Below are 144,179 nucleotides of genomic sequence, written 5' to 3' on the forward strand. Positions count from 1 at the left end.
AATATATAAAGCTGCTCTTATTAATACTGTTATAATAAAATTAGATTTTTAACCCTCGTAGTAATGAACCTACAGAGAGAGAGTTTTAGCATCTTTCAGCTTTATTGTTTTGGTGTTCGGGGGACGCAGCTTTACTCCGATTAATCCACTATATGCTTCCTGTTCGTTGTATCAAGATTTAAATGCAGTTTGTAGTCTTTGCTAACACGTGTGCCACACAACTTCGTACAGCGATAATATGTGCGTGTTGTATTTACTGCTTGTTACGCTTCCCCCTAGTGGCCAAAAAGATTGGATATTACCATTTAACCAGCATTAATGATTGCACACTGTGTTTATTAATAAGAAATTACTACACGTTTCTGTTCCCATCGAGAACTTTTTATATTAAAAAATTATTTTAGATACAGATCTGCGTATAAGGAAAAGAAACCACATCATAATAATTAACAGATCTATTGATTAATTAACTTACACTAGATCTGATCAACTGTACTGTGTAACCCTGCTGTTTTCTGTCTCTCTCTCCCCCCCGCCTATTAAAGCTACACAAGTGCTCGCCTCCGCCGTGGTTGCAGACTGTGACCTTGTTTCCTGATGAGATGGCGTTCTCTCGCTCTCTGCTTCTTATCACAAACGGGACATTGATGGATGGCCGAGAGTAGCTGTTTCTGCTGTTAGGGGCACGAGGTCAAGGCGACAGTTACTTTAGTTTTTTGTGACGTAGTGCTGATTTCAGATAATAAAGGCCTGTAGGGATTCATATATATTTACTACCCTATTTACATGTTGCTTTTGAAGATTAAGGAAGGACCCCTGCGAGATGTGTACAAATATCCGTCAGCTAATTCACATTATGCAGCCTCTTTTGCCCACAGGTTATGAGGGATTAGGAGTGATTTCGCACTCAATTGAGGCTGCAGAGGATTGAGAGAATCAAAGCCCGCTCAGACTATTTTGGGGCTGCTGCTAATAGTTCTTGTCAGCCGTAATTTTTAAGTACTTTAACCAATTCATTGTATAATTAGGTTAACAAAATTAGCTCATTGCAAAGTCAGTCAGCAGGCGGTAATGCAATAAAGTTATTAACATTCCAGATTTATAGGACCATTAATACAGCAGTGATCTGTCTTTATCACATTTTTCTTCCCTGGTAAAAATGGCATAAATTAATAAAAGAAATTAGACTCTAGTGACATGTTCTGTGTACTTTATTGATTTTTCTTTGTGCGCTCGAGAGCAAAAGCCAGAAGACAAATGATTTGTCAGTCCACATGTCAGAGCTAGAGCAATACCTGAACTAAAGAAAGTGGTTAATAAACTGTGTAAATGTCTTAAACCTATCGTTGCCCAGTCTTTTCTATCATTGAGTAGACTCTGACTCGGTGACATACTTTAGGGATATTTAGTGCCAGAGCAGTAATAGGTGAAGGCCCTATTGTAATTGAAGGAATTAATATTATTCTTAATGATGAATTGCATTTTCGGCAGCCACAACGTGCACCGAATCTAATTAAATTCAACGGTACCGAAAAATTATGTGGTTAAAAAGTTTCCCTGTGAAGCTCAGTTATTTGATTTAACTTTTCTAATGTAGGACGAGCCTCTTCATTGTTACTATAGCTGTTGTGTTCAGGTCTTCAAAGTTCAAATCTAAAAAATTCAAAACAGTTTCCTTTAGTTTTCTTCACAGAAATGAACGGCCTGCTGTGTATTATATATGTAACATTTTCTTGAACGCCTTAAAATCAAGAAGGACTGGCACCTCCCTGTGAAGCTTTGGCGACCCCTAGTGGGCGTCCCGACAATAACAACAATACAGCTGCATGTGAATAGTTACGCCGGTGATGCTATTCAGCACGATGCAATGTGGATCACCTTGCAAACAGGTGTGTGAACTTTTGAGGGTTTAAAGCTAGAAAATATGTGACTTGTCCTGTTTCCGCATCTGTCAGCTATTCATGTCTTTTCCCATTTGTTCCGTAACTTAAGTAATGTAGAAGAACGTAATGTACAGTGTACAGTATGCATGCAATGTGGCAACAAACCTGAAAACAGGTAGATCATATTACATATAATTGCTGGTCTAAATTTTAAATTAAAACTCTCAACTCCATTCGTCACTTAACTGTAAATCAGAAAAAGGTTAAGTTTGACTAACGGCTACAAAAATGTTGCTGATTCTTACGTAAAGAGTGAATTAACACTGGAAACATGCTCAATGATAAAGGAAGTGTTAAACCAGTTCAACAAGAAACGTACAGAAACCTTGTAGAGATATTAAAACATTTCCTTTAAATCCAGAAGTCTGAGTTAAGTTTTTATTTTTTGCACAGGTTTCAGTTACATTATAGAGAAATGCTATGTATTTTTAGCCATGTTAGAAGCGTGGTTCCATAGATGGACCAATGCTGGTTGATCCACCACTTTGGTCTAAAAATCTTTTATATCTGGTTCATGTCAAGCAAATTACTACATTACCTGTCAAAGCAATTTATGATTAATTGATTATCAAAATAGCTAATTCATTTTTTGGGGTAATTATTTAAGTCAACTTAAAGAAAATGAGTAAATGGAACAAACTGGAATTAAATCGCCTGAACTTAAAATACTGAACACATTTAAGTTCACTCAACTACAAACAACTGAGTTGCTTCAACAATCGAACAATTACTTTGATGCAGGGGGTCCCTACTACTACTCCCGTCTTTTTTCTAGTATTTCTGACCAGACTTATATAAGTTTATTCACAGGTAATAGAGATAATTATATCGTGTGGAAGTATAAGAATCTACACACTGAATCTAGAATAAATATAAGTTAATTTAACTCAAAAAATGGTTGAAACTGAAGTAAAACCAACTCAGTTTTATGAGTTGATGAATGATTCTTGATGAAGCAGCTTTTACTAGTAATTTTAAGTGACATTAACTTAATTTTGTTACAGAAACATTCCTGATTAAGTACTTTTTTACGAGGTATTTTCACAGTACAAATAAAAACAGACAGAATTGAGTCAGTGTCACTGTTATTACTGAAGTTACCCCACAAAATTGAGTTGGTTTTACTTAAAATTTTGGATGTAATCCATTTCAACAATTCCTTCGAGTTAAAATATTCAATCTCAGTACAGTGAATGTTTTACAACTCAGAAATGCAGAGAAAAGTGTGTCTTCACTTCCCTCCATGCTACAACTGCACACTAAGCAAAAACAGAGCCACCGTGACCCTTTTTACAATGAAAAACAAGCATCTGGACTAGTAAAACCCCCCCTTTTTTTGGTGTTTGCCCAGTGTCTACTCATCTGCTTGTTGACAACAAAAGTAAAGGATGACTCATGTGACCATATGACTTATTTCCACCGCTCGCTGACTTTGTTCTCTGCACCATTACGCTCACAAAAGAGCATTTTTAGCTTTTAATAAGAGGTTTACGCACCACATCCCAAAACCCTCTCTGTGAAGTTGTCAGTGTCGGACTCTTCTTTTTTTGGGGGGGAAGTTCCTCCTCGTGCTTCAGATCTACGTTTCATGAGCTGGAAATTATACGACTGCTTTTTTGACATTTTGAGCAAAAGGTTTAGGAGTTTTTTCCTCCCATACTATTCATGATTGTGTGGTTTTCTAGAATGACCGTTAAAAGCTGCGTACGTCAAAACATTTGCTGTTTAACGTCTTAAAACTGCGACTACTCGGATTGATTCAACGCTCATGATTAGCGCCGGCCTCGTGTGAGATCAGTTTTCTTCTTTTAGTCGTGGTTGACAACGTTTTGAGCAAACATCGACTAATTTCATGCTTTTTTTGTTGTTGTTTTTGTTGGGTGTCTTTGTATAAAATACAGTATGTGTTTGAATTTCTTTTTGGCCTTGTAAAATTAAATTAAAGGTGTTTTATTTTTAATTTATAGTTTTAAAGACAAACAAGCATGGCTGTTCCTGTGTGAAGATGCCCTGAAGTGGAAGATGACCTAGGCTCAAAAAGGAAATAAATAATGGGAATAAAGGCCAAAGTCTGGTACCAAATCCAAGTGTATAACCCATTTTACAGCCTATTTAATCTTTAGATTCAATTAAAATTGCTGTTATGAGTTACTCCTCAGTTAGGTGACTTGTTTTATTTCTCAGAATGCAAACGAGTTCTTAGAAATGTGATCAGTGATTAGTTTCTGTGAAGACACAAGTATGCCTTCAGCTCTGATTTTATGAATGCTGTTGTTCAAGTCTGAGTATAAATGCCCTAAATACTTGCCGCCTCTTTTTTTTTCTCTCCGGGATCTATAAGAATATAATAAGCTAATGCAGTTATCTCATATCCCAAAGGCAAAGGGTGGAGCATTGCTGTACAGTATAATTTTAAGGTACTTGAGTATTGTTGTATTATATTACTTTTACTACATTTCAGAAGGAAATATCGATGGATTTTGACTTAACTACAGCAATAAAACGTGATTAGTTTATAAAATATGAAGCTTTAAAAATTATACAGCCCAACTGTACATTAAAGGTCCAATGTGTTGGATTTAGTGGCATCTAGTGGTGTAGTTGATTGCAGCTTCCTGACTTCAACCCTGCATCCCTATCTAGTGCCAGTGTTTTGGTTTGTCTGTTCTGGGCTTCCATGGAAAGATGGTGGTTCAACATGGTGGACTCCATGGAAGGCGATCCGCGTCTGACGAGTGAAGCCAACGCTGAAGTATCTTAAACCTGCAGTCTATGTAATCACCAGCAGGGGGAGCTCCACTGGCTGCAATAATACACAGCGATCCCATTCACTCTGATGGAGAAATGAGCCGACTTCTCACTTAATTTATGAGCTCAGTAAACAGTTTACGGATGAGTTCATTGTCTCAGTGGCTAGTTTCAAATCGTCTTCCATACAGCATAATGTTCATTTAGTAAATTATGGTCCAATTTAGAGTAAAATAGACGATAAAGTCGTGTATGCTTTAGGACAGGGCTACCTTTTGACTACCTCAAGGTTTCAAAGTGGTACTCGTAAATCACCCCGGTACCGCTGTCGTCAGACTGTCCTCTGTCTGTCTCGGAGGTTGTGTTCAAGAGGGAAAACCAGACAATATTCTCTCCATAAAATATGATCCAGTTTCACCCAAAATTACTGATAAAAGTTGTGTTTTTGTGCAGTAATAGGTGAGCTCCGGCACCCCAGAAACACTCGTTAACTAATGAATTTAAGCACTAAGTGTCGCTAAAAGTTGAAGATTGATTGACAAGTGAATGTCATGATCATATTATTGGTTAAAATCGGTTAGTGTATACTTCCATAAGAACACAAAAATTGTTGGATTTTAACATAAAAATACAAAGAAATTGAGTTTTTGTACAATTTTTTGGCACACTCTGTTACAATATAAGCAAGGATGCAATCTTCAAGTGTTAAAATGACATTTCATTTTTTCCCCCCATTTCACCTGAAGTCTAATGCTTGTGAAAAGGAGGAGAAAGAGAGAGAGAGAGGAGGGAGGGATTGTCGTCGCTCCGCCTTCCTGCGCGTCCTCCCCGCCCAGCTCATTACCGATGCGGCCACCCAGCGGACACTTTGAAGTCTGCCTGTTGTGATCAGTGAGCTGCTGAAGTCCGGACCGAGAAGACACGCAGCAGTGGGGACGTTTCCTCTCAGCACTTGGAATTAAAAAAAAAACAACAACCTTTTTTTATGCTTTTAACCAGAAGAGGCACCGCGTTCCCGTCTTTACGCACCATTTTTACGCACTGCAACAAATGGAAACTGGAGTAGGAGACTTGAGATGAAGATGCTTCAAACGAACTGAGAGCTCCGTCCTTCGGGACATTTAAGGACGTCCAGCTGTGTTATTTATTTTTTTATTTGTGTGTGTGTGTGTGTGTGTGTGTGTGTGTTGGGGTGGGGTGGGGGGGGCGAGGACATGACTGGATGACACGGATTATATTTAAACATCACATTTAAACACTATTTTGGACAAAAAAAAAAAAAAAAAAGAAGTAACGCACGTCTCCAAAGCGCAGCGCCCTCTCCAATGAAATATCTCCCCGCTGCGGATCGAGTAAGTAAGCGGATCAGTGAGACCAGCGACGGTACAGAGCCTCGTCCCGGTGCTGTGGTCTCTTTGTTGACCCCTCTGGACCCACTTCGGCAGGCAAAGCGGCTTCCTATCCGAGTTATCAAGATGTTGACTGCGCACACTGGACACTTGCTACACCCGGAATATTTACAGCCCTTGACGTCCGCACCAGTGAGCATTGAGGTATTTATTGTGTTTTCAATTTATATTATGTAGAGAGGAGTGCTTGTACACCGCAGTGAGGTTAAAATATATATATTGTTTTAATGTATTGCTGTGTCATCTGTTGTGAAAATAAATGTAAGCCATGATTTAAATTCCTCTGTAGGAAGGAAACATGCCTGTGACCTCTGAGTATCATACAATCACATAAACGCACTAAAGTGATAACAGCTTTGTGTTTTAACTGGAGCAACTAATTGATTAATAGCTGATTATAGATAATTAATAATCAACTTTAAGTAGTAGGGCTGCAACTAATGAGTGTTAATCACTGAGTTGTCAAAAATACCGATCACAGCTGCTCAGAGACCAACGTGATGCCTTCAAATGTCTCCTTTTGTTTCAACCAAAAAGTGAAAAACCTCACAGATTAAACAGTTTAAATTCATATGTGGCAAAAGCAGCAAATCCTCTTATTCTGAAAATATTTGGCATTTGTTCAATGTTCATTAATCATTTGAGTTCTAAAAAAAAGCAATTTGAAGACATCCTCTTGGATTCTGGGGAATGATTTGGGGCAACAATTTTCTGTTATTTTATGGAAAAAATGATTAATTGAGGAAATAGCTGTCAGATTAATTGCTAATTAAAGTTGCAGCTCTTGATCAAATTAAGTAAATATGAACAGTTTAGAGGCCTACAGACGAGCACAGAGGACTAACTGTTCCTGCATGAAAGAGCTAATCAGAATATATATCTTGTTGTAGCTGGATGCCAAGAAGAGTCCACTTGCCCTGCTGGCACAGACCTGCTCTCAGATTGGTAAACCAGACCCTCCATCCTCCTCCAAGCTGGGCTCCTCCTGCAGCCAGGGGGACAAGGAGCCCAGCAGTCGGTCGTCAAGCCTAAAGCTCGGGGAGCACCGCCCCTCCCTGGAGGACAAGTGTAGCTTCAAGCCGTACAACAAAAGCAGCGGAGACAGTCGCAGAGACGGAGTCACCAGCAGTAGCTCCAACAGCAGCGGCGATAAAGTCGGGTTCAGGGTACCCAGCAATAATGTTACCACTAATGGGAATTCAACCACTGGCCTGCAGTCGTATCCGCCCCACGCTGCTTCACCCGGCTCCAGAGCCAGCAGCGGCACTCCGCCAGGACACGCTCAGCAACCACCGCCGCTGCCACCGCTTCACAAACAGAGCCACTCTCCTGGTGGACGGCCCTCGTCCAGGACTCCAAGCGGAGAGACTGCACACGAGCAGGGCAGTCCTACCAGCACGAGCGGCGGTAGCAGTCATCCCAAAAAGGACGCCGACGTAAACAAGACCAGCTCGGACAGCCCGCACGACGCGAACTCCAGCCACGTTAGAGCCAGCGCGAACTGCAGCAATGGCAGCTCCGACGCCGGCTCCAACCACGAGGGGGGTAAAGCGGATTCCGTCCAGGCGAACCTTGTGCCGGGACGCATTACGCCCATTTCTCCCTATAAGACAAGCCAACCGCTTTTCCCCCTGCCCTCCTCTAATATGGGATACCACGGATCCGTAGTGGGGGCGTACGCTGGCTACCCGTCTCAGTTCGTCCCTGGGTTGGATCCGACAAAGCCGAGCCTCGGCGTGGGAAGCATGGGAAAGCACCCAAGCTCCAGCCCTCTCACGGGTGCCTCCCCTCCTTCCTTCATGCAGGGTTTATGCCGGGACCCTTACTGTCTAAGCTATCCGAGTGTGTCCCATCTCGGCGGCAGCAACTGCAACTCCTGCATCCACGACCCGTCCTCAACGCTCAAGTCAAACTTCCCGTTGGTGTACCCCTCCCACCCGCTCCACTCCCTCCACCAGAGCTCCCTCTCGTCCAGCGTGACCTCCTCCCTCTCGCATCCGCTCTACACGTACGGCTTCATGCTCCCCAACGACCCCCTGCCCCACGCCTGCAACTGGGTCTCCGCCGGCGGGCCCTGCGACAAACGCTTCACCACGTCGGACGAGCTCCTCGCTCACCTCCGCACGCACACGGCTCTGCCCGTGGGAATGGACAGTAAGCTGCTCTCGGTTTCCTCCTCTGGACCCGCCTCCTGCCACCTTCACCTCCCCCACCAGAGCAGCCCAGGCTCCATGCCCGGCTCCCTCTCCCTCAGGGCTCCCCCCAGCCTTGGTTTAGCTCGCTATCACCCTTACAGTAAAGTCCATCTGCCCCCTGGACCTTCCCCCATCTCCCTGCACTCTCTGCCCACCACGGGCCCGTACTACCCTCATTACGCCCTCTACAGTCAAAGACTTGGATCTGCGTCTGCGTTGGGCTACCAGTGATACAGCATCGCCTCACACGTTTAAAGGAATGGTTCGACCTTTTGGGAAAATACGCTTATTTACTCTCTAGCGGCGAGTTAGACTGAGATGCGACTTGATGCCGCGGTCTGGCTTAGCTTAGCTTAGCACAAAGACTGGAAACAGGGGGAAACAGCTAGCCGGGGACTCCAGGAAGTTACAGCTCCCAGCCAGGAAATAGTCCGGCACATAACTCCTACAGATTAAACAAATTAATTAAGGGAGCTTCAGAGGAGCTGGACAGAGCCAAGCTAGCTGTTTCCCCATTTCAAGTCTTTGTGCTAAGCTAAGCTAACCTGCAGTTGCCTCTAGCCTCATATGTAAGAATACAGTTTATTTGTAAAGCGCTTTTTTAACTCAAAGACACTTAAAATGAAATAAATAAATACACGAGGTATCATTCCTCTCGTCTAACTCTTCGCCAGAACGTCAATAAGTATGTTTTTTTATATTTAAAAACGTCAAACTATCTTTTAAGTTTGTACTTAATGGCGGCAAGTTGCTGCTGTTCCTTCAGACTGGATTCAAGTGGAATTAGGATGCTCGTGCAAAGTCTTGGATTTTTTTTTTTTTAACTTGAGTGCATCTTCACACTTTCTTTACACGTTATATATGATAGATTTGGCTTTTTTTTTTTTTTTTTTTTTTTTTTTATAAATCAGTGCCCTTGAAGATCAGAGAGGACACGAGTGGCTCTCGCATGTCTGCACATTGCCTCGGATACTTTTTCAACAGTCTGCGACTGCCCTTCGGTGACTTTTGCCGCCCTGTGGGCTCGGCAAAATTGATGGTTGGACGCTGCGTAATAGCACTTGGATGTTCAGGGTACTCGCTGCAAATGATGATGATTTAGTGCGGAAAAATGTAGTGTGGCGGCGGCGGCTGGCGTAGGGTGGTGGGAGGGGTGGGTGGCGGCAATAAGCTGCAGCCGTGGACTGATGTGAAGTCTGACCACAGTCGCTTTCTCCCTGCAAGAGATGCATGTAAGCTTGACACAGCAACTGTTTCTCCTTCCCCCTGATGGTGTGTGATGGTTTGTTTTGGTTCCCTATGTTTTTTGTTTATTCCTACTGAGAAGTTGTATTTATTTTTTACCCGGGAAATCTGGCCCCTTGTCGTTTTACAGTATAAATCAAATCCCCATTTTACAGACGTTGTGGGAAAAAGCCAGATGTTGAAATATGTCTTCAAACTTGATGAATGTTGAAAATCACATCTCTCTCTCTCTCTCTCTCTCTGATTTTTATTTTTATTTTATTTTTTAATTTCCACAGCAAATCAATAAAAATTAGATGTGATATTTTTTGTAAAAATTGGAATACCTTGTGGTGGTATCCAGTTAAAAGGGGGAGGTCATATTTTGATAAATAAATCACACTGAAGATGTATTTTCTGTTGTCTTCATTTCTACGATTCTACGATAGGAGATGTTTTATGAGCTTTAAAGGTCCAGTGTTTAACATTCAGGAGGATCTATATGTAATAAAATACTCATAAATATGATTTAATTAGTGTATAATCACCCTGAAAATAAGCATTGTTGTGCTTTTGTTGCCTTAGAATGAGCTGTTTTTATCTACAGCGGCCATGTTGAAACTGCCGTGTTTTTACAGGAGCTCAGAGCGGACAAACCAAACACGCTTGGAAGGCTGAGAGGTATTCAGTTAGCTGCAAATCTGCAACTTCACCACTAGATGCCACCAACAACAAAAAAAAGATTGAGGTCGCTTTAATTTGACCTTTGCTCATTGAAACCAGTGAAACAAACATGATCTGATGAACTTATAATGGATATTTATTGATTTACAACAACAAAAAAACATTGTACAAACATTTTTGAGTTGTCACATTTCTAGCATTTAACAGAACTCCAATTTCTTATTCAAACCTCATACTACTAATTCCTCCTCATTTCAGAGGCTTCTTTTGCCTAAATGTACGGCTTTTCCCAAAAAATTACGATGTTTTAGGCAATTTGTCACAATAAAATAAATTTTTTTTGTAATAACTCATTAAAAATCGATGGTAACTTGTTCCAGTGAGAATAAAATCACTAGCAGTTTGCTGACGTATGGCTCAACTCGTGGGAAACTACTATGATTGGACAAAATGTGTAGAATTTAACCAGGATTGGTTGAATTTGCTTCATTTTTGCGATCGTAACTCTCAACTCTCTTTTGTTTTGGGACTATTTCTGCCAGAAATACAGAGTGTCAACACTTTTAATGTCTTCCAGGAGAGTCTGTCTGTAAACGTATCCTCATATATAAACAGAATCACGCCTTCTAAAACAATAAACACTTTCCTACAACACGTCTGCACGAACTAGTTCAGAACGAGTAAACCTCAGGCCCTGAGGGCGGTGAGAAAGAGGATGTAAGATGTAAACGTTTGTCCGCCTGGATTTGACGCTTAGTGTATTTGTACCAGCTGCTATTTTCTCCTGTGAAAGAATCACATGATTGATGACTTGAGGTGTGCTTTTACTTCCTGCTATCTTCGTATAAGCAGCTCACATTCCTCCCGTCTGCAGGAAAAAAACAGCAGTGTCACCTTAAAGCAACAGACTCCCTCTTTAGTTAATGCTCGAATTTAGTGGTAATGGTGTGTTTAACCAAAATGGAGGCTGCATTGGAAAAGTCAAACCTATCAGGATGTAATGTACACACACACACACACACACACACACCCGTAGGATCTTGATAAGCGGCAGAGCCAAAGTGCTGCTTCCCGCAAGACCGAGTCCTTGACAGTCGCTCAGATTACTGCGGGGTGGCGCGTGATTGGCAGCGGTAATATGCCATTTCCCAGCAACATGACACTGGTGACACTCCTTTGGCGAAGTATAGATGACCCACGCTGGTCACTCACAGCTCTGACAAGCGACCCACAGGGGTCAAAACAGCCTGTAACAAGAGAGACTGCTCCTGTTTCAGTGGTCTGAGATGCTCTTATGGGGTGTCTGAGTTTCGGGGCAGGAGGGATAATATAGACCCACTCTGGAGGTCTCACGTTGCCAGATACGGCCTAGAAAACCCACTTACTTCATTAAGTGTAAGGAAGGAGATGGTAGCATTTGCTGGAGGGATTTTTAGTTGCACTCAAGTCAGCTGTGTTTACTGTATCAAAGGTATAGTGAGGAAGTATAGTGTTGGATTGGGATGCCACCTATTGGTGACCAACAAAACATGTTTGTTATCTAAGTTTAATCAAGAGGAAGCATCGTCTGCTTATAGTACATCTCCCTGTTAATACGTATACCTGCAGATATGCATAATTATTAATGTGGTTTGCCCCCTGATAATTTAATGATCCCAGATTTATTCATTTAATTCTTTCCTTGTTCAAATTAACAAATACTCTAATAGATGATTTTCATGTGGTGTTGTTTTGGCCGTATTTTTAGGGAGGCACTTTTAGTTAACAAACTCTGTAATGTTATTATTGTGAGATGTTGTTGGGCGACAATGTTGGGGACTGAAATATCTCGACAATTAGTGGATGGATGGATCGTTTTTAGAGGTTAATAACTTGTGAGCTGTGAGCTGTTTTTATCTACAGATCTGCAGATCCACTGATTTCTGCAAAACTAACGACATTTCTATGAGCTTTAGCTGTAATTTGTGTTTAGTGCTAATTAGAAAACATTAGCATGCTAATACGCTAAACTAAGAGTCCTTTGTTGAGTCTTTTCTAGATGGATTTTCAGGGTTTCCTATCCAGTTTTTAATTGCATTGACTTTAACTCCAGTTTTATGCCCCCTTGTATAACAATGCAGGGTTCACGATGAAGTGAGGTTAATTACGACCCCAAAAAGGTCACTGTAACTCCACATCTGGTGTGAACAGCTAGAATCAATGTTTTTTGTTTCTAAAGGAGGAAGTTACTTTGTCCAAAAGTTATTATACCTGCTAAACATCAGCATGTTAGCACTATCATTGTTAGCATTTAGCCTCAAAGCACCAGCAAAGAGCCGGCTGCAGCCTTATCCTCTCTCTTAAAAGTCCAACCTCCCTTCACACAACATCTATGATTTCTTTGTTTCCAGGCCTTCATTTGTTCCTCCTCTCTCCCTCCCTTTAAACCATTCTTCACTCAAGACTTAAGCTGACTCCTCATTCATGCTGTTTATATTAGTTTCACACCTCAGAGAGGCCCAATGAAGAAGAATTCCCCCCCTCCCAAGTCAACCAGAGGGTTCATCCTTCACAGAACAACTCCCTGATCTCGTGGTTTCCACATTTAGCACTCTAAATTAAACCCAGACAAAAGAGGACATATTTTGCTGTAATATATATAAATATATATATAAAAAGTCTCTGGGTATTGTTCTTGGAGATGAGGGCTCGCCTCCCCGGTTGGTCTGAGTGAGTCCAGGGTGCAGCTTGACAGCCCCGGTGATTAATGATGACAGACTGTGGAGCTGCTTTATCATCACATGACAAGGCTTTAACCTCTCAATCAGGCTAAATCAGCGACCCCCGAAAGAAAGAAGAGAGATAGCGCAACAGTTTCTTGAATTAAAATCATTAAGTCTTAAGTCGCAAATTACGAACATCTGCCTACGACGCTTCCTCTTGAGTTACTGAGGCCGATTTCCCAGAAATAGACTTCCTCTGGCTCTTTTTTTTTTGTCTTTCATCCAACTTTATCACTTCATCCATCATCCTGCTATGTGGGCTTTTCAAGTGGTCCAAAAATAAAGAGGACACAGATGTCAGCCATGCTATATACTGATGTTTGCTAAAAGAAAAACACCATGAAAACCCGTAACTTACATCCACCCACAGACACACAAATGCAGTTTCCCCACTTTTTAAAACTTAGCTGCAGACGCTATCCTGAGACACCACAGCGCTCGTGTGTTAAATTACCCACAACCAACGATAAATAAGTCCGCGCACTTGAGCAGGTATTTGTATTTCTAAAAAAAAAGGGGGGGGGCACCTCTCTTCTGTCTCAAGTCGCCAAAAAAGTTTAGTGGCGTACAAGAGGGCAAATGCAATTATGGTTTCTGTTGCTAATGTGCGTGGCCCCAGCTGGTTTTGATCTGGCTTTGCTCTGAGGGCTCCTCGCTCGGTTGTCAGCTCTCATGCATCACAAACCCGGTGCTTAACGGAAAAACGTGCTTTGGCAGCGACCAGCGGAGAGGCCTGGAGGCCAGCGGGTGCTGGTGGGTTAGCCGCATGCAAGGAGGGATGGATGGATGGGTGGGTGGTGGGGGTAAAGGAGGGTGACACCATCCTCCTCCTCCTTCCCTTTCTCTCCCTCTTCCGCATCTGGATCCTCACGGTCACATTCTCTCAATCCTTTATGGTTTTTCACCCTCTTCATGAATGCAACCGCTGGTAATCGGCCAGCGTGACCCAAGAGCAGACGCCGCGCCGCAAGGACTTTTTGGGAGGTCAGAGAAACGTCTCCAAAGTACACACACAACACACACACACACATATATGTGGATGGCAAGAGAAAGTACAAAAAGCAGAGCGATGGAAGAGATGCTTGCATGGAAATAAGCAGACATGATTACTCAAATACAGTCATTAAGGAGGAAATGTTGTTTTTCAGGCTGTCAGGATGATTAATGAGGGACAGCAAATCCACTCAAATGCTGTTGTTTAGTCTAAACCAGCAGACCTGATCTCTGCCACTAACGTACAACAGACAGGATGTGTGTGTGTGTGTGTTCAATGTGTGTGTGTGTGTTCAATGTGTGTTAAATCACTAAGAAAATGTTAAAAAGATTACAGAGGAAAGCTGGAGGAGCACGGCACTATTAAAGAGAAACTCAGCATGAATTGCTCTGTTTTTACTTGTGTTTACGTTGTAGTAATGATCATTAACAGACGTGGGAAAGTAATAGAGTACAAATGCTTTGTTACTGTACTTATCTGTACTCCCGATTTACACAAAAGTATCTTTAGTTTTAAAGCGTTTGAGGGGGGGATTATCGATTATTACTATTTTTTAGCATCACTGCTAATCATGTGTTTCATTTTGTACGGCTGTAATAAAGCGATATTTAGCATTTACAAGCATTTAGCCTCTCCAAAAACCACAAACACAAGATTAAAAGTGGGTTTAATTAACTTGTTTTTATGTTTTTTAGCTGCTGCAGTCGTTAGCATGTCTGGCTAACTGGCTTACCTATAAAAGTAATCGTGTGTTATGCTTCCAACAGCCAAGAAGCATTTTATTTATACGTCTTTTTCACCCGTTTTTTCACCAAAACCGTGGCTAAAAAACTCTACACCGCAATACAAAAACAAATCTGTTTATTTATTTGCTTTTTATAGATTATTTGGAGAGGATGCTAACTTTAGCCTGATCTAACAATGTTCATTATGTACATATTGACATAAGTTTAAACATTTATATTTGTGTAAGAGATCAAAACGACTTAAAACTTGCTCAAGCAGGCGACCTGGTGGGTTTTAAGAGGTTTTATACATCGAGATAATTTCTATAAAATCCAGACCAGGCCTCTATTGGAGACCTGCGTTTATTTGTCAAAACGTGTAGCCACACCAGGCTTTTAAAAGAGACCTGCGTCTATTAGGGACCCTGCTTTTATTGGAAGTTTTTAGTTTTATATAAATATACCCACTTGCTAGGCTACACAGGAGTTCACACCTATAAATTAGCATTTACTTTTGTTGTTTCTTTACAGTTTCCCACTCTGGAGCCGGCTGAGAGACATTTTATGATCTAAATGTTTGATCCTTGATATAATTGATGCAACTGCTTACTATTGAGAAAATCACTATTAAAATGATGCATAAAAACCACATTTTAGTGCATAAAATCTCACCACAATACAGGTGTACCTGCTTGATTTGTCAACAAGAAACGAAAGGGGGTCGGGGGGGGAAGCTAACAGTCAATACCAAAACAAATGTTATTAAAACGCTCAATTTAACTTAATAATGAAAAAAAACCCACATCTTTTTCTGGTTTCCGTCAACATTCGCTCCAAACACATTTTACGCTTTACAGTGGAAGTATTTCTAGAAAATTTGCCTTCTTTTGTGAGTTTTCCAGCCTCACATTGTGCCAAAGTCCTCGGAAGAAACTCCAGATGTTCCCCCCCCCCCAGAATCGCGCTGGAAGGCTGATAAGGAATCAGCTTTCAACAGATGTCTTGTGCCCGGACTCGGTGATTTAGTAGCTGCGAATGATGAAACAGTGTTTCAGTGTCTCGCAGCCCCCCGACCGGCTTTAATCATTATGCAAGCAGCTGTGGATTCCGGGTGACGTCATGTTCAGCGGATGGGAACGAGAATGAGATGGTACATTAGATTTTACATTTTTTTTTTTTTTTTTGGGGGGGGGATATTTGATCGATTTGGACGTGTTTGCTAGCATGACGCACAATCACTGGTATGTGGAAATGAAGCACAAAGGGAGCTGCAGACAGCTATCATTTTGAGTTCATTCTTGACTCAAGGACCACTTACTTGATTGTTCTGGACTTGAAAGCTCTGGGAAAAGTAGCCTTGAGTTAGGATTATTAAACTTTTATCTATATAATGAAGGTTTATGAATATCCAAGATGCTTTTTTTTTGGTCTAACAAACAGTCAAAACCCACAAAATGTTAAATTTACGAAGGAAAAAGCTGCAAATCTTCACATTCAAGATGTTGGAACCAGCAAATAGAATAAAATTAACAGCTAGCCTTAATCAAAACCTTTTTGTTCCTACGTACATTACACATAGTAATAATGTAATGTTACACTACACGGCTGCATAAACTCGGTCTAATCTGGATCAAATGACGAGTAAACAACACTAAGAATCTACAGCCATGCTAGCAGCTCTGTGAAGCTGTCGGCTTTGAGCTAAATGTTAACGTTTGAATTAGAATTCATCCTGAAGGGAACATGAATACAAGAAATGTCATGGCAATCAATCCGATAATCCGAAACCACAAAGTCAGTTAGACCTAGAGGAAAAGTCAGAGGATCATTAATGTCAGTAGGATTCATCCTCTGGGGGATATGAGTATCGTAAACCTGCATTCTCATTCATTCCAGCAGGGGGCAGCAACACTGGCTGCAACAAAAGAAGTCTGATAGTATCGAGTCTTATGGAGAAATGAGACGACTTCTCAGTTGATTTATGAGCTCAGTAAACAGTTTCCTGATGAGTTTATGGTCTCAGTCTCTAGTTTCAAGTCTTCTTCCATACAGCATGATGTTCATTTAGTAAATTATAGTCTAATTTAGAGTAAAATAGACTTCATAGATATGGTAAAGATGCTCATTTTAGCCTAGCAGCTTTAGCCTACCTTATTTTAGTTTAGTTTTAGTTGTCATGTCAAATGTAGGGTTGCCTCCTGTCCCTGTAAAAATGTCATAAACATCAGGCTAGAGTCAGTGTCACATGAAAGGTAAAAAAAAAACCTGTGAACGCACGCTGCTTCCCCCCATAAGAGGAGTCAGCCTGAGCGACCCGGCCAGGAAGCGGCGGCAGCGTCTGACAGCACAAATGACTGACACAAACCATGAGGGAGTCGGACAGATGAGAGCCACAGGCGCTGGGAGCTGGTGGTGGTGATGGTGGGTGGTGGGGGGGCATATGAGGGTCAAAACATTGCCTGTGCATTGAGTGTGTGGCCCAGCAGCTGTATGCATAGGGGAGCCTTGGCCTCCTGCTCTGCATGTCAGGGAGGCCGTGATTAATGACCCGCAGGCCTCGCTCTTTACCCTTCTCCTCCTCCTCCACCACCACTGCTGCCCTCCACAGAAGCCACTGCAGCTCATTTAGCTCACGGACACACAGACGCAGGGCTTTTTTTTGAGTACAAATGAAAAGCAATTTCCCCCCACCTCTTCTTATAAAACACCACTTGTGTCATTTTCAGGGCGAGAGCGATGATTTTCTGAGATTTTTACGGCTTCGCTGTGTGCCTTTTTGCGCAGCGTCGAGGCTGAGAAGGGTTGCCCGCGCCCCGTGTACCGGTTCCCAGCTTGTCAGGCAGCTGTCGAGGAGTGATTTATGACCACTAGACTCCAACCTGTCTTCACTGCCAGCTCAGTATTGTTACAACTGACAGCTAATGAGGCCAGACATGCTTTCAAGCAGAGCACTTAACAGGACTTCAATCTTCCCCCGTCACAAGTACAATTTTTGCACTCTCTCACACAGCAGCCTCCTTTCTCTACGCCTTCCTTGTTCTCTGTCTTTTTTTTCTTTGGTGGAATATCTGACAAGCCACTGAAAAGGCAAAGCGAGAAGCCATCTTTGCACACATATACATATATATATATAAACTGGGTATAAGCTAATGCTTTTAATCTAATAATCAACCCTTTTCACCAGGCTGTGAAGGAATAGAAACACCACGTCTGTTCTTGCGGAGAGTCGAATGAGAAGAACGATACCACACTCGTGTCTGCGTGCTAAATATAAAGCTACAGCCACCAGGGGGGGTTAGCTTAGCTTAGCATAAAGACTGGAAGCAGGGGGGAAACAGCTAGTCAGGGCTCTGTCCAAAGGAGAGTGAATCCACCTATCAGCACCTTTAAACCTGCATTTATTTGTAGTTACTTTACAGATTTAAATGTTTGGTGTCATTTTATTCTTATTTTAATAATTTCCTTAGAAGATTTTTGTCAAATTTGGTGAAAAATGTAATTTCCGTGAAAGAAAAGCTTAATTTAAACCCAAATAACCCAAATATTTATTTATTTTTATGTTTTTTTCTGACATACTCATTACTAATACACTTGAATTAATTTATTTCAAATGTACCGATTGGAGACTGTCAATAAATTACCTCTTTCCAGGAATAATCCCGACCTATAAAATAAATAATCGCAGTACCATCTTATAAAATATACTTTAAATGCTTCTTCTTCAGTCACTAGTAGCTAGATGCTACTAAATCCTTCACACTGGTCCTTTAAATTGTGGTTGAATTAAATTAAAAATGAAACTTTTTCCTCACTAAATAATCTTAATACATCATCTACCACCCTTAAGTTCCCACTTTAGTTCCTGTACTCATTAAACACGAGATGTAACACGTTTATTAACACGTTAATGCTTTAGCTATTTCCTCCTGTTTTTATGCTAAGCTAAACTAGCTGCATCCACATGAGTGGTGTCCTGTTGAACTATTCCTTTAACCTGAAGTCTTAGGACTAGTTTGACCTCGCTGTGACCATTTAAAGTGAAATATTGTGTGTGTGGGTGGAAAACTCCATTATGGGAGCATTTTAACAGTTGACATACAGTATATCTTATGATCAAGCTCATAAATTGTATTCAACTATTAAAGGTAATGACTGTTTTGAGTGTAATTATATTTAATAAATTGCAGTAATTATGAAAATATTGTTTTTTATGTCACGGTACATCAACCCTGGTCTCATTTACCTGCCAGAGGTGGAAAGTAATGGAGTACATTGCTCAAATCTTGGACTTTTTTTTTACTATTTTTAGGTACTTTTACTTCACTTGAGTGTTCAAATTTTACTAAAATACTTATTTTTACTCCACTATATTTATCTGACAGCTGGATTTACTACACAGATTAAGATTTCACATCTAACAGTATATAAAATATGATAATGTGATATTAAACTGTATGTAAAGTAGTTAAAATAAGCTCCACGCCACCTTCTGTGACGTTAAAATGCTGCTTACATGTTAAAGCATCACCAATATCACTCAAATAATCTGATAAATAATAATATAACTCACCAATCGGCCCAATTAATCCATTTTACTCTAACATTTTTGTGCTTTTACTGAGTAACAGAGTGTTTTTAAGAGAGCATTACTGCTACTTTTACTCCAGTGAAACCTGTGAGTTCTTGTTACCAACGCTGTTATTTGAACATGTGATCCAGTAAACAAACTCCTCTGTGTAGAAACAGAGTCTCTGGCAGCTCTCGAACCTTTAACCCCTCGTTCCTTGTCAGCCATGATTAATGGCAGCCTAACTAGCTGCTGGCTTGCATTGCCGGCTGTCTCCTGGATACTTAATGAACTCTGACAAGTCTTTAAAACTGATGTTTTTCATTAAACGCTGCAGCAGCGACACCTGGAGGCCAAAGGAAGGAAATTATAACTCTTAAGTTTTCAGTTATTTAAGGTGCAGATTTCTGGCCTCAATCTGATAATATTAATAAAAGTGTGCATGTTTAAGACACTTAATATTTATTCTATATTCCATCAAATGTCTGTAAAAGTCAGAAAGCTCAATGCAAAACATCTGCTGCAGATGTTGTAATCAAAAGAATATGTTTATTAAAGAAATAAGAAGAAGAAATTAACCTTTCTAACAAGAACTTTAGAAAAAGAGCAACAAAATATATTTATACAATTTATATATGGTGGATATATTTTTATACATGCATGTTGTCAGGCAGTGATGGAGAGTATATTTACAGATGTACGGTGCTTGACTACAATTATTGAGGTACTTTTTCTACTGTACTATATCCACTATTATATAATATACAGTCGATTTCACACAAAATACACTGAATTGTGAATATTAACCCCCAAAGACGACAGAAAGTAGTTCAAATTAACTGTAACATAAAAATGTTGCTTATATATTTCTGAAATGTAGAAAGTAAAATAAAATGTAAACAATTACAAGTATGTCAAGACTGTTATCTTGACTTGATAATAATCCATTATAATTGACCTATTTTGATTATAGTTTGTATCTTTAATATGATCAAATAAATATAATGGAGTAAAAAAAAAAAATAAAAAAGTACATTTCTATCTGAGCTGCAGTATAAAATAGGACATGTACCTGAAAAAAGTACTTAGTTAACTTCCACCACAGCATTTATATAATAATAATAATCTTCCAGCTCTGTTAAACAGTGAGACTCTGCTGCCCTCTGCTGGAAATCCCTCTCAAATACACCCTGTTGTAACATTGATGTCTGAGGGGATATTTTTTCCCAGGTTTTCTTGCAGGAAGTTGACTAAAAACAACAACAACAATAAAAAAAGTTTGGAAGTAGAAACTTAAAATCTTGTGAGACCTTTGACGCAGTTTGGAGCTGATTACGCAAAGCTTTTACGCAAACGCGTGCGCGCTTTCTTCTTAATAAAGTATTCCCCCCTTTACTTATTTAAACTCTGCCCGGTTTATTCTGACTTTTTCATGGAGCAGCAGGGGCTGGGCCTCTCTCCTTCCCTTCCTCTCTTGTTCCTGATGTCCTTCCCCGGTTTTGCTCCCTCCCCCTCTCCCGGCTCCTCCTCTGTCGGGCTGCTCGGCTCCATCGAGCGATCTTCCCAAAAAACTTTCCGTGCCAAGAGGTTTTTTAGTTCTTGTCTGCGTTACATTGAGACACTTGGAGGCCGTGCAGGGAGGAGAGTCGCGTTTATAAGATATGACATATAAGACATGGTACTGATGACCGAGCAGGCGGACAGACCTCTGACCCCGTTATCTGCACCAGAGCAACTTTTCAACAAGGACTCCCGAGGGAATCGGTCGACGTAAGTATGGATGCGATGGAGAGGAAGGGCCCGGCTTGCTGAGGCTTGCTGAGGCTGATTTTAAGGCCTAATGCATTGTGGTTATTTGCACGCATATCCTGCTTTAAATTAAAGGGCTGTGCTGACTTTTTGATGCCAGAGACGCGGACGTGGCACAGATCATTTGCATCTAGAAACCCAAGATGACAACAACTTTTCATACTATGTTGTAGTTTTAAATGATGGCTGATCTGCTTTGCAGTACCTTGCACATATTTAAACCTTCAGCACACCACTATATTAATGTGTTATGACATGAAAAGAGAGACTGTAAGCGCCTCCTTGTGTTCCATGTGTTCAGGTCTGAAGTGGAGAATGGAGGTGAGAGGAGACAGAGGTGGCCTGGACGGTCACCTGCGGACCTCCACCTGTGTCTGGACACAGAGTCGGACCCCTCAGAGAGCAGGAAGAAACCCAGCCTGAGGTGAAGAAGGTTATGTTGTTGCATAATAAACTGAATGCAGACGTTACAGCAAGATATTTAGTCATTTAATGCAGGATTTGCTGCTTTCTTCTGTTTTATTTTACTTTAAATTGATTGTATTTGAGTTTTGGACTGTTGATCAGACAAAATAAGTCATTTGAAGACATCACTTTGGACTTTTTTCCACTATTTTCTAACAATTTATCACAAAAATTAACATTAATTAAGAAAAAACAGTTTAAACACACATAAGTTAGACATTAGTGCAACATTTAGAAAAGTAGCTTTTAAAATGAATGAAAAATAATCTTTAATATGACCGAATCTAAATATTTTGATGTCTAAATCTAAACTTTTTAGTCTTTTGGGGTCATTTCTTACATGAAAATGCGACAGAAATCATAATAGAAATTCATCTTAAGTGGTACATTAAAAGCTGAAAGTATCACTTAGTAACATCGTAAAGAAATCCAAAGAATATAATAATTATTATCTTTAAAAACCATGTCTTACAGCTCTGTAATTCCACCTAACAACTGCACACCTGCACGACCAGAGTGCTGTTTACAGATTTTGTGGTTGCTGTGTAAGCAGCTCTTACATAACCACAGCTGACACCATGCAAAACCCCTAAAACGAAGGACATTTACTTTTTTGACTAATACATTCAGCCTGGATCAGCAGACGTAATCGTGTGTTTTTTTATTATAAGTTATAACGCTGTATAACTGTAGCTGATATATCCTTACCTATCCCTTTCTCCTCTGAGAAACCTTGCTACGTAAACATATAAACACCCTTTTTATTTGCCAGGCTGAAACCTGTGGAGCAGCTTTCACCGATGCTGAGTCCAGGCGACTGTGAAGTGAAGTTTGAGAGGAAGAAACCGCAGCCCAGCCACGTACGTACGCAGTCGGATTTACACCAAACTTTATACACATTTATGCACTTTTTAAATGCCTAATAAAGCAAATATCTGTGGTTTGTTTTCCAGTTATCAAAGCCAAATGCACAGTATCATAAGTTATTCAAGGAGGTCAGCAAGGACGAGTTACTCAAACAAAGTAAGTTTAAGATTCTCTTTTCATGTGAAGCAAAGAAATATATAATATAATTATATATAATAAATTGTGCCAACAGGTTACACTTGTGCCCTGCAGAGAGACATTTTATATCAGGGCAAGATGTTCGTCTCCGATAACTGGATCTGTTTCCACTCCAAAGTCTTTGGCAAAGACACCAAGGTATCACACTGTAATAAATAAAGACATTGTTTTGACTTCATGTCTGAATTCTCTGGTTTAAATATGGTTGATCCTCTCCAGATTTCAATTCCTGTGACGTCTGTGACGTTTATCAAAAAGACTAAAACTGCGTTATTGGTGCCAAACGCTCTCGTGATTGAAACCAAAAGTTATCAGGTAAGACAGTTTTCAGACAATCAGTTTTTTATTCTCTTTGTAATATAACATGAATGTGATTTTACAGTAAATTACTGTTTTCCAGCACGTGTTTGTGTCCTTTCTGTCTCGAAACACCACCTACAAACTTCTGAAGTCCATCTGTGTTCATTTGGAGGTAAATAACATCTTCTATGAAGCACTTATTCTTCCTAATTGAGCTCATTTTACTCAATAATTAGTAATAAAGTAGTAGTTGAAGTAAAAAGTAGTTTTCAGCAAAAGGAGGAACAGAATATTTTAACTTTTATCAAATTTTTTAGAAGAAATAGTGTTGGAAATTTAGATTAATTGTAGTTAATAGTGATCCTAGTTTGATATTTAAGAATTTAGAATTTAAAAAATTAGGAATTAAATTAGTCAATAAACAGACATTTTGATAAAAATGTAACATTTTCAGGTTCCAGCTTTCCAATTTCTGAGTTTTATATCACAGTAAATTTAATATTTTTGTATTTTGGATTGTTAGCTGGACAAAAATGTAGTTTGAAAATGTCCCGTTTCGCTATTTTCTGACAATTTGCAGTCTAAAAATTAACATTTTAGCCATTGATACAGGAGGATTGATACATATCTCATGTTTGTATGCTAAATATGAAGCTACAGCCAGTGGCAAGTTAGCGTAGCTTAGCATAAAGACTGGAAACAGGGGGAAACAGCTAGCCTAGCTTTATCTAAAGGCACATATACACAATAAATATGCAACTTGTGTATAGCATTTCACATATTATGTCTGTAGAGTAAAACTGAAGCTATTGTGCCACCAGAAACTTAGCTTAGCTTAGCATAAACACTGGAAATGGAAGAAATAGCTAGCTTGAGTCTGTCTAAAGGTTTATACCCCCCCTGTAAAACCACAACGGGTCATTTTTACACTTTGTACAGATTAAATAGTGTTAGGCAGGTTTTATTAAGGCTAGCTGTTTCCACCTGCTTACACTGTTAATGCTAAGTTGAGCTAACTGTCTCCTGCTTCATATTTACCATAATAACACAAGATTTCTATCAATCTTCTCATCTCATTTAATGTTGCTGCTCATATATTGTTTTGTAAAAAGTAAAATGTTACTGCTACGAGCATCTACCAAATCAATATTCATTGAAATCCCAGTTTACTTAAAGGCAATCACATATTTTGCCTCATAAAGCCTTTTTTCATTATGAATTGACAGTTATAATATACCATGTAGTCAGTTCCTTCATCAACCACACTGTAATTCAACCTTTCCTAAGAAGTTTGTTGATTTCCATACCATTATTTAAGATCCATGTAATCATTTTAACATATTGCACACCTCAATTAACCTCTTTGTACATTAAAATGTACATTAGACTGAATGCAGCATTGTACAAAGTGTTCTGTTCTACCATCAAGATATATTTCAAACACTAATTTTGGTGAATGTGAAGACGTTTCTTCTTTCCTAGATAAAGTTACAGGAGGACACGCATTCTCTGAGGCTGAATTTTAAATCTGCCATAAATTGTATCCTTCTTACATTTGATTCATTGTTCTTTAAACATTTGATTGTACAATAACAAAATATATCAACCATATATGCAGGAATAGCATTTTTATATATATATATCTTTTTAAAAGTCTGCCAAAGATGGTTTTTAGACAGACTTTTAGGTGAACCGGAGTCCCCGGGGAAAACCAAAAACATGCATTCAGATGTTTTGTGCATTTTCTTCATGTCATGTGCCTCTCTTGGATGTTGATAGAAGTGTTCTGGAGGTAGTTTCACGCTGATGTTGATTGCGTACGTTTTTTTAAAAGTCTGTTAAAGATGGTTTTTAGACAGACTTTTAGGTGAACCGGAGTACCCGGGGAAAACCAAAAAAATGCATTCAGATGTTTTGTGCATCTTCTTCATGTCATGTGCCTCTCTTGGATGTTGATAGAAGTGTTCTGGAGGTAGATTGCGTAAGTTTTTTTAAAAGTCTGTCAAAGATGGTTTTTAGACAGACTTTTGGGTGAACCGGAGTCCCCGGGGAAAACCCAGAAATGCATTCCTTCTTTCTATTCTGGAGGTAGGCACTTAATAGTTTCACTATACGCTGATGTTGATTGCGTACGTGAAGTGGATTTGAGTCCTCCTACTTCTTCCAGCGCTGTGGTTTTCTCAACCCAAGAAAGTGACGGGTCTTCTTCCACATTGATGGAGTCTTTGGTGTCGCTGGGGTGTTCTCCTCGGAGACTTGATCCTCGTCCGGTGGTTGGACGGTAGGTCCATCAGGGATGGACGGCTCCTCTTGTAATTCAGCCTCATTCGGGGCTTCGATGGCCGGTGTATCAAGGAGGGACTTGAGCGCCTCGAGTGCCATGGATAGCTCAAGGTTGAGAGAGATCTGAACGCTGAGCTGAGTTTTTAGCTCCTCCAGCTCTCTTGCACAGATGCTCTCTTTCTCCAAGGCGTCTTGCTGCAGGGTATTGATCTCCTTTGCCGTCTGCTGACGAAGGGCGCACAGCTCAGCCCTCAAGTGGCTGTAAACCTGCCAGCCCTCTGCCACCGTGTCTGCATGAATCTTGATTTGCTTGTCAAGCTCATGCTGAAGGGTCTCAGTTTGCTGTCTGACACTGATGACGTCGGCTTCATAGTTCAGGCTGACAGCGTGGTGGGAAGCAGTGATCTTCTCCAGTTCTTCCCGAAGAGTCTTGTTTGTCTTCCTCTCCTCGTTGAGCTCAGCTTTGAACTTCTGTTCGCTGAGTATATGGGATGATTTCAGTTCCTCATAATTGCTTTGAAAGCGATGAAGCTCACACTTGAGGGTCTCAGCCTGCTGTCGGACACTGACGACATCCGTTTGATATTTCAGGCTGACATCAGTGTGTGAAGCAGTGATCTTCTCAAGTTCTTGACGAAGAGAGTTGTTCTGCTCCCTCTCCGTTTGCAGCTCAGCAGTGAACTTCTGTTCACTGAGAGTATATGCCCTATTGAACTCTTCATACTGCTTCTGATAGAGTTCCAGCTCACTCTGAAGGGTCTCAGGCTGCTGTTGGACAGTGACGACCTCAGCTTGATATTTTAAGCTGACCTCATTGTGCAAAGCGGTGATGTTCTCCAGTTCTTTTTGGAGAAAGTTGTTCTGCTCCATCACAACATCAAGCTCAGCTTTGAACTTCTTTTCGTTGATGATGTGTGCCACTTGGAGCTCTTCATAATCAACTTGCAGGAGCTTTTTCTTCTTCCTCTTGGTGTTATCTCTCACCTGAGTAGCAATCCTTGTTGTGCTGAGAGTTTCTGTGTCGCTGTACTTTCGCAGCCTCTCTAGCTCTCTCCTTGTTTCTTTTTCCCTGTTGATATACATCTCTTTCAGGGTTTTCTGTTTCTGGAGGTTGGCTCTTAACTCATCCAATGCTTTGTTAAGTTGGATTCTCATGTTCTTCTCGGTGAAGCAGTTGACCCTCTCTGCATCCAACTCCTCATTGAGTTCCTTAACTTGTGCACGAAGGGCATCGCACTCCCCTAAGAGGTTCAGCCGGGCGTGGCCAGCGGCTTCCTGTCCAGAGATCCTCTGGTCACGTCTTGAGTTTCTCACTTGCTGCATTTTCTTTGGCTGGTGGAATCAGTCTCAAAGTAATGCTCTTGACTTCAATTGCAGTTTGTCTGAACAGATGTGGTCTGTATCAGTGGTCTGACTTGAAGGTGTTCTTGTTTCTGTCACTTTGTCTCACAGTGGTGTCACTTGTTGAAAAGTTTCGAAAGATGTGTCTGAACGATTGAAATGATCTGACTGACTGAACCTTATAGACTTCAGACCTGCTGATATCACAGAATGGAATTATTCCGTTCTATTTTGCTTTGATTCGTACAGTTCCGTTCTATTTTGCTTTGATTCGTACAGTTCCATTTCTGTTTGTTTTTTTCTGCATCTTTACATTCAAATCTTTCAAATGATCTGCGATTCAAATGGAAACAAAATAACTGCTGTTTTTTCCACAAAAAACATTCAAAACAGGTTTAAAACCTGCCAATAATAACAGTGATTGAAAGGTCTAAAACAACAGCTTCACAAAGCTGGAATGCTTTCATTAATGATCGGTTGAGAACCACAAAATGCACTTTTTTTGTCTCAATACATGTGTTATAAACATTTCCATTTTGTCAATTATCATAATTAACTCAACATTAATGACATCCCTCTGCAAAACATGCATCATTAATACTATTATGTTAATTATTGCTATTATTATTATTATTATTATTATCATAATTATTATTCTATAAAATATATTAGGTATTAGATCCCAAACAAAAACAAAAATGTGTCAAAACAAAAATCCCCTCTGAAACACCCATTAAAACTGCAGTAACCGCATTTAGTCACCACCATTATTACATTTATTATGACTGTTTGCATCTTTTTTTTTTTTCAGACCAAGTCAAGTTCTGCACTTCATCTTTTATATTTTGTTTCATTGTTAGGGACCGAGCCAGCGACCGCTGTGAGGCCCTGTTGTATCTCTAGGAATCTGTATTGTATCTTTTGGTGCCTGCAACATGCTCGAAAGCTCATGGAAATTTGCACAAAATTCATACGTGGCAAAAACTCACATATGCACTTGTCCCCGTGCAGCCACCCCGAATCAGCCCCCACAACCTGTAAGGCCGACATGTACGAAAATCGGCATGCACGTGTATCGTGATAAAAGACGCAGAAAAGCCTCTTGGACTCATACCTCAAACTAAACAGGAAGTCGGCCATTTTGGATTTTGTGGTAATTTCTGCCGATTTTCGCCGTTGCGTTGCATGCATGGAATTTATAGGATTGACTCCACACTTGGACACAGCCATCTAAAGGCATTCACGAATAAAAGTTGCGCTATTTACCACATCCGTCGAACAGTGGGACGTGGTGTGGCGTCCCGTGGCGTCCAATTTCGATCCTTGGCCATGAAAACAGAAAGTCGTCATAACTTCTGCGTACATGATCCGATCGCAACGAAACTTCCCATGTTTGATAAGAGTCCCGCCCTAAACACGTCTATCTGATAATATTCAGTAATAGTGAAATACTAGTGTACTTAAAGGCAATCACATATTTTGCCTCATAAAGCCTTTTTTCATTATGAATTGACAGTTATAATATACCATGTAGTCGGTTCCTTCATCATCCACACGGTAATTCAACCTTTTCTAAGAAGTTTGTTGATTTCCATACCATTATTTAAGATCCGTGTAATCATTTTAACATATTGCACACCTCAATTAACCTCTTTGTACATTAAAATGTACATTAGACTGAATGCAGCATTGTACAAAGTGTTCTGTTCTACCATCAAGATATATTTCAAACACTAATTTTGGTGAATGTGAAGACGTTTCTTCTTTCCTAGATAAAGTTACAGGAGGACACGCATTCTCTGAGGCTGAATTTTAAATCTGCCACAAATTGTATCCTTCTTACATTTGATTCATTGTTCTTTAAACATTTGATTGTACAATAACAAAATATATCAACCATATATGCAGGAATAGCATTTTTATATATATATATATATCTTTTTAAAAGTCTGCCAAAGATGGTTTTTAGACAGACTTTTAGGTGAACCGGAGTCCCCGGGAAAACCAAAAAATGCATTCAGATGTTTTGTGCATTTTCTTCATGTCATGTGCCTCTCTTGGATGTTGATAGAAGTGTTCTGGAGGTAGTTTCACGCTGATGTTGATTGCGTACGTTTTTTTAAAAGTCTGTCAAAGATGGTTTTTAGACAGACTTTTAGGTGAACCGGAGTACCCGGGGAAAACCAAAAAAATGCATTCAGATGTTTTGTGCATCTTCTTCATGTCATGTGCCTCTCTTGGATGTTGATAGAAGTGTTCTGGAGGTAGTTTCACTATACGCTGATGTTGATTGCGTAAGTTTTTTTAAAAGTCTGTCAAAGATGGTTTTTAGACAGACTTTTGGGTGAACCGGAGTCCCCGGGGAAAACCCAGAAATGCATTCCTTCTTTCTATTCTGGAGGTAGGCACTTAATAGTTTCACTATACGCTGATGTTGATTGCGTACGTGAAGTGGATTTGAGTCCTCCTACTTCTTCCAGCGCTGTGGTTTTCTCAACCCAAGAAAGTGACGGGTCTTCTTCCACATTGATGGAGTCTTTGGTGTCGCTGGGGTGTTCTCCTCGGAGACTTGATCCTCGTCCGGTGGTTGGACGGTAGGTCCAGCAGGGATGGACGGCTCCTCTTGTAATTCAGCCTCATTCGGGGCTTCGATGGCCGGTGCATCAAGGAGGGACTTGAGCGCCTCGAGTGCCATGGATAGCTCAAGGTTGAGAGAGATCTGAACGCTGAGCTGAGTTTTTAGCTCCTCCAGCTCTCTTGCACAGATGCTCTCTTTCTCCAAGGCGTCTTGCTGCAGGGTATTGATCTCCTTTGCCGTCTGCTGACGAAGGGCGCACAGCTCAGCCCTCAAGTGGCTGTAAACCTGCCAGCCCTCTGCCACCGTGTCTGCATGAATCTTGATTTGCTTGTCAAGCTCATGCTGAAGGGTCTCAGTTTGCTGTCTGACACTGATGACGTCGGCTTCATAGTTCAGGCTGACAGCGTGGTGGGAAGCGGTGATCTTCTCCAGTTCTTCCCGAAGAGTCTTGTTTGTCTTCCTCTCCTCGTTGAGCTCAGCTTTGAACTTCTGTTCGCTGAGTATATGGGATGATTTCAGTTCCTCATAATTGCTTTGAAAGCGATGAAGCTCACACTTGAGGGTCTCAGCCTGCTGTCGGACACTGACGACATCCGTTTGATATTTCAGGCTGACATCAGTGTGTGAAGCAGTGATCTTCTCAAGTTCTTGACGAAGAGAGTTGTTCTGCTCCCTCTCCGTTTGCAGCTCAGCAGTGAACTTCTGTTCACTGAGAGTATATGCCCTATTGAACTCTTCATACTGCTTCTGATAGAGTTCCAGCTCACTCTGAAGGGTCTCAGGCTGCTGTTGGACAGTGACGACCTCAGTTTGATATTTTAAGCTGACCTCATTGTGCAAAGCGTTGATGTTCTCCAGTTCTTTTTGGAGAAAGTTGTTCTGCTCCATCACAACATCAAGCTCAGCTTTGAACTTCTTTTCGTTGATGATGTGTGCCACTTGGAGCTCTTCATAATCAACTTGCAGGAGCTTTTTCTTCTTCCTCTTGGTGTTATCTCTCACCTGAGTAGCAATCCTTGTTGTGCTGAGAGTTTCTGTGTCGCTGTACTTTCGCAGCCTCTCTAGCTCTCTCCTTGTTTCTTTTTCCCTGTTGATATACATCTCTTTCAGGGTTTTCTGTTTCTGGAGGTTGGCTCTTAACTCATCCAATGCTTTGTTAAGTTGGATTCTCATGTTCTTCTCGGTGAAGCAGTTGACCCTCTCTGCATCCAACTCCTCATTGAGTTGCTTAACTTGTGCACGAAGGGCATCGCACTCCCCTAAGAGGTTCAGCCGGGCGTGGCCAGCGGCTTCCTGTCCAGAGATCCTCTGGTCACGTCTTGAGTTTCTCACTTGCTGCATTTTCTTTGGCTGGTGGAATCAGTCTCAAAGTAATGCTCTTGTCTTCAATTGCAGTTTGTCTGAACAGATGTGGTCTGTATCAGTGGTCTGACTTGAAGGTGTTCTTGTTTCTGTCACTTTGTCTCACAGTGGTGTCACTTGTTGAAAAGTTTCGAAAGATGTGTCTGAACGATTGAAATGATCTGACTGACTGAACCTTATAGACTTCAGACCTGCTGATATCACAGAATGGAATTATTCCATTCTATTTTGTTTTTGATTCGTACAGTTCCGTTCTATTTTGGTTTTATTCGTACAGTTCCGTTCTATTTTGCTTTGATTCGTACAGTTCCATTTCTGTTTGTTTTTTTCTGCATCTTTACATTCAAATCTTTCAAATGATCTGCGATTCAAATGGAAACAAAATAACTGCCGTTTTTTCCACAAAAAACATTCAAAACAGGTTTTAAAACCTGCCAATAATAACAGTGATTGAAAGGTCTAAAACAACAGCTTCACAAAGCTGGAATGCTTTCATTAATGATCGGTTGAGAACCACAAAATGCACTTTTTTTGTCTCAATACATGTGTTATAAACATTTCCATTTTGTCAATTATCATAATTAACTCAACATTAATGACATCCCTCTGCAAAACATGCATCATTAATACTATTATGTTAATTATTGCATTATTATTATTATTATTATTATTATCATAATTATTATTCTATAAAATATATTAGGTATTAGATCCCAAACAAAAACAAAAATGTGTCAAAACAAAAATCCCCTCTGAAACACCCATTAAAACTGCAGTAACCGCATTTAGTCACCACCATTATTACATTTATTATGACTGTTTGCATCTTTTTTTTTTTTCAGACCAAGTCAAGTTCTGCACTTCATCTTTTATATTTTGTTTCATTGTTAGGGACCGAGCCAGCGACCGCTGTGAGGCCCTATTGTATCTCTAGGAATCTGTATTGTATCTTTTTGGCGGCTGCAACATGCTCGAAAGCTCATGGAAATTTGCACAAAATTCATACGTGGCAAAAACTCACATATGCACTTGTCCCCGTGCAGCCACCCCGAATCAGCCCCCACAACCTGTAAGGCCGACATGTACGAAAATCGGCATGCACGTGTATCGTGATAAAAGACGCAGAAAAGCCTCTTGGACTCATACCTCAAACTAAACAGGAAGTCGTCCATTTTGGATTTTGTGGTCATTTCTGGCGATTTTCGCCGTTGCATTGCATGCATGGAATTTATAGGATTGACTCCACACTTGGACACAGCCATCTAAAGGCATTCAGGATTAAAAGTTGCGCTATTTACCACATCCGTCGAACAGTGGGACGTGGTGTGGCGTCCCGTGGCGTCCAATTTCGATCCTTGGCCATGAAAACAGAAAGTCGTCATAACTTCTGCGTACATGATCCGATCGCAACGAAACTTCCCATGTTTGATAAGAGTCCCGCCCTAAACACGTCTATCTGATAATATTCAGTAATAGTGAAATACTAGTGTACTTAAAGGCAATCACATATTTTGCCTCATAAAGCCTTTTTTCATTATGAATTGACAGTTATAATATACCATGTAGTCGGTTCCTTCATCATCCACATGGTAATTCAACCTTTTCTAAGAAGTTTGTTGATTTCCATACCATTATTTAAGATCCATGTAATCATTTTAACATATTGCACACCTCAATTAACTTCTTTGTACATTAAAATGTACATTAGACTGAATGCAGCATTGTACAAAGTGTTCTGTTCTACCATCAAGATATATTTCAAACACTAATTTTGGTGAATGTGAAGACGTTTCTTCTTTCCTAGATAAAGTTACAGGAGGACACGCATTCTCTGAGGCTGAATTTTAAATCTGCCACAAATTGTATCCTTCTTACATTTGATTCATTGTTCTTTAAACATTTGATTGTACAATAACAAAATATATCAACCATATATGCAGGAATAGCATTTTTATATATATATATCTTTTTAAAAGTCTGCCAAAGATGGTTTTTAGACAGACTTTTAGGTGAACCGGAGTCCCCGGGGAAAACCAAAAAAATGCATTCAGATGTTTTGTGCATTTTCTTCATGTCATGTGCCTCTCTTGGATGTTGATAGAAGTGTTCTGGAGGTAGTTTCACGCTGATGTTGATTGCGTACGTTTTTTTAAAAGTCTGTCAAAGATGGTTTTTAGACAGACTTTTAGGTGAACCGGAGTACCCGGGGAAAACCAAAAAAAATGCATTCAGATGTTTTGTGCATCTTCGTCATGTCATGTGCCTCTCTTGGATGTTGATAGAAGTGTTCTGGAGGTAGATTGCGTAAGTTTTTTTAAAAGTCTGTCAAAGATGGTTTTTAGACAGACTTTTGGGTGAACCGGAGTCCCCGGGGAAAACCCAGAAATGCATTCCTTCTTTCTATTCTGGAGGTAGGCACTTAATAGTTTCACTGTACGCTGATGTTGATTGCGTACGTGAAGTGGATTTGAGTCCTCCTACTTCTTCCAGCGCTGTGGTTTTCTCAACCCAAGAAAGTGACGGGTCTTCTTCCACATTGATGGAGTCTTTGGTGTCGCTGGGGTGTTCTCCTCGGAGACTTGATCCTCGTCCGGTGGTTGGACGGTAGGTCCAGCAGGGATGGACGGCTCCTCTTGAACTTCAGCCTCATTCGGGGCTTCGATGGCCGGTGCATCAGGGAGGGACTTGAGCGCCTCGAGTGCAATGGATAGCTCAAGGTTGAGAGAGATCTGAACGCTGAGCTGAGTTTTTAGCTCCTCCAGCTCTCTTGCACAGATGCTCTCTTTCTCCAAGGCGTCTTGCTGCAGGGTATTGATTTCCTTTGCCGTCTGCTGACGAAGGGCGCACAGCTCAGCCCTCAAGTGGCTGTAAACCTGCCAGCCCTCTGCCACCGTGTCTGCATGAATCTTGATTTGCTTGTCAAGCTCATGCTGAAGGGTCTCAGTTTGCTGTCTGACACTGATGACGTCGGCTTCATAGTTCAGGCTGACAGCGTGGTGGGAAGCGGTGATCTTCTCCAGTTCTTCCTGAAGAGTCTTGTTTGTCTTCCTCTCCTCGTTGAGCTCAGCTTTGAACTTCTGTTCGCTGAGTATATGGGATGCTTTCAGCTCCTCATAATTGCTTTGAAAGCGATGAAGCTCACACTTGAGGGTCTCAGCCTGCTGTCGGACACTGACAACATCCGTTTGATATTTCAGGCTGACATCAGTGCGTGAAGCAGTGATCTTCTCAAGTTCTTGACGAAGAGAGTTGTTCTGCTCCCTCTCCGTTTGCAGCTCAGCAGTGAACTTCTGTTCACTGAGAGTATATGCCCTATTGAACTCTTCATACTGCTTCTGATAGAGTTCCAGCTCACTCTGAAGGGTCTCAGGCTGCTGTTGGACAGTGACGACCTCAGCTTGATATTTTAAGCTGACCTCATTGTGCAAAGCGGTGATGTTCTCCAGTTCTTTTTGGAGAAAGTTGTTCTGCTCCATCACAACATCAAGCTCAGCTTTGAACTTCTTTTCGTTGATGATGTGTGCCACTTGGAGCTCTTCATAATCAACTTGCAGGAGCTTTTTCTTCTTCCTCTTGGTGTTATCTCTCACCTGAGTAGCAATCCTTGTTGTGCTGAGAGTTTCTGTGTCGCTGTACTTTCGCAGCCTCTCTAGCTCTCTCCTTGTTTCTTTTTCCCTGTTGATATACATCTCTTTCAGGGTTTTCTGTTTCTGGAGGTTGGCTCTTAACTCATCCAATGCTTTGTTAAGTTGGATTCTCATGTTCTTCTCGGTGAAGCAGTTGACCCTCTCTGCATCCAACTCCTCATTGAGTTGCTTAACTTGTGCACGAAGGGCATCGCACTCCCCTAAGAGGTTCAGCCGGGCGTGGCCAGCGGCTTCCTGTTGAGAGATCCTCTGGTCACGTCTTGAGTTTCTCACTTGCTGCATTTTCTTTGGCTGGTGGAATCAGTCTCAAAGTAATGCTCTTGTCTTCAATTGCAGTTTGTCTGAACAGATGTGGTCTGTATCAGTGGTCTGACTTGAAGGTGTTCTTGTTTCTGTCACTTTGTCTCACAGTGGTGTCACTTGTTGAAAAGTTTCGAAAGATGTGTCTGAACGATTGAAATGATCTGACTGACTGAACCTTATAGACTTCAGACCTGCTGATATCACAGAATGGAATTATTCCATTCTATTTTTTTTATTTAATTCCTTTATTTTGGTTTTATTCGTACAGTTCCATTCTATTTTGCTTTGATTCGTACAGTTCCATTTCTGTTTCTGTTTTTTTCTGCATGTTTACATTGAAATCTTTCAAATTATCTGCGATTCAAATGGAAACAAAATAACTGCCCTTTTTTCCACAAAAAACATTCAAAACAGGTTTTAAAACCTGCCAACAATCCCAGTGATTGAAAGGTCTAAAACAACAGCTTCACAAAGCTGGAATGCTTTCATTAATGATCGACACAAAATGCACTTTTTTAGTCTCAATACATGTGTTATAAACACTTCCATTTTGTCAATTATCATAATTTACTCAACATTAATGATCCCTCCTCAAAACATGCATCATTAATATTATTATGTTAATTATTGCTATTATTATTATTATTATTATTATCAGAATTATTATTATATAAAATATATTAGGTATTAGATCCCAAACAAAAACAAAAGTGTGTCAAAACAAAAATCTCCTCTAGTACACCCATTAAAACTGCAGTAACCGCATTTAGTCACCACCATTATTACATTTATTATGACTGTTTGCATCTTTTTTATTTTTCAGACCAAGTCAAGTTCTGCACTTCATCTTTTATATTTTGTTTCCTTGTTAGGGACCGAGCCAGCGACTGCTATGAGGCCCTATTGTATCTCTAGGAATTATTATTTGCTGCAGTTTGACTGCGTATTTGGTGGCCGCAACATGCTCGAAAGCTCATGGACATATGGACAAAATTCATACGTGGCAAAAACTCACGTATGCCAGCCCCCCTGAATCACCTTCCACAACGCGTAAGGCCGACATGTAAATGAAACATGAAAATCGGTACGCATGTGTATCGTGATAAAAGAAGCAGAAAAGCCTCTTGGACCCATACCTCAGACTAAACTAAAGGCATTCACGATTAAAAGTTGCTGCTGTCGAAATAGGCTAATGTATGCTAACTTTATAAGGTGATAATATTTCAGTAAAGTGGCAAAACAAAAGTCTTAATGCTGCTTTAAAGTGTGTGTACTCTGTTATTCCAGGTGGATAAGACTTGTAACAGCCCCGTTACGTCCTCCTGTGAAAACAGCTTCAGAGTGAAATGCCCGCAGTCTCTTCCTCTGGTCAGTCTGGGGCCATGTTTTCTGGGCGTATTTTATTTATTTTTTATTATTTTCATCCATTGTGATAGAGGATCTATAGAAAACACCTTGTTTCTTAATGTTATACAACACTCCCTCTTGTATGTGTCGACAACCATTCTATATCTTTCCCTGTATGTGCGCTTTTGCAGGACTTCTCCAGAGACTTCTCCGACCTCGACGGGGTTGTGCAACAAAGGCGGCAGGAGATGATGGAGAGCAGCAGCTCCGGCTCTCAAACACCAGATTATGAGAAAATAACCGGTTTGTGCTCCATCCTCAACCCTCCATGCACACCACGCTGCTATATACTTAAGCTAATCTACTGTACACACCTTATATTCTCTACAATGTTAACAATGTCAGCTGCCACTGTGGCTCAGACAGTCTTTGGTTTGCAAATAGCTGGAGTTTAGCCAAGTGAAATTGGACCCATTGAGGGTTTGTTATTGTACAGACAGTTGGCATGAACCCAGCGATGATCCCTGTTGAATAATGAAGTACATCTCCAGTTTATATGACAGTGAGTTTGTGTTTCCATTAATAATATTTACTCTTAAGGGAGTCACACAAGGCTTGTTTTCTGTTTTATTTGCTCAGACTTCAGCGGCCTGCCGGACACGTTTCTGAGCGCAGTGAAGAGCGGAGAGGTTTCGGTCCACGCAGACATTCACCTCCAGACTCCGAGCCAAAAGCATGGAGCCGTTCCCCTCATGAACGGTAGTTCTGATACCGGATCTCTGGGATTAAAAAAAAAAGAAAGAAAGAAAACAGCTTTGTTTATACGTCTGTAGTTTTGGGTTTCAGTGTTTTCCCAGAAGAGATTCAGTAGGACATAATCGTTATAAAACAAATAAAGCGAGAGTAATTGATCTGTTAGTGCTGAAATACACAACCATACTGAGCATAACTACACAGTTTACAACAGATGTAACTAATTAAATACAGAAAATAAAAGACAAATCTAGATAATATTCAGTTAAATAATTAAATAGACTTGATTGATGTGATTTTTGCTCATTTGTTTCCTCTTTGAATACTTAAATACTTTGTGTATTTAATGTCAGTTTATAGTGTTTATTAAGATTAGACTCTTCTAGTCGTATGTTTATGATATTAATTTAATTATTAAACATAAACAATGAACACAACGATATATGGGTGTCATTTTTATACTTTAAGTTTTGTACAGATTAAATATAACTAATTGTGGTGTGAATGAAAGTTTCTTTTAATATAATAATCATTATATTCTTTGGATTTTATGTATGTAGGAAGTAATACTTTCAGCTTTTAATATACCACTTAAGATGGATTTATGTTACAGTTAATGACACATTTTCATGTGAGAAATGACCCCATAGACTAGAAAGTTTAGATTTAGACATCAAAATATTTAAATTTGGTCATATTAAAGATTCAGACTAGCTGTTTCCCCTGTTTCCAGTCTTTATGCTAAGCTAAGCTAACTGTCTCAAAGGCTCCTGCTTCATATTTACCGTACAGACACGAGAGCGGTATCAATCTTCTTAATATTTTAATATTGCTGCTCATATATTTCAGACTATCAGATCAATATTTCTCTTTTTTCCTTTACAGGGTCAACTAAACCGACCCGAGCAGTCAAAGACAAGTCCTCGCAGCCCATGTCGTTACACGCCATCCTCCTCATCTATTTGTTTTTGTGAGTAACCTTTCATTATGTGCAATACGAGAAGACAATAGTTTGATTTCTCAGTAAAATGCGTTTCTATTATTTGGGCGTGTTGGCTATTGTTCTTGTGTTTGTTTGTCTCGAACAGAGTGAGTGTTCTGGTCCTGTCCTCCTGTTACATGGCCTTCAAGATTGTGGCTCTGGAGCATCGTTTGAACTCCCTGGTGTCGATGGGGGAACACATTCGCAATGAGTAAGAGCGAATTAAACTGAACTGAAATATATATATATATTAATGAGGGGCTTCCAGACTTTTTCCATATCAAGGAACTCCACAATAGCCGCCAATTTCAGAGGATTTTGTCTTTAAGAAGAGTTTCTTTTTTGCACTTTTAGGTTTTAATAGTCAATCATTAAAGACAGTTTAACCCTATTTCTTTCCTTTCCAAAAAATCTGATAAAAGTTAAAATATTATATTCCTCCTCTTGCTGGAGACCCCCTACAACCCACTCAAGGACCCCTTTTAAACCCCCAGACCCCCAACCACTGTTTTAGGTAGCGTTGGCAGGCCTGTTGTCACAGGGGTCTGTGGTCCAAGGCCTGAGAGAGCCATGTTTTCTCTACCATAGGCACCATTATTGTCTCTAAATACACTCACACTGTTTTATTTCTTATTTGTTTGGTTGATGGTTTAGTTGATGTCGTTGCAGAAACGCTGTGAGCCACAGGTCCCAGAGTGAAATGAATGCTGAGATCTACGGAGAGCTGTCGACCAACTTGTTCAAGCTTGAAAAGGTTTGGTCCGGTTCATCCGTATGTCGTATATCAAAATGTTATGACCTGATTTGCATACAGGGAAAAACGTTTCATATTATCTAACCAAAGAGGGGGCGGAGCTTAGCTTAGCATAAAGACTGTAAACAGAGGGTTCTATCCAAAGGTAACAGAATCTGCCTATCAGCTGCCAGTTTAATCTGTACAAAAACCAAAATATACTCCAGGAAGTAACAATATATAAGTTATATACTAAAATCATAGATAAACAAGTTGAAATATGTTTATTTGATGATTTTAAGTGAGAAATAATCGTCACAGTAACAGAATCTGGATCCAGATTTGATCAGCACTGCCTAGTTTGACAGTTTGATCTGAGTTTCAATCACAAGCATACCCTTCTTTATCGTCTATTTTACTTCAAATGGGGCCACAATTTACTAAATGAACATCATGCTGTATTGAAGAAGGCTTGAAACTAGAGATTGAGACCATAAACTCATCAGGAAACTGTTTACTGAGCTTATAAATGAAGCAAGAAGTCGGCTCATTTCTCCATTAGAGTGAATGGTGGCGCTGCCCCCTGCTGATCATTACGTAAAATGCAGGTTTAAGACATTTCTGTTATTTCCCAAATTTTGCTCCAACTCCTCAATTAGAAGGCATTTATGAAGTATATTTATAGTAATTTATTACAGTTAATAGCAGTTTACTATGTTTTAATGTGCATATTTTCATATTTTTAAACCCTAGATTCAAAGAAACCTCCGGAAGCTGCTCGAGGAGACTTAAAAAGAAGATTGTTGGCCTGTCCGGACAGAAGCTTTATCTTTTTATTAAAAATACTGGGAGGGTTGTTTTTATATCACTGAAGATCCTCGGATCAGTTCGGACGTTACAGAAAAGCTTTCCTTAAACTTGTGTGAACTTTTAACCTTTAAAATTGTGCAATAATAGCTTCTTTCTCCTTTCTCAGGACTCTTTTCTGAACAAAATATTGTGCTGGAGGATAAATTGAAGCAGCGTGTTAGTGTGCCAGTGTTAGCCAAGAGAATTTATATATATATACATAAATATATATATATATATATATATATATAAATATATAAATATATGTATGTAGTATTTATGTAAGAGCTTTTTATTTTGTATTTCACAATAGTGGGATTTTTAAGGTCCAAAGGTCCTATTTCAATGTTTTCCAAACATTCCTTAAAAGGTCAATTTGTGCTGTTTATTGTTGTTTTTAGCTGCCAATTAATTATATTTATGTCGTGTATATATAAATCACTCAGCTGGGGACGTTTGTACAATATCTTTTGACTGCTTTTATAGACAATAACTTCTTAGTGAGTAGTCTTTGCTAAGTGAAAACATGTTTAAATAATATGAAAATGAGACAAAATCAACAGTTTTTTATTGTAAATGTGGTTTTAACCATTTAATTTACTTGTTTTCTTCACTTATTGATCCGAAGCGCTTCTTAACTGATCATAATTTAATTATTCGTCCTGTTTTACTTACCACTGAAACCTGTTTCAGTGATTTCAGGAGTGTTTTTAATGGTTATGAACCCTTTTGTTTACATGTAAGATCACAGACTGTGCCTTTAACTGTGTGTCGCAGTCCAAAAATAAACGTCTCTCGTGCAGCGTCTGTCGAACTTTCAGAGTGTTTTTTTATTAGTTTGGCGCTCGCAGAGGTTGTTGGAGTTAAATAAAAGCTCAAACAAGGTGTGAAAAGTAGATTTTAGTAAACTATCTGAAACAATATTGTGTACTTCAGTCAAGTCAGTAAAATAAGTTTAAAATATGCAGGAAATGTTTTTAGTTTTGTCAATTTGGTTAAATTATTCAACAAAACAAGCACGAGGAGGCTTATATGTACATGTTTATCAGTGTGTTTGTGCTATAATAACTATTATAAACTTATTTAATCTGACCCCTGTCATATTCCATATACCTATTATAATTAAAAGCATCTAAAACTAAAACTAAAACTAATAAAAACAAGCAAACTTCGACTCTGGAAACTCACTGAAACAGATTAAAAACAAAAATTATAATAAAAACTTTCGAGGTTCTTTACTTGAGTCCAAATAAGCAGCAAATTAATCAATAATGAAAATAATCATCAGCTAAAATATCTAAAATATCTTCAAATTAGCTTCACCTCAAACAACCACAAGAGAAAAATGCTGCTATAATAATATATAATAATTTAGAATAATATACTTGTTTACTTGGTACTTATGAGCACTTTTACTTTTGATACTTTAAGTACATTTTCATGATAAATAATTTAATAATTTTACTTTAACCTTTAAATGGGCAACCATGTAGAAATATTTATATCAAATATTTATAAAATGAATTATTAAAAAATCAATTAGTTACTGTTTTTAATGTATTTAGACTAAAATAACAAAAAAATGTATTATTTTTTCCCCAAAATATTTAACATTTCCCCCTTTTTTAACTAATGTGCAATATTGCACATTTAAAGGGTAAAATAAAGGGAAATCAATATCTTACACCTCTTATATTATTGATTATCTGTAGATTATTGGTCCCAAAACATACCTGTGAGTGATTATTGATCCTAATACTTTAAATGTAATGGAGTACAAGTAGATATAACAACAAATCTGCTGCTCTGCTTCAGCGTCCAAATATAAACACGGTTCTTTTCCTCTCGTTCCTCTTCACTCCCACTCGGCCGTGACTCATTTCTGTTTTCCAGCTCCTGAATTTATTCTTTCTGTGTCGTTTTCTTTAAAATATTTGTGCAGTTTATGTGTTAGAAATACCTCAACGTATAGTTTGTGATGTAGGTTTCAATCAATGAGCAGTAGTATTGATTGATCAGAGGCTGGTTTCCATTAAATGGGGATTGACTCAGAACAACAGCTGTAAAATTGTAATTAGGTTATAGATATAAATTAAACTTACTATTGGATCATTTTTATTTTATGGACATAAAATTATAAACAGTTTATATTTGGATTGAGATATTACTTTCAAAATAAGAGTCAAAATATTGAATAGTTTGACCTATTATCTCCAAGTATTGATTAAGCTTCTCATTATTTATAGATAATATATCAAAATATTGATAAACTTTCAAATTATTTATAGCTAATATGTCAAAATATTGAGGCTTCTCGTTATTTTTAAGATACTAAATCATTATTTTGACAAGGTTTCTAATTTGTTTGTAGATGATAAGTCAAAGTATTGAATAGTTTGACTTATTATCTCCAAATATTGATAAAGTTTCTCATTATTACTAATAGATACTAAGTCATTATTTTGAGAAACTTTAGATAATGAGTCAAGTATTGATTATTATTTATGGATAATAGGCCAAAATATTGATTATTTTGGCCTATTATCCATAAATAATTAGAAACGTTTTATTTTTTTTACAGATAAGTCAACATTTTGAGAAAGTTACTCATTAATTATAGATAATATGCCAACATATTGAGGTTTCTTATTATTTTAAGATACTGAGTCATTATTTTGAGAAACTTTCTCATTATCTTGACTTCCCACTGGCAGAACTTCCATAAAAATAAAGATAAAAATAAAATAAAATAAACCCAAACACCAACCAGCTGCAGCTTTTGGAGCATTTAAAATCAAAAACATGCAATGTGCATTAATCTGGTATCCGGATGTCTCTCTCTCTCTCTCTCTCTCTCTCTCTCTCTCTCTCTCTCTCTCGCTCTCTCTGCTTCCACAATAAAAAACAGCAGCCCCGCCCACCCTGGAGCTGTGAACCAATCACAGCCGCGCATCCTCACCTCGTCTGCCTATCAACCCGTGTCCTCCCTCCCTCCCTCTCCCTTCCTCTCCCTCTCCCCTCCCCTCCCCCTGCATGACGTAACACCCAGTCTGAAAGTGCAATGGCGATATTGGACAATAACAGCCGTCGCTTTTTGGGGACCACATCTATATTATGTGGCTAACGTTGAAGGAAACACCTCCAGTCGGCTGCAGAACCACACACCACATCGGCACAGTGCGCGCGCGACGACCTGCGACCAGGACAGGTGATTTCACATCCTCTGCACGCGATGACACTTTAGATTAAACAAAAAAAAAACCAAAAAAACCTTAAAAAAAACAAAAAGAAGGCAGGTAGGTGCGAACCTCTGGTGATGTTGCAGCGATTTGTTTGCACAGAATAAAATAAAAGAGAGGAAATGTTTGCGGGCAGAGCAGGCGGATTTTTAAAGGGGCGTGGCGGCGTGTGCTGGGTACCACTTCTGACTGAAAGGATGCTGATAGCTTAGCAACAGCGACAAGGAAAGAGGAGGAGGAGGACGAGGAGGAGGAGGAGGAAGGAGAGGGGGGGTTAATATAAAAAAAAAAAGAAAAAAGCAGGAGAGACAATGGATGTGCGATTTTCTTTTTGTCAGCATCCTCGTTTCACCAGGAGAGAGACTGAGTGACCATAAGTCAGCCACAGGAAGCAGAGTGGGGAATGTAAACAAAGGGTGTGGGCCTTTTCAGCCGGCCTGAGAGGAACCATTACTGCTGCTGCTCATGTAGAAGACTCCACTCACACACACACACACACACATATGATATGAGGCCGACGTTTTTAAAGGCAGATTTTTTTGTTTTTTTGTGCAACTGTTGCATCCCTTTCTCTCTCTCTCTCTCTTTTTCCCTTTAGGCGTGACGTGTGAGCGGACACCACCATGGCCACGCAGGAACCGTCCCCTCCTTCGTCCATGGAGAGCAATAAACCCGGCTTCCCCAAGAAGATCCTGGGCAACAAGCTGGAGGACAAGCACCTGTGCAACTGCTGCCACAACATACTCCGACGGCCGTTCCAAGCCCAGTGCGGACATCGCTTCTGCTCCTACTGCTTCAACAGGACTGTGAGGTGAGGGGGGGAGAGCGGTGGGTGGATGAATATAGGGACATAGAGGAGGAGGGAGAGGGGGGGTCTAAACTTTAAAAGGTCTAAATACAAACTATATTCACAGAGCCGTCAGTCTCTGATAAACAGCCCCGTGCTGCTTGAGATAAAGTTCAAACAACCGGAAGAAATGCGTCAAGAAAACACTGAATTTGTCAGAATTTTTTTTATTTTTGTTAATAATATACAAAGAAAAACACAATACAGACGGATAATTGTATAAAAAGTGATTGAATATAATGTGAAATATACTTAAAATATGCTGCCATGTTCCTACAGTAGCCCTGAAGGGACAAACCAAACACTGGCTCTTCGCAGCCACCGTAGTTTCTCCTTCGCGCTCCGAATTGGAGGGTGAAGCTTCAGATTCAGGATTAAATGTTAAAATATATGACACAACTGAGTTATAATGAAGTACTGTGAAGCTTCAGACGTTCCCTCAACTACAGATTTTGTTCTCAAAGTGTAAGAAAACAACAAATATGTCAAAATAATCGCTATAAGCTTTGTTTTTGGTTGTGCAGCTAGATGCCCCAAAATCCTTCACACACACACTAGTCCTTCACTTCAGTGACAGTAGCTGCACTACAGTGTAGAAAAGTCATGTATTTAAAAGAATAAAAGTAAAAGTAGAGAAATATTAGCAACTAAATGCAGTAAAAGTACCAAAAAGTAAAAGTAGTCATCATCTAGAATGGTTAATTTCACTTTAAAGCGTCACTTTAACGACTTAATGCACCGCTGGGTGGTTTAATCTGTAATAATACACGATTATTTGCTTTATTTTGTTCATAATATGAACCTGAAAAGTAACTTAAGGTGTCAAATAAAAGTATAAAGTAACTGAAATACTCCAGTACTTTTCCCCCAGTGCGTATCTGATGTGTGCATGTGTTGGATTCTGCAGTTTATGAGTGTATAATGTTGTTTTATTGCAGTAATGGACCCCAGAAATGCAACGCCTGCATTAAAGAGGATATTTTTGAGGAGCCCACATCGATTTTGAAACAAGGATGTGTGAGTTTTAATGTATTTTTATCCACTTAAAAAGTTTGTATTGATATGTTTTATTGAATGGCTCCAGTTTTAATGAGCTTCTCCATCAAATCGATTGATCGTTTGCTCCCTAAAATGTCAGAAAACTGTGAAAAATGCTTCGTTTATGTCCTAAAATGTCTCATTTTGTCCAAATATATTCAGTTTACTGTCATATAAAAGCTGGAAGTAGAGCATGTTTGTCTTTATTGTTTTAGCTTTACTTTGAAGGTGCATGTAAATAACAATTATAATAACTTTATTTATCAGTAACACGTGAATTAACATTTAAAACCTAAAAGAAAAGTATAGTTTAAACATAGATTTACAAATACTGTTTACATATACTCAGTAATCAGAAAACTAACCTGAAATAAGTAGTTATAAATGTCTTCAGGGCTTAAAAACATCTTCTGCGATGAAGTAATCAGTTACATTTTGACCAATTTTAACAAGTTTAAACTCGTCTTAGATTATTTTTGTCTGTTTTACATCAGTTTCAGTTTCATTTTGACCAGTTTAAATCAGTTTAAACCACTTTTGGTTTCATTTTGACGTCTCTGCTCGGTGTAACAGATGTAGACCTGCTGTGAAAATATTTTCAGTTTCAATATAAAATAATAATAATTCCAGATGTTTGGCACCTTTCACAGCATTTAACCTGTTATTTGTGGGAGAACATCCGGTTTATAAATGATACTAAAACTTAACTTTAACCTTCACTTAATGTATTTTTACCATTTTCATACTGTAGAGAGAAGTTTAAAAGGGAAACTGGGAATACAATACAAATGCAAAATCTGAAATTCTAGTTGTCAAAAGGAATTTAGTGGATTAAAAGCACTGAAGTGCTGTAGAGTCGACGTTTAAAGTAACATAAAAAACCGGAAAACTCAAGTTAAATAGCTCAAAATAGTAAATATACTTAGTTACTCTCCATCGCTGGCAACAGATAGAGATACTTTAACCAATATATCACAATAAAATGTGCCTCTAAGTGCTTTTTCCAGCCTTTTTGGACCATACTGTTCCAGGTACTAAAGAGAAACACGTCCTCTTATGTTGCTTCTTCTTGATTTCCGTCTATAAACATGTGCAGACTGGACAAGAAATGTCTTTCCGTTCCTCGTAATAATGGATGAGAACGAACTCGCCTCCGAATCCGACATTCACGGCTCGCTGATCTGCAGTCGCAATTCTCGTGTTCGAGGGGCCGGAAGCCAAAAAAAACCTTCCTCGTTCTGTGTTTGTGAGCAGACAAAATGTGATTCTTGCTCTTCTCAACGCCCTGAAAGATAAACACGTGTACAGATAGAGTCACTGTTGAATATTCGGCTTCCCTTAGCATAAATAATCTATATAATCCTTTTTGTTTTCTCCTGTTCTTTAAGGCTTTTCCTGACAATGCAGTGCGAAGGGAAGTTGAACACCTTTCAGCTGTTTGTATCAATGAGAACTGCACTTGGAAAGGCAGCATTAAAGAGTACGAGGTGAGCTGAACTTCGACCCACGCTCAGGATTTTGTTTTTAAAGCGAGAGTGAAGATACTGGTATCAAATGAAACTAGATGACTTAACGCATCCATTGGTATCGACCATGTCATGCTAACTTGTTGGGAAAGGGAGCTAAATAAAGCTCCAAAGTTAGGATACATTTTCAAAGTGGTCCGTTTATATCTGATCTCAAGATATCTGAATGATAATCGGTTCCAATGAGTCTCCTCTTTGCAAACTTGCCCACTTTATGTTTGGTGTTTTAGGTAAAAAATATGCAGTTTTGCCTGTTGTATTTAAATATTTCTGCACACTGGGGTCCATAAACAGTGTTGGAATTACATAGATTGGGTATGACGAGAAAGCAGAGAGTCCAGTTGTATATATTTTTATTATATATTCCAGCATACTGACGGTATCATATGAAACTAGATGAACTAACGCTTCCATAGGTGCCAACTATGGAGTCTGTAAACAGTGTTGGAATTGCATAAATTTGGGTAATACTAGAAAGCTCAGACTCTTGTGGATCAAATGAGCCCAACTATAGTGACGTAGGATGATGTAAACTTCCATAGTAGCCATTTAATTGCAGAGAGACCAATTTTTTTACCTTGACTTTAAAGTATTATCATTATGAAACTGTGCAACTACAAACTAGAAACCGGTGTGGTTTGATATATTGACAATAAGGTAAAGCAGTGGTTCCCAATCTGGGAGTCGGGACGTGCACAAGGGATCACCAAAGCTTCATTTGGGGGTAAATAAATGTAAAGTTAATTGTCTAATAGAACAAAAGCCAAGTGTCAGGGACAAGAAATCAGTGAATTTGTAGAAAAAAGAAGCCTATTAAGTCTTTAAAAAGTATAAAAAATACATAATACAGACAGAGAATTATATAAAAAGTTCCCAAAACAGGAAATAATCTGCTCAAAATTCATCCAAATCTCTCGTTTTACACAAACTTCCTGGAGTTACTAAGTTCACCGTTTGGGTTCATTGTACAGTTTTGAATATAATATAAAATATATCCATAAAATATGTCACATAAGCTGCCGTCGTCATAAATTAGTGCCCCACTCGGGCCAACCCAGTCTGGACATCTTGGTAGCTTAGCCTCTCTTGCTAATGCTATATGTATACAAAGTCTCTCCTTTTTCTCCACAGATGAACCACGAGGGGAAGTGCGAGTTCATGATCATCCCCTGCCCCTCCTGCAAAGAGCGAATTCGCTTCAACGAACAGGAGCGCCACAACGAGCGAGAGTGCCCGGAGAGGACGCTCAACTGCAAGTACTGCAAGGAGCCATTTCACTTCAAAAACATCAAGGTTAGGACATGATTTATTTACACTCGCTGGGAGGCTGAGAGACTTGTCCTGGGCCGGTGCGGCACATCACAGCGGCTCTTCGTGTGTCTTCATAAGAAACTCTTTTTGTTTCAGGCACATGATGAGATCTGTCCCAAGTACCCGATGATCTGTGAAGGCTGTGCCAAGAAGAAAATCCCCAGAGAAAAGGTGAGATAGGTGCACACAGCTGAACATTTTTAGTTTTTTTTTCCAACCCCCCCCCTCCCCTCCCCAAAAAAAAAAAAAAAAAAAAAAAAAAAAAAATAAAAAAAAAAAAAAAAAAAATTTATTTTTTTTCCAGGAAGAAAAAAAAAAAAAAATTTTTTTAAAAAAAATATTTTTTTAAAAAAAAAAAAAAAAAAAACAGATTTTGAGCAAAAGGGAGAAAAGGGACATCTGGTTATTGTTATAGGTGTTAGCAGAGTCTTTTAGGATCCTAAAAATTTTCTTTAAAATATTTTCTCCTTTTCAAAGTAAGTAAATTAGTAAATTAATTAAAAATTCCTCCCCCTTAATATTCCTTTAATATTAAATAGTAGTAATTTGAAAAGTTTGTCTTAGGCAACCTCTCAGGAAAACAAATGGCACAAAGCTAAATATATTTATTAAAGGTTTTAATTTTAATAGACAAAACAACTATTACAACCCTGCAGTTGCGGCCACAAACAAACATAAAACAATGGAAACAAAAGGTGAATGAGATGAAAAAAGGAGATAAAACATAAAATTACGACCTTTTTTTGTTGTTTGTTTTTTTGTCTATTTTATGAAATATACACATGCGGCCATAAAATAAAATGTAACGTTTGTTTATTATTTGAAGGAATGTTTGAATTTTATGGCACAAATAAAATAAATAAAACAATATTCTGGGGACCTCCTGGACCCCCCTAAAAGATCCCTGGGGATCCCCTTACCCCAGGTTGAGAACCACTATTAAACCCATAATGCTCAGCTGTGTGAACTCAAATGTAACCAGGAACAAACTGTGGCTACTAGCTCCTATTCTAACTTTGCTAATAACACTTTGTATTGTGTTGTTTACTTTCAGTATGTGGATCACATTAAATTCTGCAGCAAATTCAGAACTCCGTGTCGCTTTCATGTCGTGGGATGTGATATGTCTGTGAGTATATTTAATAATCATCACTTTTATATATACACTTTTAGATTAAGGACTTCTTTTTTTTAATCGTAGGAACAGACTTTTGTTTTGATATTTAAGAATACTGAAAGAATCGCCCCTAACATACCGACCCATCTGATCTAATTCATATTCTGTATTAATTTCACTCATTCTGTGGCTGTAATAAACTTATTACACAGCTCTTTATTAACAATTACAGTGTGTAGCTGTAATATACTACCTTATTATGCATAAATATATTATTTGGAGATATATTTTGTATTCTTTCTGATACAAAGATTCTTATTTTAAATAAAACATGATAAAAAATCGAACCCCCTCCAGATTTCATGCATTTATTGTTTCTATTTCCTCTCGTCTTGTAGGTGGAAAAGGAAAAGATTCATGACCACGAGCGCACCTATGCCTACGAGCACCTCAATCTGTTGCTGCACTACATTATGGGCATGAAAGTGAGCATGGAGGGCCTGCAGCCCCAGGGACTGGAACTAGCCGGACACAAACTGGTGGAGCTCCAACAGTCCCTCAGGGAGCTCGAGGCCAGAGTCTCCCAGCTTAGCACCACCTCCTCTGGGCCTCCCGTGCAGGGAGCCGCAGCCGCCGCCGCCTCCTCCTCATCCTCCAGCTCCGGTCCTCCTGGTCCACCCGCTTCAGCTCCGCTCCCTCCGCCGCCCACTCTGGCTCCCACTCTGTCCGTGTCCACCTCCTTCACACCCCTGCCCAGCTCGGTGGGAGCGGCGCTGGAGCTGCAGCTCCACAGCGAGAAGACCAAGGTGGTTGAGCTTGGTCGCAGGTGTACGGAACTCGAAGTCAAAGCCGGCACGTTTGAAAATGTGGTGTGCGTCCTGAACCGAGAGGTGGAGAGGTTTGCCACCACCATGGAAGCTAGCAACCGTCAGCACAAACTGGACCAGGATAAGATCGAGGCTCTGACTAATAAGGTCAGTCAAATGTAAACTCACAGACATGATACACATATTTTTAGATTCTCTGTAACTTACACTTCTTCATGTATTTATCTTGGATGTCCATCACGAGTAAACATCCATAAATCTGCTTAGAAAGCTCAGAAAAAAATCCTTATAACTGCAGAACTTGCCTAAGAATCATCACGCTTTTAAGTTTTCTTCAGTGTTAAAGTCATCCAGTGATAGTTGTCTGAACATCCATGAGTGCATTGCAAACAGGAACAGCTGGAAGTTTAATTCGGCATACTTTTACTTCCTGTTTACAGCCACCAAAGCATTATGGGAAATGTAGTTCCAAAACTTAACAGTGCAAAAACAAACAGAAGTAAGAGAAAGGATGACAAAATCCATTATTATTAACTTTATTCATGTTGCATTATCAATATATTTCTTTGACATTATTAACGTTCATCAACATGGTTCTTGACAATCTACTGAATCCATTTATAGACACATTTCTGGCCTGTGTTGTCCTAAATCATGTAATAGTACAACTAACAGTCCAAATTATTCTGTAAATAACAATAAATATATATCCTCCATTAATGTGTGTTTACTTCCAGGTGCGACAGCTGGAGAGGACCGTGGGGCTGAAGGACCTCACCGTTGCTGAGATGGAGGGCCGGCTGAGGGAAATGTCCGCCACTACCTTTGACGGCGTCTTTGTCTGGAGGATCTCCGATTTCGCCAAAAAGAGACAAGATGCCATCGCAGGTCGAGCCCCTGCCATGTTTTCACCAGGTAACGTGGTCCATTATTGCAGAATTTTGGGTGCTTATGCTTATAAATATCGATATTGCACCCAACTCCAGTTAGACTGAATCTCTCTTTGCTTTCAGCCTTCTACACCAGTAAGTACGGCTATAAGATGTGTCTGCGGATCTACCTGAACGGAGATGGGACAGGGCGTGGCAGCCACTTGTCCCTGTTCTTTGTGGTGATGAGGGGACTGAGTGACGCTCTGCTCAAATGGCCTTTCAACCAGAAGGTAAAAGACAAAAAAGGGGGGTGTTTACGAACAGATTGTGGCCCCTTTTTAGGCCGTAAACAGTCACATTGTGTTTATTCTTATTTACTGAAGGACTGTACTGAGGTTTTGCACCAATAACATCAAAGAAAATATGATTTTTGGGCTCATGCAACCTTTTATTTGTCATGTTTTTACTGCTTGAATATGTATCTTTACTAACTTTTAAATGCTTATATCCAGTGCAGTATGACCTTTTATTACTTTTCTATCTGTTAACATTTTATTTTCATGAGGCAGTAAATCACTTATGTTTCTGTTGAGCTGACAACATCCAGCTGTTTAATGTTTCCTCACATATAGTCTTCCTCGTGGGGGATGAATGCAGTCTTTTAGATCTGTAGTCTTTGTTAATTTGCCCTCTTAAAGTCAAAAAGTATGAGAGTAATTTGTGACGGACTTTTCAGACCACAAACAACCTGGAAGTGAAACACAGACCTTTTTGATGTATTTGGTGTAGTGTAAAGTTATAAAACAGCAATATTAATCAATCAAACTTTATTTGTATAGTTTCATACAGGTTAGTGCAGTGGAAAGTGAGAAGGAGTGTGGACCATAACAGAGAGAAATAAAAACTAGATAAAATAGAAATAAAAATGTAAAACAAAGATAATACAATATAATAGATTTAATAGACACAATAATAAATGGTGTTTAATAAAAGCTATAACAGAAACTAAATAAAATACAAATAAAATCAATAAGAAGGATTAAAAAATGTCTAAACAGAATCTTTAATTAAAAGTCTGAAGAGGTAGGTTGAGTTTATATTATATTATATTATATTAGGCTATACTGACTCCATTGCGGAGAGTCAAATAACATAATCATGATCCCATAAAGATCCAGGAATTGAGCGAAACATAATCTCTCTCCCTCTCCCGTCTCACATCCAGGTGACTCTGATGCTGCTGGACCAGAGCAACCGTGAGCACATCATCGACGCCTTCCGCCCGGACGTCACTTCCTCTTCCTTCCAGCGACCCGTGAGCGAGATGAACATCGCCAGCGGCTGTCCGCTCTTCTGCCCGCTCTCCAAGCTCGATGCCAAGAACTCTTACATCCGCGACGACACCATCTTCATCAAGGCGATTGTGGACCTCACCGGCCTCTAGGCGACCTCCGCGCTGTGGGAGGGGGGCGGTTGGTACAGTTTTGGGGCGAAACCAGGCAGCTCTTGCGACCATTAAGGCTTCATTTTGGCTCAATCGTGGTTCGCTGTTCGGGCATCTTAATGTCCCCTGTTGAGCTTTAGGGAGACTTGCAACTGTCTGCTGCGTGCGGCCGCAGTTTGCTGCGTCCAGACGGCACCAGCATCGTCATATCCGGTGGTCTCTCTTCATGCGAGAAACCACCGTTATCGCTGTACATTTTTGTGGGTGCAAAACCTTTTTCTTTTGACATCGTTACGCCACTTTCACGGTGATACAAATGTCACTTCAGACAACAAAGCGAGCGCTGTTGCAGCGTGGTCAGCGCAGGCGTTGAGTGCAAAAGAGTGTATATCATCTTTAATTTTATATCTCCTGCAGTACGTTTGAAGACTCGGGGAGGGCGGGGGCGTTAGAAGAGGATTGTAGATTACAGATAGTTGATGTGATCATTCTGATGTCACTGTAGAAAGCAGTAGACTTATAATAGAGTTAGAGCATGGCTTTGATGCAGTTTCTTCCTTTCATTTTAACCTGCAGATTGTGGATATTGTGAGCTTCTCAATTCCAGTGTCGAGTGAATTTGCATAGACAAACGTGGAGTTATGTTATGAATAAGATTACAGGCATTTTTCCTTTTTGCCTTTTTCCTTTCGCGCATGCCGCCAGGCGTTTCTTTGAGTATGAAATTGCTCCTTATTTTTCGACATGAAGGTTTTCCTCGTTTGTTGTTTGAAACTTGTTAGTGAATTAGCCATCCGTGATGGTGGACATTGCCTGCATGTCTTTGGAACCAGGCTATCTACGTGTAAAAAAAAAAAAAAAAAGTTAGTGTTTGCGTATTTGTTTCCTATTAAGGGGTCGGTGGTTCTGATTGGTGGTTTGGTACATCTGTGGAAGATACAGTGGAGTTACCAAGGAGTCAGGGCAGCTTGCCAGTTCAAGCCTGAAGCATAAAAACAAAAAACCTTACATTGTCTCTGACAAACATACATAGCTGGAGTTATATGCTCACTAGCTCACATCTCAACACATAGTGCTGTGCCCCACCACAGACTGAGGTTTACACAGATTCCACGAAATGAAAGGAATTGTTTGTTCCTTGTTTTCTGTCCATACAGTATACAGTGCGTATGTGTTTCTGCTGCTCTAAGATAGAATACTGATGTGAATCTAACATATATATATTTAAATATTTATATATATGTTGGTGCAAATATACACGAGGTAAATGTTGAGGTTGAGAGGCTGAAATAAGATACTAGAGATTGTTCGTCGTCGGCCATTATTGACATTATTTATTGCAGATTGGTGTGTTTTAATGTGCTCTCACCACACAAATCTACATTATCTCTGCTTTTTAAAGTAGTTTTTCTACGTGTCCACCAGAGATCGCTGTTGTACTTTACTTAGCATGCATGCTGAGGTTTTTTTTTAAAAAGGTTCACGCTGGCCTGTTTTTAAAAACCAGTCTCGACCTGTGTTGAAACCTCTCTGTGCATGGGAGGCTTCAATCCACACTCACTATGGAGTTTCACATCGGTTTACTCCGTGAGCCACGTGTGAAAAAGCATTTATTTGTATTTGTTTGGATGAAAATACGTAATCATAGAATAGTTATTATGTTATAACTGGCGCTGCGTCTGTTCAACAGAGGCACCCCGCCTATATTCATAGCAATTTATAAATATGTATCTTTCATATCATAATGTTGAAATAATCTATATATCAATGTTAATATACACAAGATGTTATAATAAACATAGTATTACTGAATACCTTATTAATTCTATATCTATATACCAACTTTTTCTTTGTCAATATGGTTTGAACAGGCCAGGACGACCCCCCCGCCGCCGTGCAGTATAAGGACTTATGATTCCTTCTAGAGTGCAATATATGATTACGTCTGTTAGATTTTTGATGACACCTCTGCTTTAAGGGTTTACAGAAGTCACGCTTGACTTATTTGTTTACATTACTCATCATGGCGACCAAGTTTCTGAACTTTTCAGGGAAAAACTGGAGCTTTTCCTTCTCATTGAGCATCACTGGACATCACTAACATGGAGAAGTCTCTAGTCGGTCGCCCTGTTTGTGAGCTAATGCTTGTTTTTATCTATTATTTTTTAAAGAAAGACCATTTTAATGTTGAGGAATTCATGCTATAAGTGTGTGTGGGGGAGGGGGGTTTATATTCGTAACTTTTCCACGAAGGCGGAGCATGTAACGAGCGGGATGAACTTTTTAAAAAAACCTTGAGTGTTCTTGTAATGTGCCAAAATCCAAGTATTACCTCCATATTACTAACAATGTTGTATTGCAAGTTATATTTTTATGTTTCTATGCTAAAATATTGGTGCCAAATATGTTTATAATTAAGTTGCGTGTGTGTATATGTGTGCGTGTGTGTATGTGTGCCATTTTAATACGATGCATTGGTCACTACGTCTGTGAGCACCAGAGATAATTAATACTATCCCATGACAATTACAGACCCTCCCAAGGTTGTTTTTGTTTTTTTGAATGTAAGCTTTAATTCAGTTGTATTTTTTTTCTTCTTAAGAAACACAACAGCAGTTCTGTAATGTGATGCAGTCGACTTGAAGCCAACTTTATTTGTGCACTTTGTACTGGTTGTTTGTCAAAAACAGGGTATTTTGTTGAGTGATTTACGTACCTTGAAATCAGAGCCATATATATTCTGATGTTGATAATTGATGTATTTATGCTGAAAAGGACATGCAGTATGTAATAAAGTCGCTGGTTTCTGCTTTTGGTTATTTTAGAGTCCTTTTTTACTGTTACTCTCTACATTTCTACCCAAATATCTGCACTTATATACACCTTACACTATTTAAAACAGGCTCTTTACAGTGGATATCACACATAACAGATGAGGAAGACTCAGCTTTGCACAGAAACAGCCGGTAGAAATGTCCTACTTTTTTACTTTTGCACTTCCAGATCTTGTAGTTTTTCATTTTTTACTTAAAAGAAGTTGAATCAGTACTTTCTAGTCTTTTTTTCCACCTCTGCAACAATCTAAAAATACATTACAAGCTCTGCATTCAAGGGAAGAACAGACGTATTATCAGCAAAATGTACTTAAAGTAAGAAAAGTTCTCATTATGCAGAAAAGGGTTCTTCATTTATACTTTTATGTTCTTTTTAATGCTTTTATTCTATCTGATTCTGTTTTATTTTGCTGTTGTGAAGCACTTATAACTATGTTTTCAAATGTACTTTATGAATAAAATGCATTATTATTGTTACTATAGATGGCAATATGAATCTGGGGTTGGGAGATAATTAATGGGAGAGGAAAGAAGGAAAAACTGCCCATTTTTACAAATTTTTTGGACTTTTCTCCAATCTTTTGTGGATCTTTTTACCTCTTTGAGCTTAAATATTATATTATAAATCATTTAAATGAAACCTTCTGAGTAAAATACCTCAAAAGTGTACAAAAGCACAGTACTGGAGTTAAGCTACTTGCCACCATTGCTCACTAGAGGGCACTATGGATCCCTTAAATAAATAGCAGAAGCTCTGTGAATGTAGTTATACTTTATATATAAAAATAAAAACCAAGGAAAACAGGGATCATTGTTCTTTTTAAAAAAGAAATGCAATTTAAATCACAGATATATTCTATTACTGGGAGTGAGCTGCTGGGAAGTCTATAAAAAAGAATAAAGTGGACAGTTTGACCCTCGAGAACAACGCCGTGCATTGTACGAGATGCTTATTCAGAAAGAAAGTCTTAATTTGTTTCCTTCAACTTCAACAGAGCTGCTTGCAGGGCGAGTTGTATAACACATGTTTTGTGGGTGAGTGCAGAGGAGTTTGGAGGAAGTGAAGTGACACAAAAGTTGTTACCTTTGCAGGATGTGGTCGGGTGACTAATGGAAGATATGTTTTACTCATGACCCCTTTATTCTTCTGACAACAGCAAAAACCCTGTCATCTGACATGTATGACATTATTAATGATCTAGTTATACAATATATGATAAAAATGACTCACAGAGGGTGTTTTCCTTCATAACAAGTACATTTACTTTTAAAACTTTTACTCAAGTATGATTCTTATTGAAGTTTTTACTTCTATTAAAGAGTTTTTATAGTGTGATATTGGGGATGTTTCTTCTTATTCCACTCAGAAATACACTAGAAAAGGACAAAATGAGTAATTACAGAAAATACCCTAATAAATGTAATGGTAAAAAAATATTTTATATGTAAAGATGGTGGAATAAATACTGTTATTGTTTACTTAAAGGTAGCAATACCACAGCAAAATGTACATATGAGTACAGTAAAAGTACTTGATCACAAGCAGCATTTTAATATTATATCTTATATACTGTTAGTTAAAGTAATCTAATAGCACAGCATTATATTTTTATAAACTGACCATATGTTTTGTTGGTAAATTATTAAAGCTGCAGCAGGTCATTTTTATAAAAATATTTGATGTGATATGTGCTAACACTTTTACTATATCCTGATAGTAGAACATGAGACAGACAATCTGTGAAAAAATAAGTTCCCCCCCCCCCTTTTTTTCCCCCTTTAAACCTCTTTAAAACCCCCCCCCCCCACCGAAAACAACCAACCAAAACAAAAGAAAAATTGGTTTTTTTTTTTTTTTTTTTTAAATTTAATTAATATTTAAGTAGTACTAAATGTGAAATTTAATGTATTGTAAAAAAAAAAATCAATGTAAGTAATACATTTAAAAACAAAAATGCAGACTGCGAATAAAAATATATAAAATATCTGTAAGAATTAATTAATTATTTATTATCATTGGTCAAAATTATCTTTTTTTTTTTTCCCTATTTAAAATTTTTATATAAGAAATATTTTTTTTTAAAAAAAAAAAAAAAAAAAAAAAAAATCTCACTCACATATGGCACAAGCTGGAACATAAATCTAACGCACCCTTCCTCAATGGCGAGCTATATATAAGCCTGGAGTTTTACCTGTTGATGGACGTTATATCCACCCGGAAGACGTGTAACCGCCCACCAACCGACCAACGGTTAATGTCGAGTTTTCCTGCCACCGTTTAAGAGTCAAAGGGTTTATTCTTCTCTGAGATTGGGGACAATTGCTTCATTTCACCAATATAAGTATTTTCTGGATGTTCCTGAGTGGATTTTTGGCGCTATTTCTTTACCTGAGTCTTTAAATATTTTACTTTTTACTGCAATTATTTGACAGCTTTAGCTTCTATTCCAACTTAGCTTACTTTAAACAAAGCTTTTTTTGTTTGCATATAAAACATAAAGAGCCTATAAAACATGCTGTTGTGTTCCAAGTACAGCTGAGAGATTAGCATTAGTTGATTAATCAATTAGTTGATTGACAGAAAATTAATTTGGAACTACTTTAAATAATGAAGTCATTTTGTGGTTCCAGGCTATTTGGCTGCATTGAATATAGGGTTGCATGATACAGTAAAAACATCATATTGTGGTTATTTTGACAGATATTGCAATTGTGATATGATCATTTTAGCCATATTACAGTGGGTTTTTTTGTGGTTTTTTTATTAATTCTGATTTAATCTCTTGTATTGTGTGAGCTCATTGTCTTTTGGCTGTGTGGTGCACCTACTACAATATGATGCTTTGCTGTTAGAGACTTTTATGGGCTGAAAGTTATTGGTGACGTAACATACACATCCTCAAACTACCTCTAAAAGGTTATAATATTCATTCTTTGATTAAGCTATTTCAGGGAGGTGTTTGATTCAACTTTATGGTAATTTTTTATGCTGCAGATTGGGATGCCGTTGAACTGTATTGTGTTATATTAACACAGGTTTTTCTAATAATTTGTCTAGGGTGGGCTGAATATCAGAAACGCCTCTTACAGTCTCCAAAATTAAAAGCTGAATCAGCAACTCTTAAACACAATCTTTCGCTGACAAATGATGGCGTTCTGTCGACAAAGGCGATAGAAAACACCGATCAGTGTCGTTGTGGAGTGCCTGACAAGCGGCACATGTTGTTTAATTGTTGTTGTACTGAAACGAGTGTTGTTTACAGGCTTTGACAGTGAAGCAGGCATGGGATAAACATTTGCACTCTCTTTCCAACACTCAAATGGACTACTGCTGAGTGGAACAGATGACACACTCTTGCACATGTCTTATCTGTTGCTAAATGAATCTCTACAGAGATGTTGTCCCCTCTGTTGGAGGAGGTTGACTGTTGTTTGGCTCAGTCAGTTGCTGCACAGTTGCTTGTGTGTGTTTTATGTTCAGATAACTCCACTTCACTGTAGATAAATCATTTGGACTCAATGTACTTTTTGGAGCACCTGGACAACGCATGCATTTCTCTTATTTGACTCAGTGGTTACGGTATAGTCGACACCTGCAATGATACACAAATGTTTGGATGGTGTTCTAGCATCTGTGGAGCAGAGGATGGAAATTCCTCTTCAGTACTCATGTGAACCTGTGATATAAGTTGTCCTCGTATGCTTCTCAGGGGTTGACTGCTGACAGGAAAGCAGATGGAAAATTGATGAACTTTTGACTCAATAATTCCACCTGTCCTTCTGCTTTCCTCTGTCAGGTGAAACTACAGAGTAGCCGGGGTAACGGTACTGTATGACCTCCACTGGACTGTCTCCCAGTCACTTCCTGGGCCGGTGAGTCAAAAAGTTAATTTCAGACAAAGTAAGAAAGTAAGACAATACCCAGAGCTCAAAGTGAGTGCTTGTTTTGATCTTGTTTTGTCAGTTATTAAAGTTTAAAGAATAGAAATTATATAACAATATCTAACACAATATATACAGAACGTGTGTGTATATATAGGTGTATGCATATAAGTAAACATTTTAAATTAAAATATGTATGCCACAGTATGTGACTGACAGAAGTGAAATGAGTAATAGTAGTGACCTTTAAAGATTGTAGTTGTAGATTATTACAAGACTGACGGAATAACCCGGTGTTATGAAATGGAAATACTTCAGTACAGATACTTTGAACAGTGTTTGAGTAAATTTAATTTGCATTTGAGCACTGAAGCAACGGCATTTTCTCCTGAGCTCCAACTTAAAACAAAAGTTTCTCACTACACCTTCAGCTACATTAAACATAGGTCAAAGGTCAGGGAAACGGTCACCATTTCCATCGAACCACAGAAAAAAAAGGTCAGTTTTATTCTTTTTAGCAAGTTATACAAAACTACGCACAAAATACTACATCCCATATTTAACAATTTGTTTGAATAAGACTGATACAGATCAGCTGAGATGGATGTCACCGTGCTCTGACTTGGCTTGAACGAAACAAACAAGCAATAATACGTACATAAGCCAGACATTGAAAATGATGACGACGTATTCGGAAGACCTCACCACTTTGGGATTAGCTCTGTAAGTCAGAGAAGCAATGATGCCAACAGTGTGCCTCAGACTAAACAACCAGAGTAATGAATGTGTTGTTTGGTTTCATGGAACATACTGTGGCTTTGACCCCACGTGGGGGTTACAGGCATTTTGAGCATGATTCAGAGTCTGCACAGAGGGATTTATTAAACTTTTGTGTGTCGATGTTTACTTCAATTTTACACCGTGCATCTTCTGTCTCTGTAGAGGGTAAAGGTCAGCAACACTGCACTTGAATAGGGCTTGTCCATAGATGTTGAAGTAGCCTAGGATTCATGATTTTTGCTCTCTAAAGTTAAGTTTTTGTTGCAGAAAAGCTAAATTGTTCTCTGTGTAGTAGTCAGAGATTTGGTTTAGGGCTGCAACAAACAATCATTTTCATTAGCAATATATCCATATTTGTTTATTAACTACTAGTAGTAGTAGTAGTAGTAGGAGTCCTAGTCCAAAACCCAAAGATATTTAGTTTACAAGTTATATAAAAAGAAAAATTTCAGATGTAATCAGGCCAGAACACGTAAAGTTTGCCATTTGTGCTTGATATTGATCAACCGATTGTTCCAAAATATTGTGGTTAATGGGAGCAATTAAACTCGAAACCTATTCTTCTTCCATTATGGCCCTAATAAAGTAATAGTTTATGAATTATATTAATAAGTGGACATAAGTGGTATCAAAATGAGTGCTAACAACAATATAAATTGCTTTTAAGGTAAGTTTGGATCTTGGTAAATTATCATTGCCATTCAGATATACAAAAATGTCGGTCATGGTAAAGGAACATCATACACAAAGTTAGGTTTCAGTGTACTAAAGGTATTTTTTAGCACATTCAGAGCTACATTTCATGCCCATGAGGACATTTTTACTTTTGAATTTATAGAAACCACAATTTCAGTTTTATTTAATTTGCTGAGAAATCCATTTCTTAAAACTGTGCCATGAGAAGAGCTGGTAAAATGGGGACTGTGGGATTTTAATGCCACGTGGCTCCAGGCACAGTTGTGTCATTTCTTATGGCTTTGGTAGCCACAGTTTGTTGATTTTATGTGGAAGCACTCTGACGTTTCCCTTGAGGATAAAAAGCAGACAACACTTAGTTCGCCGTGTCTTTTCCTGTACTTTTTTTCACCCATTTTGTCTTCCCCGGGATTCACGTCAGACGGCAGGAGTTACCCTACCCACAGTCCTATATATACAGTAGCAACAGCTGATGTCTGATGTCACCACTTTAAAAGACTCTGTGTAATGCAACTTTAACCAGACAAGAAGCTGGAACACCAAGCTCATTTCCCAGATATGTGGTTGTTTGAAAGACTGTGGCTGGGGAGTGCTGGTACAGTTAACGATGTGCATTTATTTAAAATGAGGTGGTCAGTGCTGTCGGAAGGAACAGTGCTGGGTTTTCTAGGTGGGGGATGTGGCGTTGGTTTTAGTGGTGGCAATGTCGGTCTGATGGTCTGTATGTTGGTCGGTCCACCACTTTGGTTTAGACTGAAACAACGCAAAAACTTTTAAAATGTATTGCCGTTTAATTTTTGTTTAAATGTTAATGGTGACTAATGAATTTGGTGATCAACTGACTTGCTCTAGTGTCACCCAACATTTCAGAGTGTTTATCTACATTATCCAGTGAAATATCTCAACATCTAAGATGGATTGGCAATAAATGTAGTGTATATAAATGTATAAACTTACCAGGTCTGATAGGGTAAGTATGCACTTATATCAACCAAAGAGTTATTAGAACAATGTCCAAGTGTCAGAGAGAAGAAAACAGTGACTTTGCAGTGAAAATAAGCCTATTAAGTACGTATGATTGTCAAAAAGAGAATACATAGAGGGAAAATTGTATACAAAGTTTAAGGAAACACATCTCTAATGCAACATTCAGAGGAAATAATATAACAATCTGCACAAAATCCATCCAAGTCACTTGTTTTACTCAAACTTCCTGCAGTTATTGTTGTAATGTTACTGTTATACATTGAATATAATAGGAAATATCCATAAAATGTGTCACTTAGTCAAGGGTCGTCTGTTTACTCAATGATAGAAAAGGAAAAAGGTGCATATAACCTCTTTTTATGCACCCGGGAACAGTGATATCTGTATTCATCTTTATTATATCTATAATATTATTTTAAATAATTAAAAATGTATAGTGTTTTTGGAATCAGTACACTATTAAAAAACATTGTGATACCCAAGTGTATTGACATATCCTTACACCCCAGCCTACAATGTTAGCATGCAAATGTTAGCACTTAGCAGAGTACCGCCTCAGAGAGCTGCTAGCTGCTTCATCGTAGACTCTTAATCTTGTTTTGTCACGCTACTAGTGGCAAGCATTGATGTACTTTTGACAAATAGTCCATTCCTGTTGACAGTATTAAGTATCCTCTGTAATCTAAACATTTACTTGTACTGTCAGGGCTGACGTATGCTGCCCTCGTCCCCGAGATGAAGACGCATTCTCATAACGGCGATCGCGATGACATGCCTGGTCTCGAATGTTTGTTGGCAGGTGGTCAAAAGGGATTAGGAGGAACACCTGCAGTTCCTCTGTTTATTTAGTCTTCATACTTTTGAAAGTCACGTCGGCTTTAAAACGCAGGACACTGTGTGGTTGCCAGGAAGCGCTGCAGTCGACTGAAAACAGCCTGAAGTTGCCTCTCAATCAGATTATTGTAAAGCCCACTGGACATTAATGTGTCTAGAATAATCCAGCAGCTACAGTAGTGGAGTCTTCTGGTGGTATTATGTTGAGGAGTTCAGTGTAGGAGATCAAGCTGCAAACAATTCCAAGTGGTGATCCCATGGATTTTACGGGAGCCACAGTTTCCATTTCCGTGTGCTGGATGCAGTTTTATTGCTTGGGCTTCAGCCAAATGTGCTGTGGTGAGAGTTTTGTAGCTTGAATTAACACAATGAAATAAACCTCAACTGTTGTGCTGTTTGTGTGTGTACGTCTAAAAATCGGCCTTAAAAGAAATTAAATTTATTTATTCATACGAGAATCATGACATCTACTTCAGTGTTTCAATACCATTGTATATATTGTGAATCAATATTCATAAAGAGCTTTACTTAACTACTTACTCTTAACTAGTATATAGAATTTAAATTAGCTTTTTTGTACATTGTGATAATTGATTAAGAACTGTAAAATTAATATCTTTGGGTGTTGGTGTGACAATGTAAAGACGTTACAGTGGACTATGTTGGACATTTTAATAAATCATAAGTTGATAATTTGAGGAAAATAATTGATAATGACATTAATATGTTGTAGCCCTAATAGAAATTAGACTTGTATTGATTGCAGTAACATGTTCAAAGTGTTTTTAAACCTTTGACACACAAATGAAAGCATCAACACACAAACCTTTACATTGTGGTTCTCCTCTGTACTAACTATAAACCTGTAACTCTAAGAAAACCCTAAAATAAGACCCAACAAGGCAATGAAACTTAGTTGTAGTCGCGCTCTTCTGGTCTTGTACGAAGGTAGTTGGTATCAGATCTTAAAGACCGAGACCTCACGCCACCTCTTTGTAAGCTTCCTTTAATCTCAACCCTACCAGACCTGCTGTGCAGCCAGTCTTCCTTACCACCAGCCGCATACGAACACTTCATAAAGCCACTACTATCTATTGCCGTCCTATTTATAGTACTCGAGAGATTTTCACAATCCTGCACATTTCAGGATGCTTACACAAGCTGTGGCACATTAGATCATTTTCATCCTCAGGAATGTTTACACATTTTTTTTCTGATTGCCAGCGTTAAGAGCCACTGCGGGCTATAGTTACTGAATCAAACTTGCTACTGTCCAACCTTTTAGTAGTGGTCTAAATATGGCAGCTCACTCTTGCTTTCCTCCTGCCAGCGTCACCTCTCATTGTAGGAGAACGACTCTGAAGCTGGTACCCAGTCGCTCCTTCGTCTCTTTCTTCAAAGAGAAGATGAGGGTTATTTGAGGAGTGGGCTACTAATGATGCAGAATATCAAGAAGGCTTGACTTTGATCAGCCACTCCTGTCTGAGAAAGGTTTGCAGTATTGTAATGTACTGTTTTGGAGATACCATACACAGCAGTAATGTTCTTGTATGTCCCACACTTGGTTGACTAAATGCTGGTTAGCAGTGAAACTGGGTCGCTCCCCGGGGTCTTGTCAATACATAATTAAAAAGACAGCATACAGGCACACTTCTCTTGCTCTCTCTGCACAGAATGAACCACTGTGGTGTGTCCAGGGGCTGCAGTATAATGTTATTAATTATGTCGAATGTTGAAAACATTACATTTATTTTTGGGAAAGAGATGTAATTATGAAACTTAGTAATGGTTTTTCCATAAAATCCAAGACATTTAGTTAATCGGATACCTATTACTCACATGGGTGCTGACTTTGTCCTTTTTTTTACTGTGATTTACATGTGTACACTTGTATTTATGGCAGAAAAATGGGTTTTGATTTAGCTTCTTATCAGTTTTATCTGCTAAAAAGTGTAAAAATGTTGTTAATAACTATTAAATAAGCTATAAGATATTCTGGCCATTCAAATTTGTGCTTGACTGTTACGCATTTTGTATGACGTCATTATACAGACAGACTTTCTCTCAGCACCCCCAACTCTGACTGACTTTCAGCGTCCCTGATTACTCATCAAATCTTAAGTATTAATTGAATAATGATCTCCTTTTTTGGGTGTGTCACAGACAGTCTGATGTCACTGGCTCCACCGTTGAGTAGCTTTCCCATGACCGGCGGGTAACTCATCAGCAGCTGATTCATCCTCCACCTGGACAGCAGTGAGCTCACTCACCAAATACTCTTTCCTTCTTTGATCTGCCCCCCCCCTCTCTCTCTCACTGTAAAATACATTTTATAAAATGGATTTGCTTGTGAAACCTGACTTTGGATATTTAATACTACATCAGAGGATGAGAGGATACACAAACTGTATCCAGAGCTCAGACGGATTTGAGAGGCATTTTTATAGAGCATTCTTACTTTTTGAGAATTGATATTTCCCCAGAAACCGCATATGGGAGGATTACTTTGGTCTTCAGAAGCTGCAGCCTTTATTCTCTAACAAACTGTAACTTATACTGTACATTTACTGCTCAACTGGCAACTCGACTGCTCACCTTTTCCTCTGTTATGTTTGCATCTACGCAGTTGTCACTCTCTCTAGATCAGCTGCACGCCTGCGACTGCCCACGGAGACCCAGCTCTTTAGAATAAGTGTAAGGAAGGTTGTTGTGCATACAGTTTGCAGAAGCTATGTGGCTCCAGAGTACACACTGTTCCTGATTATCTTTACATATCCATGGTAAGGAGCTTAGGTCCATGTTAGCAGTTCTTCTTGTTGGAGAAGTGGGGTTTTATTTTGTCCGTAGTGAGTTGGAGTTGCGTATATGTGTCGTCGTTGTCAGTTATCTAATCATTTCTGGGAGCCGTTAACGTAACTTAACTGTGATGTGACAACTTGTACCTGTTCTCGCTACTCTTCCTGGATGTAGCTACGTAGTTAAAAAGCTAAGTAGAAAGATGACGTCCCCATTTTTAATTCTGTCTGCAAAGTTGTGATTGGTCGACTGTGTCTCCAACCAGTGGAAACAGCCGTCCGTGGCTCTAACACCAGATCCATTTGGATTGCTGTACTAACTGGAAATATTAGGCAGAGATGTGTCACTGACCGGGAACAGATCAACAGTTCCACATTACAGGTTGAGTTTTTTTTTAAGCGTGCCAGTGTAATTTTATCCAGTCCAATGGGGCATGCCTCTGGACTGGAGTGAACCTATTTACACTATGTGTGCTTGTTCTATATTTCCACTCTGTTAGCAGTCATCTGCAATTAATGTGGTAACTGCCATGCTGAATCATTGAGCCCCTGATCAATACTGTTAGAACTAAGCTGGAATCAAATTTTAAATATCATTTGTTTTAAAAGAATTTACCTTTTTTCTTTTTTTATCTTTGTGTCATCACCGATTTGATGTGGTGGAATTCACATATTTGTTTATCAGCTGTGTTTGGTATCTCCAAAACAGTGGTCTTCCACCAGAAATATATGAGCCTCTGGGGCAGGAGTGTGTTTTATTGGTGTTCTTGGATCAAGTAGCCCTTGTTCAACAACTTCCTGACAGAATCTGAGATCTTCCAGGGCCTCCTGGGGCCTTGTTCTTTTTGGAAAGACTCCTGGAGAAAAGAGGAGAATGTTTATAGTTTGAGCTTTTATATCCATTACGGAATTAATGAGGTTGCCACAGGACATCCAGACAGAGAAAGAGATATTGGTAGCCTGATGAATGTCTTGTGTCCAGGTCTTGCAGTAGACAAACGGTACAAATTAGCACATGTATACAATTTTAATTTCTTGTGTAAAAGAGTCTGTTCTAACCTCTGGTGGTGTTTTTTTTAAGATTCCAGACAGTGGAGCTCATAATCTTGTACAAACAACCGGAAAACATTAGTTACAAGCAACCACTGGAACACATCCACTAACTCGCGCACTGTTTTGACTGTAGTTTATTTCTAAAGAGGCTAGTAAAATGTCACTAAATTAAGTAGTAATTATAGCTACATTTCAAATAAGGCACCTTTTTTATAAGGGATTCTAGGTTGTAACCAACTGCCTTATTATAATTTACTAATGCTTTATTGATCAGTTGTTCACCATTAATGAGAAGTTTTGGGTTGCCAGGTTGTGGAAAAATCCCTTTGGCTGGTGTTTTTATCTTTTATAGCTCTTTAATTCATCAGAAAGATTACTACAATGGACTATTTGACTACATAGTCTATATAAAGTGTATATAAAGTGTATATAAAATGTGCATAATCGGCACCAAAATCCTCTTTATTGACAACATTTTAACATTTATAACTGCAGACTTTATGGCTTTATTAGAAAGTGGGAAATACAATATTTAAAACATTATTAAACCAGTCAAAGGGAATTTTTATAACCTGGCAACCCCAAATTATTTTAATGGCTTATAACTTATCTATAAAGCATTAATAGCAACATTAATATTAGAAAATGGTACCATCTTTTTTTTTGTAAAGAGAAACTATTCAGCTGTCAGCTCAGCTATCGAAGTTGTCTCAGGCTGGATCTAAACTGTTGTGTCTCAGCTTCCTGTTGTGGTGGTGATCTAATCTCACAATGACCTGATTCTTCAGATTTTTATCATGAAGTTCATTTTGGCCTCGGTTTCCTTTTTAAAAACGTGCTTACACTTTGCTGTTTTCTGCCCTAGTTTATTGCCTCTAACGCACGAGTCTGGTGTCGCATCTTAAGTTATGAATTACACTTCTTGATTTTCAGTGCCCAAATAAACACATGCAATACAATACCAGTGTATCCTGCATGTGGGATGTCTTTGAGGACAAACTCTGCTACTGATGGCCTCCAGCCACGGATGACTTATTCAAACAGGACAGAGAGCTCCGCATCATCTGGTACGATATTGTTAGTCTCATCCAAACACATGCAGCACTTTTATTGTTATAATAAAAGTTTATTGATGCGCCAAAAATGCAGAGCAGGAGGACTCTTGTCAACCAGGTTTAAACACATCCTTATTAATGCTCAATCAGTTTCCCTGGAAACTAAATATTAAGAAACGGAAAAGCCTGATTTTTGATTAAGTCCACAAAGGGGCATTGTCATTTGATTACTGTCTGGAATACGTCAACAAGTGAAGAGCATCTTGCCAGCTGTAAAGACAGAACGTAACAGTGTAAATTAGAAAATCTTAGCGTAAATTGTGCGTTCAGTCTCCAGTTGTTGTTCGGATCTAGGCTGATGACAACATTACTCAAGTAACAGGACTAATACAACCTTTAGGCTTTTCCATGATTTTGCTCTCAGAGGGGAGACTCTTGGCAGCAGCATTATATGCGGGCCTGTTTTCAAGTTGGACTTGTACTGATGTAGTTACACAATACCAGTGGATCAACATGCATGCTGCCTTTCCAATGATGAAAAACAAAATATATAAATGCATAATAGAGCTTACTGTAGGTTTTTCAGCGTGAAATTGAAACAACATGAAACGGACTTTGCTAAATATTTCCATTGTTGCCGTAATTAGATTCTGTCAGCAGTTATTTGTGTTTGCTTGTAAGGGTCCATCTTGACTGATTAAGGCCCAGAGTATATCTGCTGATACTGAATACATATGATCTCTTTTTTGCAAATAAATTAACTACCTTATTGCATGTAACTCATTGAGATAATAAGACGATCTTCTGCACTTGTGGGCCAAAAATTTTAGTCTTATCACACTGTGACTGAATGAATAGAACTCAAAGCGTACCAGATGACATGAAAAATGCCCTTTTTAACCCTTTTTCAGATATCCCTAGTCATCTGTTCCCCTATTTAAAGGACCAGTGTGGAGAATTTAGTGGCATCTAGTGGTGATGTTGCAGATTGCAACTAATTGAACACCACTGGCGTGTGTACTGGGAATGAGAATGGGCTGGGAAGTGTGTAGGAGGAACTAGAAAAAAATTGCAATATTTAGTTTTGTGATATTATATTGATTCTCAAAAGTTAGTTTCAACTCTCAACCACTAGTTATCAGTCTTATAAACCTAAACTGAGGGCTATGATGTTGGACGTTACAAGGGCAGTGATAAATACAAATGCAGATCTTTTTGCATAAAAAAGTATCACAATATATTGAATCGTAACTCCTGTATTGGAATATGCATCGTATTGCCAAATGTTTGCCAATACGCATCCCTAATGAATAGTATATTCTATTTCTGCCAATAGAGCTTCCTAAAAGTTACACACTGGAACTTTAACTCTGATAGCTGACGGTGCTCTTGGGCTGTTCTAGGCCTCTCCAGTATTCGCTGCAGTGGTCAAGAAATCACTGGGAAGTATGGTGGGCGTTATACTGTTGACACACCAGTCTCATGACTAATGCATGGAAATAAGATTGAAAACCGGCCAGGTGTTCATTTCAGGGACATGAAGTCAACTGATGGTACTCAGAGGTAACATTTAACAACCTCAGATTCCAACACAGAGAGGAAAACGGATGAAAAAGCCCTGATTTACTCATCATCTCCCTGTCTCCAGATAACCCCCCGAGGTGGAATAACATCCAACATTTACAGTGAAAGAAGGAAATTCTTATTTTGGTCCTGGAAATTACATAAGTGCTAGCGCTGGCAAACAAGCATGGAGGATTTCCCTAAGCCTTTTTGTTTGTAAGGAACAACATAAATCAGCGGGCCAACCATTCGTTTTGTAAGAATTCCTTCAGGAACGGCCTCCTTGAGAAACAGATCAAAGGCACAGAGGGAGTATCTGTGTCAGCTTTACCTCTGACCCTGCTAACAATTTGAACACAGGATATTTACGACCGATTTAACACAGGACCTCATACGCATATATTTTACTGCTGTCTCTTCAGAAACATGAGAGTTATGTGTTTTAATATAATGCAGGTTGAAAGTTAACCTGAAGGTCAGCTGGTGTTTAAAAACATTTTTTCTTAGGGCACCATTTTCCACTAAAAACTTGCTTATTGACTGACCTTTAACTCGTCTTCATTTAGTCTCTTTAGCCTGCAGTGTTTTATTAATTAAATCTGCATTAATGGCTTAAATCAGTTTATACACAGTTTCATTGAGAATATATCTATATATATGGATTGGTGGATGATGTTTGATAAAAACAAAGTAGAAGACACGTTTCATCAAATTTATGGCGTAGATTATTCCCAGATGATACAATAACCTTTGAAAAATGTTCTTTTTACCATATTATTCATGTCACATACACACTTGTCTCTGGGCGGCAAGAAAAGCTGCTCAGTTCCTTGTTATAATATATTTTATTTGACCACTTTATCACTTCATTGTTATATCATGAAACTTGTTAGCTCACAAAATCAGTGTATCTCATTGAAACAAGACTCTTAACTCGGTATAACCTGATAAGTTAGCATGTTGTTTAAAAAAATAAATAAATCCAGTCGGTGCTTAAGAGACACTGTAGCCTTCAGCAGTCATTAAAAGTTATTGATCTAGACACGTATGTTTTATGTGTTATAGCTTTGAGCTGTTTTCATATCGTTTGGTGTCAGATTAGATCGTAAACAAACAACAAGGATAAGCAGATATGTTGATTCGGTCTAATAATGAGAAAGTTTAACTAGACACGTTTCTTTTTAAAATAAATACAGTGGTGTGCAGTCATGAGAACAACAATTTAATTAAAGATTTTTGGCTGGTTTTGTTAAAATATGAAAAGAAAATGTTCTGTCAATGAGAAACAGAGTAAATGCTTGTGGCAGCTTTTGTAATTAAAGCCAAAATGTGATTACATGCCTATGAGTAGCTACATTGATTTTTGTAAATGCCATTTAAAAAAAGAAGCATCTTTGCTTTTTTTTTATGTGAACTGTGAAGCATTTAAGATTTAATGAAAGATTTGATGAAAATCTATTTTAAATGCTGCTGTGAAGCTAATCTATAAAAAAGAAAACAAAGAAAATGAATGATCTCATCTCATAAAACTCATGGAGATAATACTTTACACAGTATATCCAATAAAAGACATTTGATAGTAAAACTTCCATCCGACAGTCGGACAGCAGTGTTCAGACTCTTTGTACCCAGACATGCCAGCTCTAATCCTGCTCTGTCTGGAAGCACTGACCTCTTTTGTTCAGTTGATGGCTTATTACCGGTATTGATTTTCCTCCTTTATTTTACAGACTTCCTGCAGGGAGGCAGATGACCCATGCACATATCAGCTACTGTTGGCCACTGATAACACCAACAGCCATTACTAATTTATTCTGCTCAAGATAAATTAATTGTCTATTTTTTTCTTCTTTTTTTTTTAAAAACCTCAGACAACAGACTGCATTGATGGATAAAATGTCCCCTGTTGTGATTCTGGATCATGTGTGATGCTCTTGGATTTAACTGCGTATGTTTTTTTTTGGGCTCCGTGTGGTCAGTTTCTTGATGGAAGATTCTTCTAGAGAACTTTAATTTCAGCTGCTGCAGTTGAATTTGAGCTAAAGTGGACAGAACATCTTGTACTGTAAGTCCTAATAATGACTGGCTGACTTGTTTTGTTTCAGTTAAATTGACTAAATTAAATCTTATTATTTACCATTAGTCGTAAGCTGCAGACATATTTTTGTACAAAGGATATTTACAAATTGGTTCATGCAGAGATATTCCTGCTTTTTAAACCTGTCTAGTGTTTATTTTTCTGGGTATTTCAGTGAAGTATTAATTGCAGACTACAGTTTCCCTCAGGGGTGGTTGGACTTTCCAGTCTATACTGTAATATTGATTCAGAGGACAACTGATATCCAGTTTTGCTGAAGATACACATCAGAGTATTTGAGTGCTTCCCTGAAAGTGGATTTTAAATATCTTAAGCTTGTTATTTTATATACAGTAAACACTTAGTTACCATGTTATGAACAGAAACCAAGATTGGAAAGAAAACGTCAGGATGATTATAATGATTTAAAATATCCTTCACTTTTAGGGGGGAATGGAAAAGAAAGGGAATATTTTACAACACTTGATGTTTTTATAGTTTATCAGCATTGTAAGACAACATGGGGAAGCAGCCCACAGCTGTAATGTAATGTTGTCTGTTGTTTAGGAATTGTTGAAAGCAGCAGCTGGCTGATTTGTCAGCACATCTGTTTTAGAGCGACGACATCCAGCGAGGCTGCTCCTCTGTGCTCCCCCCCCCCAGTCACCCTTACTGTTTGAGATGTTTGTGTTTTCCTCACCATGGTTTTAGAGACAGGAGTCACGTTCTCCTGGAGATGGATGGCAGTTTCAGACAAACAGAAATGGATGCTACATACAACCCAGAAAAGTATGTCAGGGTGCAAAGTGTAGGGGTCAAATCTCAAGTATCCTCAGGGGACCAACATCAGAAATATTTTGAAAGCAGATGGCAGTTTGTCATGGTTACACTTACACAGAATGACAGCTTGTAGATAACTTGTAGACTTTTTTAAGTGTAGTGGTAATAGATATTGTAACAGTGTACCTTTCTCTCTCGCATGAGACAGCTTGTGGTTTCGTCTATAGTGCGTGTGTGTCCTGGATAGTGTGTGTCACGATACCAGTAGTCATCGGACAATAAATCCATGTACTTCAACTTACACTCTTGTTTTCTAATTTATAAACTACTTTAAACTGCTCACCTTGCTCGCATTTAAGATTTTTTTTCACCTGTGATTGTATGTTAACAACAGGGTGAGCCTCGTTTTGACAAGGCTCGTTGTCAATGACGTAGCCTATCAAAACTAATGCGGTACCGAATGACTGTATATATGTGCTGTAGAGTGTCTGTCTCGAGTACTGTCCTACTTTGGCATCGACTTAGTACCGAAGTATCTGTTCTCGTGACATCCCTAGTTAGGACAGAATCCATACACTTATTAACATTTGTATTTATTGTATTTATTGTATTCATCAGATTGCTCATGTGGTCTAAAACACTTAAAATAATCAAATTCCTGTGATGTAAAATGGTGAAAAGGAGTAAGTCCTCACTTTGAGATGCTGAATTAGGTCTTTTTGCTTGTTAATGAATCCATTAATGTTACGTGCTTAAATAGTCACTACTCGTAATCAGCTAAATATTATGCAATATTGCCAATAAAGCCACAATCACCTCTTTAATCAGCTAACTTCTGCCGATTGTTTATGCAGACGTTTATGCAGAGTCTTGGTCCATAGAGTGTGTGCCATGTGAAAATGAGTAACATAAGGAAATGTTCCACCTCCCACATCAAAAACACAGCAGTGCGGTTGTCATGGTAACGGCAGATTGTTTTGCTTGGTTTGGGGCGAGTGAGGCAAGTGAGGCTAGGGCTTTTGGTGGGGGGTTGTTGGGGGACATTTTTATGAGTGGCTCTTCTCCACTTTGTCATCAGAAAGGTTTCTTCTAGAGGAAATAAGAGTCGCTCACTGACCCTGATGGACATGGAAACTATAATCTTATTGAACAGCTGTTACACCATTTGGATCTGTTCTGTTGAAAATGTAATGATATTGGGCAGAATCTTACCTTGATTCAGTTATTAGTGAGTACTGTGTCTTACACTAAGGAACCTTGTGTTCAAATAGTGTCATAAAATACTTAAAATATGAATGAAACAGCAATTATTCATGCTTTTATTTGTTTAATTGTTCATATTTCCCTTTTTCTATAGTGAACTGGATGAATATCATGAACATTTTTATGGTTAATACATTTTTTGTTCAATGAATTGTAAAAAAAAAAATTTGAAAAGCCACTCCATGAGAATGTGTAGTGTTTTTTTCCAACCAATTGTGCTTTAAATAATACATAAAAGATGAATAGATATAGAAAATAGTTGCTGTTGATCAGTGACTCGATTAATAGACTAATCGTTTAATCTCTTGTTCCATTTAACCATAAATTTATGGTTAAATGGATGCCAGAGCCCCTGTGATTGATCTGCTCGGTTTGCGTCAGTTCCCCCATAACAGAAAGCACATTTTATCACTTAATTACAGACTATTTCTTCATTAGAAAGTAGCTCCTCTGAACACTGGATAATCCACAGACCTCACTGTGAACAGAGTATGAAGGATATTGTTTCTGTAAAAGACTACTTGCTGTTTTTCTAATTTATTTTCAATACATCAAGCGCCACAAAAGAAATTCCTTTTCGCCTCCATAACTTTGGGTTGGAGGCAGAAATCTGAGACGAGCAGTGTGACAATGAAAGCAAACGAGTTTAAAAGTGTACGCTGCTGAAAAAGGAGCTCCTTTTAGTTTGTTAAATAGATCAAAAATGTTTCAGTTTGTTTTGGGTTGATTAGATTAAGTAGACCTGAGCGCAGTGTGATGAGAGGGTTTTATCAACTGGAAATTAACATCTCCACACACGGACAGTTTTTGAAGATGATTTTAGATTTGTTACATTTCCTCCTGAATGTTAGGTTTCGGTGCAGTTCATCAGAAGGTGGCTTCTAGCAGCCTTTTTTTTTTTTCCTCTAAAGTACAGATCTCCAACTTCAAACCACTAAACATCTGACTTCATGTTTGGAAGAGCTTCACTCGTGCAGCAGGAAGACTGGGTGGTTTGGTGCTTCCCACAGTCTATGGCATGTTCACTGTGTGTGGTTGACTGCAGTGCCCTCCTTTCAAACCGTTCAGTTTCGCCATGAAAAATATAAGAATTGGAAAGTCATAATCATCGGTTATTGTGCATTTTATTATGAGCCTGTGAATGTGAACCTCAGTACACCTACGGCCTGAATAACACTGAAGACTGACAACTTAACAATGATGCCTTTTTTTCTATGATACATTTGTCTATGAGAAACTTGCTGCCCACAAAAGATTAGATTACATTCAGCTGTGCTACTCCTCTTTCTCCCTTCCTGAGCTCAAGGCTGAGATGATCGTTAACATGTATTCCCAAGACTACAGAAAGGGACAGTTTGTGACACTCCGGTGTATCGGCTCTATCTTCAGCTGAAACAGATCGACTCTGTTACTCTTTTATAATCCTACTTTATTAAAAAGACAACTAACCCTAACCCTGTGAAGAGCTGCCTTTTGTAACGTGATCCCAACATTCAGCTGTAGCTGATATGAGGCCGTAGCGATCTCAGATTCTTCCAAAGTTACCATCATTGCATCAGTGCAAAATTCCTTCCTGCATTGCCAGACAGTGTTTCCAATTCCAGTGAATCTTGTACTAACAAGACTAAGGGTCTATAGCCATCCTAGCAGCACAATGGCACTGCTAACATGCTGGCTTTCAGCAGGTATAATACTAATCATATTTACGATCTTATTCTTAGTAAACAGGAATAGTTTTGCCAGTAAGAAAAGTCAGAGAATTATTAGAATTTAACCTCCTGAGGGGGACATGAACGTCTGTACCAAATATTATGTTTATCCATCCAGTAATGGTTGAGACATTTCACTACAAATCAGATTTATCAACCTCATGTGGGCACTTAAGGAGGATCACCAAAGATTTCATCCTCTGGGCACCATGAATGTCTTTATAAAATATCATGGCAGTCCATCCAAAAGTTTAGTCTGAACCAACCCACATTGCCATTAATATTTCCAGCCTGTTCAAGTACCTAAACCCCATCTCTTACTCTAAAATATGTAGCATTAAGAAAGGATCTCTACACTGCCAGTACAGACAGGAGTAATGTGAACATCCACCAATAACTCTCTTAATGTACATATTCCCGTGTGTTGTTTTAAGATAGACAAAGACTGCAGCCGTATTAACTGTTTTTATTATTTTTTTTAAAGTTTTGATTACATTCCAGTTCCTTTCCAGTAATTAATCCGATTAATGGACACCCAGCATTGTGATGTTTAACTTAACATAGACATGTTTATCCAGTAGTTTTCAGCTGAACTAACTTTTCCAGTAGCCTGATAAGCATGACATCACCTCTCCTCTTCCAACAGCTGCTTCTTGATAAACTTCTCTGTTTGAGCTGACCTGTCATTATTCCACTGAAACCGAAGCCATCTCCATCTTCACTTCATATTTCCCACTAATGGTTGATGACAATCAGCTGGGGAATTATTAGAGGTGTCTCAGTTGGTATTTGGGTTTTACATACATGAAACAGCTCGAGAGAAAGATCTCCCCTGACAACAGAACGATATCAACACACCGACATCTTCAAGCTGTTTGAAACAATAACACAGAAATTTTGTCGTTTGTCAAGTTTCCCAATTTAAAATTTCTTCGACGGGTAAAAATGTTGTTTATGAATTCCAAACCGACTGTTTTATTGCTCATTTCTGTCGACCTCACCACTTTTTCATCCGAATGGCGGTGACTGAGCAGTATTGCTGTGGTGAACCTTTTGTGAAAACATGAAGTGGAATTGTTTTCTGGACAATAGCATGGGTTTGTCAGGGAAATACCCTCTGCTCATTGGCACCTAGTTTTCTCCCGTTTTCTAAATTTGTCTGCAACAGTCTGGTGAATTACATGACCTCCTGGGGTAAATATTTGGTTGTACCTCATGTGCATTTGTCAATGTTTAATACCACTTTTTATACAAATAGAATCATGAGCAAAAAATGTTCGTGGCTTTTCACGCATCTACCATACTGAAGTTTCCTCTTGTAGTGGCTTTGACTCATTCAGACTGCTGCCTCCTCTGTGATACCTTTTTTTTGTCTACTAAGATCTTGTAAGAAGCTAATAGATTGCAGTAGCAACGCCTGGATGCTCTGTTTCACCAATGTTTTCGGAATAGATAAGGCTGAATGATAAAATGTGCTCTTCCTCTTTTGGATATTAGGGCTGGGAGGGAAATCTGTTCGCATAAGAATCGAAATTCTGTAATACAGTGCTGCAGTAATGAATCCTGAAACCTGGAAGTGAATTAGAATTTTTGCACTTCCGGTTCCCTCGTCTCAAAGTCAGTAGGGTTTTAAATGGGTCAGTAAACACCCCACTTAAAGCTAGCTAAATGAGATTAAAGAGGTCGTCGGGGAGATTAAATGCCATAACGGCAAAAGGAGTTTAATGGTGCTGTATTTTGTTAATAGCCTAACATTACCTTTGTACTTATGGCAATTGCATGTATGCTTCATAAATCAGAATTTGTCAAGGTTATCTGAACAATACATGTTGGTGTCATAACCATTTGTTTGCCACTGAGTTTATTTTCTGCAACAATCCAGAATCCAATGTAAAAATCCCATTGGCTTTTTGTCAAAGGAACCAGGGCGATGCTAACTTTCTGGGTTTGTCTACAAAAATACGTCATCTGTTCAGCACTCTATAGTGTAGTGGCACACCTTAACACACCTTTAAAAAAAAAAAAAAAAACATTTGGGTACATTTTGGAATTAAAAAAAAATTATTAATATTTTTTATAATAGTGTAATGTTGTAGATACTTTGTACTCCATCACCCAAACCAAACGAAGACCAGCAGACCAACTCACACTGCAACAATTTTACAAAACTCCAAGCCAGCGCTGGTTCAGTGAAATACCTCAATCCACAGTGTCTGTACAGTGTTTTGAATAACATCATGCTTTAGTGTAGTTTTAGATATACTGTGTTGCCAAGTTGGCATTGATAAGTGGCCAAGTTTGGGTTCCTGTGACGTACTGTAGTAACTGTATTGTATGTATCTGTACAGTACATTAGTAACTGCCAGTGTTTGTGTATGAGTGAGGGATGTTGTGATGGTGGTGCAGATGATCCGTTAAGTTTATGGCTTTTCTGCAGATGTACGGGTGACTGCAAAATATCATCTCCCTGTAATGTTTGCCACATTGTACACAGGGTTGGTTTCCATTGTTAATCACACGGATGAGACAAATTTCATTTTTCTCAACTGACAGAACTTCTCATTTATATATCCCCAACCTTCTTTTTATCCAACATAAAAGGATCCTGAAAAGATAATGATCAGTTGCAGACACCTCTGTCCTTCATGTTGTCTGCAGAGAAAAATGGTGTGCTGTGCTGCCTCAGTGTGACCTGACAGCTGGTTTGAAATATACTGTATCTACATGATGTATTTATTTTAGTCAGGGTGTACACTTTATGTCCTCTATGCTGCAGAGCCGGTGTTGATAGTTATTGATGGCCAGCCGGCTCATCTGCACATCAGTCAGCAACGGACTGCTTTCGAGGTAATAATTTACCTCTGTCTCTGCCCAGTTGTTGCATGTTAGTGCTGCCATATTTTACTCCAGAAAGCCATATTTAGTGTTGCATCAAAGTATTTTAATAAGAAATACAGCTTGTTTGTGCTAATACATACGCACTAAAACAAGTATAGGTGGCACATTCATCTTTAGTTCTTCACTGGTCTTATTTAGATCTTTAGAAATTAGCTTTAGATAAGGAAAAGGTTTCTCTTCTACTTTAAAGCTTTATCATTTAACATTTCTTTATAGGCTCACCACAGACATTTTATTAGACTGTTTCTCATATGCATGAAAAACTACGAACCTCACAGTGAAAGACGTCACAGGAGTGAGAACGATCACTTCATGCTCCCACACAGTTTCCACATGTCTTTGTCCAAGTCGAGGCCGCAGAGTTCCTGCAGCTGTGAGCATAAAAGCGCTGAGTAGCTGCTAACTAAGGCCAGACTGAGTAGCCTCTGTGAAGACCAGCCATCTCCCACAGTGGGGAAATGTCAGCTGGATGGAATGAGGCAGGCCTGGAAAACGGGGGAGGCCCTGCAGCTCAGCAGAGAGTACCAGTGTTATAACTTATCCAGGAGGGTTTTCAGCTCCACGCCATAACTTTTGAAGGGCAACTTGTGCACCAAATGACTCGTTTTGGAGCCACAATATTAAGCTGCCAACCCAGTAGAATCAGCAGTGCATGAATAAAGTGAAGCATTTGGCAAAGGATTTCTATAGACCAGCTTCAGTTCACAGACCTGGAAGCTCTGTCAATTATGTATACTGTCAATGATTTCATCCAATGCCTTTCTTCTCTTTTGGGCTCCACACCAGCTGTTTACCTACATGCAATCAAAGCCCACTCAAACTGCTTGGTCCATACTACTTGGAATACAAATGGAGACCACAATGCTTCTGATGCCAAAGTCTTGGTCCCTTGCCTATAGATTCTGCATTCATCTCTTTATAGAGATTATGAAATACCAGATTTAGTCCTAGTTGTCTCTTCGGGACTCTACAAACTAGTGAAATTAAACTGCTCACAACTCAGACGTATGGAGCCTTTAAGAAGGATAGACATTGCCTTGCATTAAAGGTTCACAAACCAAATGGGTAATGCGCTCAAATACATTTAAATATTGCTCAGACAGACTGTTATTTAAAAGTTAGAAGCTGAATTGTGCCATAGAAATATTCCAAACAGAACACAGAGACCTAGCAGCAGGATTGCAGTTGGCATGAATGTCATCAACACCCGAGAGAGGATTACAATCTAATGCTGTGATGTAAACACCAATAGAGACCTTGGCACAAGTGTTCAACATGATATCTGAGTTGACAGCTTCATTCTGGTGGATTTCCTGTCTTCTGGGACTCTGCTGATGTATTTTGGGACGTGTATATTGTTTGCTCTGAAAGCCAAAGAAGATTTGTTGAGGGGAAAAATGCACTTTTCCACCGTCCTCATGAGTTGGCAGGCGTCCGTGATATTGTGACAGTAGTATTGTGCATTTGGAATAATCTAGAATTGTGATTGTCAGGAAACATACATCAAAGGAGCTTTGAAATTCTGTACTTTGTCGTTGTTTGTAGTGAGAAAATATAAAGCTATTTATTCTAGTGTAATCATAGCAAATGCTGTCAAAGGTAATGGCTTTATTTCTAAAGTTCTGACTGAGGCAAATTATATCTACTTTTGAGTTTTCTCTCTGGATTTCAGGAAACTCGTGTGGTTAATAACTCCTGAACATCTTCACTTTACAAGACCGAGTTCGCTGAGGCATGCAGCACTGACAAAAGACTCTCCTAATGCAGTCAATGCGTGTCTTATATTTCTTTGTCTGTTTTAATTGACAATGATAATTTCTTTCCCACCTCAATAAGACCATTAACTCAGCAAATTAACCCATCAAAAGGAGACAATCAAGCACTAAGATTATTTTGGAAAACTGTAGGCTAAGTTGGAATTGTGTCGACTCCTATTGCCTTTTGTAGTTTCAGTGTTTGGGCAGTGTTTTTTTTTAATTGTTCAAATAATGAGTAGTGGGTTATCTGAACAATTGTGCATGTTTTATGGAATTCCTTATCTAATATAAAACATGTTTTAGCCACACTACATGGTTCTCAGTACGGTAATGCCGTTCAGTTTGATGTTTAGGCCACAACTTTGGTCCAGACTGAAATATGAGCATTGGATGGATTTGGTAGACAAAAACAAACTATAGACATTTATGTTCCCCAGAGGATGAATCCTACTGACATCGGTGGTCCACTGACTTTCCCTTTAGGTTTCCTAATTAGTTGACATGTTGGATTTTTTGTAAAATATCAGCAGCTTTTGAATGTATGGCCGGGAAACTTGGTTAAGGTATTCGTGTTCCTCGGAGGATGAATCTGACTTTAGTGACCCTTGACTTTTCCTTTTGCACCACCATGAGGTTGACATTGGGTTTGAATGAAATGTCTGGACAACTATTGGAGGGCTCATCCATGAAATGTACATCTAGCACCATCATCAGGTCAATTTTCACTTTGTCCGATAGTTTGGTGATCAAATAGTAACTAATGAAACTAATGGCATTCTCATCTCAACATTAGAATGCTAAAACGCTAAACATGGTAGCATCTTTAGCAGGCATAAACCTATTATCCCAAAAGGACAGTAGCGTAGCATTGTGATTGTGAGCATATTAGCATGCTGATATTAGCATTTTAGCAAATGCAGCCTCACAGAGCTTATTTCTACTTTAATTTGTGGCAGCCTAAATATATATTAAGAGCCTGCTTTATGAAAGATGAAAGCAGCCCTGTAAGTCTTCTCATCACTCCAACATTAACTGCAGCGATGAATGACTGATCGCTGATCATATTAAGGATATCAGGCCCTGTTGTTGATGAAGCTCTAACTCAACCCAGCCAAACACAGCTGTTAACAACAAAGGGTCACATTCAGTACAGATCATTCACCAGTGTCTCTAATCCGTAAACTAATGCCTACAAGTGCAGATCCTCTAATCTGTAAAGAGCACAAGCTCATTAGAGCTACCACACTGAGACAAGAGACAACAGTTTGCCGTCTGTGGTTTTGGTTGAAGCCACTCTTAGTAGTAACCGCAATCAGAAGCTCTCAGCAGATGTGCTGGCAAGCCTCAGGAGTGACCTGAGAGGGATTTGTGATGCCTTCAGAGCCATATTAGTTCATGTTTGTGAGAGCTTTGACATCCTTGGTCTGCTCAGTGTCTGCACATTGGCCTGTAGCTGACTCAGAGGTAGACTGAGGAGGATGTAACGCCACATATGAGGATGCACGGCTCTCCATCTTTTCTGTCTACCACAGTTGTTTTCACACATTAACCAATGTTAATATTTTCAACACGATTACATGCTGAACAGTATTTTGAAATTTCTTGACACACAACTCTACCACAGCTCACTTCTCACTGCCACGACTGTCATCTGAGAGTATTTGATTTATTCTGCAGTTAAATCATATACTTAGAGTAGCTTGCTGTTATTATTTAATCTTACGTAACCCCCCCAGTCAAATCAAGTAGTTTTTTTTCCTGATATTTGCCAGAATTTGACCAGCTGTAATCATGAAACTAACTGTTGGCAGATATAGTTTCTTGCGAGTGTCTTGAGTTATAGTGGGTCATTAAAACTAATAAGGTCATGTAAGAGGTAGCTTCTTTGTTTTTCTGTGTTTATGTGTTACTGACAGTTTGTTGATAATAAATCTAATGACCCTCACTGGAAAAACCTCACAATCTAAAAGTCTAGAGAGATAGATATGGTTCGATATGATCTTGGTTTTTTAGACTAGATTTGATGTTTTATTGTTTTACGGCATTGAATATATGAAGTAGAATTCATGTGGCTTTTTGAAACTGATCAACAGAAAAAGATGTCAAAGTGAAAACCTATTTCTACAAAATGATGAAAGTTACTTACAAATATACAATACATAACTCACCCCGCATATTATTCACCCCCTCTAATAGGACTGACTTACATCATCACTGGTGCAGCTGATTGGTTTTAGAGGTCACATTAGGTCCATCCACCTGTTTTTATGCACATTTTTAATTTGCACATAAAAAATGTCAAGTGGAAACAGTGAAAATTCAAAATATCTTCCTCCCCACAATTTCGACACTTTGTACCTAATTTATGCATCAAAACGCAGACAAACGTTTGAACAGTGGCCTTTTAAAGAAACAGGAGAGACATTCATCTATCATAAACTTTGACTTACCTGGACATTTAAAGTGCTTCGATTGATTACATTTTGAGTAACAGTTTAACTTTTCTCATCAATCAGTCAGTTTCAACCGCTTACTTACATGAATTGTCTCTAGTGCTTCCACTTCAATTCAACTACACTACATTGATCTTTGCTTCCCAATTGCGTTCATCACATCAATTAATACATGAAACATGAATCTTGTTCTTCTGTAATGGTTTAATGGCACCAGATATTCAGTTAAAATTAGCGCTACATTTGGATGAAAATCTAGCTATAGAAAGTTAAACGAAAATCACAGGTAGTTTCAGTTGATTGTAGAGTAAAAACACAGATTTTGTTAAGTCAGTATTGGGGGTAAAACCTCTACCATTAAGACTAAAGAACATTTCCAAGCAAAGATGATTGAAAAGCACAAGTCAGGCGATGATATAGAACATTTCCAAGTCACTGAACATCTCTGGGCAATTACAAGGAAATGGAAAAGAGTATGGTACATCTGTAAACCTAAACCATGCAAGGAGACTTGTGAAGGAGTCCACCAAGAACATTTACACAGCTACTTTATTTCACGTCAGACTGCAGACTGTAGAAAAGATCAAACAGCGCATGTACCTCTACTTTAAAGCCTTTTGCACAAACACTCAGTAATTATATAGCAACATAATTACCTTATTTAAGTAACCATGTAAATATTTCAACGTAATCCATGTCTCCAATGTAATGTTTTGACATTTTCCATGTTGCTACATAAAAAAACAGTATATTAGTATTTTGTAGCTATAAACTGATTAAATAGTCAACTTAGCATACACTATTACATCACCATGAATGTAATTTGGATTCATGTTAAAAAATTAAAGAATAAAACCGCTGCATTTACTGACCTCATGGTTCATCTTAGGTGAACAGTTGAGCCTAAACTAACCGTGACCCATTGAGCTCTGTGATTACAACCCAGTCCAAAGGTCAGACTGGAGACACTTTGCTTTTCTTCATGCCAGTTTCAGCCTGTTGAGATTATAGAGGACTCCACCAAGTAGCACGTCAGCCTAACTGTATGGATTGGATGAATGAACCATAATTTGTAGGAAAGAATGCGACTGTATGAACTACCAATAAATGTTTAGTCTTAGGGAAGTTCTCAAAGCAAGCTGTGCACAGGAGACTAAAATTCATCGAAGTTCAAGAAAAGAAAAGGCTTAATAGTTCATTTTAATGTATTAAAAATAATCTAATGTAGTCTTTTGAGGAAGAAACCTGTGAATTGAATTCATTTTATTCCTTGGAGTTTAGGGAGAATTATTGCTTTCATTAATGATACATCTGCTGATTATTTTCTTGATTAGTCAATTTATTGGTCACTGAAAACAATGGAGAATAGTGAAAAATACCTATCATTCGAAGAGGACATCTTTAGGTTGCTTGTTTTCTATAATCAAGTCACATAACTTGAATAAAAATCCTAATGAAGAAGCTAATACGGGGGGAATTATTAATTGAGTATCAAAGCAGATCCAAACCCAGTCCAATACTCAAAGATATTGTACTTACTATGATATGAGAGTTAGAAAGCCAGCAAATATTCACATTCACATTTTTTTCAAGGGAAGGTTTTGATTTTTTGCTTAGAAAAAAATACACAAACTTTTAATTGATAATCAAAATTGTCCCTGATCAAATTTCTGTCAATTGGCTTATTGTTTCTACTCAACTTCAGCCACAAAATGATCAGCTTTTTACCATTTTATGTTTTTTAAGAACATTTCAGATGTTTTCAAACCTAAATGCATTGAAGCTAAAACCATGTTTTCCGCATTATTATCTCACTGGACGTTTTTCTGTATCTGGTTATGGCCACATGTTGAATCAAAGCTCAGAACTTGACTTTTTAAATTGATGAACTACTGTATCTAACACCTATGTTAATCTCCAACACAAAGAACACGTGTGTTTTGAGGATAGTTTTGGTCTGGTCAGTCTCTCCTCACAGAGCCATCTGCTTGGCAGATTTACTCATGAATGTGTTAAACTAAATGTTTTTACCATCATTGTCTGACCTCACTGAGTTTTCATTGGGCGGTGCTGATGGTCTTTGATAGATGCTAGATTTATACATTGTTTGCCATGCTAGCAGTGTCACTAGGGATTGCAATGGTGGTCTGTTGGTCAACCACTTGAACTTTTAGAAGATATTTAAATTCCCCAGAGGAAAACTTTCTAATGTATTGCCATGAAATTTGGATTAGATATTCACGTTCCCCAGTGGATAAATCATGACGTTCGTAACCCCCCTGACTTTTCTTGTAGTGCCACCTTGAGGTTGACGCTTATGGTTTTGGGTAAACACCTGCTGGATCGATTGCCATGAAATCATCATCATCAGGTCTTATATTTTGGTTTATGAGCATCAAAACAAATTGCATTCCCATCAGCCTCAACTTTGTGTTAGTCCATGCTAGCATGCTAAAACACTAAACTAAGATAGTGAACATGGTCCACAATAACTGCTAAACACCTTCATGTTAGCCTTGTCATTGTGAGCCTGTTGATGCATTTAGTACAACCTCACAGAGCTGCTCGTGTGGCTGTAGACTCTAGAGTCTCGTTAAGTGGCAGACGTGGTGGCCTAACGTGTTTTTGTTCCATTGGTGGCAAACATTCTTCAGATTGTCTTGTTGTAATCATAACTGCCATTTTGTTTATAGCTTTTACAGTAGCAAAAGCTTGCAAATGTTCTACGGTTTGTGCCTGAGCCACGTGTGTTATTTTGCAGTGTGTAGTACATGTGAAACACATGTGGAGTCTTAAATTAAAGGGCGCCCACAGTGTGACCTGGTTCCACACACATTTTCTCATTCTTTAGGGCTCTCCATCAGACCAGATCCCTGGGGTCTTCTGAAGCTCAGGAGTAGCTGTGATTTAATGAATGTTGGCAGATTTTATGAGTTTATCCCCGGCTTGTAAATGGACCCTCTTCAGCACATACTTGAACTCTGTTTTAGACATACCTTTATTTCCTGTTTGCATGACAGGATCTATCTTGGAAGTACGGACACTTGTTTGTCTTTGTGTCTTGTGGCTTTGTTTACCTGACCCAACCATCGTGCAATGAAAAGTGACAAATCTACTTAGTTCTGTTAGATTAGTCAGGATTTATTGATTTACTCCATTAATTTGATGCTTTGATGCTCCTCCTTTCTTGTCGGTTTATAAACACAAGGCCAGAATTAACATTTCAGATTGGAATTTATTTATTTTTATTTATAAATGCAGGATAAACATTTTACATTTTATTCACAAACCGAGGCTCTGTATGGAACCACAATAGTATTGCATTTGGATTTTGGGGAAAAAAATGGCAAATCAGTGGTTATAAATCCAATAGAGGTAAAAACAATTAACCAATTCAATGATAAATATTGTTTTTCATTTTTCAAACAAACCCACCAAACATTTTGCTTTCTTTGTCTTATTTGATAGTAAATCTTTGGAGGGGAGAAAAAAAGCAAATTTAAAAAAAATTCTGGTTTTGTTTTCTGATATTTTAATGACTAAATCAAAAATAATATGGAAAACAATCATCAGAATAATCGCGGATGAAAATAATCCCTAGTTGCAGTCCTAACTATCAGTATGGTGACAGTTGAGATGACAACTGAAACGGCAGTTGACAGCTCGTACCAAGAGAATAACTGTCTATCAGTCATTGCCCCTTTTTAAGCTTATTTTCTTTCTATTTATGTAGTCTTTTTTTATCTGTTTGTTTCTGCATCTGTTCTGTACACCACATTGTAGAGAAAGCCTCTGATAGTCTTTTAGCTATTGTATGCAAGAAGTGTAAATGTACAATGTACGAGGTTACTGTGGTGCATTTGGTGCTACACAATGTTTAAACTAGAGCTCATAAATGGAAAAGAATTTATGTTACAGATGTCACCAGGTAGCCGTTTTATATGTCCAAAGTTTATTGATGTGCAACACAAGTGTCAAGCACAAGAAAATAGATCCCCAGGTCAGTCTTTTCTTCATCTTATGCGACAGTAATCTGATTATCTTTGGGTTTGGGACTGTTGATCAGGATAAAAAGCAATTTGAAAACATCCTAAAGGGCAATTTCTACTAGTTTCTGACATTAGTTGCCTAATCTACTCAATTAAGAAGTCTTTTTTACACTTTGTATTCACAACAAACCGTAAACCAGCATGTTATGAACATCTTAACCAGTCTCACAGACTCACTTTAAAGACTAAAGCTTATCCTAATCTAATATGAAGATTAAACTGTGTGGCGCCCGTATGGTGACATGTCGCCCGCTTCCCCTGCTGAGCTTCAAGTAGTCTCGCAGTTGTACATTAAAGTTTGGGTCCGACTACAACTGATATCCCATATTCCCTTGCAGCTTGCTTTCATTTTAATCCAAGATGGCTGGACACAACAGTTGAGAATTTGTTAAGAATTGTTTGAATTGAATAAGAATGTTTCCTGCTCATCCCATCTGTTTAAATGTAGAATGTAACTGTGTCTGTGCAACAAATAACTGTGTCTGAGCAGGGAAATGTTTCCTACAGGAACTGGAAATTGGCATCCACTTTTACCTGTCACTTTTTATTCATTATCACCTACTGGATAATTACTGGAACTATTCAATCAAGCAATGTACCGCAGGTTTATTGAATTAAGAGTGGTTGCATGTATAGTAAAATGTGGCTTCAGCTGCTGTACATCCATCAGTGTGACGGAGCTGGAGAAGGATTCACACTGTGAGTCTTTATGAGCTGAGGAATTAGTGTGAAGTATGGAAATAAGGAGTAGTGGTGATGGGTGATTGAGTGGGAGTTTCCTCAAATATGACATCAAATTTTTAGTAAATTAAAAAAAGACTATGCCTCGTTTCTGCAGCGTTAATGGTCCAGGAGAAAATCCTAAATCATTATTGCAAAGTTAATATAGTTGAAGGGAAACGTCTGTCTGCTGTCTACAGTCTGACTTCACTTTCCTCTCATTCCCGGGCTTTCCCCTCTAATTTTCCTGCACAACCACAAGCACTGCTCGCTCTGTCATGACTGCGAGTAACACTGGCATCTCATTTAAAGGCAGCAGCCCAGCTCTGCATCCATTAGTTACAGTAGAGGGAGGGAAGAAGGGCTGCGGAGGGAGGGAGAATGACGGCTATTTAAGGGTTGGAGTTTAAGCAATGGGAGTCTGACCTAAACACTCCTCACACTTTAAAAGACATTTACTCCCACTCACTCTCTCTCTCTCCCTCTCCCTCCCTCTCTCTCTTTTTGACTCGCTCTCTCTCTCTCTCTGTCTGTCAGTGAAGGAGCTGAACCTCAGCCTGAGCTGTGAACGGTGGGGAAAGATAAGGAGCTGGCTGAGGGAGGACTGACAGAGCTGCCACCTTGCTGGAGAGGCTGCAAGACAGAGCAGTGACACAACAGAGCAAAGCATTGTTTTCCTGGCTTCAATGAAGGTGTGAAGACTCGAAGGAGCGGCTCATCTTACCTACACAGGCTTCTGCACTGCTACAGGTAAGAAGATATATTTACCTCATTAGAAATGTCCTTTTCTTGACTTTTCATTCATTTGTTATTGCTGTTTGAGTTGAATTACATTAAAAATGCAATTAAATGGTGTTTAAAATAGAGACATATACAGTAGTAGTTGCACACATCATTAGTTGTTTTTTTTTTATATGTCTGTGTAGCGCAGGTTACCCCAACACCAGCAGGCATCGATTATAGTTTATTGGAAGTACATTCTTGGTTTATACTGCAACTTCTTCCTCAGTCAGACACACACAGCAGCCAATGCAGGATCAGAGGTGATGACTGACTGCTGTGGGAGTGAACATGTGGAAGAGTTATCCACAGCTTTGATCGTCTTTAGTAGAAGGGCCTGCAGCCAGCACTTTTCATGCCAAAAAGATTCTCTCAAAATTTTGTGAGGTTGTAGATCAATACTCTAAAAATAAAAATAACAATAAAAACTGTCCATCTGTGTGTGTGTGTGTGTGTGTGTGTGTGTGTGTGTGTGTGTGTGTGTGTGTGTGTGTGTGCATGGGGGCAAAGAAATATGTGTTTGTGTGAGTATCCCTCTTGTCTGGTGGAGGTTCTGCAGCTTGATGATTCATCACGTTACCTTGGGCAATGCAATTCAGTTCTCATTGTGTCATTTTTCCATCATGGAGATTAAATTATGGGAAAAGTGGGTGGCAGGCTTTGCCAGTGTGTGTGCAAGGAGAAAAAATACTTCATCCATTCAGCCCATTAGCTCTGCTTAATTGAAATCTAAGTCTGGCTTAATGTGGTTTTAAGTTCTGCTCAGAAAGGAATATTTCAGCTGAAGGAGATTATAATCGTTCAGCTCCTCAGATGTACTGTCAAGATTACTCCAAGCTTTTTGTTTTATCCCACAGCCTGCAGTTCTTCAACTTGTATCTAAATGAACGTCATGTCCTATCCGCAGCTATTCGGGCCGGGATGTTTTACATCTTCCCTCTGCTATGTGCTGGGTGTCCTGGGATGTGTCTGTGCAGCAGAGTGCGAAAGGTGTCTCCGTGAACAAACTTCTGTCAGACGGACAGCTGGTTTAGTAGCTGGAACTCCCCCCAGGGCTCGTCCTACACCTATTCCCTCTGTGTGACCTCTGCACAAAGAGCCAGAGGTTGATCATAACTCAGCATCACACACCTCTGCCTGTCCCAATTTTCAGGGGTCAGTTGAGCAACAGAGGTGTGGCATGGTGACACCCGTCTTAGTTACATAGTTAACAGAATACTCAAATGTCTGTGTATTATATATGATTATGTAACTACAGGCTCTGTGCAGATGTCAGCCCTAGCTGTGTCGGTGTGTTTTTAGTATTGTAAATCTACCAGTATATCTAGAATCAGGTGTGTTTGTTTTGACAGGGACTGTGCACAGATAGCTAAAAATAATACTACTTACAAAAACAGCCAGTTCAGATCTGCTCTTATTAACCAGTGGAGGGATATCTTCTCTAAGCATTAAATGCTGATAAAGAACAAAAAAACTAGAGCTGCAAAATGTCCAATACTTTGGTTTCTAGTTTAGTTTTCTTTACAATCAATCAACAGGTGCCAGTAATTCTCCCAGATACGCTGCAATGTGCCAACAAAGGCAGGGAAGAAAGCTGCAGCTGAAAGTTACTATACATAGATGTGAACAATAGCTGATTTAAACTACTTAAAATTCAGCTTTGCAAATGTTTGACAAGGAAAGAAATTCCCTCGACATGCGTGTTAGACCTCAAGGATACGTGTTTTTTTACGTGTCTTTTGGTGAGTAACACTGAATGTAAACATGTTTGTTTACACTAAACCTCTTTTAATTGATCGTATTGTCAATAAAACGTGAAAAAATACAGAAAAAGTGGCAATGTGACATATTCAGATAGCTCCATAGATCTTCAAATATATTCAGTTTACTAACAAATATGACTAAAAAGGCAGCAAATCATCACACCTGAGAAGCTGCAGCCAGCAAAATGTTTCAAAAGAAAAGTCTCTTATTACAAATGTTAAAGCTTTTTATTTCTCCTTGATTGAGGAGAGACCCCATGGGCGCAAACTGAAATTGAAATGTGCATCCTGTTCAGGCTCAGCTGGGGACACATAAAGCTCAGGTTTATTATTCTTGAAGGACTACTTCAGGATATCTGTGCCGCAGTGAGGAAATTTGTAATCTGTTAATGAGGTGTTTTGCAATTTCTGTTATTGTATCGGCTACAGTAACTAGTCCAATTAACTTTCTTGAGAGGATTTCCAGCTGTTCTTCCAGATGCTGTGAAAATCCGACATTGCCATTCATGGCAAATAAAAGTGCTAAAATATCACAGATGAAAAAATAAGCAGATGCACTGGATTAACATTCACTGCTGACCAGAGTCCTGACATGCTGCTTGTGGTGTTCTCATGGATGCGAGTGGTTTAAATCGGCGCGTGGAACGAAGACAACTCTGTCTGTCAGAAGCGAGAGAAAGAGTTCTTCAGATGGAGTTGGTCAGAAAGGAATTAAACATTAAATAATGCATGCAGTGGCACTTTCAGTTTTACTGAAGGGTGGGGTAATTGAGCCACTGTGTGAAGTTCCTCAGTGCCTTTTTTTTTTTTTTTTAAACTTTTTTTTCTTTGACTCGGCAAAACAGATGTCGTCAGTCCAAAGCCAACATTCCCAGTTTCCCTTTTCCACGCGGGAAAGTTCCTTTCTCGCTGCCAGCATGGGGGAAGAATACTAAAGCTACAGCAATTCTGGATTATAGCTTAGTGAACAGGTTATATTTATTTCAATTTTCTCTCCAAATTGTCTTCCCATGTCCTGTAGTCAAATGAGATGTCCTTGGTCAACCCCTGGTCTGCTGTGAATGATGTATTCTTTTTACTGTAAGCACTATTAGACTCATATGTAGTATGACTGTGAATATAGATTAGTGACACTGAGACACTTTGAACCTATCAAACACATCTTCCATATACCCCTCACTGCAGTGCACACAGTGTGGATTGAGTACCACCGTCCTGTGTCCTTCTTGTTTTAGTTCTGGGTCCATCTGAGGTTGATGTTGAATTGTTAAAGAAAGCACACGTTGACTTTAAATGTAGTTGCATTCTTGAAGATCGAAACAGAGTTGTACAGCCACAACGGGAGAGTCACACTATTTGCTTTATTTGGTGAATATTTGTTCCATACACCTCAAACTTTGATATGCACTACTCATATATTGCTATGACATAGTTTAATTTGCAGTGACTTTATTTTCTGCACTTTACAAAAACAAAAGATGTGTTCATTTGCTTGCTATAAACACTTAGTAAAAGCAGTGCTGAGGATCTGAGGATTCATTATTTACCTCCAAGACCGCAAATTATCAGTCTTGGTGTCTTGTAAAGCTTTCTAGAAGGAGATCAGAAACATATTGACAGACCTAGTTTTCAGATTTACAACACCAGCCGTAACCTACCTTTATCCTGCCACACACCAGATGTGCGAGAACTTGTGAAACCCAAGCTCAGTTTTATATCTGTGACTTTTAACACTGCAAAAATGCTGGTAAGGAGCACTTGAAGAAGGAGAGGTCAAAGGTGGGGGTCAAATGTTAGGGCAGTAAAGGAGAGAAAAGAGCATTGATGAGAGGGGTCCTCCTTTCATACCGATACCTCAGCCCAAACAGTTTAAAGGCACTACGGTGCCTGTAATGGAAAATATTTCTCATATGCATCAGTTTTATTTAAGGAATACATCACGCTGCCTGTCATCCAAATATAACAAAATAAAAACGAAAGATAGAAAAGAAAGTGAAAGACAACATTCAGTCGCCATGGTGTTCTCCTCTGAACTTCATAACACCACAACATTTCCTCTCGGCTTGTAGGACACTCGCTGTATTTAAAGGCTGTTGTCAAGTTGCCCACAACTTGTCACATCGTGGTCTGTTGATTCTTGCTTCTTTTAATCTGCTGTATTGGTTTTCCACAAATATAAATCTCAGGCTATTCCTTACAGGAAAATTCATCACTGGGTAGAGAGCTTAGTAAATACACACAGGCTCAACCTGCCCATTAATCCCGAACCTTTCTGTCAATACTTTTAGTCTTAAAAGTCTATTGAGATTGTGATATTTTAGAAGATATTCCAGTGTTTGAAGGAATTTCACAAACACAGGCATCCAGGTCCAGTAGTGGCTCGAGTCGGTTAGTATTCTGGGTCCCTGGGATTCTTGTTTATGCCATCACTGCATTCTTCAATTAGATTTCTGCACATACTTAACTGCACAAGTCATGATCATATCTGAGTCTGGGTTTGTGTTAAATATCCCCCGACAGGAGGTATCCTTCAGAAATGGGTTGGCTTGTATTACTGATCCTATTCTCCTCGGCCAATCCTCAATAAATGTATAGCTGCGTAAGTCATCAAGGTCTCCTGAACACTTCCTTGAGAGCGAGGGTTTCTTCTTCATCACAAACGTCATATGGGATGAATGGTAGAGATGGGAAATATTCACATTTAATGACTTTTTTTCACATCTTCAGAATGATTGTATGAGTACAGTAAAATACTGTGAATTGACAACATTATATCCTTTAAATGTGGGCTTAATTACATTAATTAACAATTAATCCTGTGGTTTGGGGTCAAAGTTGAAATGGGGTCAAGGGATCTGTATATTTTTGACATTTTATTGGCCTATTTTCTGTCATTTGGAAACTTTTTAGTTTTAAAGATTTGTAGATTGTCTAAATATGGATGGGATGTTGAATTGTTGAGCAGATTTGGTTCTGGGATAAAGAATAGTTGTTTCTCTCTTCATGTGACAACCTAATGTATTTTTTTTTTCCTCCACATTTTTGCTTGTAATTTTTTACATGTCGGTTTTTTTTAGGTATGGATTAGAGTGGATGTTTTTGATTTATGCACAGGTGCCATGATCTGTTTTGATTTTGTATCTCTGGAGGATTCAAAAATATGTCCTATTCATAAATTAAAAGAGGAAAAAAGATGAATGCAGTCATGGTTACATGCAACAAACACTCAGCTGAACCTTTGTTGAACATCTACTTTCGTTACCTGATAGCAGAGTGTCAGCATTGTCTCAATAAATAGTTTCCAGAGGTCTCCATGAGAATTTAAATCCAGGTGCATGTCTTTTTGTAGCTATCACTACATTAACAATTCCCTTCTGGAAGTCGTTTTTCATTGATTTGCATGTGCAAGCTCTGTCAGCTGCTACCAATCAAAGAAAAGCAAGACAAAAAATCCTCCATCGTTGACAAGAGATGCAACCTCTTTTTATGGAGGTATAGTTTCACACACTCCTCTCAGACATGGCAGCAGACATGCGTGTGAAAATGGCAAAGATGTTTCCGTAAGTGAGGAAGAGACCCGAGCACAGACCCAGTTTATCAGCTAGTCTGTGCAGTCACTGTGGGCCTTTCTATTGATTTCTCATGCTTACTCAGATCCTTTGGAAACTCAACACTGAATAATCCAAGGAGGCTTTCCCACGCTGAGGAAGAAGCTTGTCATTAGTTCTACTTTGGCTCCCACAAATTATAGTGTACTTGGTGTCCAGCTGATGAAGTCATCAGCGAGATTTGTGGGTGAGAAGAAGTCCTCTGTATGGGATATATTCAGTTTTTTTTTAATGTTATATACATTAACAGCTGAGCTTTTTCAAGTATGTGTATGACTACTTTGCAAGAACTTGATGTGCCAGCACAACTGGATTCCTTTTTTTATGCAGCAGTACATACACTCTCTTTCTTTGGGTGGTTAAATTGGATGTGGCAATTAATCTGGGCTTTGTTACAACCGTGTTTTCAGTTTTTTTTGCTCTATTGACCTTTTTACAAGTTCTACAAATGGAAAGACTGATACCAAAGCAGTAGTTTTTTGTTTACTGTAGCACTATCACATAGGGATGAATAATATCACTATATAAACTTCTGTTGTGTAGACTGCTGTAACCGCTGTGGCTTGCAATACAGTGACTAATAGTCTGATTATTTACTGTTTACTTACATTAGTACCTGACTCACAGATAGACTTGTGTGCACCACAGACAAGGCTGATGTTAGTTGAAGTAATGTGAAGGGATCCTGGTCTGAGGACAATCTTCAAGGAAGTGAGTCAGTTGGTAGATCCAATTTGGATCTGGTGGAAATCTTTACTGTGTGCAGATATATAAAATGCTTTTCAAGCCCTTGTCTTATATATTAAAGGAATAATTCTATTTTTTGGGGGAAATTTTCTTGCCGGGAGTTGGATGAGAAGATGGGAACCACTGCCAGAACGGTCTGTTTAACATTAATATGAGGAAGTTACTGCCCTCCAGCCAAGAACTAGTCTGATCAATAATCCCTGTAAAACCACAAGTTGTTGTTCTCAGTCTTTTCAGGGCTTTGTACGGATTAAACAAACAAGATACGATGTGTTAATTATTGAGCTTGAGAGCTTGGTTTTAACATAACCAAGCTGTTTACCACGGTTTCCAGTCTTTATGCTAAGCTAAGCTAACTGGCTGTTGGCTGTTGAGCACATTATTAAATGTCTTGTTTTGTCCGACCAACTGTCCAAACTTCAATAATATTCAATTTACTGTAACTTAAGTTCAAGAAAAGCAGCATATTGTCAATTAATCAGTTGGTGATTATTTTGTTACAATCAATTAATCGACTAATCATTGCAGCTCTACATTACAATTAAACTGCATTTGTATTCTCAATAGTTTTTCTGTTTTGCAGAACTTTCCCCATTAACCTGGATTGGCCTTCAATCAGAGGTTCAAACTGGTATTTATTTCACGACCCACGTCTAGCATGGGTACAAGAGGCCTTCTGGGCTGCCTCCTCTTCACTGCTTTGCTCAGCTTCTCAAATGCTGGGCTCGTGAAGAAAATCCTACGGCACCGACGACAAACAACCCCTGAAGAACATAACATCACCCTCCCAAGTGCCGGCCATCCCGTGGTTTTCAACCACGTCTATAACATCAATGTTCCTGCCGGTCCCCTGTGCTCAGTGGATCTGGACTCTCCTGAGAGCTTGCCCTCCAAAGATACCGCAGTGTCTTCGGGCCATCACACCAGCGAGCACACCGTCGATGGGGAGAACCAGATTGTCTTTACTCACCGCATCAACATACCTCGGCAGGCCTGTGGCTGCAAAGACGACCTGCCCGGCCTGAAAGACCTCATGAGCCGGCTGGAGATGCTCGAAGGAGAAGTGTCAGCATTGAGAGATCAGTGTAATGGAGACGGGCCCTGCTGCAGCGCACAGCTCACAGGTAGGTGTCTATCTTCTATAGGTATGTAGATAACAGCCAGTGCAAAAAAATAATCCTTTATTTCTACACATTCTTCTATGAGCCTCTTTGAGTATAAGGCCCATCTGTTCCATCGTTCTGTTGAGAAGTTCTCTGGAATTCAATGTGGGGGTGTGAGACTCCCAACAACTCATCGGTTACTTTGAATTGGGGCATTGTTTGACTCAAATGACATGCAGTTTCTGAATGTCAATGAAAGTAAAAAGTCTGATCTGGTAGTTGCTAAAATAAGCCTTGGACTATTTCTGAATGATGCACTCTTAAAGGGATGGACACTTTTTATTTATTTATTTATTTATTTATTCATGTTCTTGCAGAGCGTTCGATGAGAAGATCGATATCACACTCTTAAGTGTATTCTGTATTTGAAGCTAGAGTCTGCAGCATATAAACTTAGTTTAGCATAAAGACTGGAATAAGGGGAATAAGCACCCATAAAACTACAACTTGTAGTTTTTAACAAACAAGATATAACATGTTAATTGGTAAGCTTTATAGACCAGACTAGCTGCTTCCACCTGTTTACAGTCTTTATGCTAGGGCTGCATAATGTCAATTATTTTGACAGATTTTGATTGTGATATGATTCATGTTTAGAAGAAATTTTCATTTTTGCTAAAAAAAATCTATTGAAACCACGATAATGTGTCATTCTTTGTGGTCTGTACCAAGCAAACCATAGTTATGCTCATCTGGAGAACCACATTTCAAGGCCTTTCTGAAAACTTCATATGTTGGCCAGGATTTCCGTCATATGGCACCTTTCACAAAAACATAGACCTCCGTGCAGATGACATTGTGTAGGAAGTACCAGATAGTACAAAGCTGCTTTGTTTTGACCTGCTGACTTTACAATAGGTATGAAGGACAGGGAGCGTCGCATTAGTTTCAGTCGGAACACATAAAAAAAAATAAAGTGACGTAAACCTGGCCCAACGTTGAGATTTCAAACTATTTACAGGCCACTTGGCCGGTGATACCAGTTTGTTTTTCCACCACCCACTTTGCGGTTGTTAATTTCGGACCCTAATTAAGTGTACAGACATGAGAGTGGTATCAATTTAATCTAACTCTCAGCAAGAAAGCGAATGAGCTCTTACTTTAATTCTTCTGCTGATCGTATTTGAAAAAACAACAACCTGACATTGATGTCTTTCAAAATAATTCAATACAACATCACAGACATGTTCCACGAAACGTTTTAATTAAATAGGTAAAACAAAGAAAAAAAATAACATAAAAATGTCTTTCTTACCAAAGGTGAGCTGGGAACTAAACCTTACTGCAACGGTCATGGAAACTACAGCACTGAAACCTGTGGCTGCGTATGTGAGCCTGGCTGGAAGGGACCTAACTGCACTGAACCAGAGTGTCCCAGTAACTGTCAGGACCGGGGGCGCTGCGTTGACGGAAAATGTGAGTGCTTCAAGGGCTTCGCCGGCACAGACTGCACACTTGAGGTCTGCCCTGTGGACTGCGGAGCATACGGCCAGTGTGTGGGTGGTGTTTGCATCTGCTCTGATGGTTACTTCGGTGAAGACTGCTCTGAAACCAAATGCCTCAACAACTGCAGAGGCCGCGGCCTCTGTGACGATGGATACTGTGTGTGCGAGGAACCCTGGACTGGCATCGACTGCTCTGAACTCATCTGTCCCAAAGACTGCTACGACCGTGGACGCTGTGAGAATGGCACCTGCTACTGCGACGAGGGATACACCGGAGAGGACTGTGGAGAACGCACTTGTCCCAACAACTGCCATGGTAATGGTTTCTGCGTTGATGGCCAGTGTGTCTGCATCGCCGGCTTCAGCGGAGAAGACTGCGCTCAGCTCACCTGCCTTAACGACTGTAACGGCAGAGGTTCGTGCTTCAACGGCATGTGTATCTGCGACGCGGGCTACCAAGGGGAAGACTGCAGCCAGTTGGCGTGTCTCAACAATTGTAACAACAGAGGCCAGTGCATAAACGGACAGTGTGCCTGCGATGTGGGCTTCCAGGGAGACGACTGCGCGGAGCTTTCCTGTCCAAACAACTGCCTGCACAGGGGGCGCTGTGTTAACGGCCAGTGTGTGTGCGAGGAAGGCTTTGCCGGAGAGGACTGCAGCATCAAGACCTGTCCCTCAAACTGCTATGGCCGCGGCGAGTGTATTAAAGGACGTTGTGTGTGTCACGCAGACTTCACTGGCGAGGACTGCAGTCAACTGAGCTGCCCCAACAACTGCAGAGACCGCGGCCGGTGCGTCGACGGGCAGTGCGTTTGTGACGAAGGCTTCACCGGGGAAGACTGCAGTCAGAAGGCTTGCCCCAATGACTGCCTGGCACGTGGTGACTGTGTGGATGGCAAGTGCGTCTGTCAGGAAGGCTATTCGGGAGATGACTGCTCTGTGCACGCCTGTCCAGGCAACTGCAACAACAGGGGGCGCTGCATCAATGGAAGGTGCTCATGTGAGAGTGGATATGAAGGCGAAAGCTGTGCAGAGCTGAGCTGTCTCAACAACTGCCAGGACAAAGGCAGCTGCGTGAATGGTCTGTGCGTCTGTGACGAGGGATATATTGGAGAAGACTGCTCAGAAGGTAAGAATCTCTGTTCAGTTCAGAGCAGAAAGGATTTGGCACTTCACAAATCCTGAAATTTTCCATTTAACTAGATGTACTATAAAAGCAAATCCAGAGTGATGTCATTTCCTTCTATTCTCAAACTTCACTCACCACTCATCTTGAAAGAAACTATTTTAGTGAATATAAAAGTGGTTTTCGGTTTGTGTATTGCCGTTGTCTGCACTTTGTTCGCACTTCTTTGGCAGTTCTTCACACCACAGCCAGATGTGGCTCTGGAGTTTGCATTAGCTCTGTGTGGTGGTGGATACTTGATGATCAGGGGCATGAGAGACTCAAAGTTTTTCTTTTTTGGTTTTGTATTTTTCCAGTGTCTCCTCCAAAAGACCTTACTGTTGGCGAGGTCACCAGTGACACAGTGGACCTGTCATGGAACAACGAGATGTTGGTGACCGAGTATCTTGTGACATATGTGCCCACCAGTCCCGGTGGTCTTCACCAGGAGTTCACCGTGTCAGGAGACAAAACTGTTGCCACTGTCCGAGAGCTTGAACCTGGTATCGAGTACCAGATCAACGTCTACGCTGTTCTGAGCAACAAGAAGAGTGTCCCTGTCAGCGCGAGGGTGGCCACAGGTACATCCATCGTCTCTGATAGTTTACTGTAAATATACATAAAAAATAGTAACTTAACTATCTATGGTCATTTTCCATCCCTCCAGAACTTCCACAGCCAGAAGGTTTAAGATTCAAATCGGTGAGAGAGACCTCAGTGGAGGTGATGTGGGACCAGCTGGACATTGCCTTCGATGGCTGGGAGATCTATTTCCGCAACACGGTCAGTCTGCCCATCAATTCTGAAGGCTTACCTAGGATTTTGTTAAACCGACAGGGAAAAAGTGAGAGGTGATAAGCAATGCCAGCTTATTGGAAGTCTCAGCAAAACATGGATTTATTTCAGTGCTAACCATTAAAATTGCTTTGACATATGGAAAAACTCAGCGAGGGCAAGTCTGGATGTCATAGGACTGCGGGTAAATCTGCAGCTCAGAATCCAAGCCAGTAATTCTTTTGAAAGGAAATCACTCTGCCAGCTGATAAGTCACAGGTCTATTTAAGTTTTGCACTTACTGCAGAGTTTTTACACATTTCCAAATATGTTGTCCTTTCCTGAACATCATGCTAATTTTGCAGATGGTGTGTGAGATGTTCTCTCGCAGGGCAGTGCTGTTTTTGGTTATCAGTCCTCTCACACACACACACACACACACACACACACTTCCTGTGCTGTGCAAGTTCCCAGCAACTGTTTCATGCATACCTAGATGATGTTGCTGTGTGTAATTTATTGCATGCAGCGTTGTTTCATACTTTCTGTAATCTGATTTCTGAGGTGCCATGGAAATTAGAAACACAGTTTTTGTTTTCTTATAAGAGCTAAAGTAGGCGGCGCAGGCACTGTTAGATAATAAACCTCATTGTATAATAATAAAGCCACGACAGAGATCCACCAGTAAATATGTCATATGCAGCCTTACTTTTTGGATTCATATATTTTATGTCAGATGGTCTGGTTTCAGCGATCTAATGGTTATACACTTAAAGGCTGCTTTAAGTAATATATTTAGAAGGTATTTCTTGGCTCTTCTATTCAGACTGTTAGGTATTACTCCCAGTAGTCCCACTGTGGCATCTTGTGGAATATCCTGTTGAAAAATCTCCTTCTTTCTTTAAAGTTTAAGTAACAAGGATAGATTTATGCTAAAGAAACTTAAAAACAAAATACCAAATAATAACTTAATACAGACTGCAAACTGTATTATTCTGTTTGTTTTGAACTGAAAGAGTACTTCTAAAAGTCTTTTAACCCATTACACACATAAAGAATAAATGTTTTGCTTTCTTGCCAAGAATTAGATTTAAACCACTCTTATGTCAGCCAGTCAGCCAGGCTGAAAACGGCTAGTCTGGCTCAGTCTGAAGATAGCCTCACGGTGACTACAAGACTACAGGGAGTCACTGCACCTGGCCAGTAAATAGTCTGGTACATAACCTCCAATAAAACAACACTGTTTTTGTTTTGTACACTTCAGTTTTTGTACGGATTGAACAAATGATTAACTAGTGAGCTTTAGAGGTGTTGTATGGAGCCAGGTTAGCTGTTTCTCCCGGTTTCCAGAATTTATGTTGAGCAATAGGGATCCCCATGTGTGAACTGTTTTCGGTCGCTGTTACTTGAATTGCTGCTGAACTAAAGAACGTTCGCTTGTGCAAATTGATGTCACGCTTTGCAGCTATGTGCTAAACTAATCTAACAGCGAGTGATATCAATCCTCTAATTCTCAACAAGAAAGCAAGTGAAGTGTTTCCCAAAATGACAAACTATCTTTAAATCCAATCAAAATATTTCAGGATTTAAAAATCTGCCATGCAAGAAATCTAAGCACTAACCAGCTGGATGTAAATTTATCTTTATAGAGTACTTAAAGCTACTGCAGGCAGTGCATGTGTTGATCTATTGATATGATTTCATTACTTAATCATCTGATATCTGTGTCTAGGATATTTTACTTCATGCCTTATGTGTCCTTGCAGAAAGAAGAAAATGGAAAAGTCGTGAGCTCCCTTCCATCCTCTCAAAACCAGTTCCTCCAGTCAGGCCTTGGGCCAGGACAAGAGTATGAAGTTTCCATCAACATCATCAAGAACAACACCAAAGGACCCCAAACATCCAAAAAAGTCACTACCAGTAAGTGTCTGGCTGTAATCAAACATTTTCTGAGCGCACTCATTTTTTAGAGTCAACTGGTGAGATCATGGATGTCTAAAAACATCCACTTGGTACTAAGTATCCATTTCAGTTGGTATGTCATTTTCCTGCTCTCTCTGGCAGCCATTAGTTTGGTAGGATACAAAAAAAAACCCTTTCCTTCACTTGAGCACCAAGTAAAAAAAAAAAAATACATTAATGTCAAAAAGTGAAATTCCATAATGAAAAGAAGAGTAACAACAGGAAATCCCCACTGGCTCTCCACAGCTCCATCTAACAGATTTTACCTAAAGAGTAATTACTCAGACATATTGAATCCCAGCCTAGCGTGACCATGTAATAGTTGTTGTTTTTTTAACTTTCACTAAATCTCTCTCTGAGCTCTTGTCCTCAGCCCACTGAAGCTTTCATTGCAGTATTACTCCATACATTACGCTGCTTACGCAACCGATATGGCACGCCAGGCTAAACTTTCATTGTGCATGGAAAAGCCATTTAGTTTACAAGTCTGTGTTGGTGGACCCTCTGGGTATCACACCATTTAATTCCTGATGTCATTTATTTGTATAGGTTGAAACTAGACACATCTCCCAGAAATGAATGATAGAAGTACGGTTAAAGCTTTTTTACTCCCAGAGGTCCTTTTATCCAGCTCCAAAGCATAGAGAAAAGATGTCTCCTCCACATGTGGACACAGGAGATTTGTCAGGTAGTAAACACAGCGTCGGAGTGAAAGGAAATCACATTATATTTCACTATAGCCTTTCCCTTGTTGATCCAAGTTATTGCTTTTGTCTTATGCGCGAGCCAAGTTGAGTCTTACAAGGGCAGTTTTATGTACAAAGGATAAATGAATATGGCAGCAGTGCTAATGTTTGGTCTCAATCTTGTTCTCACACCAGTGCAGCCAGTATCTTTGCTCGACCTTTTCTTGATTCATTTGTGAATTTATAGGTCCAGTGTATAACATTTAGGAGGATCTATTGGCAGAAATGGAATACAATATTCATAGGTATGTTTTCATTAGTGTATAATCACTTGAAAATAAGAATCGATATGTTTTTGTTACCTTTTAGAATGAGCTGTTTTTATCTACAGAGGGAGTTGGTCCTCTTCCGCCATGTTGAACCACCACTACATGTCACAGTATAAAACAGTTTTACGGGTAGTTAGGTGGTGCAACTATATCCTGGCGAAAGTAAAGTTATTACAATTCATCCTGAGGGGATACGTCAACCATATCAACAATAACTTGTCACTTTTATAGAGATTCAGCCTTTCTGTCTTAGTAATTTGATCTCCATTTATTTGATAGTGAAGGAAAAGTAATTTCTTATGCATCTTTTCTTACCCTCGATCTCCGACTTAACTGCGATTAACCCTTGGCTCTCCCACCAAAATTCCCACCCTAGAGATTGACGGGCCCCGGCAGGTGGAGGTGAAAGATGTGACGGACTCCTCGGCTCTAGTCAGCTGGTCTGAGCCGGTGGCACCTATGGACAAAGTCACCATGTTTTACAGCCCCAGCTCCGACCCCTCGGATGAAACCAGTGTGGACATTTCCCCCCCAGACAAGCAGTACAGCATTGACAGTCTGAGACCAGACACCGAGTACGAGGTCTCGCTCGTTGCCAAGAGTGGAGACATCACCAGTGACCCTGTTACCGCCACATTCTCTACAGGTAGGCTGGTAACTATATTTTCATTCATTAAAAGCTGCATGTCCAAAAACTATTAAACACATCAGTGTTGCACTGAGTAACATGTTGTTTCATCACAGTGAACATTGGTACTGTAGTTTATTTTGAGTCAATCCCACATACACCATCTGGCTCCTGGAAATACTCACTAGAGAACGCTGAATATAGTCCCTTACAAATGCGGTTTAGTAGCATTTGCTAAAAACTGCAGTACCCAACTGTTTTAGTAATTTACTGACCTCTTACAAGAAAAAAAACCAATATATTTATGATCAGTTTTTAAAGATTTGGGGATTTGCATACATCTGTTTGCATGCTGCAAATTGTAGTGGGCCAGTTTCCTATAAAAGCTGACATAATAAATTGAATGTCTGTTTATAAATCAAAAGTTTTTGAGCAGAAAGCTTATTTTCCTAATATGACAAATGTATTTCTGTAGCCTTGGATGCCCCGACAGACCTGCAGGCTCTGTCCCAGACACATGACAGCATCACTCTGGAGTGGACTAACAGTCAAGCTGATGTTGGCAGCTATCGGGTGAAATACAGTCCCCTTTCTGGAGCGACTCATGGCGAGGAACTGTTCCCACGAGGACCAGGAGATACCTCCAAAGCTACGATCACTGGTACGGGTCAAAGAGACCAACATTAGTAAGTACTACCGCACACAACTTGTGTTAATGGCACCACATGTTAATTTTCCTTGTGTCCCTCCATGTGTCAGGGCTAAAGCCGGGGACAGAGTATGGGATTGGTGTGACTGCAGTGAAGAATGAAAGGGAGAGCCTCCCCACTACTACAAATGCAGCAACTGGTGAGAGAGGCTGCCGAGCAGCTGTCCAAACAGTAGTCCTTCACACCCTTTCATAAATATACACACGGCCAAGTTTGTTGATACAAATTGGGTGATGAAAACGAATCGGGTGAAAGTGATTTATGATTTGCATTGAGCTCCAGAAGTGACGAAAGAATTAACAAATAACAGAGGGTGAGTGTCACAATTTTTCTCTCCTGTCAGATATCGATCCTCCCAGAGATTTCAAAGATGTTGACTCGACAGAGACCTCGCTCACCTTGAGGTGGCAGAAACCTCGGGCTAAGGTCAGCGGCTACAGGCTGGTGTATGTCTCCAAAGATGGCCAGGTTGAGGAGGAGGAGGTCCCAGCCACAGCGACTAGCTATGTCTTGTCGAACTTGACTCCTGGAATGAGCTACACCATCACTTTGACTGCAGAGAGGGGTCACAAGAGGAGCATGCCTGTCACCCTTCCTGCATCCACAGGTGGGTAGGAAACAGTTTGACCACAACACGATCTTAAAATAAATAACACATGCTTTCAGGAGGTTTTTGTCCCTCAGGACTCTTCAGGACTTTTAAATATAGATGGTTTAGTGCACAATAGTTGTTTCTATTCTTCATAGTACGTCAGTTTTCAGTTGATATATATATTAAATAAATGCACATCAGAGTTAAACTTTTGAGCTCGCAGAGTTTTGACAGTTGGAAATAAAACTACAGCCAACAACCACCAAGAAAATGAGATGCACTTAAACCTAAATGATGCTGTCTTGATTTGTGCCCCCCTCCCTTTTTTTTTATTTTTTCTCGTAGCCTCTTTCACATTTTATTTAGCTGACTCAGACGACCGTGAGCTAACGACTCCTACAGGCTCGGAGGACAATGTCATTAGCTTTGTGTATTTAGACCCCTCTGAGTCCCAGTTCTCTGGGCCGGAGCCCGAGGACGAGCTTGGAACGCTGACTATCTCAGGCATCACGCCTAACGGATTTGACCTCTCGTGGGAACTAAAAGCTCACAGTGTCTATGATAGTTTCGCTGTAGAATATAAAGACACCCAGCGATTATCGGATGTGAGAGAGGTCCAACTTCCTGGAGATGCCACTGGCTCTAGAATCCAAGGCCTGAAGGCATCCACAGAATATCAAATAAAACTTTATGGAATAACCAGTAGCCAGAGATCTGCGCTACTTGAAGCTGTTGCAGTCACAGGTATAAGCCTCTAAATGTTGAGACACTTTGTCCCGTTGATTTTTAACAGCTTCTCCCTTTTTAGTGGAAATTATATTCTGTTTCACAGACGTCAAATAGGTGCTAAGATCAGAGTAGCGTTATGAGTTGCATGCTGGTACTTCACTCATTGAGACAAACCCAACAGAGATGATTTTATTTTCACAAGGAAAACTCATTTTCATCTCACCCCATCTGTCATCTGACAATGCTTCAGTACTGTGGCAGAATGTTGCTTCCTGAAAATCAAATACAAGAAGAAATCTACAGTGGGAACTAAGTCCTCCCTGAGCCATTGTTACCTTCAGATACAACGGGGTTACAGTACGCTGGCTGTTCTGATTTCTTCCTTCATTTGAGTTTTTTTAAATGCAACCATTTTGCTCTTTGAAAGAAAGCCTGTGCCACTAATTCCATCCACATCATTCATCTTCTTCAGTCCCATTTACGCAATTAAATGGTTCTCTAGCAGTCGGAGAAAATTACACCATACGTCACTCGCATGTCAAACAAGTGACTCAACAGTCTTTCTGTAGGACAGCAGCAACCAAAATGGCTGTGCATGGCTTCAACATCTATTTGAAGACAACTGTGTACTTCCACTCTGGTGGACTACTCAGAACCTTCAAAAATTAATGGCACTGACTCAAGGGGCCATTAATTCCTAAGCTGTTGCTTGATGATACAAACCGCGGAAACCATGGAAAAACATGGATAATAAGAGACAAGAGACAATTATGAAGCCTTCACAGGAATAATGTAGATCCAGGGCAGACCTTTTTTGTGCAAAATTATTTGATTTGAATTCTACAGTGTTCTTATTTTAACCCACCTAGTTTCTTCTTCACAGGTTCTTTTCCAGTCATCAACAGAGCCGGTAACAAATGTATTCTTTAACCTGCTTTTATTCACTGTAGCACCAAAGCCTACCTCTCCAGATGTACGTACGCTGAGCATCAAAGATGCCCCAACAACCCCACAGTCTGCTCTGGATATTGAAGCAGTTCAAAACCCAGATCCCCTCCGTCCTCTTAACACTGAGGCTCCCTCCACTCCTGATACTGGTCTGATGAGCTCTGGGGCTGAGCCTGAAAGCTCAGGACTGGACGTATTGGGGGACCTCACAGTCAATGTTACCTCCACTAATATAAGCTTGGCCTGGTCGGCGCCTGATGAGGTGTTTGATAGCTTTTTGGTGGAGGTCAGTGCTCCGTCAGGGGCGACACAAGCTCATGTGACCACACTACCAGGAAGTGTGAGGAAGGCTGAAATAGAGGGTTTGTCCCCCTCTACACAATATGAAATTACATTGCGAGGGCTGGTGGAAGGGAAGCGATCTTTACCTCTCAAAGTTTTTGCTACTACAGGTACATGGAGCAAATCTTTTTTTTTTTTTTTTAGGCATTCATCTCAACCCATCATCATCACATCCATCTTTTTTGTTTGCTTTTAATATTTCAGTATGGTTGCATGGTATTTTTTTTATTTTATTGTAAAAGACAATCGTCTTTCATCCCATGTTTTCTTTTGTTTAACCATTGACTCGTTAACGGCGGAGTATTGGGGCCACAAAACTCAAGAGAGAGATTTCAAGAGAAAAGTATATCTTCAGAAGAAAAATGTAATATTTTAAAATAAGTAATATTTTATGAATCAGAGTCACTGTATTTTCAGAATTAAGTCATAATATTTAAAGATTTTAGTCATATTTTGGGGGGGAAATCCTTAAAAAGTTAGATTTTAAGTCATACCATTTTGAAAAGAGAGGCTGGAAACAAAGGATTTAAATCGTAATATCTTTTTTTTGTGAGTCAGAATATTCCATGAGCAGGTAGGTAGGTACTTTCTTGATCCCCGGGGGGAAATTAAGGCCATCTGACATGATGTACAATACAAGTAGGCCAGTGTGATTATTATTATTATTAATGTCCCCCAGCTTGTTATTATTATTATTAATGTCCCCCAGCTTGTCTGTGACCACCCTGATGGATCCAGCTGGAGGAGGAGTTGTACAGTCTTATTGCAGCAGGCAGAAAAGATTTCCTTAGTGCTCCGTAGTGCGACATAGTTGTAATAGTCTGGTGCTAAAGGAGCTTCTCTGCTCTGCCAGAGTGTCATAAAGGGGATGGGAGGGGTTGTCCATAAAAATAATATATATTTGATAGTTTCGTGTCAAGTTATTTAAAGATAAAGATTTAAAGTCATCAACTTTCTTTTATGAAATTTTTCTTAAAATATTTTAAAAAATAAATATCATGACTTTCTCATAATTTTCTCGACTTTTTCTTTAAAATCCAATGTTTAATCCTGAAATCTGAGATTATTTTTCTCTAACCGTGGCCCGAATACTCCCATTATACTTGCGATGAATAATGTGCCTTGAAAAAGTTAATGTGAGAGTAATTTTTACAATCCATCTTGCCATTCAGTTGACCCCATTCTGATCTGTCTATCTACCAGAGGAGCTGAAGCCCATGGTGATGAACCTCACCATCTCTGACAATACATGGGACAGCTTCACTGCGTCCTGGAGTCCCACGGGTGGGGAATTTGACAGCTTTGTCATTGAGGTAACAAACTTGGAGAATCTCGCAGAGAGCCAGAACCTCACTCTGTCGGGAGACGCTTTCAGCCTGGGCATCTCCGGGCTGAATCCCAACACCAGCTACATGGTTGGCCTGTTTGGGATGTATCAGGGCTCCTTCCTTGAACCCCTGTACACTGAAGCCACCACAGGTACCTGCAACTTGCAGCGTTGCGGTGTTTTGTCCTCTAACTTTTTAACTTTCTGTCCTCTGGGTTTTTTTAATTACCTTTCTATTTCAGTCGGTATCTGTGAAGCACACACAGACACATACTAGAACCTCTGTTGCCCCACTCACAGTGGAGCGTCCACAGCTCGCTGCATGAAACGAAGCCGATCATAATAACCTAATTTCTGTTTTGTCATCACTGTCCATCACCCTGGCGACAGGGTACTGTACTGCTTCATCTTAACCAACATGCCATGAACCATTCTTTTACCCTCCAGCCACTGTTTCTGTCTAGCTGAGAGAGGGCAGGGTGATGGGCACCTGTGCCGCATCACTGAGCCGAGCAAACGCCCCTCAAATGTTCACCCTTACCCCGAAATGCTCCCTCAATCCCAGTTACCAAAGTGCATGAAGCAACCCCCTCCCCCTCTACCATCTCCTGCATCGTGGTGAGGTTTGACGCTGATGTGCTGCAATGATTGCAAAAGCAAAACCAATAACTTTCACCCCTCACACGCCCGTCACACCATGACAGCGTGACCATCTCATTTCATCCCATCAACCCTCATTCAGTGTATAATTGATTAACCTTGGCGGATCATTTGCCCGTGGATGTGTAAGAGATCGCATATGAGTTCTCGTGACATTTGAGTTCTGTTAGTTTGTGTGAATGACACTGAGATCAAGTTTATTTTCACAGAACGTCAAAGTAAATATCCTCATTTCCTTTTGAACTACTAGGTGGCAAATGATTAAATCTTCTTGTCATTATCAAGGTAAAACGCTAATAACATAACCTAAGGGTTAACAGTAACGCCATTTTGTTTTACATCTGAATGATGCCTAAATTGTCTGCTGCATGTTTGCATGCAACTGACTATAAGTCTCATCGCATGTAAGACATATGTTTTTATAAGTTTTTACTTTCTCTGTAGCTGACCTATTCTGCTTTGAACCGCTGTGGTGCAACATTATGCAGAAGTGATCCTGTCGTCAGTGTTACAGATCAGCTGCATGAGCAGATCTTCCTCCATATGCATGAAAGAGACTTTATTATATTTCTTCCATCGCCACATTTTCACATTTAAATCAACACTTACTTTGTTTAAACTTGCAGGGCAGTATTCTTCAGCTATTTACTATGAAGGCTTTTGTGTTTTTTTTTTTTTTTTTCTCCCTTGCATTACATGTTTGTCCACCTAATTATCAGGTTTTTGATAAAGAGCAATAGGCGTAATTTGCCCTTTTAAAGCCCCGCCCCTTTTTACTCTGTGCTCCAATAACAGCTAAACAAGCCTCGGTCAGAACCAATCAACTCTCTCCTTTCCTGTATGTGCTGCGCTCGTCTATGTTGAAAATACAACCACATTTTGAAGATAGTTCAAAGATAAAAGCGATCTTAAGTTAGCAAAACACTAGCTAGCTAATCTACATAATGTATTATCTAGCCTACTAGCTAGATCATTTACATTAATTGTTAGTTTGCTCATTAGCTAAAGTTTAGGGAACATATGCTAACTTAAGATGTGACTATATGGCGCTTTTATCTTTTAACCATCTTCAAAATTTGGTTGTCTTTTCACATTAGCCTACCCTAAAGGACAGAGGTTCTGACTGAGGTTAACTCAACTGTTAATCGAGCACGGAGCAAAACAAGGCGGGGCTTAAGAAAGGGTCAGTTGTTGCTGCTAAATTAATTGTGCACATTTTTATACAAAAATATATATGCATGTATTTATTCTTTTATTAAGCTACTCAGACTATCAGGAATTGCAAGTGGGTGGTGGTGAGTGACCTGTAACACTATGCACATTTTTATACGATAACTCCAACCAACCAGCTACCAATAATAATATGATTTATATCAGTGTGTGTTCTGCAAGATGGCTTTGATGAAAATCTAATAATGATTTCTCTCTTTAGTGAATCAACCAGTGGTTGGCAAACTATATATCTCAAACTTAACGTCAGAGAGCTTTTCAATCTTCTGGAACGGCACTGAAGGAGAATTTGATGGTTTTATCCTGGAGATTATTGATTCTGATTGGCTGATGGAGCCAAAGGAATATAACATATCCCACAATGTAAAGTCCCATGATGTCACAGGGCTCAGGCCCAGCACTGACTATGTAGCCTACCTCTATGGGACATACAAAGGATCCCGAACAAGTGCTGTCAGTATTGTTGCATCAACAGGTATTTAGATTTTGTGTATTTTTCATTACAAAGAATAGGGTTATATTTAATATTCTTCAGTTATTATCTGCACTGTAAAGCTAACTCTGGCCTGTATTCATACACTGGGCTTTATAAAAAAGAGACACATTCATGCTTTCTACTTCCATAAATGAATATATTTCGTATTTTTCTCTCCCCTGTAGCGGAAGAGCCTGATTTGTCCAGGCTAGTTGTTTCTAACATTACCTCAGACAGATTTTCTCTGTCATGGCGGACAGGAGAGAAGGCTTTTGATAACTTTATAGTAGAAGTCAGAGAGTCTGCTTTGCCCTCGCAGGCAATGGGGCGCGCTCTGCCAGGAGACGTGCGCTCCACAGTCATGGTCGGGCTCAAAGCGAGCACAAGCTACAACATAAAGCTGTACGCCAGCGCTGGTGGCCAGAACACACAGCCCCTGTTTGATGTAGCTACAACAGGTATCACATTACATGCATTTTTTGACACTGCATGTACCAACCACATTGTGATTTACCAGCACAACATAACTGAAAAGCCATGTTCTTTTTCTGTTCAGAGGATGTCCCACAGTTGGGGCCCATAACTGCTTCATCTGTGAGTCCGCATAACCTCAGCTTGTCCTGGAGCACTGTGTCAGGCCACTTTGATGGCTTTGTTATCCGGGTCAGTGACCCTGAGCAGCAGTCTGACACACTGGAGTTCAGACTGCCCGGTGAAGCCCGTAACATTACAATCTCTAACCTGATGGATGCCACAGGCTATGATATTGAACTGTACGGTATCTCTCACGGGCGCCACACTCCCTCTTTGTTAGCCCACGCCGTCACAGGTACTACGTATTTTACTCATATCTTAAACTCTCATCATTTTGCAGTTGTGAATGGAAACCATGTGTCTTTTGCAACAAAACATTTACTGAACTAAACTGCTTTTTGGGGGGGCTTTTTGTCTCCAGATATCGGTTTAACACACCAAAATAACTCAACTGCAACTTGAAACAATATTTTTTTATCTGCAGGTCTAAAGCCTCAAAGAGCAAATTTGACACGCATCATTAGCTCCTACTGTTTTCACAATCTGGTAGCATTTTTGGTGCTTGAAACCATTTGATTTATTAACCCCAAAGAGGACATAGATGTTGAGTAATTCTGCACTATTTTTTTATTTTTATATGTTGTTAGCTTTGACGGAGAGCCTAAAATCTGTAGTTTTCATATGTTGTAGATTTGTTTAATGCCATAAATATTGGTTGCAGTGTCAGTTGGCTAGCAATAATCCAATGAAAGATACACTGTATTATTCTGAAAAGGACGATTCTGTATATAATTATTAATATGCAAGCATCAGTTTAATGATGTAGCTGGTAAAGGTTGAGCTACTTTTACTGCTGTGTTGCTTAATGTAATAATACATGATAATTTATTTGTTGATTTTTATTTTAATGTTAATAATCTGAATCTAAAATCTAAAGTTTAGTAAAAGGTCCAATATTTGCTTTTGAAATGTAGTAGTAGCAGTAGAAGTTCCTTGTACTTAAAGCAGTAGTTTAGCAGTGAAGTTCGCAGATTGCAACTAACTGAACACCACTCGCGTCTGTATTTGACAACCTGGAGAATGGGCTGTGAAGTGCGTAGGAGAAACTGCAGTGGCCACAAAACATGCAAAAAATGTGAGTCTCCACATCCAGTGTTTGGTTTGTCTGTTCTGGGCTATTGTAGAAACATGGCAGACTCCATGGAAAGCAATCTGAGGTGACTGTAGAACAGCTGTAAACACCTCATTCTAAAGTAATTAAAACACAAAGATTCCTGTATTCAGATGATTATTCACTAATGAAAACATAACTCCTAAATGTTACACACTGGACCTTTTAAGTACAGTGCTTGAGTAAATTTACTGAGTTACTTTCCACCATTAGATAAAGAGCTGACGTTGAGATGCAGTTCCACTAATGACCACTAGATGTCTTGGGTTGAGTTGTTCTCAAACTGCAAGTCTTCAGATCTTTTGATGTACGTCTTCTAATCACCTTGAGTAGCATCTTTGTTGTATTGTAAGAAATCTCGGATGTGATGGGTTCTTCTTGCCCTCGTTCATCTTTTCTTTTCACCTTTTTTGTTTTTGTTTTGTGTGGCTGTCGATATGAGGCACAAATCAGAGCTTTAAATGATGCTTTAGAAACCTTTTTCGGAGGAAAGAGATGTTTCATCCTTTTGTTGTCTTCTGTAGAAGTATATAAAGCATTATGATGCTTGCCAAATTTGCCTTTTAATGTGTTTTTGGCCTATTTTTGGAGACATTCAGATCAGATTTAATTTTGCCTCTTTAAGATTAATCAGCTCATAGGAAAGAACATATCTTATGATTTGCTTTTGCAACAATTGCACACTTGGTTGTTCACTCTTTTCCCCCCTCCCACATGTGTTCCCTCTCAAAAACCAAAAAAACCCCAAAAAATCACACCCACTCCAGCTCCTTTGCCTAAAGTGGAAAACTTGACCATTTCCAACATAACCCCCTATGGCTTCCGTGTGTCGTGGGAGGTGAAGCAGCAGCTGCAGCAGGAGGAGTTAACCCCCTCTAGTGGCGGCTTCAGCCATTTTCACATAGTGGTGACAGACTCTGGCTGGCTGCTGGAGCCTCAGGAGTTCACTGTGCCAGGAAACCAAAGTCACCTGGACATCTGGGGCCTCATCACCGGCATAGGCTATGAGGTCACGCTGACCGGGGTGTCAGAGTCAGGGCTTCTCTCTCGGCCTCTCACTACAGTGGCTGTGACAGGTACCACTCACGGTGTACTGCAAGGACCCTCGTCTTACTAAAAAAGTGCAGTTCCTTGTTCTGTTGCAACTACTGTAAAAATATGATCATTAAACTTTATGATCCATTTCTGAAGTTTCACCGTCACAACCTTGGCAGCTCTATAAATGCCTTAATTCTTTATTGGTCATGATTTTTCTATATTAATCTAAAATAATAGTCGTTTCCTTCATTTATCTTGTAACAAAAATTGGCTTGAGTATTGATAAGTTTTGGTTAATGCCGTGTTTGGATGGTGAGGCTTCAGCTCAGTATTGTAACCTAACCCTAACTCAGATTTATAACACAAGTCTTTTTCCAGAATTATCTCACTTTTTCTTTTGTTTTAAGCGTTTTCTTGGTATGCAGCTTCGTCACCGGGAGGAAGAGATGTTGGAGCTCCCGTCTTGTTTCTTCTTACCTCCCAAAAAATATGAGCGAACATTTTTGTTTGTTTTCATATTTTAAAATGTGTTTTCCTTCCGATTTCTGACGACAGATGCCTGTGGATGTAATACAACTATTGTATCATGTCTACGGACATCTTTTTAAAAGTTACTTTCACCGTGCCGATATCTGTTCATCCTGGTTTATAGATCTGGCTAAAAACCGCTGAATAAAACAAAATGATCAGAAGTAGGAAAACACTGTTAAATCAACAAGACATTCTGAGCATGAAATGTCAGTTGATTTAAAGGGTTAGTTCTGATTTGTTTTTTGAAGCGAGGTTGTATGAGGTACTTATCCATAGTGTAAAGTAGATGGTGGTTGCCACACCCCCAGTTTGGAGAACCACTCAGGAGTATTTTAGCAGCATAAAAACAAGCCCACCCAAAATAAAAAGTTGCCGCATACAAATCTTTTTATTTATTAGTGGTTTTCAAATAACAACAAACAGCTGCCATGAAAGTGAGATGCTGTCGGCACTCCAGTAACAAAACTTTGCACTCAAACTTGCAGATACGTAGTTTGAGTTTTGCACACATCCTCTTAACGCCACCCGCATGAACTCTTGTTTCCAGAATAATTGAAATACTCACTTGTGCTTCAACTCTGTTGAGAGATGCACAATCAAACTAAAGATCTACAGAGATGAGAAGGAAGCGAGATGGCTCAGTCCTCACGCTGCTAGATTTACTAATCAGTAGTGGCCTTTTAGTTGCCCTGGGGAAGTAGGTGATCCTTGTGTGAAACTTTTTAGAAATATACCACACACTTAACATTAGTTTGGATCCAAACTAACATTAGTTGCTGCGGATTGAGGCAGCGGTAAAACCAGCAACTTCCGTTTTGTTAAAGGAGTCTTTGCAAGAAGAGAGCAAAAAAGCTGTGAAAATATTCTAAATATAGCGTATTGTATTAAACTGACGTCCACTGCAATACATTGCTTATTTTCCGTGCCGGTACTCCTGTCTGCTCCTCCAAACACCGACTATGGATAAGAACCTCGTACAACCTCACTTCAAAAAATCTGCGCTAACCCTTTCAACCTTTAATCTCATTTGTTTCATTATCTTTGAATGCACTGAATGCATCGAGGCTGGCCTTGGAGACGCATGGGGACCTCGTATCAACCCGCGTTGGCTGAAATCCGTCCGGCAGCTCCGTTACTGAATGTGATCCTGTTAACTGACACAAATAAACATGTACAAAAAGGACCTTGTCTGTTTAATTCACCCAAACTTGCGCCTTTGTAGTCCCTGTGCACACTAACGGACGCCTGAGCATGGCAGACTGGAGGTGGTGGATAAACAGGCCTTTAGGCTGGAATCTAACCCTGTCTGCCACCTGGAAACCTTCTTGCCTGATTGCTGACTTCTTCCAAACTGATGTCTTTGGCCATTCAAGTATTGCTGGGAAAACGCCAAACCTACTGCAACGTTATGTTTCTATTGTCTAACCAGAGGCCGAGCCGGAGGTGGAGCATCTTTTTGTCTCGGACATCACGGCTGACAGTTTCCGTCTGTCGTGGACTTCTGATGAAGACATGTTTGATCGATTTGTGATCAAAATAAGAGACAGCAAAAGATTAGCCCATGGTCAAGAGCACAGTGTCCGAGGCGACGAGCGAACCAAGGTTTTAACTGGACTCATGAGTGGCACAGAGTATGAAATCGAGCTTTATGGTGTCACATTGGACCAACGTTCCCAACCTGTTACTGGGGTTGCTCAGACAGGTAGATGAAAAACACTGCAATGTGTGCAAATTTTATACTAACTACTAAACTTTCTGAGTTTCGGGTGTGACGCCTGCTGTCGGGGAACTGAACCCACAGCCCCACTAATCATCTTTATTTGTCTGGTTTAGGCTTAACTCCATGTCTGACTAATGGAAAATTGTCTTTTGGGAAACATAATTTCTGGAGTTTTATTTGGATCCTCCGAGCTCATAGTTTTCTTTTTTTTTTCTTGCAGTGTTATTGGCCATATTTTCTTCTCTTTAATTCAGTTTTTTTTTCTCCTGCTTTCCTCTCTGCGCATATCCATTTGCACTTTGCTAGGCCTGAGTACTCCGAGGGGACTGCACTTCTCCGAAGTGACTGACTCCTCCGCTGTAGTTCACTGGTCCATGCCTCGGTCTCCAGTGGACAACTACCGTATCACCTATGTGCCCTTTGAAGGAGGTAAGAGGGAAATAAAGGTTATTGTGTTGCTATAGTACAATAAAACCTGTCACCTGTCACTGCTTAGATCCTCTAAAAGGACAAAACATTTTGTACAATATGTGTTTTTATTACAGGATTCATATTTAGTTCTATGTCCTCCACAGGAAGCCCGATGATGGTGACTGTGGACGGCGGCGTGTTCGAAGCTTTGCTGCCCAACATGATGCCGGGCAGACAGTACCAAGTGACTGTGAGTTCTGTGAAGGGTCTGGAGGAAAGTGACCCCAGCACCGACACTGTAACCACAGGTCGGCTTTCTTCTACTTCTTCTTCTTACATAATAGTACAACAGTCCTCCTGGCTCGTATTGCCGGTGTCAGTTCGTAGAAAATTTAATCGAAGTCTCTTGACTGTGTGTTCCTGCTTGTGTCCTCCAGCTCTGGACGGACCTCAGGGTCTGACTGCAGTTAATGTCACGGATACCTCAGCCCTGTTGCTGTGGCAACCGTCGGTGGCCACTGTCGACGGCTACGTCATTACTTACAGCGCCGATTTAGGTGCGTTTTGTGTTTTACAATGTTTTCATTTATCTGCATTAGACCTTTAATTTAGACAAGAAGCACAACGAGTTCTGCTTTAAAAGTGATATTGCTATTGGTCGCCCTCCTGCTTTCCTTCCACATAAGTGAGTTTGATTGTGTGGTTTTGATTTATTGATGAGGGTTGTGCCTCGACTTACAGTGTCCCCCACGGTGGAGCATGTTTCTGGGAACACTGTGGAGTTCGAGATGGGCTCCCTGGTTCCAGGAACACACTACACGGTTGGAGTACATGCTATGAAAGAAGCTCAGAAGAGCGACTCTGCTGTCACTGAATTCACCACTGGTGAGCTGCAGCAGAATGTATATTGATTATTGTAGCTACACTTCTTTTAATGAGTGATTAATCTACAGTGAGACGTTGTATTTTCAGACGTGGACCCTCCTCGTGATCTGACAGCTATTAACATTCAAACTGACAGTGCGACTCTCACATGGAAACCCCCGCAGGCTGCCGTCACTGGTTACACGCTCACCTTCTCCTCTGCTGACGGTATAATCAGGGTATGTACAACCTTCACATCACTTCAGCAATCACTGACAACAATGAAGGTTTTTTTTCTTGTTTAAACCCCAAAAACCACAAACTGCAAACTCAAAGTTACTGGCGACCATTTTCTAAACACGCCTTAAGGTTTTGGATTGATTTCATAACTACTAGGCAGCTGTTGTTCTCAATTCATACCAACAAGAAATTACAATTGTAATGTTTTCTTGTTGGTGCATTCAAGGAACCTCAGACATTAGAGATCTGCTTTTTGAAGAGCAAGAAACTACCAAATTGACATCATATGTTTTATATCGTCCGTGTTTTGTTTGTTGTTTTAATTTTCTCTCACCAAAGCTTATCAGGGTTCCCACACGTCCTGGAATATCTGGAAAACCTGGAAAAAACAAACAGTTTTGTAATTAAATCTGTGTGTGTGTGTGTGTGTGTGTGTGTGTGGATTCAGGAAGTGGTGCTAAGCCCGACAGCGTCCTCCTATAGCATGGCTCAGCTAACTGGCTCCACAGAGTACAATGTCAGACTTCAGGCCATCGCTGGAGCCCAGAGGAGTCGTCACATCAACACCATCTTCACGACCAGTAAGCACGAAAACACATGCGAGCCCACAACTTTTTTGTTTCTTTTGTTTTTTAAGCAATAGGTGTGTATCGTCTTAAATTAACGAGACTTGCAGGTACTTTTTTTTTAGCAGTGAAAGCTTCGGTGAGGGGTTAGGCAACAGTTAACGCAGATTCCTTTCAGTTAATCTGATATTCCAGTCAGATCACCTGTGCTTATTTTTCATTCTGTCTGAGCTGCTCCCAATGGAAAAACCGTTCCCTTTCTTTTTCAAAACCTTCTTTTCTTTCCAAGGTCTTCACTCTCACACGATACCGTATACTCTATACCCTTTTTTTGTATATATATAACAGAAAGGAAGATAAAGCGACTGTGTTGTCTGACGTCTCTCTGAGATAATGTCTTTTTAATATGTGTGCCTCTAGTTGGGCAGTTGTACAGACACCCTAAGGACTGTGCTCAGGCTTTACTGAATGGAGAGACGACCTCTGGTCTGTACACCATCTACGTGGGAGGAGAGGAGAGCCAGCCCATCCAGGTTTACTGTGACATGACCACGGATGGCGGAGGATGGATGGTGAGTAAATCAACCTGCTGGAATCCAATTAAAGAGCCGATTTGAAAACCGTAATTCACATGAAATAGGACACGATCGTACTAGTTATTCAGCGGCTGTTTTTCTAATGATAGACACACACACCACAGTGACTTTTGTTGGCTTGGTACAATCACTGTGAAGCTGTTGTGACACTCATGAAAGTCAGTCCTCTTCAGGTTTTGCTCAGACGCCAGAATGGAAAGCTGGAATTCTACAGGAACTGGAAGAACTACACGGCTGGCTTCGGTAACATGAATGATGAGTTCTGGCTGGGTAAGAGCACTCGTCTTCTGGTCTTATTTACTTCTCCCTCTCACTTTCTTATTCAGCCCCCCTTTCTCCCAACTCACACGTATTTAATGATCACAGGTCTCTCCAACCTCCATAAAATCACAAATTCTGGCCATTATGAGCTGCGAGTGGACATGAGGGACAACGGGGAATCGGCCTACGCTCAGTACGACAAGTTTACGATTGCAGAGCCGAGATCACGCTATAAAGTCTACATAGGAGCGTATAGTGGAACGGCAGGTAGGTTCTACTTTAAAGGATTGGTTCGACATTCACACACATTCACACACTCTCATTGTCTGTCTGGTAGCAGCCGGTTAGGTTAGCTTAGCTTAAAGACTGGAAATATGTTGAAGCACCCAGCCTGGCTCTGCACAAACGTAACAAAATGCCACCTACCAGCTCCTCTTAAAGCACACTAATTAACACTTTATATCTGTTTAATTTGTACAAAACAGTACGTTGTGGTGTCTTGAGTTACTGTCAAGAGTCTTTGTTTTCACCGTGAGGTTGCCAGGCAGTCAGCGGACACTCCAGGAATTAACTGCTCCCAGCCAAGAAATAGTCTGGCACAGTAAAACCAAACCTTTCTGTTTTACTTCAGTTTTTTTGTGCAGATTACATAAACGAGATATTACGTGTTACCTTTTGGCCTCTCCTCCTGAGCAGTTTCCAATTGTTTTGTTGTCTTTATGCTCAGCTAGGCTTAAAAATCTCCTGGCTGTAGCTGTTATATTAAACACAGTGACATGAAAGTGGTATCAATCAAAAGAAAGAAAATAAGCATATTTCCTGAAATGTTTAGACTAAACTAAGAGAAGGTCAAAGAAGCTCACGTGTTCACATGCACGAACCTGCCTTCACTGTCGACCTCTTTCCCAGGTGACTCCATGACTTACCACCAGGGCCGACCCTTCTCCACGTATGACAATGATAATGACATCGCTGTCACCAACTGCGCCCTGTCCTACAAAGGCGCCTTCTGGTATAAAAACTGCCATCGCGTCAACCTCATGGGGAAATACGGTGACAACAGTCACAGTAAGGTACGTACAGCTTTTACGTATATCGCTGCTAACAGATTCAGGTTAACGAAGAATCAGATTTTTCCAGAAGAATTCCCTCCGTGTGGTGTCGGGTGACTCTGATGTGTTAGTTACCTTTCACTGTTAAAGCCTCTCTCCCCATCATCTGTTTTCTGTTTTTCTTTCACACAGGGGATCAACTGGTTCCACTGGAAGGGCCACGAACACTCGATTGAATTTGCAGAGATGAAAATTAGGCCAGCCAACTTCAGAAACTTTGAGAGCAGAAAAAAGCGATCATAGACTCGTGAACCCCCTTTCCTCGTCTACACCTCATCTCCCTCGTCGAGCAGTCACAAACTTCTCAAATCATTCTCTAAAATACACACAAAGACAGTCACTCTGAATGCGATTCAGTTCTGGCTGTGAGAAGCTAACCGTATAATAATAATTACACCAAAGAATCAAAGAATTTGCCGGTTTTTCTTTGTGTCCCCACTGTTTGTATGTATGTGTGATTTGATGTGAACGGACATACAATACAAAGTGTTACTGGGACCAAACATCTGTAATCATGTGAGAATTAATTGTAAATTTGTTTTGATCCACTGAACCAGTCACATGTCGAAGGCACATAGTTAGAAGGCATCAGGCTCCGCTCACATCCTCTAAAGTAACAGGAAAGTCAAATTCCTCCGTCTTAAACTGAGTTGTCGACCAGGATAAATTATAATTATATAAAATGATCTTAATGAGGATATGAACTCTATGAAGTGTCACATATATTTACTGTACCAGTCGCATTTGGAGGCCACTCATGCCACTGAATTCATATTTAAATGTCGCTTTACTTATTTTGATAGAAAAATCTGATGCTCTGCAACCTTCAATACAAATAAAAAAAAAATATTAGTTTGATAAAAGTGTGTGAGAGATCCTTTTTATTTCCACCTCGGCTCCAGCAGATGGCAGTGTTTACTCTCTGTGCGTTACTGGCTGGGGCTGTGTGGAAGTACCTGTGGTTGTCTGTAAATATCAGGAATGTTCATTATTCATGGTTTCTCAAAGTCTTTTAAAAGCATTAATTCAGCTTCATCTGTTTTAAAAACCCTTTAAAGATATTAAAAAGTCTGAAATTTCACTTAGAAAAGTCCTGAATGTTGTTGTTGTTGTTGTTGTTTCAGGTCAGAACTGTTACAAACACTGTTAATGCAGCCAAGAAGCTAACTGACTCATGAGTGTCAGTTTTAGCAAAACTTTAAATTACATTATTATTTTTTTAATTGGTTTATTGTTTTTGCCACTTACCTGGATCCAGGTCTCGTTAATTAATCATCTACTTTAGGGATTATTGTACATTTAAGAACATTAATTCACATTTTTAATGAATAATTCCAGGCTTATTGGTTATTTTTGTTATTCTTTGACCCATATTCTCCTGATAAAGGTATTAAATTTAATTACGTGGCATTAAAAACAATTTTTTTTTGTTGTTGAACACGTCAGAAATAATAATAATACATAATATATGTTTGATATCAGAAAACAATTTCCAGGGTTAAAGAAAAATTTAATCTCGGTCCAATGTATCGGTCTCAGTACTCTTCGTATCGACTTTTTAAGCCTTCGTATTATGTATATTTATTATAAAAGTCTCAAACTTATACTATTTCCTGCACCAGCATCTCTTCTCCGTTCCAAAGTTGGAGCTTAAATCAGTATCATCTTCCTTTTTGCAACAGGATCCCCTTTAAAATCCATCTCTCTCGACGGTTGTCATCAAATCTGTCGCTTAGGTGTTCAAGATCTGGCTCTGACACACTCATCGCCTTTAACAAGCGCAGACCTTGGTGTTTTGAAGACTCCGCCAACATCTTAAAATCCTTAAAACCTTTTAAATGAGGGAAAATACTGATAAAATATGTTCTGGTTTGTGTTGCACTAGCAAGCAAAGTCATTTCAGTCTTTCAGCATCAGGCAGGTGACCTGGTGATCGGACCTCGTGTCCTCAGGTCGGATCATTCGTCTCGATCTGAACCCCTCTGGTACTGTTTGTTTGTTGTGTTGCTTTAATGGGTACATGCTGCATCCGATCCGCCTAGAGAGCAGTCAGACCCCGGCCGAACGCCAGTCGTGATCCCAGCAGTAGTTTCTGAGTATCGGTGCTCAGATCAAACTAAATGTTTTCAGAGAAGCCTCCCGACTCTCTCAGCTGTTGATGGTTTATGTTCTGAACATTTTGTTTGAATACAATGAGGAATGACGAGACACCGGATGGCACAGAGCTGCACAGTTTTTCCACTTAGACATAACTGTTGACCTGGATTTCTACCTATGTGTGAGGCTGAGATCAGATTCCATCCTGAGATGTTTCTAAATAAGCACTCTCGAGGTCACGAAGCCAACATGTCTTTGTGATATAGTGCCGAGGTAAAAGCTTTCCAGTGATCCCTCAGTGTTTAGGAAGAAGATTATACAATTATCTGGCCACTCTTGTTTGTCAAAATCAGGACCATATTTCCCATGACCCCGATTACTTCCTCTTGTCAGGAGGACAGATAAGAGCCGATAACGGCCCTCGTTGAGAGATATTCTAACTTGGTGAAAGAGTCCCAGTACACATGAGGTTTTACACTGATTGCAAAGTAAAGATGGGCCTTAAAATCCATTTCTAGAAAGCTAACCGAGGAAATGGCTCAGATTCAGGTTTACAGACTGAAAATGTCAACAACGATTGGATGGGTTGCCATCAAATTTTTCGACATTCATGGTCCCGGGAGGATCAATCCCAGTGACTTTACCTTTACTTTTAAATGTGGCACCACTAACATGTTTAAACATAACCTGCTAAACATCAGCATGTTGATGTTTGATGTTTAATGAGGTGCATTTATTGTAACCATTATGTGACAGCAATATTACAACCTGTCTGGTGTCAAAATCATTATTTTTCTACTTCTTTATTAGTAAATGGTTGATGAGGTCTTCACAGACCTGAGTTATGTACAGTAAATAATGTTAACCCTAACCCTGGCACGGCTGCAGCCTCTTGTTACATAAGTTACACAATATATATTAACCTTAAATATGGATTTAACACTCATGAGCTCAATTTGATGCTTAGAAACACAAAGTAGTTGCAGTTTTTAAGAAATTTAAGTCATTCAATTCAGTGAATTTGGGGGTTTTGAGTGTATTTAAACACTAGAAGGTATTAAAAAAACAATCTCTAACTGCAGTAACGTCCTGCTACTATACATACCTTCTAGAGGGGGGAGCATTCAGCCCAGGTAAGGCTGCAGTTCAACAGCAACCTGTGTCTCTACATGTGAACCAAAATTAGCCAACAGTTCCCAGAAGTGTCATGGTGTTGCTACACATTGTGATACTCGAAGTATTTGTACAGTGTTATATCATTGTGTGCTCAAGAGCAGCCAGCTCTCTCCTGCTGATACAACCTAAAACCAAGTCTGCCTTTTTGTCACAGTTTCTCCTCCAGTTAAATTAGCTTTTTTATTATATAATGTTTCCTCTATTATTATTATTAGTATTCGTATTATTACTGTTTCTCCCAACATGTTACCACACAGTAAAAGGTTTTTTGGGGGGATTGTGTCTGGGTGTGAAATATATCCTTTCGTACAGAGCTTTTACTTCATTAGGGTCACATAGGAGCCGAAAAATAAAAATGCGATTTCCGTACGTGCCAGTTGACCAAAGGTTACTCTGTTGCCTAAGAAAAAACCTGTTTGCATTAGTCACGCCATGCGGCCCCGCTGAAACACGCTGGACTGCCATTAATCATGTTTTTCAAGGAAACTTTTTCCCAAGAGTCTGTGCTATATTTGAATTGGCTCTGCTCTCGGTGCAGAGTCCCTGGCAGTGTGTGAACATGTATCTAAATCATCTGCCACGCCGCTGTCAGGGCGCTCCACACCGCTTTCCACTCCGCCATTAGACATATGTAATTGAAAGAAAGAAATAGGTAATTTCACGCTCTGTGTGATTGTTCTATGTGCTGAGGGAATTCCTCGTGCATGTGTTGTAAATTGAAGATGACTGTGGCGTTAAAGAACATGCTTTAATTTTTTGGATTTTAAACATTTAAAGGCCTAGAGATATAATTTACATTGAGCAGGTTGGGAGTTATTTTTCCTCAATCATCCCTGGTATCCCAAGTATTTAAGCTCAACAAGTTTGACTCCTAGCTGACTGTACGGCTGAGAGACATTGCATACCTCGCCTGAGGGTGGGGGGGGACTTCTCAAACTAACTTTAAACAGTAGACAATGCAGTACACTATACCAAACAGCATGGGACGTTGATTAATGCTGCGATATATAATAATGTGCTGCATTCAGGCTGCGGCACTGCAGAGGAGAAACCTCACTGTACAGATAGTTGTGGGCAAAATGGATCATGGATTAATAAACTGTAATTACTGACAGCACTATCTTTATATTTTATGTGTTGTCATGGTTACTGACCTGTATATGTACCTATATAAGCCCATAAACACTGCATTTTTATGAGCATTTTATAATTTTGTGACTTTTAACACTATTTAACTACATATCTAACCTCTTATTAATGTAACTGAGCACAAAGTCCCAATTTATTGATATATTTCAGTGTAACTTTACCCTACTATAACTGCTTCAATGACTTGACATCAAGCACAAATTAAATTTAGAAGCACAATAATAAGTTCACGTCCTCTGAGTTTCGCTGAGTCGGCATGCTTCATTTCTGCCTCTGCATGATCTGATTGATCGCTTGGCACAGACGGATAATCTGCGCCATCAGTTGCTTCAGGCATGTCTCTGTCATCAGAACCCTCCAGTGTCAAAGACAGTTCTGCACTGCAGTGAACCCCCGACACCGACACATTACTGTAATATCACACTGTCAGGAACAATTCCTATTACTCCCGTCATCTGCGTTCATTAATAGAGTCAACAAACATGAAGAAAAACAGACGCCCACTTTAAGATAATCCTGTGCAGTTCTGTCTTAATATTTCTGCACACTGGGGTCCATAAACAGTCGGGAATCTGAGACACAAACTTGATGCCAACGCTGTATAAGAAAAAACCACAAATGTCCTCATGGTGGCGTTAAAGGAAAAGTCAGAGAATCACCAAAGTAATCAGGATTCATCCTCCGGGGAACATGAATGTCTGTACAATGTGTCCACATGAATCCTTCCAATTGTTGTTGAGAAATTTCCGTCTGGACCAAAGTGACATTTCTATCTCTAGAACTCTTTACTATACATTACTCTGGTCTCTAAAGACACTTCAACTTTAAATATTACATTCTGTACTCAAGTAGTAGAAGTACAAATATTTGTGTAAATAAATAGCTCGGTAAAAGTAGAAGTACTGATTCAACTTCTTTACGTAAAATGTACTTAAAGTATAAAGTAAAAAGTTCTCTCGTGGTTTCTCTGAAGGACATTTCTGCCAGCTGTTTCTGTAGAAAGCTGAAACTTCAAACATGGTCTCCTTTTTTTGTCCGTTTCATCTTGTTACATCTTGATGTTAGGAAGGCATGCAATCATACAAAAACTAATAATAATTCCTCTCAAATGCATTAAAACTCGAGTAACGAGCCTGTTTTGAAAGTGTAAGTAGTAGAAAGTAATAAATATAATAAATACTGAAGTAAAGTGCAGATAAATCAACTAAAATGTGTCCTTAGCTACGTATTACCTCTGTTGATTGAGGGTTAAAACATTAGCAGCATACTGTAGAGTCACATGAAGGATTGTGGAAAATGATCCTGTTTATAATCATTAATCAATGTGATCATCTCCTGACATCTGTGGGCTTTAAACAATGGATGCAGCCATCCAACGTGTCATCAAAATAAAAGCGTGTAAAAGAGATGGGGGGGGGGTTCTAATACGCTCAGTGTGAGTGACCCTCCCGCGTATGTACCAACATGCATCGGGTGGTTTTTATAACCTATCAAGATGGTGAGTGATCTCCTCTAATGGATCCCTATTTCATAGATTAACAACAGAGCTCATTTAGTTAATCACGAGGATTGGATCACATTTATAGATTTGATGCTATTGTCCATTTCAGAAAAAGCAGAGGAATTACATGAAAGCCCCCCCCTCCAGGCCAGATGTTTGACCTCTGATTAAAAGCCAAGAAACCAGAGCTGACAGCCACATTAAACTGAATTATTTTTTAAAAGACCCCCCCCCCTTGTTAGTTTTTGATCTCGAAATACTTTTGCTCTCCTTTTTTTAGCTCCAATGAAGCGGTCTTTGTTTTAATCCTCGCATCGATGCACATTCCTTCCTTCGCTTTACATCGAGAGCATTAAGGCCAAATACATTTCATTAGGTCGCCCGCAGATGTACGTCGAGTTGGACCTGAACCTAAGAGGATTGTGTTTGGAGCATACATGTTGAACCTCGCATACGACTGGCTCAAGCTGGCTTCATCGCAGTCCCACATACACTGCTGGAGATCACAACCCCGATGTCTTTGCCTTGTAAGGTTGCCATCTGGACTTTTTGGGTTCAAAGCTCCTTAAAGCAAATTCTAACAAATTCCATCAGCGTATATATATATATATATATATATATATGTGAATGTATATAGTACAAGTCGTTAATAGTCTATAGAATTGCAATAGTAGGAGTAATCCTGATTTTAAAAGCTTCTTTTCTAACTAAAAAGATCTGCTGTACTTTGCTTAATTGCATCCTGCTTCATGTGTTTATCGGTTACTTCCTTAAATTAATAGTTTGACATTTGACAGAAATGTGCTTATTTGCTTTTGCTGAGCGTTAGCAAACATCACTCTCATGTCTGTACGGTGAATATGAAGCTACAGGCAGTTAGCTTAGCTTAGCATAAAGACTGGAAACAGGGGGAAACTGCTAGCCTGGCTCCTTTCAAAGGTTATATCTTATGTCTGTGTCACCGGTTTGGCAAACAAATTGTCCAGCATATGACCCCCAATATGGACGCAACTTTGAGTTTTTACACTCCAGATTTTGTACGTAACAAAGACTCAGGCTAGCTGTTTTCCCTGTTTCCAGTCTTCATGCTAAGCTAAGGTAACTAGCTTCTAGCTGTGTTAGAGTTATAACACTTTACAGGTGTCGCCTATAAATATACAACAGTGTTTTCCTGGCTGTAGTAACGCACTACTAATAAATACATCCTGTAGATCTCAAGGGCTCGCACTGTACGTGGATCCTCAGCAATACACCCACCAAGTGTGAAGTCAACCAGATGAACGGTTCTTGAGATAGGACAGAGATTCTTTACTTGGTGCTACAGCGCCACCTATTGGCCAAATGGCCCCATGGTCGCTCTAACGTCATATCTACACACGTCCGCCAAATGTGGTTGCAATAGCACAATGCGTTCAGGAGATACGACAGGTTTTTGTGCTATAAGTTGCGCTCACAGCCTTTGAGTAAACCTTGAGAGCGAGGTAGAGAAAAATAAAATGTGAAATATAAGAAATATCTGAAAAAAACTACATTTCCCAGCTTTATGCAGAATGTTTTGGTACCAAATCTAAAGATGATTGCTTCAAATTTGTAGGAAAAAACAGCAAAAAAAACAGATTTAGACAAAATCAAAAATTCAATCAACATCTTCTTGTTTCGTTTCTCGCAGCTCCGGTTCAAAAGTTACAAACCAAAACATAAAGTCTGTTGTTATAGCGCCACCATCAGGCCAAATCCACCCCCTCCTGGATAAGCAGTTGCTGATTCCTTCCTCTACAGTTCAATAATCCCTCACTCTCCATCACTCTGTGTATGTTTATTCATTTGTTTCATGTGTTTTGTTTATTGTTTATCCATACATTCATGAAAAACATTTTCAAATCAGCTCTGAAAATCCTTTTTTATGATATCCGGTGTACCTGCTTCCCCCCCCATCCCAACCTCCCTGTCTTTCTCATTTTAATGATGGTTTTAGCTCTGCAGCGCTGTGACATAACATTGCGGCTCAGAACAGGAGCACACACGGGGCTCGGTGATGGGGATTACGGCTCATTCTTCAGAGCGCTGGGTTTATTTTAGGGTCTGACTGGATAAAACAGGATTAGCATCACAATGAATCCCCGGGCATTCGAACCAGGAGGTCAGCTCCAGCGTGGCCTTTGACATTTGAAATGTTTATAAATCCTCCATCTGTGTTGTGATAGATGGTTAAACATAGATCTGATCAGCTGGCATTCCAGTGAGGTGTACATTTTTGATAAGTGGTGACTGTTGTCTTTATTAAAGCTACTGGTTTCATTTTCTAAATTATTTCTTAAGGGGCTTTTTATTTGTATCCTGCTGAGTGGATATAAACTTGAAGTGAATGTCAGTCTGTGACCACTGATCTCTGATAGAGCTTACTTCCCAAATATATAATAAAATGTTATGATCCTGATAATAATGATAATAATAACTTTATTTACAACACAGTTCCAAAGGTTAACCCCAAAACAAAGTAAACAATTTAAAACATAGTAGTAGAACACAAGCATACATACAAAAAAATAAAACTAAAACAGGTTAAAACACACGATTTATTGGCAGAAATGGAATAATAATATTCATAGGTAGAGTAGAATAGAATAAACGTGATTAGGTAGGTAATGATTGATTAATTATTAATTAAACACACCCATGAATGAAACCCAACATGACCCTATTACTTTATATGATTTAGTATTAGAGTTCAGCAGCTCGATAGAAGAATTGTTGTGTTTTTCTTTCCTTAGAATGAGACGTTTATATCTACAGACGCCGCAAGTCACCTTCTGTGGAGTCTGCTAGTTTCTACAGTAGCCAAACACTGACTCTAGATAGGGATGTTTGCATGTTTTGAGGCCCCCCCGCAGATTCTCCTTTTGTGCTTGAGCAAGAGGACGGTGAAGCGAGGGAGCTGCAGTATGCATCTTCACCATTAGAGGCCGCTTATTCTTATAAACTGGACCTTTAAAGGACCAGTTTATAGGATTTAGTGTGTCTAGAGCCAGGGTGGCTCAACATGGCGGACCTGCTTGCTCTGTAGATATAAACAGTTCATTCTAAGGTAACAAATACACAATGATTCCTATATTCAGGTGATTATACACTAATGAAAACATCCCTATGAACCTTATATTCTATTTCTGGCAACAGATCCTCCTAAATGTTTCACACTGGACTTTTTAAAGAAGAATCTATAGAGCTGCTCAGGCAGAGTTCAGCTGAGGGGCAGATTCCTTTATATTAGATTAAATAACCTAATTGGAGTTACAGAGGAACTGTAGAGGAAGGAGCATAAATAAAAAGAACATCAGGTTTTAATTCATTTAGGAGCAGAAAATTCTGCGAAGTCCAGCTGTTATGTGTTGGAAAGACAGCTGAGGTGTCGGGCTGCAGGGTCGCTTCCAGTGTCACCAGAAACCTGATTTCACACATCAGTCTGTTAACTCGAAAAGTACTGCTGCAAATGTGAAGAAAAGCCCTCTGTGGCTCCAAAAGGGTCAAACATAGGACTCAAATCAAGAAGGAAATGAAAACAGAAAGATAAGCAGAGTCTGCAGAAAGCATTAAACCCTCACTGTGATGAGGGCAGTTCCAGGGATACAGAAGGAATGAAAGAACATATTTTTTTTCATTAAATAAATGCATTTATTAGGATTGGCTTTGTTTCAGAAAGAAGCTTTGAAATACACCTAAAGTAGTTTAAAACTAAAGGGTCAAAAGGTTCAGCAGAGGCTGGTCTGATGAAAAACAGATTTTTTGAACAAAAGAATTAAGTTGTAGTGAATCCTAATGTCATTTTGTTACAAGGTTCTCAAAGCAATACATATCAGTGAGCAGAGATTGAACTGAAGGCTAATAGTCAGCTGACACTCGTTCGGTCTTTCACCACCGTGTTCAACATATTTCCTCTTTGAAACTTGCACAAACCACCAAAGCTATCTTAATCCGGCCTCGGAGGAGGGCCGGCTCTGTGGCTAACGGGTCTTGTTCAAGGGCACCATTATGGGAGGAGAAAATAGCTTTTCTCTTTCACCACCAGATCTGTGACAGTTTACAGCGCACTGACAGTTTCCATCACCTTGACTGAGTGCGTCATGTGCTCAAAGTGAGAGAGAAATACAGGCCCTATCTCTGCTCCGACAGCATATTGAGATATACGACTGAGGCGCTCTTTATTTACTTTAAAGGTGCAGTGTGTAATATATAGAGATGGAATATAATAAGCAAAGATATGTTTCCATAAGTGTATAATCACCTGAATATAGGAATTGTTATGTTTTTGTAGCCTGAACAGTGGTTGACTAAACTGCCAACATCTAAACTAAATTACACATTTTAAGGATATTTTATATTATATTCAATGCATAACAATAACAGTAAACTCAGTAACCGCAGGAAGTTTGTGTAAAACGAGCGATTTAAATGAATTTTGAGCTGTTTTCCAGATATTTTTATAAAATTTTCTGTCTGTATTATGTTTTTCTATATTTTTTTTATCAATCATAAAGACTTAATAGTTGTATGATTGATAAAATATATATAAATAATGCAGTGTTTTCTGCGTACTTTTTTAAATGCAGGACGATGAGATGGTTGATTTAAAGTTTTCTTACACCCCTTAAAATCATGAAGGCCTCACGACCCCCAGTGAAGCTTTGGCAACCCCTATTGTTGGGAACCGCTGCCTTAGATTGAGCCGTTGTTATCCACAGAGTGACTTGCGGTTTGGGTGGTTTATATACTTTATTTCTGGATTAATGCGGCAGTTACGTCTCATCTAATCAGGGCTGGGAGGGTAACTTTAAAAATGTAATCTGATACGGTTACTAATTACCTGTTAAACAATGTCGTCTGTAATTTAAAACCAGCACATTGGGTTTGAATGTGGCACAGATATTTCTGGTTCCCAGAGGATGCAGACATTGGTGATCTGCTCCATGTAGCATCAGCAGCAGGTCTCAGTCTGCTGATATTTCACAGCCGTGGTCGGCACCACTTGCACAGACCTCAGTCAGATAAAGGATCAATGAGTCAGGCAGACTGGACTAACATATAGAAGCAAACAACCCCCTCTGCCCCTGCACTCTCAGCTACAAAGGGGATGAAGATGGCAGGTTAACAAAGGGATCTCTATCTCGACCCCCCCCTTAAATCGTCCACCGATTGAAATAATTCACTCTTATTGCCCTCGAGCGCAGCTTTGATGAGAGGAACAAGCTCTAACAAGTGAGGTGAGGGGGGGGGGGGGACTATAATAAAAATACCAACAGACTCATTATTTTCTTCTAAAATGAAATCTTTGAGGTTCTGTTGTTCTCGCTGTTTGTGTCGAGACCTGACAGACTCAATCAAACCGGTGATGGCGTCAGAATTAACAGCCTGGCCGGCTCTCAACCGAGCTGATGTCATTGCAGCTGGGTGGACCCCTTCCCTTGTTAATAATTTAAAGACCCATATCACACATTAGCAATTAGATAATCGCCCCCGAGCATTATCTTTGAACATAGTCCGGAGACAGCGTTATAGATTTACACTCCACTTTGTCTGGAACCTGTTGGGGGGGTCAAAGCCACAGAAAACCTTTGCTTTAAATCATCTTAGCTAATAGCTAAATACTCATGACTGAATAAGCTACGATAAAAAAAGAAAAGAAATCTGTGGACTTTGTGGGTGTGGTTTGATCAGATTTGCTTTAAAGTGTTGCGAGATCCCTGATCCGACTGAGCCCGGCCCTCAAGTCCAATAGTTCAGTCTTCTTTGTAAATCTGCAGGCTCAAGCTCTCTCTCTCTTTCTCTCTCTCTCTCTCTATATATATCTGTGTTACAGTTGACTTATCTCGCCATGTCGACATCAGATCCGCTTCAAAATGTAATGGGTTCTTCCTCTGCCGCTGCTGAACTCTTCCTCAAAGTTTGAATGAAAATTGGGTCTGAAGTTTATTCATAATCCTAAGAAACGCCACTAAAAACCTCCTTTTCGGAGATAAAAATGCAGCTATGTCTCACTGGAAATAGAAATAAAACTGTTCTACTTTAGTAGGAAATTGTGTGTTAAAGAAGGTTCACGTTACTTAAAGTATGAAACAAGTTGGTAAAAATACGTTTTTAGGGTTTTTAGCCAAACATACTTTATTATTGTTGTGTTGTAAGTCTTTAATGCTGTCCTTTAGGATTACTGTAGAGTTAAACCTGTGGACTGTATCCACTGTATTGTATAGTATTGTGTAAGACAAATTTAATATATTTATACATTTGAGCACTAATTAAAAAAAAAAAAAAGAAGTAGTCATATTGTTTGTCTTATTTCTATTTGGGGGTTAATCATACTGTAAGTAACATTAACATAATTTGGGGGCTTTGTTGGATGTAAACAGGAAGTATAATGTTGTCATGGAGTCATGGTGTTTGCTACGGGCTACAGCTTGAGCCGGGTATGTTTAGCCAATATATTTCTTTACATTTTGGCAAATTGGCAGCATTAAAAGTGTGCTGGATTATCTATAAGTAGTTCCTGTTTGTATTGTAACCCACGGACGTACAGACAACTGTCACTGCATGACTTTGACACTGAAGGAAACTTAAAAACGCAATGATTCTCAGGCAAGTTCTGAAATTATCAGGATGATTTCTAACCAGATTTATGGACGTTTATTTATTTACTTCTGTTTAGATTTGACCGAGTTATGACCAAAGTGATGTACAGAGCAGGAATGAACTAATGAGCTCTAACTAACTTCCCCAGAGAAACTAATCAACTCCTTGAGAGTAATTTATTACATTTTCTTTTTTAAAGAACTGTTGTGCTGACTGAGGTTTTTGACCTTTTCTACTCAAGTTCAAGAAACTGCAGTCACCTCTATCACCACTTAAAATCATTGCAATGTCTTCATATCTGCCAGACACCACATATTGCTCCGGCAAGAGTCGCTTAGTCAGGTTTAATGGCCCAGATTATTGATTAACAGTCTCAGTATTTACTGTGTTGCACACTCGCGCACTGTAGGGCGGCCCACAGGGTGCGATGCACTCAGCAGCATGTGACTGAGGCACTAAACTCATCTTATTTCACTGGAGACCTCCTCTAAGTGTGGACGTTGTTTACAGTGTGACTGATCACTGTTTCTCTCAGCGGTCGGATGTTCGCGCAGTAGCGCACCTGCAGGCTTCCCGGTGTGACCACATGTTGGACACCGGGCCAGTCGATAGGAGTGTCTGAGTCTGTCCTGTTGTGTATTTCAGGAACAGTTGACTGCGGACAGATATAATTGCCTTCAGTCGAAGCTTTACTTACAGATTACATGGTCCTATTCTAGGAAGCAGATTTTCCTGATTTATCTTTTGCTGAGGTAAACCCAGAACGTGTTTGCTCTTTGTTTCCAGATTTATGGGTGGTTCTTGTTTTGTGACTCATTAAAGTCATCAAGATAACTCAGTGAACCTGCTTCCTGGAAGCTTCAATTTCCAAACAGATTTGAGAGGCTTAAATTTGATCGTATCAACAATGAAAACTTTGTCGGTTTCCTTGAAAGATCCACATCAAGGTGACGGGATGGAAAAGGAGAAAATGAGGGAGATTGTTCTGCTTGTGCTGATGGAAAAATATGACTAAATATTTCCAACTAAGCTTATTATAGTTAACCAAAAGTAAACACAAAAACCTAAAATAGGTTTGAATAAAAATAAGAAATGTTAGTATGTACTAAAAAAAAGCCAAAGCTTCATGGTGAGGCCTTCTTGATTTTAATGTGTGCTAGAAAACTTAAAAAATACACACAGTAGGACTAAATCTCAGCATTTGTTTCACTTCTGTGAAGAAAGTCATTCTTTTTTAAGTTATTTTTTTGGCCTTTTCATGCCTTTATTTGATAGAGACAGCTGAAGATTGACAGGAAAGGGGGGTAGAGAGAGAGGGGATGACACGCAGCAAAGGGCCACAGGTTGGATTCAAACCCGGGCCGCTGCAGCAACTCTGTATATGGGTCGCCAGCTCTACCGAGCTAACCGGGCGCCCGGAGAAAGGTAATTCTAACAGAACAATAGTTAAACATCAGGGACAGAAAAACACTGAATTAAAGCCTCTTAAGTCTGTATGATTGATAAAAATGATTAAATATACATAATACAGACAGAAAATTATATAAAAAGTTCCCTAAACAAGAAATAATCTGCTCGACATACATCCAAATCACTAATTTTACACACATTTCTTGCAGTTCCTGATTCAGTTTGGGTTAATTGTACTGTTTTTCTAATATAATATGAAGAATATCCATAAAATATGTCCCTGTAGGGATCATAAGTTTACTAAATGGTGTCCCTCGAGGAAAACCACTGATCTATGTGACAATGAGTGTTTGTACTGTAAAACCTACACTGACCTTCACCCTGACAAATACCCTACCAGGGCGCCGCAAAACTAGAGATTTTTAATAAAAAACTGTGTCAGAAAAAGAAGAATACGGTGTCTTAATGCTGAAATACTTTAACAAAAAGGCCTCATTCAGGAGGCCGATCACGACAGGCTTGTTAATACTTTGTAGGCCAACGATTTGACGGACTTTGCTCCAGAATTACTTCCCTGAGATCTCTTTCTGAGAGGTGCTCATCAATGCTTCAGATATATCTGTTAACTATTAACAGAGTGCTGTGCAATGCCAGAGTCTCTGCTCCCCTCTATCAGGGTTTTCTAAGATAAGCCGTCTGAACCCGTTGCCTTATCTTTAAACCTCATCCTTTACGGTTCTGTAACCGGTGTGGCTGCATTACAGTCTGACCTAAAAGAGGAAGAATTCCTCTTCTTAAAGGAGCGGCGGCAGAAATAAACTGTAGACTGTAGCTGCTTCAAACAAGCTGGCTTATATAAGCTAAAGTACTGCGTGATTTTCATGTATGATTTGCTTTATAATACCTCAACTCGCTGTGTCTGTCCTCGTGTTAACTCTGAGCCCTTTTTTTTTTGCTAAATCCAGATTATGACCATTAGTCACAGTAGTAGGCGCTCCATTAACGTCGCCACCCGTGATGGACTAAAGTAGCCTTGCAGCAATAACTGCACATAAACGGGGAAAGAAAAATGCCACTTACCTCATGATTTTAAAATAGTCACAGTCATCTTTAACCAGAATCGAGTCAGAGCAGATGTGGTTTTACTTGTGAAGTTCAGCACTTTTACACACTTTGTATTGCTTCATTTAGTCAGTGGAAAGTATTGCAAAAGGTTAATTCTTCTACAGTCTATAAAGAAACAACCTTAATCTGAACAATAACCAGTTACTGCAGGTGTACAATGAATATTGGAGTAAAAAAAGTACAATATTTCCATCTGAACTGGAGGAGAGAAGAAATAGGAAACATTAATTTAAAGTACTTAAAGCAGAAACAAGGAACTTTTGAGTCTGCGTTGATTCTGGCGCCCCCTGTGGACAGAAGCGGTACTGTTCGCACTGCTCGGTTTCATTGAGTTCAAGGGGAATCCGACCCGCTGGCAGAATAACATTATAGAAAATCTTCTTGTTGATGGTCTTGTTTGTTGATGTCGCTCATATAGAGGCATTAAACTGAGTAATAACCAGTTTAAGTGCAACTATTATCAATTAGCAGCATTTTTTAAGCTTTAATCTGTTGGAATTACGATAACAGGTTACTGTCATGTGTTCTGCCATTATTATGAGCCAACAGTATCATCATTAAATCGTATGCAGACACCTCATACAGACACATATTCAGCTCTTTTTACTGAGCACATATCAGTGCTTTAAAAGTGCTAATTAATTCACCACCACTGTCAGAAATACGTTGAATTTCCTTCAGATCGCAGCGTTTTGACTGTAACTGTTACACTTGTGTGAACTGAGGTTTCCTGGATGCTTTCAAGCGTCACAATATAGTTAAACGTTCTATATTTTAGATAAAACTGTTAAAGGTTATTGTAATACGTGAGGTTTGGAGTTTGTAGTTAATACATTTACTATATATTAATGTATTATTCTCCAGGAAATCACTGCAGACGCTGTTTTGATGAGAATTAGTTTATTAATTGGTTTAATTAGCTCAACTGACTGAATAAGTTTCATTTTAAATGCAACAATGATTGAAATTCGGTGGTAAATGTGATGTTCTGCTATAGTCTCCAATGAATTGTCTAGTTTTAGTTACTCTTTGCTTTGAGGTAACTTTTCGGCAGTATAGATTAGATTATTAATATTTAGAGTTTAACATAAATATATAATTAAATAGTTTGAATAGTTTATACAAGCTAAATGAGACAATATTATACATTTATATAGTACAATTATCACAAAGCACTAATAAATAAGAAATTCACTTTCGTTTGATAATCATTTATGACATTAATTACAGTTGCAGACATTATTAGCAAAATATTAAATGTATATTAAAATAATCAAAGCTCTAATGTTACTTATTTCTCATATTTTAACGTTGCTGGTTGAGATTAAGCTCATATTTAGCTCATTTATATAATTATTAGTAGTTTAATCCCTCACAATGTACGCACAGAACATTACCAGGAGCTTATTGATCGTATCTCTAGCCGATTAAATAAAAGCATGTGTTAACTTTCCACTGCAGTCGAACACCAGAGGAACTGCAGCGGATTAAATCTGGTGAAACATTTTCAAGCTCACATTGTGTTCTAGTTTGGTTGCACATCTGGTATGAAAGTCACGTCCTCTTGAGTTTGTTCCTTTCAAACATCAAAAGACGTTTCGCAACCCAGCGAACGCCGGTGAATATCTGTGAAACTCCAGTATGCTGGTAGCAGACGTCAAACTGATCTAAGAGCTGCTGGTTTTTGTAGTTTTATAGGTTTAAGGCCAGCGTATTAAGGCACAGTGCTGCTTTACCCAGTGATCGATTGATTACTCGAAATTAATCAGCAACTATTTTGGTAATAAAAGTTTTCAAACACATTTTCCAGCTTCTCAGATTTGATGTTTTTCTCTCATATATGACCATAAACTTCATATCTTTGACTTTTGGACTGTTGGTCGGGCAAACAGACCTTTCTCACAGCCGCCATTTTCACATGAAATAGTTAGTTGGGTAAACACAGGCAATGACACTAATTAAGGTCCCGTTCCATTCAGGTCGAACAGATTTGGAGCTGCTGCCATTGTGCTTGTTGGCTCACTGAAAAAGGCTCTGCTGCACTAAATGGAACAGAGCCTTAATTAGAGTCAATGTTTACCCTACTATTTCATGTCAAAATAGCTGCTGTGAAAAAGGTCTATAGAAGACGTCACAGGTCTCTGGGAAGTTGCTATTTTTTCCTTTTAATAGACTAAAAATCGCTTGATTGAAAGAATAATTGACAATAATTCTTAGTTTTTGGGGTTTAAGACCATTTGTTGAATTAAACAATCAATATGAACACGTCACTTTTAGGCATTTAAAACTTATTTTTTTGACTAAAATCATTAGATTTCATCAACTGGCGGGAACATGAATGTCAAAATATAAAATAGTCTGGCAATTGCGCGTCTAAAAATCGACTACACATCACATTTTCTTTAATAATAAAGACTAAAACAAGACTTTATTTCTTAAAAAGAAGTGTTTTATTTCCTTTTTAACAAAGCCCAATACAGATTTGAAGCAAAACTGGGGAAACACTGGTAAATCTCAATCCAATCATCATGTCAGGGGACACCCACAAAAAGATGAGTTTCAAATAAAATAAAAAAGAGAGACACCTAAAATAATCATACAACCCAGAACTGGGGGCAAAGAAAATAATGGTGCATGTTGTCCGAGAAAAAATTGACAATAAGAAACAAAAAAAGTTCATGCCAGCAGCTGTTGGGGAGGTAAATAATAATCAGACTTCTAGTAGAAACAAACGTCAGATACGACAGATCTAATAACATCTGTTAACGGCTGAAGAACCAATAAAAACCTAGAATAAATGACAGTTTACTATCAATATGCTAATAAATTTAAATCCTGCATGAGTAATCTGGTCAAATACATCTAAAAATAAAACATTTTTACACGTGTGTGTGAACAGTAGCTTCTTTAAGCTGTGAAACAGTTCTGCCTTAAAGTTCGGGGCTGAGAATAAAACAAGAAAATGCTTAAAAATTCTCTCTTTTTTTGCATTTTCTCTCAAAAAACAGATGATAAATGCATTGTTTTATTCTTTTGACAGGAAGTGACACAAGTGGAGGCTTTTAAGTTGTCGTTACACACATTTGTGCCAAAAATCGAGAGAATTAAGAGTCAAATTTGACAAAAATGCAATAATCAAAATGGGTTAACGTCTTTTTTTTTGTTACAACTAATTTGTTACACAAAGATATATAATATATATATATAACTTGACAGCCGTGCTGACCTTGAGTACATTTTGTTTTGGGGGGTGGGGGCTGGAATAAAAGTACCACATCTAAAAAGAATTTAACGGCAGGTAGATCTAGGATTGTAAAATACATTTATTGTTATTAAATGCAGACATTTATTTTTTTCATTCATCATTTGAGTGATCTAAAATGTATTAATCGGTTAACGAGGCGGACAAATTCGGTAGCGGCTCGACGCATTTTAGGAGCGTCTTACCGATAGTTTGTACCGGTCCACTGGGTTTACAACGTGTACCAATCGCTCTTTTTTTAAATCGTGGACTTGTAGAAGTTAGAATAAAGATGAAGGGGGGAAAAAAGAATAAAACGTATTCTGAGCTGTGGCTAAATATTTCTGTGAAGGATTCAACTGGCACGTTGTCCTTTTTTGTGAAATATGAAATTACAGACAGATCTGAAATGAGCTGATCCACCTATGTAAACACAGTGATTTTCTGATACAGAAAAATACTACATGGACAATGTATATTGATCTTTTTAATAACAATATCCATCGGTTGAAAACACCAGTCTGCTTTTTCTTTTTTTTAATATATTCTCATGTGGGAACATATATATATAATTTTATAACAAAATAAATCTATACTGTTGGTTTTTTTTTTTAATCCATGGTGATGGTTCGATAAGGGGTTTGTACAATCCCATCATCCCATTCTCTGAGTGCTCGAAACTGCATGTAGGCTTAACTCTGTAAGAAATAGTACTTGTGACTGAAGCAGCTCAAATACTCAGAAAGGCTCTGCCTGAGAAGAACATTAGTTTGAAGCAAAAACAAAACAAAAAGACTAATAAAATACTCATCTTTTCCATCTTTATACCAGTCGTTAAAGTAATTTATAATAAAGTGTATGTTGCTATTATTATAATCTTTTTTTTTTTTTTTAAATCATAAGCAGTTTTTTTCTTTACTGTATCTTTGCATTTTGACACAAAATATCCTCGTGGATATTTTACACAGGAAAAGATACTTTTCAAGCAATAAAAACAAAAGCTTATATCGTGGGTTGCAACAGAATAAAAACAAACAATTCTGAAGAAGTAATGGAGAGAAAGAATTGCATAGCAGATCAGAAATATAACTAAAACAAGGAACTGATCCTTTTTGGTATGGTGCACTTTTGATTCATGACTTTTGCACATTTTTTCACATATGTACATGAAATAGTCCATTCATAGTTTCACCTGCCCCACAGTAAAAGATCAAGTTTACTTCTGCGCTATAATGCTCGACAGTAAGAAGGCAGGACGCCGACGTCTTTCGTCCTTTACTGCTCTTCTGATAAAAGTCCATAGGAGTCTTTTTTCAAAACAAAAAAAAGAAAATTAAACTTTGTTTAAAAAGTGCCATTTTGCTACATTTATCAGCCGACCGACGGTCCGCTACTGAACAGTTAACACAAGCAAATGTGTTACACAGCTTTACCTCCCCCCCCTCTCCCGCCCGCCCGACGTTTCACACAGTTTCCTGATTCTATGAGTTTTGGTCACATGGACAATCACACACTCACTAACATACATACACAGAAACACTTGTGCAGAAACACACACACAAACACACATAGATGACGTGAAAGGAAGAAAAAAAAAAAAAAAAGTGGAAAAACAAAGTTGTGGCCGGTGGGTACAGTTTCCATTTGAAGAGTTTATCTGCTGCGATTAGACATTCCCGGCTGGTAAAGCTTTGAAAAAGAACAAGCACCATTAAGGAAAAGGCCTCAAAATGTCCTCTGCTGGGGGAGAAGTTCAGCAGTTTCCCGCTTGATTCTGTGCTCCCGCACGAAGCAAAAAGAAAGAAATCTACATTCAGACTCGCCTCAGGCTCGTGGGTCAGGCAAAGTCACTGAAATGTTTCAGGCTTTATTGCGTCTTTGTCCTCCGATTTTCAAGTCTGAGTTAGGCAAACAGAGTCTCCAACTCCCAATGAGGCCTTTTTCTCTCGTGTCCATGTGTGGATAACATCCGGGTGGGGGGTCCTCACCGTCTCTGCTGGGCATAGACCGGGTACGCTAGCGTCACATTCAGAGAGTCATTGTGCTGGACCAAAGACGTGTGCTGGTAGTGAAGTACGAGTTCTTTTAGTGAGCTGTACAGGTTGTACGGCTCGGCGAAGCCATAACCTGAGGGGGTCTTGTTGATGACGCAGTGCTTCACCTCGCCGTCCACGCTGCAAAGAGAGGAAGAGGAGGAGGACAACGGTCACAGTTTGTTCTGTGTCTGCAGGCTATAAAAGTGTCCTTTCTAACCACTTCATTCTTTATAGAGCAACAACCACTCGCTAGTTTAAAATAGCCAGACGCAGGTTTCACTCCTCTTTTTAGTACAAAATGAGTTTCTAATGCACTTTCAGTGTCGTTTTGTGCTAATCTGAGACTAAAGGCTTCAGCAGGCTGTTAGACACATAAACCGATTCAATTAGGAGGATATCCGCTTGATTTACCAGACTCAAAGACTGCTGAAGTCTCATTTAGCAGCAGATAAACTATATGTATTTTTGCTTATATTAGCAAAAAGACAAAAATAAGACGACATCTCTTAATGTCCAGTACGAACGGGTGAAATGATTACAGCTGTTTCGATATTCATATGTGCACCTGACGACTCTGAGCAGCCGTTTTAAGAAAACCAGGTAAAATACGTACACAACGCTGCAGGCGTAGCATCCCGCTTTGCTGCTGTCTCGAACCAGGAATGTTCCGTCTCTCTTTCCTTGGAGGAGAGCCTCCGCCTGTAGTCGGTTGATGTTGCCCAGTTTCCAGGACCGCTCGTCGTGATGAGGAAGGTCTTCGTCGTCCTCCACCATAGAATATTGACTGGAGGGAACAAAGCGAGTTAATGTGAGACGTGAGAGGTATTTACACTCGTTTTTGGTTCATTTGTTGGAATTAAAAATGGACACTCACTCTTCTGTGTTCTCGTTCTTGATTCCGAGCCACTCGTTGAGTTTCTTCTGTCTGACTCCCTTCTGGGTCAACCACCTAACGAGAGAGAGACAGCACGAGGATATTAGAAACCAGGGCAGACCCATTTTTGATTTTCTCTCCGGAGAGAAGCTTCAGAAGAGTCCTGTACTTACATGAGATACTGGTCTCTGGTCTTGCGGAGCTGGATGAGGTCTGGTTTGATGCTGTTCATCCTCTTGTCAATCTCTCTGTAGTCTGCCGCCTGTTTCTTCAGATCTTCCTCCAGCCGCCGCTTGCTGTCGATGATTTCACTAATCCGGGACTTTAATTTCTCATAGTTGCCCATGATCCTGAAAACAACAGTGAACTGTGAGTTTTGAACATAATTTGACTTTTACTCTCTGCTACGGTCGTTTCTTTTACACTAACATTGTCAAATGTGGCGTATTCTCACCTCTGGATCTCCTTGTCGTTGCCTTCTCTCCTGAATTTCTCGATATACTCCTTGCTGTACCGCTCTTGCGTTTGGCATTGCTCCTCAAATATCTTTATGGTTTCATTAAAAGCCTCGATGGCCGTCCTTTTCATTTGGATTTCCTGTAAGCAGAGGCACAGTTTTAGCGTACGTCGTACAAATATTGCAGTTAAATTCTCGATCGGCGGCGGGTCGACTCTGATCGGTACTCACTTGTGACGTTCTGGTGTATTCTTCGTACAGGCGGTCGTACTCTTTGTTCTTCTCCTGGTACTGCTGGTGGTACTCGCAGAGCTTCCTCCCCACAGCGTCAATGTTGTCTTCTTTCACCACCTGATCCTGAGAAAAGATTCACAGGCCGAGACAGTGAGTCGCTTGAACGTAAGCGTCGTAACGTAAGCGTGCTGGTCTAGACCGAGTTGATGTCTCACCTGCTGGTGTTTGGAGACCGGATACAGCAGCTTGACGTCTAGCTTGGGGTTGTACTGCGCCAGTGACTCGTTGCGATAGTGGTTGATGAGCTCGACGACGGAGCTGAAGGTCAGTGGGTCCGAGAAGCCGTACTTCCCATCCCGATGGAATATCTTAATGAGCTTGTTGTTACCTCCTTTCCTGTAGACAAAAAACACACACAAAAAAGCAACAAAACCGGTTAAACTTACTGCTAAAAAAATAAATAAAAAGATGGTCAATAAGAGGATTTTAAACAGGAAGGAGAAAGGAGCTCACCTCAGAGTCAGAGTGTAGTCTCCGTGCATTTTCGTAGAGGCGTCTCGCACCAAAAACGTACCATCCGCAGTGTCCCTCAGTTTCTCATTGACCTCCTCCCTTGAGATGTCTCCCCAGTACCATTCGGCGTCTTGTAGAGCCATGTTGTTGTTCATACCGTTGTTAGTCACAGATGTGGGCTTCGGTGGCTTTGGAGGTAGAGCTGTGGGAACAAGGAGCGAATACAGAATTTGAATTGGATCCAACTCATGTTTAAGTTCTCAGCTTTTTGATGAAATTGCTGATTTTCTTCTTTAAAAGCTGCAGAAAATACAACTGAATACCAACATTTGAGCAACACTGTTGTTGCAGATGCTGGACATCTCCACACACACACACACACACACACACACACACACACACACACACACACCCCCTCCCTCCCTCTGTGAGTCACTCCTCCCCCCCATTGATTAAATGAGGCTGGAAAAATGCTGCCCCTCTCCGACAGAGAGGCGGTAACAGCGAGGCAGTGGGAGGGGAAATGAAGCATGACTCAGGGAGAATGAATTTCATTCAAGAAAAGGGAGATATCTATAAATATTCCTGGCTGCAGATACAACAGTGCAGCCTTTATTTTTCAGACAGAAAAAAAAAAAGAAGATTCCCATCATGACCACTGTTACGCCACCAGGAGTGTGATTTCTTTCAAAATCAAAGCAGGAAAACAAAAGGTTAAAAATACATGTAGCACACTATAAATGCAAATACCCAGATTCCCCCTTGAGCAATTAAATCCAGCTTTTAAAAGACACATAATCATCTGACCATTAAATCTCCTTTTGCAGCTTTAAGGAAACACTAAATGTCAGATTTGCATTGCGTCTGCGGTGATTTTCATGTGATAAACAAGTGATGAAGAGCATTTTAACTGCTGCTGTGGAGCTAAAACATCTTAAATGTGCACTGGCTGCTCACACGCTGACTCTAGCTGAAGGCTATTTTTAACCCACAAATCTGCACTGCCTTTGTTCACTCCCTCTGCATTAACAGCCTTTCTGCTACACCGGACCTTGCACCTCCATGGAGACCGCCGCCACTGGCTCCCGGTTGCCAGACAACTACAGTTGTGACATGGCAGAAAACGCAGAGGTTTCCAATCTGTGCAAAGCGCTGCCTACCAGTTTAACCACAGCTCACGATTTCCTGCTGCACTTCTCGGTACAAAAGCCTTCCTATCTCATCAGATTTCAACTCCAGATTTCTAGAAATTTCTAATTCTTACAGCCACAATCCAGTCTAAACTGCTTAGCAACAGCCTCTAGACTCATTCCTACCAAAAGACAGCTTGCATTATCTGACTAACTGCAACTAAATAACTAACTAAACATGCACAATAAGCTGTTTTTTTAATCTAACCTAAACATCCCTTTGAAAAAATCCATTAAGGGCAGCCTGCTCAGTAACGTGTTACATCACTTACCACAGCCAATCACGCGGGGGGGTCTGTCACCAACCACTCCTGCATCTTTCATTTCCTGAGAGCGATGAGGTCATTCTGAAAGCCCACTACCTTTTACCTCCCTGCTTCAAATCTTTACAACAGCGCAGCTAAAACTGAAATGACTCATTATTCTCTCTGCAGCATCCGGCGTTAGCGTGCATCCCTCTTAAACACAAATGTGCAGCATCTCTCCACTAGCAGAGGGGAGAAAAAAAAGGACCTGCAGCCTGTTTCCATGCTTTCCCTCTGTTATCCTCTCTTCCTCTCTCTCTCTCTCCTCTCTCTGTGCTGAGCTCAGCCGCTCGCTCTCCTGCAGGTTGCTCAACCCCTCCTCCCTGCGTGCGTCGTGCGGAGGTTTAGTCCGGCCCACTTCTGGCACTCAGACAAAGCCAGCTCTGCTGCAGCAGCACGTACGCAGCTAAATTATAATGCCTGGCCCGGTCAGCGGCACCTAGAGCTCCAAAATACGCCTTTAATCCCACAGCGTGACACTCGGCATGACAGAGATAGCTTCCTTGATTTCCTGAGTGAAATTAAAATAGACCTTGTTCTCGGTAAAGTATAAGGGTTTCGAGTGGGAGGCAGACTTCGTCCTTCTAGGTTCAAACTGAGGAACTCACTTACATCACTACAAACTATAAATCAGTGTGCTGGAAAAAAAATAAATCATGTCAGAGCCTGTGACCTAAATGAACAAGTCTGTGGCTTTAAGAGTTGTGGTCATAGTATATAAAAATCATTATCTGTAGGGTTTTAAAACCTTGATTTAATATAAACATGTCCTGTTCGACTGTGGCCACACACACTGTGTGATTTGTTGGAGATGTTAAAGGCCTCTTAGAATAGTCCAAATCTTCACTAAGATTCACCAGCTTGCCTCAGAGCAAAGAACATAAATATATATATGTGCAGTCTGTAAGAATCTTTCATAACTTTACAGCAGCCGCCGCGAGCAGGACCGCTCACTGACAGCTGACAACAAAAATTGTTCTCGTTGTGATCTTTTCTTAAGCTGTGGTATTTGTGTCTCATTCTACCCAAGCAACCCTTTTCGTTGTAGCCTGAAGGCAGCAGCAGTAGTACAAACACACTGTTCCACTTTTTTGTGACAATTAAAAAAAAAAAAAAAAAACAAGCTGCAGAACATCAAACTTACGTTGCAAGTTGTGCATGTTTTGGTGAGTCAACAAACTCTTCTTTGTGGCTTCTCTTTTATTCCCAAAAGGTAAATTAAATCCAACAAAGTTACTTTCAAGTCCTCCAGTAAAACTCCATTTCATAGTTTAGGTGGCTGAGAAGCTGGATGTGGCTTTCTTTCTTTCTTTCTTTCTTTCTTTCGTTCTTTCTTTCTTTCTTTTTTAATTCTTAAAAAAAAGGTTACGGTTTTATGTGCTTCTTAATGAAATCCAGGTAATCCGCTCGACGTGAGGCAGGTGCAACATGCGACTGTCTAGCTGACTGACTGTTCAGTTCCTGCTGTGCGCGTGGTAAAGTCTCCCTCCCTCTCTCTTTCTCTCTCTCTTTCTCCGTCCCTCCCTCTTTGTCTCTCTCTCTCTCTCTCTGCGGCCTGCTTGTGTGGAGGCAGGTAGTTAATGATTAGCGGTAGCTGCTCTGGTGTCAGTGCTGCCTGTTCTGAAAGCAGCCACTCGTGCTCTTCTCTTCTCTCTCTCTCTCTCTCTCTCTCTCTCTCTCTCTCTCTCTCTGTTTGTAAAGGAGAAGGCGGGGAGGGTGTTCAGTCTTATGATTAACTTGCAAAGTTTCAAATATTTGCTGAGCTGGGCACTTTGAGGCAGGGAGGACATGTGGAGATCCAGGCAGAGAGACGGAGGACGAAGGGGAGGGAGGGGAGAGAGAGAGTGGCCCTAGAAACTGGAAGCAGCCCTCAGTTAACAAGAAGTGCTCTGTGGAGCAGGCCGACTTTCCAGCCAACCAAATCTAAGTGGGCCTTTTGTCGCTTACTTAAAATAGGCACGCAGTAACTGGGAGGACGCGCGCGCACGCACGCGCACACACACACACACACACACACACACACACACACACACACTCACACTCACACTCACACTCGAGTCATTCACAGAAACATATTGTACATTGTGTACATTTATGTTTACAAAGTTTGCTATTCTTCTCTCTTATGGATAACAGGTGACTGAAACCAGTTTGACACACCTGAACTTTGCTGTATGTTTGACTGGGTCATGTGTTTATGTGTGTGTGTGTGTGTGTGTGTGTGTGTGTGTGTGTGTTTGTAAAAAAAAAAGAACTAAAAAGTGTTTCAGGAGTTTGTGTCTTTCCCCCGCCCTTCAGTCCATCCATCCATCCATCCATCCATCCATCCATCCATCCCCACTGCCAAAGTGCTCCCGCAGGTGCAAATTACTGACAGCTGAGAGTGGCCCATGCACAGGAACGTTATAAATAGCCCTAACAGGTAATAAAATGTTTAAACAGCCACAGCCAGTCCAAGGGCCTCTGGGCCAGCCAACGACAGTGCTTTTAACTAGCACTGTAAAAACATAACTGCCACGCAATGCACTGCACTCACACACCACCAGACTATGCAGACCACCACCAGTACCGGGGCCATGAAAACTAACTTCTGTTCGACATATAACCCACTAATGATATCACATGTGAAGAAACATTTCACTCCTGAGTAGAAAACCTGAATGTCAAACAAGATTTTATCAATTTTCTTGCCTTCAAGCCTACACAATAATAAATGGAAACTCACTAGTAATCATATTCATCATGCTCGGTTTCAGAAAACCGTGCTCTCAGCTAAATTAAAAAGCAATGCCGTCGCAAAAATCAACACTAATTTGTACCATTTTATTAACTGTAAAAAGGGAATGTAAATATTAATCTCTGAGAATCTTCTGCAGGACTGACATCCTCTGCAGCTGCAGATCTCAATCAAACTGTGCCTGTTTCACTGTTGTATAACAAAGATAATCAGAAACTGTGTTACAGTTAAACCACTTGACCACTGCACGATTAAATACTCTTAACTTGCTTTAGCCATGTTGGTATTTACCTCCAGTTTACCCTATAGCCCCCTTCACAACTGCAGCAGTTGCAAGTCTCAACACCTTTCTTCAAGCTATTAATAGCTCGGGTCCCGGGGGGTTCAGTTCATGTCCTGCACAACCAGCAGACATCAATGTTCTGCAACCAGCAACAAATGCTGCACAAAACAGCAGCAATGCAATGCTAAAAATAATATCCTACCATTCTGGACTGTTGTGAGCACCAATAAAAAAAACTGCATTTAAAAGCTTTGTGGATGATGGGAAAAAAATTAGTTAACTACCTGGAGCTGCCTGACTTTCACTCCATTCACTGGTCACCAGAACCTCGATGATCTTGATGTGAGCATCCAAGCTGGGTTCGCAACTGTGGAGGGGGGAGAAAAACGAAAGCAGCAAGTTAAATAAAGTCTGTGTTTTATAGCCCAGGTGACCAGTCTCTGCTGCTCTGGTTGCTCTGTGCTGGTTTCAATCTGATGGTAATTCAGGCTTAGCTACTTTAATTGCACAGCTGGTAAGTAGAAAAGCTCCAACCTATATCAGAGTACAGCTGAAACCCATGAGTGCCTGACAGACTGAGCTCTGACAGTGTGTGATTGTGTGTGTGTGTGTGTGGGCTTGCCTGAATGTGTCTGCAAGTGTGTTTGAGAGC

The 144,179-nt window shown here is 39.6% G+C and overlaps 5 protein-coding genes across 18 annotated transcripts in view; 4 read left to right on the forward strand and 1 right to left on the reverse strand.

Annotated features, from left to right (window-relative positions):
- The first annotated feature begins 5,552 nt into the window (after positions 1 to 5,552).
- LOC127370704 (zinc finger protein 703) lies at positions 5,553 to 9,932 on the forward strand. Its single transcript, XM_051412987.1, has 2 exons — positions 5,553 to 6,244; positions 6,991 to 9,932. The coding sequence occupies exons 1-2, from the start codon at positions 6,017 to 6,019 to the stop codon at positions 8,524 to 8,526; spliced, it is 1,764 nt and encodes a 587-aa protein (XP_051268947.1). The 5' UTR covers positions 5,553 to 6,016; the 3' UTR covers positions 8,527 to 9,932.
- A 10,832-nt stretch (positions 9,933 to 20,764) lies between these two features.
- Positions 20,765 to 39,875, forward strand: LOC127371025 (GRAM domain-containing protein 2B). 2 transcript variants are annotated; one of them, XM_051413586.1, is made up of 14 exons: positions 20,767 to 21,021; positions 21,362 to 21,484; positions 22,298 to 22,385; positions 22,479 to 22,548; positions 22,625 to 22,728; positions 22,810 to 22,905; positions 22,991 to 23,062; positions 35,692 to 35,772; positions 35,943 to 36,054; positions 36,391 to 36,510; positions 37,390 to 37,474; positions 37,593 to 37,697; positions 38,156 to 38,240; positions 38,973 to 39,875. In XM_051413586.1, exons 1-14 carry the CDS (start codon positions 20,927 to 20,929, stop codon positions 39,009 to 39,011), a joined length of 1,275 nt encoding a protein of 424 aa, XP_051269546.1. In that variant the 5' UTR covers positions 20,767 to 20,926; the 3' UTR covers positions 39,012 to 39,875. The 2 variants fall into 2 exon arrangements, with proteins under 2 accessions (XP_051269548.1, XP_051269546.1); XM_051413588.1 differs by lacking the exon at positions 35,692 to 35,772 and having other exon boundaries at positions 20,765 to 21,021.
- A 2,212-nt stretch (positions 39,876 to 42,087) lies between these two features.
- On the forward strand, positions 42,088 to 54,108 carry LOC127371024 (TNF receptor-associated factor 2-like). 4 transcript variants are annotated; one of them, XM_051413583.1, is made up of 11 exons: positions 42,088 to 42,276; positions 42,906 to 43,118; positions 44,093 to 44,171; positions 45,581 to 45,679; positions 46,850 to 47,011; positions 47,126 to 47,200; positions 48,084 to 48,158; positions 48,545 to 49,120; positions 49,711 to 49,888; positions 49,987 to 50,135; positions 51,071 to 54,108. In XM_051413583.1, exons 2-11 carry the CDS (start codon positions 42,931 to 42,933, stop codon positions 51,287 to 51,289), a joined length of 1,800 nt encoding a protein of 599 aa, XP_051269543.1. In that variant the 5' UTR covers positions 42,088 to 42,276; positions 42,906 to 42,930; the 3' UTR covers positions 51,290 to 54,108. The 4 variants fall into 4 exon arrangements, with proteins under 4 accessions (XP_051269543.1, XP_051269545.1, XP_051269544.1 ...); XM_051413585.1 differs by lacking the exon at positions 42,088 to 42,276 and adding an exon at positions 42,348 to 42,364; XM_051413584.1 differs by lacking the exon at positions 42,088 to 42,276 and adding an exon at positions 42,371 to 42,774.
- A 15,508-nt stretch (positions 54,109 to 69,616) lies between these two features.
- tnca (tenascin Ca) lies at positions 69,617 to 117,662 on the forward strand. 8 transcript variants are annotated; one of them, XM_051413571.1, is made up of 30 exons: positions 69,617 to 69,833; positions 86,012 to 86,224; positions 92,956 to 93,496; positions 94,796 to 96,109; positions 96,463 to 96,726; positions 96,813 to 96,928; positions 98,686 to 98,839; positions 100,273 to 100,542; positions 101,000 to 101,185; positions 101,284 to 101,373; positions 101,578 to 101,841; positions 102,172 to 102,570; positions 103,506 to 103,955; positions 105,049 to 105,324; positions 107,265 to 107,537; positions 107,723 to 107,995; positions 108,094 to 108,366; positions 110,010 to 110,318; positions 112,241 to 112,513; positions 112,838 to 112,960; positions 113,107 to 113,250; positions 113,380 to 113,499; positions 113,684 to 113,827; positions 113,915 to 114,045; positions 114,495 to 114,627; positions 115,033 to 115,184; positions 115,382 to 115,478; positions 115,575 to 115,736; positions 116,379 to 116,542; positions 116,714 to 117,662. In XM_051413571.1, the coding sequence occupies exons 3-30, from the start codon at positions 93,031 to 93,033 to the stop codon at positions 116,822 to 116,824; spliced, it is 7,131 nt and encodes a 2,376-aa protein (XP_051269531.1). In that variant the 5' UTR covers positions 69,617 to 69,833; positions 86,012 to 86,224; positions 92,956 to 93,030; the 3' UTR covers positions 116,825 to 117,662. The 8 variants fall into 8 exon arrangements, with proteins under 8 accessions (XP_051269531.1, XP_051269532.1, XP_051269533.1 ...); XM_051413572.1 differs by lacking the exon at positions 69,617 to 69,833 and having other exon boundaries at positions 85,900 to 86,224; positions 92,940 to 93,496; XM_051413573.1 differs by lacking the exons at positions 69,617 to 69,833; positions 102,172 to 102,570 and having other exon boundaries at positions 85,901 to 86,224.
- A 16,422-nt stretch (positions 117,663 to 134,084) lies between these two features.
- The window catches only part of pik3r1 (phosphoinositide-3-kinase, regulatory subunit 1 (alpha)), a 23,898-nt gene continuing 13,803 nt past the window's right edge, over positions 134,085 to 144,179 (reverse strand). The window contains exons 7-15 of one of the 3 annotated variants that reach the window (XM_051413579.1): positions 143,812 to 143,894; positions 139,013 to 139,214; positions 138,715 to 138,895; positions 138,497 to 138,622; positions 138,263 to 138,405; positions 137,982 to 138,158; positions 137,809 to 137,883; positions 137,548 to 137,718; positions 134,085 to 137,072 (exon numbers count right to left, since the gene is read on the reverse strand). In XM_051413579.1, the coding sequence (XP_051269539.1) occupies positions 136,883 to 137,072; positions 137,548 to 137,718; positions 137,809 to 137,883; positions 137,982 to 138,158; positions 138,263 to 138,405; positions 138,497 to 138,622; positions 138,715 to 138,895; positions 139,013 to 139,214; positions 143,812 to 143,894 (1,348 nt within the window). In that variant the 3' untranslated portion in view covers positions 134,085 to 136,882. Of the gene's footprint in view, positions 137,073 to 137,547; positions 137,719 to 137,808; positions 137,884 to 137,981; positions 138,159 to 138,262; positions 138,406 to 138,496; positions 138,623 to 138,714; positions 138,896 to 139,012; positions 139,215 to 140,474; positions 140,758 to 141,651; positions 142,096 to 143,811; positions 143,895 to 144,179 lie in introns of those variants that run through there. The other 2 variants (XM_051413580.1, XM_051413581.1) reach the window with 2 other exon arrangements.

This window comes from Dicentrarchus labrax, unplaced genomic scaffold, assembly GCF_905237075.1.
Source record: "Dicentrarchus labrax unplaced genomic scaffold, dlabrax2021, whole genome shotgun sequence".
In the NCBI taxonomy this organism is placed as follows: Eukaryota; Metazoa; Chordata; class Actinopteri; family Moronidae; genus Dicentrarchus; species Dicentrarchus labrax.

Coding starts and splice junctions, on each gene's coding strand:
- LOC127371025 (XM_051413586.1), top strand. CDS start 20,927: ATGGTACTGATGACCGAGCAGGCGGACAGACCTCTGACCCCGTTATCT. Junction 21,022..21,361: donor TCCCGAGGGAATCGGTCGAC/GTAAGTATGGAT, acceptor CCATGTGTTCAG/GTCTGAAGTGGAGAATGGAG. Junction 36,055..36,390: donor AGATTATGAGAAAATAACCG/GTTTGTGCTCCA, acceptor TTATTTGCTCAG/ACTTCAGCGGCCTGCCGGAC.
- LOC127370704 (XM_051412987.1), top strand. CDS start 6,017: ATGAAATATCTCCCCGCTGCGGATCGAGTAAGTAAGCGGATCAGTGAG. Junction 6,245..6,990: donor CCGCACCAGTGAGCATTGAG/GTATTTATTGTG, acceptor ATCTTGTTGTAG/CTGGATGCCAAGAAGAGTCC.
- LOC127371024 (XM_051413583.1), top strand. CDS start 42,931: ATGGCCACGCAGGAACCGTCCCCTCCTTCGTCCATGGAGAGCAATAAA. Junction 47,201..48,083: donor AGAAAATCCCCAGAGAAAAG/GTGAGATAGGTG, acceptor GTTTACTTTCAG/TATGTGGATCACATTAAATT. Junction 48,159..48,544: donor TCGTGGGATGTGATATGTCT/GTGAGTATATTT, acceptor CTCGTCTTGTAG/GTGGAAAAGGAAAAGATTCA.
- tnca (XM_051413571.1), top strand. CDS start 93,031: ATGGGTACAAGAGGCCTTCTGGGCTGCCTCCTCTTCACTGCTTTGCTC. Junction 100,543..100,999: donor TACCGCCACATTCTCTACAG/GTAGGCTGGTAA, acceptor GTATTTCTGTAG/CCTTGGATGCCCCGACAGAC. Junction 101,186..101,283: donor CTCCAAAGCTACGATCACTG/GTACGGGTCAAA, acceptor TCCATGTGTCAG/GGCTAAAGCCGGGGACAGAG.